This window comes from Leptosomus discolor, chromosome 1, assembly GCF_034619465.1.
Source record: "Leptosomus discolor isolate bLepDis1 chromosome 1, bLepDis1.hap2, whole genome shotgun sequence".
Taxonomy (NCBI): domain Eukaryota; kingdom Metazoa; phylum Chordata; class Aves; order Leptosomiformes; family Leptosomidae; genus Leptosomus; species Leptosomus discolor.
The window spans coordinates 29,736,669-29,875,139 of NC_141391.1; the positions used below are offsets into that span (position 1 = coordinate 29,736,669).

The 138,471-nt window shown below is 42.9% G+C and overlaps 2 protein-coding genes across 2 annotated transcripts; one reads left to right on the forward strand and one right to left on the reverse strand.

Moving 5' to 3' along the window:
* Window positions 1–18,883: 18,883 nt before the first annotated feature.
* FAM124A (family with sequence similarity 124 member A) lies at window positions 18,884–61,327 on the reverse strand. The gene is made up of 4 exons (XM_086481931.1): window positions 61,269–61,327; window positions 50,963–50,994; window positions 32,252–32,991; window positions 18,884–19,687 (listed from the first exon to the last, which is right to left on the reverse strand). The coding sequence occupies exons 1-4, from the start codon at window positions 61,325–61,327 to the stop codon at window positions 18,884–18,886; spliced, it is 1,635 nt and encodes a 544-aa protein (XP_086338057.1).
* A 31,145-nt stretch (window positions 61,328–92,472) lies between these two features.
* Window positions 92,473–97,442, forward strand: C1H13orf42 (chromosome 1 C13orf42 homolog). Its single transcript, XM_086481948.1, has 3 exons — window positions 92,473–92,886; window positions 96,230–96,377; window positions 97,201–97,442. The coding sequence occupies exons 1-3, from the start codon at window positions 92,473–92,475 to the stop codon at window positions 97,440–97,442; spliced, it is 804 nt and encodes a 267-aa protein (XP_086338074.1).
* The last annotated feature ends 41,029 nt before the right edge of the window (window positions 97,443–138,471 follow it).

Consider the following 138,471-nt stretch of genomic DNA (forward strand, 5'->3'; position numbering starts at 1 on the left):
TGTGGCCTGAACTGACCAGGTGGATCCATGTTGAAAGCCACATTGCCAAACTGTCTTAGTATATCCTGTCCGTCATCTGACAGATACCCTCCTTTCAACCTGGGGATAGGATCAGAAAACCAACTGGACCCAAGTGAGCAACATTTGACTGACCTCTGGGGTTGCTGGACCCATGCAGTGGGAACAGCACAACAGCAACGTGTCCCATTAAGGCTTTCATTTGTGCCTCCCTGTGCTCACTGCAGTTTGGCAGTGAGCTGTTGTCCCACCCTCTCACCCCAGCTTGTGGTGTACCCCTGAGCTGGGCAGAGAAGCAAGGCTGTACGTATTTGTACATGTTGCACATATTTTCTCAAGCACCCACTTTAGTGCACAAAAGTTCACCCAAGCTAACCAAATGCTCCTACCCCGCCAGCCCCAATCTTCCTCCCTGGAGGATTTTCCTCCTTGTCATTCAACGCTTCTCGACCAGGTTGCTCCACATGTTAATAGTTGTGGGAAAGTTCAGACATAGTTCACAGATGTTCCTGTGTGTCAGGCATTACTCCTGACAATCTTGGCTGCCTCTTTTTGAAGCTGGTTTCTGTATTAGTGCCATCCCAACACTGACACAGCAGCAGCGAAGAGCAGCAGTGCAGCTGGAGGTCCCAGCTCTGGGGACCCTGATCCAGCTCCCTTGCCAGCCTTGTTCCACCAGAGCTCAAAGCAGAGCCTTGGTGGGTTTCGGTGGCAGCAGCAAGGCATCCTTGCACTACCAGCCAGCACTGCATGGAAAAATGATCCTGCTCCACCATGACAGGTGGAAGAGAAAGGGTGGATGGGGTGAGCTTCCCTGTCCCTCTGCTAGGAGAGCAAAACAAACCCTTCATTCTTTAGCAGTTGATCTGCTCTTGCAGCTTACTCCCCACTTCAGGTCATAATCCTTTTCGGTGACATCACAGGTACTGCCACGGCCGCCAGGGTGATGTCACAATGAGAAGCTTATTACTGTAAATGGGGAATAAGTCACAAGAACAGATGACCTCAAAAGGAGCTAATATTCTGTTATTATATAACTGTCCCTAATACTTACATAAATGTGCCTGTAACAAAAAATCAGAAAGAAAAAAGTCCTGATGGTCTATCAGTGTATGTGAAGATGTGTGTAAATTTGACATTTTTTCACAGACCTGTAGATCCTTTATTAGTCTGTCTTGCCTCTAAAAATCTTTCTACTATTATCTCCATTTATATATCTGCTCAGATTTTTTTTTTAATCTAAAGTACCTTGGGATCCTTCTTCATTTAAAAATACTACTACATTTAAAATTAAGAGAAAAGTACAAAGGTTCTCTGTATTTTGACATGTCCAATAACCACCTACATGCTTAGGGATAGCTAAACTTCTCAACAAAATATAATCTCCATTTTAGTGTCAGGAATGCATTAAATAATTTGGACATATAAGAGCAAGGAAATGTGACTTTTCTGTGAAGTCCCCTGGACTCCATGGAGAACGCCACAGTCTGGGTGTAAATATGAAGCTATATAATTATTAGCTGTTGTACTTTTATGATAAATAGGAACCAATAAAATGGAAAACTAGGTACAATTGTATCCCAGAAAAAGCTGTATTGCAGCTATAAAAACTATACTTTATATGCTGAACTAAACTCTTAGAAGTTGGAAATAACGAACTCAGAATCTCTAAGGCCTTTTTGCTGTAGATGTCTTGTCTCCATTGTTCTGCTGGTTTATTACTTTCCATGGCCAAATATTTGTTACATTTCCTCCTGGATTTTTTTAAATGGATTTTCTTTCTTTGATAGGATAAGATGCATGTTTAAATGCCTCTGGGGTAAATAATTTCACATCCACCCTTTCAAGCACAAAGTCTGGATCTTCAGTAAGTTTTTACATTATGCAAGTAGACGTTTAAGGTACTTAATACTTTCTAACCTCTAGTGCCCTTTTTACACAGAGACAGGCAGTCAGCAGGGATTAATCTGATCCTAATTAACCACAAACTCTTCTGATATTTGGTCACTGCACAGTAGCGTGCTGCCAGGTACACAGAGGTAAACTGATCTGGATTATCTGCCGGTGCATGTGCTTCGTGGAGGGAGGTCTATGCTCCATGTTGTGGGTGAGTTACAGGCAGATACAGCTTTAAACACAAAGTGGGGAGACCACTGTATGAAACTGGAGCTGTAAGGAAAGGGGAATGCACTAACTGGAAGGCCACTTCCTAATGGCTTTCTATCAAGGTTTCATTTTTATATATATAGCATTTGTCAGTGCTTCACTGCAATGGGGCAGAAAGTAAAAATCATGAAAATACGAAAAGAACAGATTCTTCCTCTTTTTTAGTAGTAAAGGAGCATGACTTTACAAGTCCTCTCTTTTTCTTTCCTGTGTACAAGCACCGTGTCTGATGGAGCCTTGGGAAGGCAGAAGCAACCGTGTGTGTCTTTACTTGCACGCTGCCCACCATGGCTCTCGTCTTCCCTTTCTGAGCAGCTGAGCTCTGCCCTCCTCATGTGACACAGACAGCAGAGTGCTGAAGGTCTTCCCCAGCCTTGTGGTAGTCCATAAAGCAAACAACATGCAGCAGAGGGAGCAAGGTATGAGAAAAGTCTTATGCTGGTGGTGGGGAGAAGCAGCTGTGAGAGCCTTGTACCTCCGTGGCACTGCAGGCAGCAAGAGCACCTGGGAGGTGAGAGACATGTCTGCTCAAGGCACGAAGGAGACCTGTGTGAAGCACAGAGACTACAGCAAAGCCCTCAGGCTGCTGCAGTCCGGGTGTCATGGTGAAGCCCAAAACAGCCTCCCTGAGACCACACTCCTGCTCTCCGCTCCCCCCGATGCAGGATCAACGGTAGCCCACAGTGTCCTGCACCAGGAAAGGCAAAGCCTTTGGCTTACTGTCTCCATAGAGGAGCTGTGATGTCCAGTATTTCTCCCGAGTGGTCTGGGTAATGGACTTAGCCTGTCCTTGTGACCACTGTGAGTGACAGCTGAGCAGACCTGAAGGGACAGCCATGCACAGGGACAAAGGATCCTAATGGAGAAAAATCAAGGTTAGTTTACAGCTGTAAGGATAAGAGCAGGGGGAAATTTCCCTCTGGTAATTGAAGCTAGTCAAAGTCAGTGCAGAAGAGAGAATTAAGGGGTTGATTTACAGCAGGGTGGATGGGTTGCACCTCCTGCTGGTATCCAATTTAATGTGGCCTGGCTGGTGTAGCTGAGAAATGAACCATCACACTCTTCATGAGCATGTTGCCCCCAGTCATACACCATTGTTTTCCTGCTGACAGTTTTCTACAAAAATTTATGCATTTACAGCAGTTCTATTTTTTTCTTTTTCCAGCAAGGCAACTGTGCTAGCACACATCCTTCACAGGCCTGAGTGGGTCTCTACCAACTCAAACCTGGACCTGGTATTCGGTTCCTGAACAAGGAGAAGCAGCAGCTGAGGCTAGAGTGTCCTTTCTCTCTCAATGGAGTATCTGAGGGTATCATCAGTCCCCTGGAAAGAAGGCTCCTGTCTCTCTCCATTGTGCTTGGGAGAGAGATAGCTGCTAAGAATAAGCCAGGGACTTTTCTCATTAGGAGACAAAGAAGATTTCTTTACTCTTCCAGGAAGAACTGAGGAAATCATCAACCTGATTCCCCTGCCAGTAGCTGGCCCCGTGCCACCAGTTTCCCCTTCCCTGCAATGGCCTAGCACCGTCTAATGGCTGTTCCCCAGCTCCCTCCCTTCAACTCCCATCACAACCCGGGGCCTTGGGCAGCTCTCTTGGGCTCTAACACACAGGTCTTAACCATGGCAGCTGCATTTGTCTCTTCCTGGATATGAAAGAGCATGCAAGGATAAAGGTGCAATGCAGTGTTAGAGCTGAGGATGATTTATGGATTTCATTTCCACAGGAACAAACGGTAATTTGCAGTTGCACCCTCCTACCCACTGGTGTCAGGAGATGATGGTGCTCAGCTTTCCTAAGGTTGGTCTACCATCTGCTAAGGCAACAGAGAAAACTGGGTACATGAGGTATCAAGAAAAGCTTGTTACAGAGCCAAAATAAAACCTATCCAGTGTTAATGCTGGATGTTAGCAGCTCTGGCTCTTGATCTTCAAGATAGTGGCAATGGCTAGACCAGCACTTGATAGGGAGCTAATATATTAATATAAAACTTTTCTCAGAAGGGTAGGTCCTGGACAAAACAGAACCCTGTTGCCTTGCTCTCTGCAGGCTTTTCACAGACCCTTATCCCAGCTAGACCATTGCTTCTGTCATGTTGCTTCATTGGCGATGGTTGTTCAAGATTTCTGGATCATATCAAGGCAGGCTGATAGGATCACCCTTATGGCTCAGGGAAATAACTTTAAAATTGAATTTTTTTCTATATTGTTGCAGATGTTCCTACAGATGGAGAAAGGGAGGAAGCAGCAGAACAAAGGTCAGGGAAGAAGAATCTCCCAGAAATGGGATCCTGAAAAGTAACTTGCTGATCCTGAAGTGGCCAACATTAGGCAAATTCACCAAGGAGCTAAGTGCTAGTTCTTCAGATACTGTGGTGACCAGGGCACTTCTGATCCTCTGAGCACAGTGTGATTCACTGCCTGGGGTTTATCTTTGTTCAGATGACCCCAAACAGGAGAGGCAAAACCAGCTCAAGCCATAGAAGTAGGCAAGCAGGTGCTCATGTCAACAAGTGCTGGTTTCCAGCATGAAGTCTGTTTGCTTGCCATACCCTTTCTTCCGCCCCGCCGCCCCCCCGCCCCCCCGCCCCCCCCCCCCCTTAACCCTGCAGCATTGTCCCTGAGTCACAGCGGTTCTTGGAGATCAAGTAAGTAAAAATAATACCCAGAGTAGCAGTGATTTTGGGAAGCTGCCCTCTTTCATATCAGCATGCAGCCTGCTTCATATCCAGCCATGAGCTCTTTCCGACACAGCTGGAGTCTGGCAGGGGAAGAGAGCTGGCTCCAAGCTGAGCTTTCAGGGCTCAAATGTGGGCTCAGCTCTTACAGAAAACACGCACTGCCTTCTCCTCCTTTAAAGTGAAGTCTGCTGGAATACACATATAACAAAATAATACTGTTTTGTTTAGGTTTCTCTCTAGTAAGCAGCTCTACATTAGACCTCGGTTTGGTTCCACAATGTTACTCCCAAATTTTCTCTGGGGAGGTAGAGGAACCACGTGACTGAGGGTCTTGTGTGAAGCCATGCAGAAAGCATGTGCCATTAACTATAGGATGGCTGCTGGTGTTTCATCTGGAGTTGTTCTCTGAGCACTTTTGTCTTGAGATGCCTTTCAAGCTGGGACCCTCAGCACAGTTATATTGCCTATGTTTGAAATGGCAAATCTGTGTTCTGGAAGAAGACAAAATTAAACTGTTGAACTATCTTGTTTTACCAGAAACATTACTAGTAATAGAAAAGAAAAAGCGTTAAAAAGCTAATTGCTCTTTCTGAAGGTCACTTCTTCAAGGACACAACGATGAGGTGATTCTGCTTGAGACATGGCGTAGCACATACGCTCACTGCATGACTGTTGTAATTAAATATAAAACATTTATTTCTCAGTGGATGTTTTTCTCCTTGCTTAATGTGTCTCTCTTGCTGCTTTGTCTCATAACAACTCTATTAATTAAGAAAAAGTGTCAAAGGACCTGCTGATGAATGAGCGAATCATGAAATTAAGAAATTGCTGGTTTTCCTTGTTTTCTTTCTTTTAGAGATAGAGTAGCTACATCTGTCTGTAAGTGCTCGTGTCAAACATAGCGACATTTAATATACCAGTTCCTTGGAAAACTAGACTCTCCTACTTCAGTATTTCAAGAAGAGAAATAATATTCATAGTTTGTTTAGGGAAAAAAAAGAGCTAGCAGTTGTCACAGTGTCAAAATTAATTATTTTGGATTGATCCATTTGCCTTGATCTTTATGACCCTCAAGAATTCCAAATACTTATCAGTCAATCATTTAAATTCCTCAGTTAAACCCCATACCTCATTAAATAAAGAAATAAGGAGGGTCTTGATACGCTTTTCTTTAGGCCTGTCACTCCACAGTCTGAAAATACAGATCATGGTGTCTTAAAAGTATTCTCAGGAGTTTCCTTTTTAAACAGCAAAAGAGCCTTATGTTTCTCTATACAGTTCATGACATTCTCATCAGTGACACTTTCTTGCTGGGCCCTCTTAGGACTAACTTCAAGTTCCACCCTCAGTGCTGGAAGGAGATCATAGGACATTAAATTTACTGGTGACTGTGCTGATGTCACCAAGCAACAAAAGATTGTTGGGTGTTGTGATGGCCTATGGAAAGGCAAGAGGAAAGAGAGAAAAGGTGTACTTAGAAGTCACAGGAACAGGCTGCCCAGGGATGTGGTGGAGTCACCGTCCCTGGAGATGTTCAAAAAACGTGTAGATGTGGCACTTTGGGACATGGTTTCATGGTCATGGTGGTGTTGGGTTGACGGTTGGACTTGATGACCTCAGAGGTCTATTCCAACCTAATGATTCAATTCTGTGATTCTATGATTCATATCTGGAAAAACTTAAGACACATCTGAACCCAAAATATCAGACTACAGGACTGTGTATGTCCCAGATCGTGTGTTTTCTTCATTCTGGGTGCAGAGCAAAACAGAGGTAAGCAATTCTGTGGCATGTGCACTGCTGAGATACAAACCACACCGGAGAAAAGCAGAAAATGCCTTTAAGCATTATGGGTGAGATACGAAATGGCTTGAAGGTCAAAAAAAGGTGCAGCTATTCCCCCCAGAAACCTTGTTACTGGTGCTCGGTGTGGAACAACCTGTCCATCCCCCTGTGTTGCAGCTGCTCTCTGAGTGCTCAGCAGGATTCATGTCTCCTCAACACTGATCCTATGCAATGGCAGAACAAGGCTGGGATCTTTCTCACCTCCCTTCAGGTGCTTCAAAGTTTGGCCTCTTGTGATATCTCAGTGATGGGACACCATAGCTTGACTCTGAGGGACACAGATGTACATCCTCCCCTTTCTGATCTGTTGTGAAGTCATAAAGCCTGGATCTCCCAGGAGCTCCTCCTTCCCTGCCTCCCACCACCTTCCCCGGGCAGCTGCGTCAAGCTGCTCTGAAGTTCTCCTGCTGAGACTGTCCACTTTGTGTAAGACTAGTGAAGTCTGCAGGGAGGCAGGTTATCTGTTAATGGATGTAGCCGAGAGAAGCTGCTGGGCACACAAGCCCTTTTCAGACTGCTGTGGCTGTAGTAATGAGCCAACCATGTAAGAAATTTTTAACTGCTTCTTTGAGATCTGCATCCTGGAGCTGCCATGTGAGTGTCTGGTTATACACCACATCACAGAGGGGCATTTCGCTTTCTCTGTGGCTCAGGGAATATCTGTTACTGAAGGAGAAGGAGCAGTGTCAGTTTGAAGAGGGAAGAAATGGTCATTACTAACTTTCACACTGACGTCTGCTGAGCTAAATAAACACATTATACAGGGCTTCCAAAATCACAGAAGTGTTCTAATAATAGATCAGATAAGATCTTTCAGACCCTTATATTGGTCATCTTTGCATTTCTTTGGGTCGAGACACCAGTGCTTTGGTGAGCCGCAGTAATGTGCATCACAGTATGTACAGGTAATATAATTTTCCTCTTTCCAGACCACAGTAACTTCACAGCCAAAGTTGTGGTGATATACCAGATCCAATGTCCAAACTATGCCAATAGATGCACTTCATGTACATCATCCATTTCGCTCCATCGTAGGTCGCTACTGATACATGAAAGCCAGCTTTTGCCCTATTCTGTGTTTGCTCACGACAGATCATTTCTCCTCTGAGCATTCAGCCTACTTTTGTTCCTGCTTCTTTAGGATGGCACAGCTGGTTTGTTTTCCACTTTCAGTTTTTCACCTTTCATCTGCTTTTCCCATTCTCTCACGGTGTGATAAGCAGTACAAAACAGTATCTGGACCTGGACTGCTGGCAAAGGGGAAGCTGAAATCAGAGGCAAATCAGAGCCGTTTATAAATCAAGCCCTGAATAGAGTTTTGCTGCAATTTGTGTCTCACAGTATTGTGCACTGTGACAACTTGAAGGGGAAGGGCATCAAACGCTCAGGTTGTAAAGAGGCTCAGAGTGCCAGCATTTAACTTAGTCCCTCAAACAGAGTCCAGACTTCTCAAGCTTCTCTCCTCCTAGCAGGTAAGACCTCATGCAGTGTGGTGGCCTTTGTCCAGATCTGATGAGTTGCCCTTGCCAATAGCCCCCATTTCTCCAAGACAGCAGAGAAGCACTTAACTCCTTTCCTGGTGTGTGAGTGACTTTCTATCATGCACCTTCATCTGCCAGGCCCTGCGGCCCACGGAGATGTCCCTGCCACATGCACATATAGCATGCATGGAGATGTGCTACACTGAAGGTAGAAAATTTGCAAATCTGCTTTTTTGTCATCCTACTTGCCTCTCAGGGGCAACGCCAGCACCTCCCAAGCTCTTGGTGAACATCAGGGGAGAAAAACCAGCACTGTCACATTAGTTACTGAATTCAGCAGAAGCAGCTGATGTCCTTCAGCAGGACCTGTGCTCTTGTACCTGTAGTTTTTGCCCTGTGTACCAGGTTGCACGTGGCATCTTCGGTGAAGCTTCCCAGGAAAACAACGATTATTTTCATGGAAATATGGTTGCTCAGTCCCTGAGACAGCAGTTCCCCAGAGTCTAGTTCTAAGAACCAGCAATAAGAAATAGGACTGATTGTTATTCCTGTGACCTTTGGGAGAATTCTCGTATGTAACTTAATTTAATTTAATTTATATACTTTTTTCTAGATGGCATTCTTTTCATGTACCCAGAATCTTAACTCCCATATCACAGATTGCAGTCCCTTGTCTCTACTTCTCATCCATCCATATCTCAAGTTTTCTTTTTTTTTCATGACAGTCTTTACATGATTGCATATCATTTTCAGAAGATTTCACACTTCTGAAAGTCCATATGGCTGTCAAATTCTTTTCTGATGCCACTTGTTTATGGCTTCAAAATAGTCAACATGGATTCACATATCCTTCCCCCCTCTTTTTTTTCCCCCCAGTCTCTTTTGTACACAACTCCAACAAGATTAATTCACTTCTTCCCCAAATGATGCTGCCAAACTTAACACATCAGCAGAGAAGGCCTGGGGCAAAAATCTGTTCCATCTTGCTATGCTCTTCATTCGTGTCAGGCTGCAAGCTAGCTGTCACTCCAGGGAGCAGCTAGGTTTTCTTTAGACCATCTACCAAAAATCGCAGCATCAGAAAAGGTTCTGGTGACCTGGAATGTCTAACAGACAGTGAGCCTCCACACGCAGAGAAGAGTAGGGTACACCTGCAGCAGCATCCTGTGTCACTGAATGATTCCCAGTGATGCTGAAAGCCGTTTTGCACCCTGCAGTGTGCTAGAGATAAGGTCAGTACCAAATCCCATTGATTTAGTAAGGAGATGCTAAGGAGACGAGTGGGTGGGAGGAAAGGAGCCTGGGTCCTGTCCTGCTTCACTCTGATCACAGAGCTGCAGGTGCAGCCCCAGACTTGAGTCCTATCTGAAGAGATGAGACAGGAGATGTGTCGGGGAACCAGGGTATGGGAAGAGCGGGAGCACTTCCAGGCTTATGTTGGCCAAGGAGGGTTAATGCTGTACCGAGTGTGATTTTTATGGGCCTGGGGTTTTGTGAAGGAGAAAGATGAGCGGGATGGGAAGAGAAAGAAAAGAAAAGAAAAGGGAAGATTAAGGGAAGGACCGGGAAGAGAAGGGTGCGCAGGGACATGCAGCACAAATCCAAGGGAACTCATCTGCAAAGAAAGGGGTTGAAACAGCAAATCAGCCTGTCAGCTCAGAGCAAAGGTTGTCCTGGAAACCTGGAAAACACTCTGTACACTCAGGCCCTGACAGCTTCAGCATCCTTAGCCCCTGGGGCTGACAGCTCCCCTCAGCTGTCCTCCTATTTCACCCTGACGCGTTTAAGAGCAGGGTCTTGCATGGTCCCTCAAGCCTGGAGCTGGTGCACCATCTGGGGCTAGAAAAAGGGAGGAAGGTCACAGCTGGATCGTATCTTTCTGCTCCTCTCCTGCCCTTTGGCTTGTCACTCCCCTGACCTCATTGCTTCCACATCTCCTACCCAGGTGGTCAGTGGCAGCAGCAGCCCCAGCAGTGGCTGTTCCTATCGCTGCCATAGGCAATACCAAAACTCCTTTCTTCAAAATTTCTGCACAATCTTTACAAACATGGCAGTGTGGGAACAAGCACCCTCACCCATCCTGTGGGAAAATCACAGAGCAATCAGCTCTTGAAAGAAAGCAGGGCAGCAAAGCGCTGGGGAGAGAAACTTCTGTGGCAGAGGCTGCACTTTTGTGGCTTTACGTGGCACAACAAGGGAACGCTGGCAACTAGTCAAAATCTATGAGCAGAGCCACAGAGTAATTAATTAAAGCTTTGGTTTCTTGTGACCAAAAAACCACAGAGTAGGAAAAAGTGGGATTCACAGCCATGTCATGGCAAACCATGTGAAGAAAACACCCACTCCTAATCACATTCCAGTTAAAAAAAAAAAAAAACAAACCTGCCCATGCAATAGCACAATATCTACTGCAAAAAGGTGGCTGTTAACTCACTGAAGTAGGAGGAATTATAAAATTGGTATTATGTGTTGTGTTCTTAAACTGTATCTGTTCTGGGAGGCCCTATCACCGAGTTCATTACACCTAAGGAGCAGGAGCAGTCTGGTGGCACTGCTAACCTCACAAGCAGCATTGTCTTGGCAGGACTTGGGTCATACTTAGCAGATTATCTCCGTACCAGGAAGGCTAAAATTTTCATCAAATAGTGGAATTTGTGACAGCCAGCCGGCTTACTGTGTTGTGCTCAAGGGCTTGTTCACAGCAGATGCTCGGCTCCGTCCTGAGCGCAGCCCTGAGTAGTTGCCCCGTGGGCTGTAGTCGCTTCTTTGCGCACGGCTCCGGTGTAGTAAAGTGACCTGCAGAGCTGTTTGGGTCATCAAGCCATTGGGTTATTCTGCTCCCCAGCTTTGTGATGGAAGGCAGGGCGATAAAGCACAGCGGTGGGGTGGAAGCCCAGCACAGCCCTGTCAGCAGCTACTACTGAAATGCGGGGCACAGAGGGTGCGAGGGCAGGCACGTTGGCGGAGATGGCTGGAGCAAGGCTTGCTTTCTACCGAGCTCTGAAGCAAACGCCACCGCGTTCACCTTGGGCTCTTCAGGGACGTTTGCTGCAAAGCACCCGGCAGAGCCTGGGGATGGGGACACGTCTCAGGCCAGGCCAGGCACCGCTGCGGGGTGCAGAGGGCACCGCACCAGGGCCTGCAGGGTCCCCAGCCCAGCGACCTGCGGGTGTCACCCGCCTGGGCTGGCAGCTCCTTGCGCTGACACTCGTGTGCATGAAAACCACGAGATGGCACTAGCAACTTTTACAGGCTGGTGGCTTCCCAGCGAGGTACACAAAAATAAAAAAACCAGCATACTGCATTGCTGTGATTCTGTCACAAAATACAGGTATTCCGCAGTCACAGAGACGTGAACACAGTATTCTCCTTACTGACTGGTCAGCTTTGTCTAAATCAATTTCCATTGCCATTTCATTACGTACTAATGGTCAGCAGTTTTTATGTACAATGGGCGGATTGGATTAATGGCCTCCACCTATCAAGTTATTTTGCATTTTATGCCTCATAGATTCAGGAGAAAAGTAATTAAAAAGGACAACTGATTCTAAAGTGAACCATGCTTAATGCAAAAGGCTGAGTCAAAGCATTGACAGGGTGTGCCTGTTCAGTTGTGAAGCTCTCTAAGACTCCAAATGCCCTTTCTGTGGCCAGATTGAAGCAGCACTCTCTTATCTATAAATTGGTAAATAAAATTGAGCTGATATCCAGCTCCAAGGCCAGCCCAGCACTGTTTGACTCATGTCTACACCCTTCAGAGCTGTCCCATTTGTCACAGGCATACCACAGAGCTGCCTCAGCTTCCCTCCTGGATGGCTGCAGTATCCTTACAACTCTAGGGCACAACTATGCCATTTTGTAGCGGAGGTTGTTATCTGAAATAAAGTAAGGACTGTGTTGCAGCCTAGCTGAGAGGTGTTTTTAGAGCATGACCCTGAGGGGCTGTGGTTCATGCCTGGTAGGATGCCCAAGGGCATGTGGGAGAACAGGAGGATGCAAAGTCTGATGGGACAGTGTTGGAGACAGAGGGGTCCAGGAGGCTTGATGTAGCCTCTTCCATAATGGGAACAGTCCTTAGGGTGAAGGGCATCAGCTAGTGTCTTGGAGAAAGCTGCTTGAAGAGGTTCAAAACACAGCCAACAAGCAACCAAATGGTCCAGTGTCCGAACCTTCTCCCTGTCCCTCTTCCATTTACTGTTGCAGACTTTCCCATCACAGGATTTACAAGGTCTTGCTGGGCTTTCCACATTGAGCAGTTGGATTCCTCCCCCACATGCATACATACAGGATGTTTCCTCCCAGTTCTCTCAACCCGTTCATTCCAAGGCTCAGGGTGACAGGATCCTTCCCAAGTACTGCAGTAACATTGCCCAGCACACTGCATTCACTTCTCCTGGAACAGAAAGCACTCTGAAATTATCTGAGTGAAGGCTGCAAATAAACGTGACTATCTTCTCATGCAGGGTATGAATTCAGTGCCGTTCATTGCCATGAATTGCTGTGGAAATCTAAGGAATGAAAAGAGATTCAACAGGAAAATTGACAAATTGACAGAAGATAAATCCTTTGGTAGCACAATGTAGCAGTTGGTCACACAGTGATCTGAACACAGCTTTTGGCTCAGGAAGTCTGGATTCTGTGTAAATTTAGCAATTTACATTATGCTGGAAGCTGGGAAAGGATGCCACAGGGAGGATTGCTCTGTACTCAAATGACACTTACGCTCAGATGAGAGAGAATTCATTATCTGAACAGAAATAATTTTGAGTTAGTTTGGAGAAGAGTCAACATGGTTTTATAAAGGAAATCACATCTCATAAATCTATTAGAGGCTTCAGAAGGCATCAACAAATAGGTGTACAGCTAAGAACGGTTTTCCAAAGTCCTTCATCAAAGCCTCCTAAAGAAACCATGCTGTGATGGTTTAAGAGGTAAGGTTATGTGAATAAAGGACTGATTAAAAGGCAGGAAACAGAAGGTAGAAATAAATAGCCAGTTCTGACAGTGGAAGGAGGTAGGCAGTGGAGTCATGCAGGGATTTGTACTCAAGCTTATATTGTTCAGCATGACTTAAACCTGGAAAAAGGGGGCCTTTGTGAGAGGGGAGTTTGTTGAGGTTGTTAAGCATCCAAGACAGTAAAAACTATGGACAACTAGGGAAGTTGCAGAAGAGTCTCACAATACACAGCAACCGATCAATAAAAACACAGATGAAATTCAATGTAGCTAGTTTTAAAATTAATTACATCAAAAAAAATTATCTAATTTTACATACATGATAGTAGGCTCTGAACTGACTTTTACTGCTTGGGAATTGGATCTTGGGGCTATATAAAGATCTTTGAAAAGAGTAGCTCAGTACTCAGCCACTGTCAAAGCAGCAAGCCACATCACTAGGAGAGGAACAGAGAAAAAAATGGAAAACACCTTGAAGCCATTCTGTAAACCCACAGTGCATCTACAGCTCCAAAACTATGTGTGGTTATGGACCCCCTAGCTCAAAAAGCATGTAGCAGAACACAAAAAACATACAGAAAGGTAACAAGGATGAACAAAAGCATGGAATGACTTTCCTATGAAGAATAACTAACTAGATTAGGACTTCTCAGCTTGAAAGAAGAAAACATAACAGAAGGATGTTTTATAGAAATCTCTAAAACCATGAGTGGTCTGAAAATGGTGAACAAGAAGTGATTATTGACTGTCTCTCCCTAGAGCAAACCTAGGGGTTATCAGCTGGAGTTAGCAGGTGTCAGGTTTGGGAGATAACCATTCCTGTTCAACATGTAGTTCCACATGTAGCAGTGGAACTCCCTGCCACAGGATGTTGCAGATGACAAATGTGCTCTTAGAGAAACTGGTCAAATTCAAGAGAGGAAAACCATTTACAAAAGTGCCATCTATGACACCTCAGACCTTTCTGAGCCACACAATCATTTGTACAGCCTTTTGATACGTTCTCATGAAGGCAGCTCGGGTGTCCAAGATAGGCCACTGCAGTGCTTGCCACCTAGGCACGAAACTGCATGCCTCATAAAGCTTCTGTACAGGATCACAACAGCTCATCTCCTTGCTGATACCAGCCACTGAAAACATCAGTGTGTTCCAATATTCTGGATTTGATTAACTATTCAATAGTTAATGCATCCATGGTTTTACTCTGCTTCCAAAGCCCTTTGTGAGATGGGACTCTTACCAAGACCAGGGTAGTTCCATTCTGCTGCTCAGGTTGATGAACCTGAAAGACCTCAGCACTCTCTGGATGTAAAAACCAGATGATTAGAGATGGGACGGTTGCATAACTAGAGCTGCTGTGGCTAGACACTTATTCTTTAGGAATGATGGTGGTGGGGGTTCTGCCCTGGGTTGATGAAAATAATTCTTCCCACCTACTCAGCACTCTTTAAACCACATCCAGAGTGCTGCGTACAATTTTGGGCTCCCCGGTACAAGAGAGATATTGACAAACTGGAGAGAGTTCAGAGGGGCTGGAACCATTGAGACGATCAGGGAGACAGAGTATATGACGTGCATGGAGAGGCTGCGGGAGTAACAGCAGTCTTCCACCACCTAGAGGGGTATTATAGAGAAGACAGAGCCAGAGTTTATCAGAGGTACACAGAAAAACAAGAGGGAAAGATCACAAGTTTGAACATAGGCAATTCTGACTGCAGATTAGGAAGTAATTCTTCACCATGACAGTGGTTAAGCACTGGCACAGGTTGCCTAGAGACACTGTGAGATTGTCATCTTCGGATATTTTCAAACTTGACCTGACAAGGTCCTGAACAACCTGATTTAAATGTTCAAAGCTCTGAGGTTTGAGCAGCTTTGTGCCTGCTTTCAGCTTTGGACTAGATGACCTCCAGAGGCCTCTTCCAAGTCCTGATGTTTCTACAATTCTGTAACTTCCACATAAATATATATAAACCCCACTTTGTTAAACCATAAAACCATAAAAACTAAACAAAGCCAAACCTACATAGCTTTTCATATACAGTGTAATGTTGACATGCAGAGACATCCCATGAGGGGAATAAAAAAATGTATAATAGAAAACACCACACACTGATGGAAACAATAGGGAAGCACTATTATGAAGACCAATGTACATGAAACAAACCAAGATGGGATTTAAGCATGCAGGATTACCATATGTGTCACAGCTCCTATTTTATCATTCAGCTTTACTGGAGCAAATGATTTACAACACCACAGTGAGAATCAAAAGACCCGGTCTGCAGGAGCAAAGCTGAGTCCAACATAAAACTATTTTTGCTATGTTTATTTTGTAATTATCCCACCAACACGCACTGCCAAGAGCTGGAGAGCTTGTGTCACTGCATTCAATTTGAAGCCTAGTCAAAATAGCCAGTGAGCCTGCAATACTTCATAAATGAACACACAGAAGGTTAAGCACAACCGTCTTCTAATCTCTATTTTATTTCACAGAAGCAACACATTTTGGGGGTTGAGAAGGAGAGAAAATTCAAGGAAAACCTGCAGTCATTTTTGTTCATAATTTAACTAAAACTATATAATACATAAGTAAATGCCATGAAACTTGTGCATATTCAACTCTCTGAAGAGATCAGTCCCTTCTTAAATAATGGGAAGAGAATTAATGCAGCCTACCTTCAGTGAAACACTCTTCAAAATCTGGATTACTTTATTATAGACAAGAAGTTTTCTGTACACTATCATCTCTGTTTTTCCTGACAGTAGGACACTCAGTTATTCCAAAATTTGGTTACAAGCACAATGAATGTAAACAATTAAAACTTTCATTTCTAGTTAAGTTTCAGTAAACAGAACAGAAATACTTGGAGACAGAACCAGTGGAGACAAAATAAATTCAGAGTCCATGGAAGCTCATTTGGCTTTCTTCCCATCAGGATTAACGTGGTAGTATCTGGAGCTGAGATGTTTATGGAGCTGCCGGTTAATGCCACACATGACCCTCATGATTGACACTTGAGCTATCCTGTGCTTGTTTGTAGACCTCCGGTACCAGGGCTTCCTGGCGCGGCAGGAGACAGTCCCCAGATGTGCTGAACGCCTCCTTGCAGAGGCACACCCTAGGTGGAAAGATGTTTCAAAGCCTCCTCTTCATTAAAACCCCCAGTCAGCTTTTGTCAGGAGTCTGGATGTTGGCACGATTCCAGGATCAGACAGACACATCAGCTCAAAGGAGTTTTTGATTTCATGTTCAGATTAGATACTAACTATATTATTAAAATATGGTGAAAAGGCTTTTTTTTTTTTTTTCCTGTTCCAAATAATGAATACTAAAATTTTTAACAGATTTGAAGCAAATTTATTCTGTTGGTTGTCATATCTGGAAGAGGCTAGTGTTGATAAAGTAGCTGTCTCATAAATATACGACACTATTTCATAATTTATTTTCATACTACCATGAATACGACAGAAAATAAAGAATCATAATTTTAAACCTGTGGAGCCTGACTGTCTTAGGCACTGCTGCTCGTATGGTGAATCGCAAGCTGATGGAAAAAACTGCTGGTCTGACCTCACCGTGTTTTACAAGTATTTTGACAGGGTACAAACAGTAACATGGAGCACAACTTCGGATAAATCAGGTCCACTGTATTCAGAGGGCATTTGAACTAAAGGACACACAAGTCAGAGGAAAGACTACATGGACTCTGAAGGAGTATAGAGCAGGTAAACACATGCACACCATGACAAATCCTCCATTGGTGCTATTTCTGGTCCCAGACATTTCTTAAGAGAACAGTTTACCCTAAACTGCAGTAAGCCTAAACAGTTTGGAGGGCAGGAGAAGGCTGATAATCTCTTGTGCTCTTAGAGCTTGAACAGATTTTCCTATTTATAAATTGTGTTTAGTACAAGAAAGAAGGTCTAACTCTGGTACGTGGTATCATAGCATCTTACAAAGAGGAGACTTGGACTTCAGCCTGATGCCTCTTTCCCTGTCTGGAGAAAATAACAGTAAAAGGAAAAAGCCATGAGGAGTAGCATCCTGACACTTGACTATCCTCCTGGCCTCTTCTGGATTGGGGGTACAGGTTTACTGGAATCCCCCATCCTCCCTCATAAACCTGTACTCAATTTCCCCCCAGGCTTTCTTCCAGAATTGCTTGTACAAACTGTGCATTTACTTAAATGGGCCAGGGGAGCTGTTCCACTTTTGTAACTATTATTTAAAGTATGTGTGTGGTTTTTTGGTTTGGTGGGGTTTTTTTGTTTGTTGTTTTGTTTTGTTTTGTTTTCAAAGGAGCAATTCTTCTGAGTAAAACTACCTGATAAGATAGCAAACATTTTTCTCCACAAATGTGTTTTTATTCCATCCACCACAATGCCATCATGGTAGGTCTTCAGTGTCTGTACCTATATATAGGTTACATACAGTATTACACATACACCTTTTAACATGGTCATTTTCTCACTGGCTAGACCAGAGCTGAAATCAGCACCGCTGCTCTGCCAAAAATGTAACTTTTCAGAACATGCATGATGCAACCTGTATATACAACTTAAATCCTGGTGAAGGTACTTAGCTGTTTTATTAACAGCTTTTTACTTACTGTTTTTTTAATACCAAATGAATTGGAGCAAAACTGGTTAACAATAATGTGTATTTTAAACACAACACTTCAGAAGCCAGTAAAATTTGAGTTGTTCTCCCTTTGAAGAGAGGTATTTAAGAAAAAATGTGTTTTACTCAGAAAGATGTACGCTTGGACTGGAAATATGAGAAATAAGTTTCTGCATTAATTAGTTTTAACAGAAATATAACAACCCCTTAAAAAATAGGGAGCTGCCATGTATTTGGGACTAGTGGTGTAGCAATATATAAAAACACTGGGTTATCTTCCTTGTTTTGTATTCCAAAAAGGTAAGCTTTGCATTGCCTGAGTTAGAAGTAGCAAATACTGTTTACTTGGGTTACCAATGTCTACATAAGTGGTTCACACAACCCAGAGGGCTCCCTTCCAACTGGAAAGGATGGGCTTTTTGAGGGGATGGGTTGAAAATGTTCTGCAAGGTTTCCCTTTTGGCACTTTTTGCATCCTGGACTGTCAAAGTAAGAGCTACAGCAGATCTTCCTCTTCCCTGGGGAAGGAGTGAAGCTTCTCCCTGCCTCTGCACTGCCAGCTGTCAGAGGTTAGAAAGAACCGCGTATATCCTCACAGGAAACATCTTGCCTGACTCTACTGGAGATATGCTACTGGGACCTGCTGTGCTTAGAGCTGCCTTTGGAACCTGTGAAAGGGAAAGAAGACCCCTTTCTCCTCCCATCTTCCTGATTTAACGGAATTTCTCAGGAAAGTTAAGGGAGTTTCACGTCACAAACTACTCCTCATTTTTTTTCCAAAGAAAACTGGATTATTTGCCTCTTCTGCTATTTCCTTCACCACCAGTCCAAGGGTCAGTCATAGAAACCATCTGCCTTGCACTGCCATGGACAAGCCTCTGTGCTGATCATCTCCTCCAATACAAAGGTACAGGGCGCAAGCTCAGACTGCTTTACTCCACAAAGTTTGCGGACACCCATTTCTGAGGGATCCAAGTGCTTTCTCCAAATATTTAGCATGCTCTACTCCATCACCTCTCCTCAGCAAGGAGCATTCTGCAAGCTCAAGGTGGGTCCACTACTGTCATTCACAAGTAGAACATGTTTGCCCTGGAAGGTGTAAGACAGAGAAACCTCAGATGTAGAATTCTTCTTCGTTAGCTGGTGAAGCTGGACAAACACTACCACGACCATCCAGAGAACAAGGAGCTGCTCTCGAGGACTGTTTGGGCTGCTTGGAAAGAGATGCTGCCATGAATGACCTGGAAGACCATTCAGAAAGAGAAGGCAGTGAACCATCAACTGACTCAAAGGTATTGCACACAGCTGATACAGGCCTTCCACTGGTGATCGACTGTTTAGCCTTACTGACAGTTTGTTTCTGTGGCGGAAGAGAGGCTTCCAAGTCACTGCAAAATCCATTAAGGGCAGAGTATGCAGAGACCACAGACAGGTCTGAGAAGGACAGCTTCATCCCCGTATCTACATCAGTCTCCTGGGCACCCTCCAAGTGGTCAATGTTAAGCCCAGGGCTGCATCTCCACGTTTTTAACCTGGTTGCGGGTGACCCAGTATTTAACAACTGAAATGGTTCACTGAAATTAAAAGTCTCTGAGGCTGAGGAGGAGTTGACCGTGGGCAAACAGAACAGAGACTTGCTACGTTGAAATGACCATGAAATGCTGGAGGCACTGCTAGATCTGCGCGTGAAGTCTCCTTGATCACTGTGTCTCAAGTCCTGCTGGGAGAAACCAAGATAATGACCAAGGCCATTTGCATGATGTACCTTGTTTTGACCCATTTCTTTTGGTTGCTCAGGGACAGATCGGTGGCTTTGAGGAAGAAAGGCTGGCAGAGTGGTGAAGCAGGAATCTGTTGACACAGATGGATATGGTTGCTTGTTCTGCTTTGCAGACTTCCTACACCAACTGCGTGTTTGCTGCAGCCGGGAGAGGGAGAAAAGAAGATCATATTAGCACAGAATTGGCAGTCTTACAACCGTAAGTCTCCGTTGCTGAGTTGTTACCGCAAATAATTACGAAGCAGACTTCATTCAGTATGCTTGCAGCAAATGTTTCACTTCAATAACAAAGAGAAAGCACCCTGCCAAAATCCCAAATATTTACACAAGAAGCCTTGAAGACAACAAGAATAAATGGTAGAGGAGCCCTGCCTTGCGGGCTGAATTACACTAGCTCAAAATTCTCACTTCCTCTCGACTTGTTCAGATTCATTCATATTCTGTCTTCCAACTTTACTGCCTTAGTGGACAGCCGAAGTACAAAAATGAAGAAATAGGAGATGTATGTTACCATCGTTACTATTTTTCATTTATTCCTCACTGTGGTGTAAATGTTTTTACTTTTTCCTCTGAAACATCAAAAAGCCTTTCGCAGGCAACCTGATACTCTGTTGTCCGAATGAGATTTTACTACTTCTCTCAACTCTCACTTTTTCTGTGTCACATCTGGTTAGCTGAGCAGTGCACTCTAGAACCCACTTGCTTTATTAACTAGCTCCTAATGACTTTAAGCACAGCTTTAAATGTCTAATTTGCTTATAGACACCTAGACTGAAGACCTAACCTGATGGTTATGATCTGAATTGGGACCTGAATCTTATCCCTAGGGCAGAATTCAGTTGTCTACCTGCCAGATACTTGAGGATTTGCACAAGGGCAGCAGCTGTGACAAATGGGGAGCCAATGTCCTTCTCAAGAAGCAGCTGGAGGCCAGGTGGCCTTCCTAGGATTAGACACTGATATGTGGGTAACTGAAGTGAAGCCCTAGAGTTTGAGCAATCATAAGGTTTTCCATCATCCCACTTATCTTGGTAAGGCTTTCAGAAGTTTGCATTATAAAAAGTTTAATTTAAAATCTTCTTACTGGAATTTCTCACATTATACAAAATGCTAGATTTCTGTCCCAAAAGGGACAGGAACTAATGGGACGAAGTGCAAGACCATACCCTTGAGCACAGACAATAATCTCAGGTATGGGATTTGTCAGCTGAAAACAACAGAGGAGAAAGAACCAGGTACTTTGGTCACTATGTGCTATTAAAGTGATACAGCTGCAACAAACATGATTCTGGACCGTCTCAAGTCAGTTAAAAAAAGTATTAACATGCTATGGACAACACTGCTAAGGCCTCATCCAGAAAACTGCCCATGACTCAAACCATGCCTACGTGAAAAAGAAAAAACTCAAACTAAAAAGACGCAGTCATGAGAAAAACAAACCAAACCAAACCAAGACGAACTATCCATTAAAAAACCCGAATCACAAGCTAATAAAACGGTTCTAATCACAACAAGTCCTCTGAGGCGAGTAATGGATAAAGATGGAGCTTGACCATTTTACCAAAGAGATTATATGACATGACAGAAAGGGGTGAGACCTGGCAACCAAGGAGGTCCTTTGTATCCCCTGTCTCTAAAAGAACTCCATACATTGCTGTTCCTGATGTCTTGCTAGTGCACATCACATTGTCTTAGTGACCCAGATCTGTCATAACCGTCTTCTGTTTTTTATTGCAGTGATTTTATAGGCAAAAAAGGATTTTCACATCAGCAAAAAATGTTTTGCTCATTTGTGATTGCCTAGCTAGACGTGATTTATAGGACAGCCAAACCATACAAGTTCACTTAGGCATTGTAGATTAATATATATACACCAATGTATCCGTAATAAGGTATGTTAATTCATAAGCTATTTCTATATAATATAATAAGCTGTTTTCCTTAATGCCATAAAGAATTAAATTAATTAATGGGGAAATGAACCACAGTAGCGTAGCAGTTTCATTAACTGATAAGAAATGGAGTACAAAAGAGTCAAATAAAATTAGTCAAATTGTCAACGAAACATTAACCAGAAATCACTTTAGACCTTTATATGCAATATTATATTATTTGTGAAATATGTGAGCTAATTTGTTTTAAAAATTACCCAGCGAGATAAAAGGCTTGTGTTCATGAAGAAAACACCAGCTGTTTCTTAACTTAAGGTATTTCTGGATAACCCAGCAATAACAACATGACATACTGAAAGTACACAACCAAATCACCGTGCTCTTTTGGTGGGTTTGTCCATGAAACACTCCTCTTTATATTTTGTTTGCATTAACCAAAGGTACTATTTTTTTCTGTTCAGCAGCTCCAATATCAGATACACGACATGGACTCAACCACCACACTTGGTGAACTAACGAAAGCACCTCCGGAACACTACTACCTCTCAGAAAGAAAATCATGGATTGCCTGACCCTGGCTTGTTTGTACGCTGTATTCTTGTGCTATTGTAGACTTAGTTAACAATTTGGCAGATCAAGCAATCAAAGAAACCAAGGATCCAAGCAGGTGCAGTCTTCTTGTTTGTGAAAAGGTAAAGGGGCCTTTGGGATCACAAGCACTGGTAACAACTCAGACAAAACTGCACCTGAAAACACAAGGCTTTTGGGGACAGATCTGACACTTGCACTGGAGAGGGTTCTGTGGGCAGTATGAAAGCCTTGCCTTTACCTTGTGCAGACCATACCATCTATCTATATGTACATAAGACAGAGCCCACAGACATCATGGGTAGGATTTAGTTGTCTGTTTAATACAGCCAATGGAGTCTGGAGAGCAATTCAGCTTTCCCTGAAGAAAAAAACTGTGTCTGGTTAGCTGAATTGCCTTCTAGGTCCCTGGGCTGTACTGAGGACATACCCACCAGCCTCAGTGAGAACACAGACTGTAGCTCACACAAAAATACCTGCAGTTAAACATCAGTTTTAGGTGTCTACAATCTGGAGCTGAACCAAATCCTGCAGCAATAACTCCCATGTGTTCATTTTGCTTTGGTGTATAGAGGAAGTATTTCACACACTAGTAAAAGTCTCATGCATTTAGATGATGGTAAATAATCTGTCATTCTTATTGCCATACCATTTGACGTGTTCCAAAGAAACAGTAATTCAATTTGATCCCTCAGGTCACCATTAGTGAGAGATACTGGGTCTGATTCAGTTGTCCAATCGTACATACCCGCTGCATCCTGCCTGGCCTGCAGGCACATGCACGGCCACGCCGTATCAGGGATTTCAGTGCCTGGGAATGTTCCTGGACATGTTTAATTAATACAGGTAAAGTCTTAAGCATTTTGGGAATAAAGCACAGACACGAGAATAGCTGTTTTGAGCTCTTTCTAATATTTACAAACCCTCCAGTTTGAATTAGCTTGTGTTAGTTTTGGATTGTAGATAATGGAACACAATGACTACAGGTGCAACCAAATTACCAGTACTCAAAAGGATGCTTACCCGAGGCATCAGCTATGAGGGTGTGGAGCAGAGGGCAACGCCAGAATAAATGGATGAAGTAAGATGAAACACCCCTGCTAGAAATTCTGAGGGCTTTCATGGAGGAACGTTCTAACCAAAATGCAGATAAAAGGTAGAGACTCAAAGGAAAGGGGAAATGCGCTTCTTAAGTGCAAGCAGTTGGAAGGGGCAATCTGCCCTGTGCAGCCAAACAGCTTTAAGTACCTGGCCTAACTGGAACATGCTTACACTAACAAGAAAAATCTACTTTAGGTAAGACATTAGTTTTAGGGCTTTGTTATTTTAAACATTTTTCCTAGCTCTTTTAATGTTCCTGTGGACAGATAAAAGCATTTCATTTTATACAAGGTATTTGCTGTTATTCCTGCTACTGGGTCACAGCTCCTGGTCAAGCCCAGTTGGCCTGGCAGGAGATAATGGTGGATCAGTGAGGGGAATGCGACAAGTACAGTCTGCCCTTAGGATGGCTGCCTGCAGGGCAGACCAAGAGACATCACTAACACAGCTTATTTCTGAGCAGCTTTGTTTATAGGAGGAATTGTTTACCTCGGTCCTTTTTTGTTTAGATGTGTTACGATTCAGAAGACCTGTTTTCCAATGCTGGTCTTCAGGATATGGGCAGAAAGTGGAAATAATAGGGGGAGACTTTTTTAATACTTTCATCTTAAAGCAACATATCTGAAGACTTTCCTGACAGTGAGAATACCGGATTGATCAACTGTACTACAGGTAGTGTCAGAAGCTCCATCTCATGAAATACTAGCGAATAAAGATTACAGGCTAATCCTATATTGTAGAGAACTGGATTATGTGGACTAATAAGACTTTTCTATATCTACATTCTGTAGCTTGTCAGAGATCACAGAGAGGATTCAATGATTTAGCCAGGATTAAAACTCAGGCAAAACTAGCTCCTAGTCCTGTGCCAAGGCCATTGACTGTGCTCCCTTGTACCACCCTGGCACGCATACGGAGAGCTGCATGCAGCCTATGTGTTCATGTGATCGCTACGCTTCGTTTTAACCTTACAGTGCCTGACAGTTCCACAAAGTTCAAACTGGATTTCCACATGTGACTGCTCACGGGAGAAACCATGACACGCAAGCGAGAGATGCTGATCTTCCACTGCCCTTCGCACCATGGGATGCTGAAAACAGCAGGACCTATTTTTGTACTGTGAGGACAGTGTGATGCACATGCAGCTACTCTTTTTCAGCAGAACAACCTTCTCCCGCCTCCTAGATCCGCCCTTGGCTTTGGAAGCAGTTGCATCTGCTTTAATTTTCTGAATTCTTGTCTTTTTTAAGTCCTTATCTTCAGCCTTCTCACAGCTTGCTTTCTGCATTGCCCGTTACCTCACTGCAGCCTGGCAGAGCGCTGCTTGGTACAGCCATGCTGCCTGCATCAGGCATAAGGGCAGCAGAGATGCCAGAGAGGGGAGTCAGCTATCTGAAAAGAGTCGATCCAAACTGACACACTGATACTGGCTGAAATTCCAAATACAGGGAGATACATTTGTCAGACCTCACCACAAAGACACACAACAAACCCGGCCATTGACCGAACAGATTAGCTCTCAAAGAGAACAGACTTTTTCATCTGGCGCTAATCTGCTGCTCATTTATAATCTCTGCACAAATCTTTGTGAAGCCTGGAGGGATTTAGAGTCTTTGTGTATTACAATGGGATGCAGAAGAATTTCATGACGAATATCTGGGAACGCCATAAACAACTTGGAGCGAGCCTCGCAGAAATGCACTTTCGACTTCACTTAGGCAGCCTGTACCTGACAAAAAAATCCACGAGTTGCTCCTGCAGTCTATTTTAAGTTATCTGCTTTTCCTGAAAGCAGATAGTGATCTCATTACGCATTATCTGTATTAAGCACTGCCAGCAAGGCTCCGCTGAGGTCAGAAACCAGCCAAACAGCCAGCACGGCAATGACATCACCATCTCGAGCCCAGATTTCGCTTCCCTTGCTCAACAGGAGCACAACAGTGTTTGTTTAATTGTATTAAAACCAGTGCGATTGATCCAGGGGAAAAAAATTCTACACAAGAAAAGGTGGCAGAGGTTAGTCCTCAGTATCACCATAATAAGTCTCACTTGAAAGGCAAAATGTATTCAGAAGGGCAGCATATCTAAAGGCAAAATGCACAAATTTGATTTAAAATTCAACTGAATGTATTTAAAAAGTTGCATGTATTGTGTTTACAAAAGTAGAAAAGGTAGGTGCCTTGTGACACTAAATATACTAACTCTCAAGAGTTTTTGTTGGGTGTATAGCCATCAGTGATCTTACTATTCCATGAAACAACTGCACTAAAGGAAAAGACAAAGTACCTTAGGATGAAGAAAAACAACTAAAAAGTCTCCTCCTATTTGAGTTAGTGACTGATTCGCTGTGTCCCTCCCAAACCCAATCATTAGCATTAAGAAGAACCAAACACCTACAGAACTAAAAGGAAAGGAAAAGTAGAGTAGATTTTTATGAACAGGAGGCTAGTATTAGACTTACAGATTAATTAAATCCCTGGACTTGAGTCAATTTTTACTCCAAAAGTCTGTCCTTTTCACCAGTTTCAACAGAAACCAAAAGTATTTTTTGTAAAGGTGCCCTGTATACATCCTTGCTTGCCCTTGATGCTTTTCTTGCCTTTCTTCTTCTCTGTGTTCAGAGCTGCACTATCTGCACTATTAATTCAAGCAAGCTTGAAGCTTTTTCTCACCTCCATTTTCCTTCCTGCAGACCAAACTGTTCTCTGCAAAAGTGCCCTCTCTTTGCCTGTTTTTGTCGTTCCTTTTAACCTTCTCTGCTTCCTGGTTTACCCGCTCATCTTTCTCTTTTTGACTTGTATTCAACTGTAGTGACTGAAGACTGCAGTATTGGGACTGCGCTTTTGTTGCGGTTTGAACCCCGCTGGCAGCCAGACACCACACAGCTGCTCACTCACCCTCCCCTGCCCCAGGGAATGGGGGAGAAGATTGGAGGGGTAAAGGTAAGGAGACTCATAGGTCGAGATAAAAAGCATTTACTAATTGAAATAAAATAAAATTAAAATAGTAATGGTAATAATAATAATAGTAATAATAGAATATACAAATGATTCATGTGCAATGCAGTTGCTCACCACCCACCGACCAAGGCCCAGCCCGTTCCTGGCTAGTGATCCCAGAGGAGAAAATCCCAAAACCGCAATCCTGGAAGAGAGAGCAAGAGCTTCCCAGCTAACCTTCATCTATATACTGAGCATGACATTGTATGATATGGAATATTCCATCGGCCAATTTGGGGCCGTTGCTCTCGCTATGCTCCCTCCCAGCTTCTGGTGCACCTGCACACTAGCAAGACATGGGAAGTTGAAAAGTCCTTGATTTCTTAGCAACAACTAAAAACATCAGTGTATTAGCAGCATTCTTCTCATACCAAATCCCATGCTGAATCCAAAACACAGCACTATTCCAACTACAAAGAAGAAAAAACTAGCTCTATCTCAGCTGAAACCAGGACAGCTTTCTTTCCTTTATTTCTGTAGTTGGTAATGCTTTGAGTAACAGGGGTGAGATGATCTAACTGCCTTTAAGACTACAGGGGTACATTATATCATCCAGTCTTGTGTTCATCATTTTACAAATCATTAAGCCATTTCTTTACTGAGCCTGCTGACACTTTAGGCAGATGAAAGCATTTCAGTCTTCAGGAGACTAAATCACTGTATGCTTCCAGCAGGGGCATAAGACAGATGTGCCATAAAGCCCAAGGCCCCTAAAATGGTAGCAGATTGACTAATGCTCCTAGATTATTTACATGTTTCATCGTGATCATACAAATGCTGGGTAACTGGATAACCATCCAAACTGGAAATTAAGGGAAGGAGAAGGAACACTGGTTTGTGTTGGAGAGAGGACATGCAGAGCCAGGTGAGGTGTGGAAGGGTTTGCTGGGTCAGCTGGAATAAATGCAACTGTGAACACACTGATCTGTGTCCTAAACCTCTCAATAGAAACAGAAGTGGATCCTGAGCCTCCAAGACTTGCCTGTCCTTGGCCAAGATAAGCTTGAGAGGCAAACCATCCCTCGTGCTGCAGAGGAGAGTAAAATGGGGTCTTTTTTAGTCTCAGTTGGGGCTGGGAGAGGACAAGGAAAAGCTTTGTCCTAACCTCAGATCTTGCATTTATCTCTACCTCAGCAGCTCAGTAATACCCACCCTTGCTGCCCATATGTATATATAAGATAGGATATTTTCTGCATTGTCTGAGTCCTCTTGTCCCAGATCCTTGCTTTAGTTACGGCCGGTCTCCAGCACTCTGTAAGGCGGCACTGTCTCTGCTCCCTAAAACACACTGGGTCAGTTGTGCATCATGGAAAAGTCTCTCTCCCTGATTTCTTCATTCAGCTACCTTGAGTGTGAGGTTTGACTACAGCCACACTGTTCATGCAGATACGTATATGTTTTAAATAAGCTGAGGGAAAAAAAGGCACTTTTGTTCTCCTCGTGGCCCCAGATAAAAGGGGATGAAGAGATGAGTTCATGAGTCTTACAGCCATCTGTATATAATACACTGAATAAACAAAGAGGTTTTCAGCTATAAGCTTTTGATTCTTTTTTTTTCTGTATAATATATTTGCCGCTGTCCGTGTAGGCATGTAACCTTCATGCTGCTTCCCATCTTCAGGCATTTTGCACTGCAAATGCCTAGCACAGAATGCCTTTATGCATGCAGCTGGCAGACATCTGCACCCCCAGACTGACTTCTGGCAACTCCAAGGATGTATTCAATAGTAGCATACTGATCTTGTACATAAATGGCTGCAGCTGACCTCATGAAACCATTAGGGGATGACCATAGTACTCATTTTGTACACCAGTGATGGAGAAATAACCAAGGCAGCAGAGACCTGAGCTTGCAGGTAGCACAGCACAGGTTAATCATTCTTAATGGTTGGGTCCACAAGCAATCTCTTGTCAGAACCAAAGCTTCAGGTAATAAACCATGTTTCCTAAGTATGATTATACCACTTCTGAACTCAAGATTATAGTTGCCTGGCATAGGTAAGAAGAGCATTGGCTGATTAACACAGCAAACCAGCTAAAAAAAAAAATCCCACTAACTAAAAGCTGTGATCAGTTAACATTTACACTGTTATTTCAAGGGTGCTCCGTAAAGCACTGCTAGGCAGAAAAAAGACACCTCATAAACAGAACAGCTTCATTAGCACACTAACTGCCATAAAAGCCTTACAATGCCAGACTACCTTGTTTCAGGTAGGATTAGCATAGACTGGTGGAGGGGAGGGATTTCAGCAAGAAATTTGTTATTACAGGGTGAATCAGGTGCCTGAACGTAGGTGTTTGGTCCATTCTGGTATCTCCCAGGGTGCCTGACTGGCATTTCAGGACGGCACAGCCCTCCTGTACGTCCCGAGTCTAATCTGCCAGGATACGTCATCTGGGTAGCTCAGGTACCCTTTGGCATGTAAAAAGACAGTGGGCCTTATGCTTAAGTGCTGAGTTATTAGGTGAGAGATTAATTTACTGTCGCCCACCTTCCTCCCAAGTATGTCTGCATGTCCCCCCTCACGCAGAGTAGCTAGGAAATTCTGCCTAAATGTTATTTTATCTTTCCTACCCTACCCAAACATAATTTAAAGAAGCCATCTGTGCACTTTCTTCTCTACTTACTATCCCTGCTTCCCAAACATGCATGGCCAAGCCAATCCCATCAGTTATTAATCTTTCCCACTTCCCATGTTGCACTGCCAGGAGCACAAGTTCACTAGCGCTTCAGCTGTCTCTGTGTGGATTATTCCCAGAGGCAGCCAGGAATTTGGACAAGACCTATAAAACTGGCCGTATATTCAGTACACAAGTATATGCCATGTTCTTAGCTATGTTATTTACATATTCTTTCCACTGCTCTGACAAGAGTTCCCCAGAGCTCCTGCTTCTGGGCTTAGCACTGGTGAAGCAGTGTGAGTGTCTCCCCACAGGATGCAAACATGCTCTTAAGCATTGCTCCTGCTAAAGCCAACTGAAGCTTACCCTTTGCCTCAGCTGGTGTATAGCTGCACCCTTGGAGCTAACTTGCCCATGTGGAAGAGCTACTGTGACAAAATAATTCTGAAGGGCTTCTTTGCAAATGAAGGAATAGTTTGTGTGGTATTAAACAGACTTACCCTGCGCACAAACAACTTTATTTTTTCTTGCACTGACTTTATCTAAGCCCCTTGGTAATTGCATTTGCAAAAGGGGTTAAGAACATGGATCAATCTGGCTGGCAAGTATCCAAGTCCCTGTAAGCACACCAAGAAAAACACAGAGGTCACACCTTGTTAGTCTAATCATGGAGGTATATTCAAACTTCAAACATTAAACACTGCCTGTAATTTAACAGGGATGTTAATCTACCATTTTGAGTATATTTGGTAATCTTAATCTGTAAAAAGGTGTAGTATCCATATGAAGTAAATAAAAATATTCTGATGACTACTAAGTACCAACTTATGTGCAGGCCGAAAAATACTAGGAGGTCATTGCTTGGGTTCATATAACTGGGAAGAAGTGAAAGTTATTACCAACACTGTCGCATTGATAATATCGTTAATAGCAGCACTGCACAAGAAGTCCTGTTACTTTAAAAGGTAGATACTATAATTCTTTTGAACTCAGAATGAGTTAAAAGAATATAAGGAGTCTATGGATCACCAAATCCAGTGTTTCCTAAAACCCATGCTCCATCATATAATCCCTTTTCCTTAACTGATCATCCTGTCTCAAGTTAGAGTATTACCTGTTTGCACCTGCTGGGTGGTTGTTACGTAGTGGGCCATCAATACGTCCCACTGCTAACTTAAATCTATTTATTGACAGGATTTTTGTTCCTGTGCCAGAAAAGTCATTTAGTGAAACAGCCTTTTCCTGTCCCTGCCATTTACCTTCTGGTATATTTTGAGCACAGTCAGAGCTCCCCTCAGACTTACTTTGACTAGGCTCAGATGACCCTACTTTTCCAGTTTCCATTTGTAAGACAGTCCCTCCATTCCTCTACATGGGGTGAGAGGCCTTCTCTGTACCTGCATCTCTCTGAAGTCACATTTCTGGAGCCCAGGACTGAAGACAAGTGAGGCCCATGCGACCTTGTGCAATGGCACCAGCACTTCCCACACTCCTTAGGGGATACTAACTTTGGTACACACCAGAAACTGCACTTTCTTTTCATGGTCGTGTTGCACTGGTGGCTTGTAGTCATTTGAATACAAGCAGGACATTTTCCCTTTGGTTTAGCCATAGAGCTCCACTTTTGACTGTACAGACTTGTTCAAAACTGTATACCAGGACCAAGTCTTCATGACTTTACAATTACGTAAGTTAGATTCAAAGTGTGTTTTGCCCCAATTTTGCATGTATTAAACTTCTTTTGCTTCACCACACTTCCAACGCGATAATTTCCATTTCTGTAACTTCATTCCCATTTGCCATTTTGCCCTCCTGTTCAGCACCATCATCCTCACTGAAAACAGAAATTAAAATTAATTGCACTTAGAGGCACGCTTAGCAGTCTTTTGCTCTTCTCTTCTGGTGTATATGGCTAAAATCTTATTCTGATTTTCTTTGCAGGGTTTACCTCAGCCTCAGTTCAGCAAGTTTTGCTTTACCTCTGTACTGCGTGGCACCTGTCATTTCTGAAAATTTGCTGATTTGAAATTGAAAGCCTTATTTAGAAGCCCTATTGTTGGGGGTTTTTTACCCTTCCCTTCAATTTACTTGAAACCAGTGCAAGATCCCATAAAGTTGTATCACATAGCAGAAACCTCCTCAAAAAGAACAAGGAAAAGGGGACGTAAGTGAGTGTGGTTGCTGTGTAAATATTTCATGATGGCTCGTGATGTAAGCTTACGTTTACAAGTTATCTCAGGCTAACACAGATATGCCAACAGTGCAAGCAGTAACCCTGACGAATTGGCGACTGTCTTGGCAGACAAGCAGGGAAGCTGAAAGGTGTCCTGAGCCCCACACGTGTGCTGTTCAGCTCTGGCATGGGGTGTCTCTGTGGGTGGCATCTGCACAGTGGCATCGAAAGGTTTCACCACCACCTGGATGTGACTCACCAGAGCACAGATGCCCCGTGTACCTGGATTTTCAGCCCCAGCAGCTACAAACCCAGAGGCACCGTGCTGTAGGGGGATGCACACACCTCTGCACACTGGGAGGTCCATACACCCACAACGCCCCTTCCACAGAAACAAGATTGGACAATTTGACAAGCTTCATGAATGCAATTCACCCTAAAAAAAAAGCCCTTCTTTGAAATCTGAATGCCAGACTTCCAAAGGTGAGGGTTTGTGCTCCTTAATTCAAACACTAAGCAGCAATAAATACCGCTGCAGTGCAGGAATGCACATTAACCTGGCTGGATTGCCACAGATACCCCCTCTGCAGGGCAGGCAGCTATTAAAAGCTTGCTGCTTGTTATCTCCTTTATCTCCCTTGGATGTGGTGTAGTGAAGCAGAACATGCTGATACATTGCCCAGATATGGTGCCTACAGATGTCCTAACAAATAAACTCTTTCAGGTCTGGGCTACAAGCACTTGAGATTAGTTTAAAAAGAGAGTCTGTGGGAATGTCTCTCTCAGGCTGCTCTTCAGGGTATACTTCTTTTCCTTCACCACCTCTCTCCCCATCCTGATAATCACTGTGCAAAAGAGAGATGAAGTTTGTCACCCTGTGATGCTAGAAAATAATGAGTACCATCAGGAATTCTGCTTGTCTTCCACAAAAATCTCATAACTGAGAGCTATTTTATAAACCGCTGTCAGTTCTGTGCCCGTATTTCTTATAAAACTACACCCATCAGCCATCATTTCTCCACTCGGGCTCATAATTCCTTCTCCCCTCATCCTTTTAAACAGCTACCTCATCCCACACCGCTCTTTGCATAAACTGAGCTTGACTGATATCTGGATTGTATCAGCCACTGCTTTCCTGACTAGTTACGGACACAGCAAAGGGTTTCAAGTTGTTTCTTCGGTGGTACTGCCCTGGCTCCTTCTCCTAGGCTAGAGGAAAAAAAAGCCTCCTTTTCTGGCTTCCACTGCAGGTTAAGCTTTCCTGCACAAAACCAATAAATGCGCTTCTGTTTTACCGCACTACTTCTGTTTTCTGTACTGAACTTACCTGCAAAAGGATCCTATTTCCATCGTGGTCTTCTGTCTGCCACCTGTCTTCACTGATGGGGCTGCAAGGGTTGGGCAAGAGAGGCACAAGCTGCCCCACATCTTTTACTCTGAACTCCAGCACCGCTGACTCTGTTGGCATTGGCATCTGGCCCTTTGGAAGTTTTTTTAAAGAAAACTGAATGTCTATTTCCATGTTAGAATAGACAGGAAAAACACAGAAGTCTGCTTTTTTCTGACATACTGGTTTTTTCAGTATTAACTCATACAATTTCAAAATGTCAACAAAGTTTTCGCTCCTGCAGTATATAGTGAAGCGGATAATTTCTCTCCCATAGTGCACTGGGCGAATGGCCCACAGAGGAGTCTCAGGAGCCAAAGTGTAAAAGTCCTGGCTGCATGGCATGTAAGGGAGGAACTTCCCATGTACCCGCTCTGTGTGGTGGTAATGCCAAGGTGGCTGCTGAAAGGTTTCATGGAGCTGCAAGATCGGTTCTTCTCCATATTCCTCCTGCAGAAACAGAATGACGGCAAGGGCTGGCTGAGAAACACCAGCCTTACCTGGCTTCCTGCGCTTCTTGGGTACTCGTCTTTCTGAGACTCGAAACAGTTGCAGGTCCGGATGGATCCAGGCTAGAAGCTTATCAATGGCTTGCTGTAGAGTCTTGGATTCACCTGGGTCTGTGATAATATGTACACTAACAAGGAATGGGTCTTGTATGCCTTCCACAGAAAGTTCACCTGAAAGTATAAAAAGAAAAATATCCTTCAAGGTTTCTAACCAAGTTATCAACATTTAGGTGATCCTTAAAGGAGGAACAGTCTACTCAGTCACACTGGGCTTTTTTTCCATCTCTTTCAAGCTCACCCGCAGTAAACTAAAACTAATGTACAGAGACATTGCAACCAAGAAAATAATGAGAAGACAGAGAAGTTTCATCAAGCATACTGTAAGAGCTGCTGTTTCTGCTGAGGTAGCATCCAAAAGACGTTACCCAATGTGTGCTTCTGTGTTAGAAAAGAGCTACCCCATACAGCTGAGAGGTAGGAAAGACAAAACTACTGACATAGAGTGGGGGTGAAAGGGACACTAATGATGTGCAGAATGATCAGGGGGGACAGTGTTCATCCCACCTTGTTTTAATTTGTGCCTATTGGCTCAGGGCATGGAAATCACACCACTGAACTCCACTCTATCACCTTGACATTGGAGTTTTCCACCCAGTTAAGAGTGTTCTGTGGCCTGGAGGCAACTGTTTTAATAAGTAAGGCAAAGTTTGTAGGGAGAGGTAATATCTTTTATTAGACCAACTGATACAGTTGGGAAAAAAAACAGACAAGCCTTCAGGCACCCAAGTCCTTCTTCAGGAAAAGATATTACTTGTCCCTACAAATCCTGCACTGTTTTTATCTTCAGACCATCAAGACTATAATACTACTGCTTCAAGGTTTTTACAACATTAGGGAAGACTGGTAAAAGCAGGAAACACAAAAAAATTACACTTCCTCAGGGGAAAAAAGAAACCTCTAGTTAGCCTTGGGAATGTTCACAGGGGATCTATCTGTTGTTGTCTCTGAAACCTCTTTGATAGCTCAGAAGCAGAGCAATGGCTGGCTGGAGAAATTGTCTGGAGGGCAGGGGAGAAATTGTCACTTCTGTTCTGCTGGAGTTGCATGCCAATAAAGATGCACTTAAATGGAGATCCAAGACAGTTTAATAACTTATCCAGGTAATCTGGATACTTTTGCTGAAATGGTTCCCCTTGTGTGGTGTTCTGAAACCACCTCCATGTCTGAGACCCCGAGCCTGGGCACAAAGCCTAAATGTGAGAAGCCTTAGAAAGGCTTCCCAAGCTTTTCATTGTGCAGACCACATTTAATAGGGGGATTGTCTCACAGGCTGTTTCCCCTACTATTGGCAATCAGTACGAACCTCTCCCTCCTGGCATCAGAGTAACATTCCTGTGATACTTCAGCAATTGCTTTAATGGGAAAGCAGTATTATACAAGTAGTGTGTTTTAGTTGTCTTTCAATACAGAATAGCTGCAAGACTCAGAGAACAGCTAGATGCAACTGCATAGTTTTCCAGAGATGACTAGTAAACATATGATCAGTTTCAATTTAGAAGCTGCAGAAAGATATAGTATAGAGAGCAAACAGCAAGCATGCATTTTGCCCAGGGGAGATATAGAAAAATCAAGTAAATAATCAAAAATACAATTACACTAGAGTTCTCATATCTCTGTGTGAAATGGATGATGTGGAGTGACTTTGTCAGACAGTTAATGGAAGAAAAAAATGGAAGCAAAAAGAAAATGTGCTACAGTATACAGCAAGAGGCTTTGCTGTGACAATTGTAACTGGTAGGTAATTCTTTGAGATATCCCCTGTGGATAGTCACAGTGTGGAAGAAAAACAAAGGGGGGTGTTGGGGGAGGTCCTCTCATCGTCCTTTACATGGGACAGCAGGACAGGAAGGAAAACAAATTGCAGTGGACGGTGATCTAATAAAACCAGAAAGAAAGTAATTGCCATAGCTACACAGTCATTCATTTCCTAAGGCTGGAATGGAAGATGTTCAGCTCTTTTCTACCTCTGTTTCCTCTGTTACACAAATGCTATTAAAGCCTGCAACAAGTGACAGGCTTGATATTCATGCATATAAATGACTGCAGCTCTGAAAGAAGCCTGGGCCCAACAATGTGAAGCAAAGAGCCATCGCTCCTGTCAGCTTCTTGCTCTGCATTGAAAAAAAAACCTCCCTGAGCATGGCTTTTCTGCCCTCCTGTTGCTCAGCATGGTGCATGGACACTGAATGGCTAAAGCATTTTTCAAAAGTGGAGCCTTGTGGGAGCCAGCCCCAGCATTAGTATTCTGCAGCCATCACGCCTGTGCCCATCAGCACCAGATGCTCGCAGAGCCAGCCTCAAAAGACCACCAAAACACGGCACAAAGCCATCATTAGGAGCTAAGGGTTACATGTACAGGAGAGCAAATCACCTTTTTTTTTTGAGCTAGAAGCAACTATGCTGAAGGGGGAAAAGTGTAACAAATCAGTACAGAAAGACGTTCCATTATTTTCAAAGATTCAGTATTTTATGTTAGCAAAGATGCTTTTACTGCAACACTTTTACACCTTTCGTTATGTGGATCCTGTGCTTATAAAATGGCAGCCCTTTCTGTTTTGGTAAGAAAAAGAGAAACAGAAGAAAAGCAGAAATCTGAGCAAGGAGCTAAGAGAAACTTTCCCTGAACTGATGATAAGTTGCAAATTGTTTCTATGTTACTAGCAAGTCTTTTTGCTTTCAACTGACAAGGAAGGTGGGGAAACAACACCATTTCTCATGACACAGTTCAATTTGCCCCCGGCAAGTTGTCACAGAAGCAAATGAAAGCTCTGCATATGTATCAGCCTTCCTGTGTTACTAGTTAATCCCACAGAAAATATCAAAATGCTGAGGCATCTATTTGAAAATAAGCTCCACATTTCTCACAGCTATTACAATTTTTTCTTTCCTACAACAGAAGGGGATTAGTTCTCTTTGAGTTGGCAAAGCACTAACATTGCTAAGAGGTAATTACTACCAGGATTGAAAAAGTATTTTACAATTCTAAACTTTTTACTCCTCTGTTAGGTAGTATTAACCACCCACGAGAGGTTAAAGCAAACAGTCAGCCCAAATGCTGCAGGGCTGTCACACTTCATGTCCTAAAGCTGCCTGAGCTTTGGATGGGTCCTTCTCTACATATTATTTTTATTTTGTTGCTGATGCAATGTTGCTGAGAGGAGAAAAAAGAAAGTCCTGCAAAATAGAATGGTAGTCTTGCCCTGTGGTTCTTCCTCCCCTCCTTTCCCTGCCCAGAAGCCAGGATCTTTTCATCAGAAGGACAATCTGACAGAAAGCAGTGGGTGCTGTCAAGTCTGTCTGTGCCAGCTGCCTCATTTCGGTAAGACCTCACTGAAATTCAAGCTGCCTCGTCTGGGGGCAGACAGGACAGGTACCTGTCTATCTAGCCCAGTTGCCTACGTTCCCTGCTGAGTGCATGGAGAGAGGCTACCGCCTCCGAAAAACCTGCAGAGGATGATCTTGCCTTCCTAATTCCTAACTCCTTTCCTCCCCCCTCACTCTGCAGGGATCAGCACTGCTTGCAGAGGACAACCCTCTTGGCCTCCAAAGCTGCCCAGCCCTCCCCTGGCCAGAAGTGTCTAGCGGGATGGCTATGACAAGAGCGGCGATCTAGTGACACAAACACCCACGGGTGGAGCGGGAAGCAATGCGTTAAGTGCTCTGCTCCCTTGGGGTGGAGGGTGGGGAGAAGTAACCACCACCCCAGAGTCTGGGGTATCTGGTAACATCATCCTGGCCCAAAGCAGGCACAAGAAGGTGTGACTTCAGGTCAGCAACCTTAGCAGCTGGGAAGCAGCTAGGCTCATCTGTAGCTACAGGGAACTGGAGCTACAACTCCTTCTCACTGGAGCATTAAGCATTTTACATTAAACAACACAAGTTGCAAAATATCTCTAGAAGAAATGAGCAAGGTTTTCTCCCATGCCACCTGAATAACACAAGGTTAGATAAGTCTCCCTCTTGCATTTCTTTTTTGGCCCCAGGACTCCTGCACACCTGGCTCCAGCAGAATTCTTACTGGGTTATGTGGCCATGACCTGGCAGTTTGGTCCCTCTTTTACGCTGTGAGAGGCCCAGGTTGCATTCCACTTGTAGGTGCCCTGCAAGAAGACCTGTCCCTTCTTGGGGTAGTGCTCCAACTGCTTTTTTATTTCAGGAGAAGCCACCACCTTCAGCAGTCTTGATGACACGTGATTTTCCAGGTTTCTACAGTGGACTTGGCTGGAAATCCACTGACTGCCTAAACCCAGCCCACAGCAGAGCTTAGGAAGGAGACTAAGTACCTGTCTCCCTAAAATGTCTCTCCTAACCCTGTGTTGGTGAATCAAGATACGGACCTAAAGACCTCTCAGAAGACTCACCAGGAGATATTTAACGAAGTTACCTACAGGGTTAGGCAAACCTGGTAAGTACGTGAGCTCAGCTGGAGTCTATGGCAAAGAGAGATTGTAGGCAGATATTTTCAATTTTCTGGCTACCGACTTTTTCAATCTTCTAACCAGGAAACTCAGAGGATGTATTCAACTTACAAATACATTTTGACATAATTTTTTTTTTTTTTTTTTTTTAGCTGACCTGCAATATTGCATAGAGAATCTGAACACCGGAACATGAACTTCCATTTTCCTGCTGTGGCATGCTGCTTCACAGCAACCAATGCCTGAACCTCTCTTACACCACACAGACTAGATTCCTTTATCACTACATCAGGCAGTAAGATTTCACATTTCACTCTGACCAAATTGCATGACGCACTGCAGGAGATGTAAATCACGCAACAGGAGAGGGTCAGAGAGAATGCGTCAAGCTTCTGAACTGCAACTCTCATCGAGCAGTACTTCATTATCAGGTAATAATTGTTATCAGGATGTAAGGAAATAATTCAAAACTGAACATTACAGATCAGCATATTTTTTTCATTGTTAATAAATCAAAATATTTCAACTGTGGGAATGTAAAAAACAAAATTAAATCACTGTATAAATAATGTCAGAAAAAAAGCACTATAATATTTCCTAATTGAAACTTCCCGGGATTTCTGTTGCACAGAAAATGTCAATATTACCCTATTTCAATTCCATTCCAAAATGTAGAGAAATGTCAAAATCGTAGCATTTCTTACTGAACAGGACCTTCACATTTCATCTGAGTCCAAGGCAAAACCGACCAGTTTAGGTGTATTAATTGAAAGGCTTGTGGGCAGACACAAAGACAGAGGCTATTTTCATAAACAAGGACCATCACTTTATGGGCAGCTGCAACAGAAGCGGTTACTGGACACCTCTGGCAGCAGAACGCACTGCTCGGTCATGCTTTGATGAATTATGCAGCATCAATAATCTTTTGAGCAAGCAGGATGTGACAGATTCACCAGCTCCTCCATTCTCTTTCCCCGCTGTTTAATAGCATCTGACAAATGCAGGGCTGCAGGACAACGTGCTTCTCAGCATGCTGGGCTTTGCATACCACCTCAAACTCATGAAGGATGTTCAGAAGCAATAAGAAAGGGGATATCCTGCACAGCACAGTGACAAGAGGAGAAAACTCTTTCATGTTCCCATCAGAGCAGCATTTTCCTGCAAAGCTGCAGTTGAATGTTCTCTAATGGAGATAATGGTGCCAGGATGCTCACTCCTCCATCCGTACTAAGGTAGTACAGACAATGCACAGCAGACCAGCACACTGACAAGCATGGCAAAATGGTCAATCTGCTCCTCCAGTTGTATAATACAGGCTCTCTGTGCTGTTATGCAGTTGCTGTAGAACCAAAAAGAAAAAAAAAAAGTACTGAGCAAAAATGAAGCTGGAAAATTAAGCCCATTATCTGCCTGATGGAGATAAAAAGCTTCCTCTGATACATTAATATGAACAGTGTTATGAGGTGTCATTGCCCCATTGTATAGCATGCAGGCAACTCTGTGGGCATGAAACTTATAAAAATACTTCATGCCCACAGAGGCCCTGCATGATCAAGTAAATGTAACGGCAGATCTCATCATGTGGTACCTTTGCTGTTAGATGGTGCAGCAATTGCTGAAACTTCCCACTGTGCTACAGCCCCCAGGGAATTCTCATCCCTCTCCCACCAGCTACATTTCCCTGACCTGCCTAAGGGCAACCTTTCCTGATCAACTTAAGCTGCTATTGAAAGACTCCATCTCACTCCACATCCTTCATCTCCCCACGTACTCCTGGCCACTCCCTTACATTGGCCTGGGTACTTGTGTAGCTACACATTTTAAATTGATCATGCAACTGCACCTTGACACTCACTCTCCTATTTGCAGTCATATGGTCTATGGTGCCAAGATCACCATCTCGGCTTGCCTTCAGAACCACAGGACCCTTTTCTTCTTCATAGGAAATACAACCATTGCGGCCCTGAGTCATCCCATGGAAGGTTAGGTGCCTGACATATGTCCCCCCAGCAGGAGGCTGGCTGTCCTGGGCTCCTTTTGCAGTCCATGGTGAGAGACAGAATCAAACCTCTCCACTGTCCACAGGTGTAGTGGGAACTAAGTAACTTCAGTTCCATCGTGGGTGCCTCAGTTATCCAACTAGAATAGGAGTGAACATTTGGGGCCCTAAATGCTTATTTTGAAGATCATTCTTGTTCTAGTATGCTATTTTGCTGTACTACATTTGTCAACAAATGAGACGTGCTTTTGTGATAAGCATTATGGAATAAATGCTCTTGAACTATGTGATTGTTATGTCTTCCATTACACCCTCCAAAACCAACTTCTTGGACTGCTTTACTCGGGCTGTTGACTGCTCAGAGTCAGGGACTCTTTAGGTCACAGATATACTCTCAGTCCCTATTTTCTTCATCTCCTCTTTCACAGTACTGCAGCTTTCTCACTTAACCCCTTACGACCTGGCAGAGAAGCAGTTCACACTTGTTATAAAGGTACGTGTGTGTTGCCTGTGGGCTGACCGTCCAGCTGTAGGTTAGGAGAAAAGATAACTTGAACTCACATTACAGCCTTTTTTTCTCCACGGAGACAAAAGTTTGTTCCACTGCCTTTCATCCAGTTCCAATGAAACCTGTGGCAAGTTAGTGTCTCTGTGAAGAAAGATGGCACATGTTCACATCATGTTTCCCTTCCAAAACAGGCTAAAAAGAAAGGGATGGGAGCCCACATTGTGTTTCCGGCTGAGTAATCCCATGTCTCTGACAGTACAGCCTTCTCTTTTCCTGTGTGTTCTACCTAGGCTTTACGGAGCCTGTAGGCACATCAAAGCATAGGGTGTGCTTTACTGTATCTTAAGCACCCAGACAAAAAAGACCCCCAGCTCTGAGAAGAAGCTGTATGTGATCTTCATACAGACAAACTGTAGGAACCCACAGTAAGTGCTTTCACATCACAGTTGTAGGCATGCAAACTGCTTGGAAATTCCTCACAAACTCTCCCCAAGATAAGGATTTTTCCACCAATGCTGTACTGTTCTCCATAAGCTCTTCACTCTTGCTGCATTGTGCTCTTGCAACCTGGTGTTCTCCATCCTCAAAATATCCTGCTGACACCTTACATTACATTGGCAACAGCAATGTTAGAAATAATCAGAATTTCAATGTAAAAAAAAATCCTTATCATCTACTTACCCTCTGGAGAGCACTGAGGTCTTACTTCAGTACCCTCAACCACAGATTTAGCTACTAACTTGCTGAAAGACAAGAACCCCAAAATGCTAGTGTACTCATACACCTTCAGGGATATCCTCCTGGATATCAACTGTTGTCATTTCCCCTCTTCCCTCTCACACAGTTCACGGCTATTCGAGAGCTGTCTTGGTGACTCAGCCTGCACATGTGTCCATACCACAAAACAGATTCACGTGTTTTGGCATCTTCAAACTGTCTTCACTGGCTTAGCTGTCTTCACTCAAAAGCCACAAACTACCTTTATTTGCCCATGTAGGGGCTCAAATGGCTTCATCACACAGAGATTAATCCTTACAGAAGACCAAATACCCACAAGAGAAACAGTAAGGAAAATTGGTTTTGACACCTTGAAAAGTACTCCTGATGTGTGGAAAAGAGCCGGCAATTGTCATTCTGTGTCCTTCAGAAACACACAGGAAGAAACAGTAATCAGAAAACCCTGAATGGGGAACTGAAGCACAGTGGTGAGCTGCTGCTCACAGGATTTGCCCCAGAGACTTTGGTGATGCTACTGGCATGAATAAGCCTAGGCCATCATGGTAAGATGCGAGACTTTATGCAACAGCCTATATTGCTGCTAAATTCAGGCCAATGTAGAAATACAGGGAAGGTGCATTAATTACTAATGCTCAAATATTACACTAATTTGTTTTATTGTTATTTTATATTGTATGTAGAATTAAAAAAAGTCATCTCACTTTTTAGAGGGAGTAGGGAAGGGAAGAGGGCCTGAAATTGAAACACAGAGAGAGCTGTATTCCAAAGGGCTGCGGATTTCCACTTTAGAAGACTTAAGCTTTGCAAAGACGTGCGTCCTTTCCAATCATAAAATTTTCCTAAAGAAAAATACAGATGATTATACTTGGCAAGAACTCAGACACCGATCTTTGGTATTAATATCAGATTCTGTACAGAGTTGCAATGTGTAGTAATTCAGTAAAACTCCCATCAGCAGTCACCAGTAAATCAAATCACGAGTACAATGCATGTCAGCATTCAAACTGCATCCAACACACTGTGTTCAAAGTCCTTTAATTGCAAGCATTGTATTTTCTTAAAATCCAACTGCTAAGTAAAGCCGAGATTCTCAAAAATATGTTTTTTATAAAAGGGCAGAAAGAACATTGCCTTAAAAAAAACCACGAAAAGTTGTGCACTTGAGCAGCTGACAAATTTGGTCCAATAACGAGCTCCATACCTCACACAATGTACTCTAGTTAACTGAGAGTGTGATTTTATGATGGGCTTAAGACAATTTAAGACTTCGCTGCTGGCACTCTTCCCCCTATTATTCCCAGCTGTTTTTCCAGTGCTTCCCTTGTGTCAGGTCTAGGTACAAGTTGAAATAGCTTGCTGAACGCACTGAAATGAAGCCCTCAGACAAGGAGTAATCAGGATTGTGCCTTCTGGTGGCAGTCAGAGAACCGACCTGGCTAAAAATGTCAGTTTTCAGGCAGAACTGTTCTTTCAATCAGTTTGCTCTTTTGCACAAACCTTCCTGGTATCACAAAGAGGTGGCAGGGAAACCCAGACAGACAGAAGGCAGAAGCCACAGCAAAGCATCTACATTCAAGACACATCTGAAGAAAATATGGGATCAAACCCTGAGGCATGGTCAAGCATTGCCATGTTTGTATCTCTGTAGGCAACCAACAATATCAGCATCACAGCAAAGAAGCCATTTGGACTTGACAGTAGTGGAAAGCTATTTTGAATCTACAAACCTTTCAGCTGACAGCAGTGTGAGTTCAAAAGACCTACCCCATACCAGCTAATGGAAAAGGCAAGCATAACAGAAAGCATGCTTTGTCATCAGTGCTTCATCCTGATCCCATATGGTGGCAGCCAGGAGTCACCTGGTAAACTTTCCATGAGCCTTTTAGAAATTACAGATACAAGATTTTTTTTCCTAAACTGTTAATCAACAAATACGTGGTACCAATAAAAATGAGGCAGGCAGTGGATATCTACTGCTTTAGAGTGTGGCATGCACCAATTACCAAATGTTCCAAGTTCCCCACTGAGCTTGCATAAATAAATTTGATTTATTTATTTTAAAAAGTTCAAATTAAAGAAAATACATCACAATAATATATAGCAGTCATAAAATGAGGAAATAACTGTTGGCACTGTCAAAACAGCATGCATTTAGTAGAAACTGCCTTAATTTAGTAGAAACTGCCTTAATTGCTTCAGCCTTCACAAAGGTTTTGTCATTTGACTCAGTGAGTCAGATGGCTTTTCCCCTTCTACCACAACTAGTGCCTCTGAGTCAGGAGTTGCCATGGCATAGATTAATTTTCTTCAGCTTCCCTCTTTGGGCTTCAACAATTCAGACAGATGTCTCAACAATTTCCAGATCATTCTTGTCACTGTACTGGCTGAACTTGGAATGCCAAAATCTTTCCTGCAACCCATTGCTCAGGGCAAAAGGCCCACTAAATGACTGCCTAGCTCCTTGTGGTTTTCTAGGAGAGCAGCAGTAACACTTCCACAGAGGGAAATTCAACCCACATCACCTAATAATCCGATTGAACTTTCTCTGAAATCTTTCCTGTAATTTTTACTAGAATTGTGTGGCACTTGATAGCTCAGTGTCTATCAAAGATTTCCTGTGCTTCTGAATCATGCTTGGTAATGAGAAAGGGGAAATATTTGCTTATGTGGTTTTGGTTATGACTATGTGTCAAAAAGGAGCTAGAAAAACATTCAGATTGTCACTGATGCATGAATTATTATTATTTTTTTAGTAACTAGTTCAGCTTTTATCTTCTGTATTTGCATGACAGGAAAAACACCTGACTGGATGTAGTCAGAAAACAATATACAAAACAATATAAAGAGTTTTGATAGCTCTGGTCCAGCAACTTTAGTACCCTATACCCCTTGATACAGAAATCTCAAGCTAGCCCTAAGCCAGTGGGAAGTAATTTAACCACAGGACACACAGTTTGGTGCATGCTAAATGATCCCAAAGAGTGTAACTCTGATTTTAAGGAAGAATAGAGATACATGGGTTACTCCATCCAAGCTAAATACATTTAAACAGGAACTTCAGTCTTTACAAGGAGAGTGTGGTTAATGTCACACACTTGGCGTGCAAAAATCAAATCTAGATTTTATTTCAACCACAGTTACACCTTTGTTTGTGCAGGTCCTTACACATGACTGTGCCTCATTTCTTTTTTATCTTCTGTTTCTGGCCACTAGCCATCTTTAGACATGTCTTTAAGGGCACGTTTCCTTTCTACTCCTTACGCTTCTAAATAACCATGTGCAGTAAGACCAACCTCAACATGCTATCTCCCTACTAGAACAGCATCCTAACCTCAACTTCTTGTAAGGTCAATGTGCAAATAACAACACTAACTCAGTATCATCACCTCTAGCGTGGTTTCCAAATAATGGTGCTCGGCAGCAGTGATACCTCTGTGACGTTCCTGACATAGGCAAGGGTCCATTTGCAGCTCCTGAAAATCAGGACGCATCATCTGTGGATGGTTGTGGATGAGACTGGGATGCTGGTGGGGCTGGGAGGGGGAGAGTGCTGTCTGATCAAATACCATAGCAGAACAGGAAGAAGCTGATTAAAAATTATGCAACAGAGAGGGAAAATTAGGGAGCAACAGGGTCTGCTGACGTTTCTCTGGGCTGATGATTCAAACTGAAATACAGGGAATTCTGTTTAAACATAAGAAAAAATGTTTCTACTGTGAGGCTGGTCACTCACTGGAAGAGGTGGGGATATTCAAAACATGATGGGACATTGCCCTGAGCAATCTGCTCTCACTGCCCCTGCTTTCAGCAGAGGGCTTGGACTAGACAATTTCCAGAGGTGCCTTCCAACCTCAACTTTCTGTGGTTCAGTACTATACTTTTCTATCCTGTACGCAAGCATTTGCTCTTTGATCGCAGTGGAATTTGATGACAAGCAGCTACATAAACACGTTTCGCACTGCCAAAGAGTGCTAGGTGGCATGTAGCAATGACATTTTCCTTCTTCACACAGCCGCAGTGGGAAACAGCATTGCTCTTTACCTCTAGCAGCATAACACAGGCCAGGCAAGATATGCTGAAGATGCTCACTATATTTTCCACAGGAGCTGACACTTCAGATTTCACTACTATATAAAACACCCAAATTTGCAACATTGACAGATGCTGCAGGCTTAGGGCTCTACATGATTTGGGTCCAATTTCCTCTTCCATTTTTCCTCATACTTTAATTAGTCTTCCTTTTATAATAACACCTTCTGGAAATGCAGCATGATGCTGGCAAGCCCACTGTAAATTGTTTTTACAATTACATTTAATACAGCTCATTGCCAGCCATTGTTAAAAGCATCTCCATTCTCTATGGAAATAAGAAACAATATACTACAGTATATCTTCATATTGCAGTAAAAGAATATAATTATAGCCTCACACTTATTAAATTACATCGTTTGGAGAAATATACTTAGATGATACCCAGTCCAGCAGTGCCTGGGTCAGAACCAGTTTGAACTAACTTAACTTAAAGCAGGCAATTATATTACACAATTTTAGCTTTGCAACAGATTTTTAAAAGCCCAAATCAAACCCAGCCCCTTCCTGCTCCTGGTTAATTTTCATCACCTTTAACAAGTAAGTGAAGGCAGCCAGACTTTGAAGCGATACACAAGTAACATGAAGCCATTTGCTATTGTTACGAGGCATCTACACATCTGTATAACACTATAGATCCTTATGCTCCTATAGTTCCCATTATCTCTGCAACCAGGAAGGCTACACCTTTTTGGTTTTTTATCAAAAGCTCCATTAGTGCCCATTTTGCCAGATGCAATCCCTCAGTCTCTGGAGAGCTTGGTAACAAAAAATTCTTAAGAATTAGAAATGGGAGAACTTCTGGAGACAGTGACTTTGCTTTTGTCTATAAAGGACCTAATGCTCAGGCTGGATCTGACTCTCTCTTTTATTCAGGGATACCTTTTCCTCTTCATGTTTCCTTCCAACAACACTTACAATCTAATAACTCAAATAGAGGGGGAAGAGGAAGATTCTTGCCAGGTAACATCAAGGAGCAGATGCCATGGTGGGAAAAAAAGAAGCAGAAAAAGAGACAAAACAGAGAAAAAGAGAGAGGCAGCATATTGTTACAAGCACACAGTATGGAAGTGGTGTGAAAACTGTCATGTAACTGTGTGTTGTCAAGCTCCGAGCATGGATGGGACAAGTGGCCTAACATTGACTCCTCACAACCTACCTGACAGACTACAGTGGTACCTGAGTAGCTTTTGATGGGTCCTCAGAATGACAATGCATACAAACATGTAATTCCTACTCGTAATGAGGCCCTAACCTCACAGCTGGCTTCAAGGTAAACACAGTTACTCAAAACAAGAGCAGTTAAATACAGCACTGAATCAGCAAAGAGAGGCAACACAGCTTCAGGAAAATAGTTTTACCTCAAATGCAGGACAGTGCTAACTTTTAGGCAACCATTTTTTTCTTATTCTTATAGAATCATAGAATCATAGAATGCATTAGGCTGGAAGGGACCCCCAAAAGTCATCTAGTCCACCCCCGCTGCAGTGAGCAGGGACATCTTTAGCTAGATCAGGTTGCTCAGAGCCCCACCAGGCCTGATCTTGAATCCCGTCTCCAGGGATGGGGCCTCCACCACCTCTCTGGACAGCCTGTGCCAGTGCTTTACCACCCTTATGGTAAAGAACTTCTTCCTAATATCCAGTCTAAATCTATCTGTTACTAGTTTAAAGCCATTGCCCCTCGTCCTATCAAATATTGTCACTTAACTACATGCCATTAACTTACCCTAATTGTCGTTAATGAAAATTTAAGTGTCTAAAAAAGACTGAATAAGTCTAAAAGAAAAAGGATGTCGATTAGGGTATGTCATCTTGGGCTAGTTCAGGGTAGATTCACAAACACAAGGTTTCAAGGGGCTTTTCACAAACAGCGAGTACTGTGGTGCTCGTGATTTCCCATTCCCCATGGCCAGATCCAGCACAAAGAGCAAGCACCACTCAGGAAATAGTCTACCATCTGAAGTGCCGTTAGGGCACCCTATTTCAACACACAGATGGTTCATGTAGGTAAGATTCAGCCTTAGCACCTCACCCTGCCTCTGGAATCAAGAATAACAGAAACCTTGCCTTTACTGGCCCTCCACAAAGGCTGCAAGTTCTGCACATGAGGACTCTTGCCACTTGTAGAGAAAATAGAGCCCGAAACTAGCCCAGGGGGCTGATGTAGATGACACCGACAAAACATTGATCAAATCCCAAAACAAAGACCTGAATTTATACTAGTATAGGAACAGAATACCAAACAACAACAAAAATTATTAAAGAAAATTTTATGCTCACTATTCCGTGTATTTGCAAATCTGCAAAAAAACCCTGTCTTGCGCTTAATTTTTAGAACCAGAAAGTGGGTGAAATTCCATGGGTTGGGAAGTATGCACAACACGGAAATAAAATTTTAATACCCCAGCTCTCAGGTTTACCATGGAAGAACACAAACAGCCTAAAAACATCTGAGAAGGACTCAGTAATTTCCCAGCTGCTAAATGAAAGGCAGGGGAGCAGGGGAAGGCGAATTACCAGCTTTCCAACAGCAAAGCAGGTGAGTGACAAACCCTTGACCTCATTGAGTAGCACAACATGAACCACTGCATGCTACAGGGTTTTATTATCTCAAATCTGCCACAAACTTGCATCTTATCCCATAGGGCCAGTTTTATGTTTCATTTACCAGCTTAGCTGGAACAGTACAAACGTGTATCCAGACAGCTCCCTACTGATCGCCTAGCTGAAAAATGTCAGGAGGGGGGAAAAATCACCCACTTCCACAATTATTTCTAAGACAACCTGGTTAAATTGGCTCCAGAGCCAACTAGGTATGGAATATTTCAAATGTTCCAAATCACAGAAGTCTTGCTTCATAATACCCACTTCAGGTTTGAGTCTTTCTGAAGAGTCATTATCATAAATGCAAAGATCATGCAGAGGAGGAAATAAGCAGCCCCCACCAAAACTCCTCCTCCCTGGTTGAAAATCATCCCTGAAACACATAGCTCAAAGCAATTTGAAGATAATTAAAATGTTGATGTGCAGATACTGTTGCTTATTGTGCCGACCAACACTAATTAATTATTTCTTTGTGATTCCAACTGTCTGTTTCCATATGCCACCTATGGTCTCTATATTTTGGTATTATATGCTTTGGGTAAAGGTCTCTTCTGTGTGTGTAAAGTGCCTAGCACAATTCCCTCTCGCATATGATTAAGGATCTCTAATGGTAATTGAAAAGGTAATTGAAAATATGAGCAAAAAGAAGCTTAATACATTTTCTAGATTAATGAAGAGGACATCAATGGGCAAAACATACTATTAATACAAAGCACACCTCCTGCTAAAGAACAAAGGGAAAAGTGGCTATACACACCAGAATTCAGGAAAAAAATAAAGTCAAAATAAATTCTGCACTTCTCTTCCTTGAAATCACACTGCTTAACCTTTCAAAGCTGTAATACCTCAAAACACAGCATCCAGCAGACGAGTTTGTGTGGTCTATTTACTCTGCTCAGTAAGAAAAGGCAAAGTGGCACACAGTCACCCTGACAACAGCCAGAGCCCGCACGGCAGATAACTGCTGCATTTTCTTGCAGAAATAAACACACTCTGCAGTCTTTGGCACTCTTTCCCAAAGTACTTGCTGTCCTAAACCACAAATGTTAGACCAATGCTGCCAGCAAAAAGCATTTTTGTGTTACCCAAAGCTGGGACACAAGGGCAAAGAAGAAGAGAATTGAGATGCTGCACAAGAGCACAAGACCCAAGGTCCAACCAACCCACCAGGCAGGGCTTTGAACTGCTGAAGTAGGACGTCGCCCATGATAACTGCTGCCATATGCTTAGGGAAAAAAAGTACTAGAAATAACGCATGTACAGGATGATCCTTCCATTGCCATACAGCAGCCAATGCGATTTTACTTCCGACTTGGCGGGTCTAGGGTTCCTGTATACTTCTGCATTGGTGCAAAGTCCTGCAGTTTGTTCAGCTGCTGTCATCACAGCAAGTGATACAGGCAGCTGTAGTTAATTCAACTGCTAAATATTTCTTACCCTTTTCTTGGCATGTCTGTGGAAAACCATTGTCCAATGGAGTTCAGCCAGAAATTTAGAAGATTATTCTTTTTTTTGAAACACTGAAATCGGAGCCTTCATTGGCACCACCAAATAAAACCCCTGTAAACCCAAATTAGCCTGTAATCCTTCTGGTTTAGATAAACTCCACTTCATTAGAACAGGAGCTTCAGATGAAGCAGCTGTAGGTAACGGAGATTCTTTGCTTTTTAATTTACAACAGCTTACTTTGTATTATGCTAGGGCCTAACAGCATCATTGATTACATTGCTTTCTGTACTATGAATGACACCACTTGCTGAATCTTTTCCCCAAAGAAATTAAAACGGCCAGATCACTTTTTCTAATATCCCTTCCCCAACAATCTTTTCTTCAAATGCATTATACATCCCCTGACTGTCAGCCTCTGACATGAAAGCATTTCTATTTTACTGAAATTCTTTTATGTAGCTGTTTCTGTTACTCTTGCACTGTCTGAACAAACTGACCACACAAACCCCACAAAACGCAAAGTTAAATACTGCTGCTTGTGAAGCTGTATCGATATAATTTGCCTTGGAAGCAGAAAAGAGAAAGAAGAAGACCGTCCTGTCTCCTGAACTATTGTGTCTTTGTTGGAATGATAATACTTCCTTGTACTGACAAATTACTGGTGTTGAAATACAACCATAATCCCCACATATTCTGGACAGCCGTGGCCAGCAAGACACTGAGATGACCACAGTTAACATGACACACTGTAGCTACCACACAAACAAAAATTACCTTTACAAATAGCTCATTTAATAAAAACAAAGATTTACAAATGTAATTCGTTCCCCTTATTTGTAAAAGGTGCAGCAGTCATGCAAATTTGGTAAGAGGTCAAACCCAAATTTTTAGATGAGAAATACTAACATCTTGTCTTCTGAATTTATCTGCCAAATAAGCACTCCTACTAGGCAAATAATCATGAGTCACCACTCAAAAAGTGGAGAAAGCTGGCAGCATATTCCCCAAGCTATCACCCAAAATTGTGAGCTGAGGGGGTGGTGGGGCACACATCTGGTGTAACTAGTCAAATCCAATATGTTTTTATTATCACAGAAAAGTTGAATGCCTGGATTTTGCCTCCCAGTTATTTCAAAACTATGTCTGACAGTGGGAATACAGAAATCTATTTAAACCACAGAATTTAGGAAGAAGTTGCACTAAATTCTTTCTTTCTCAGACACACACACACACACACACTGAGCAGATGGAGGAAAGATAGCAAGCTCCCTGCTAGTCACATCAGCTCAGGAGCCAGACATTACGAACACTGTCTGATCCAGCTCTTGTTGAAATCAATAAAAGCCCTCTGCTGAAGACCATGGGAGATGGAAAATAACCCTCGCCACGCTTCAGCCAGAATGTGTGAATGACAAAAATCTGACAGCTTTCTTCCCCTCTGATTTTCATGGTGCTTAAAGATCCAGATTCTAAAATACAATTTGTCATCTGTGAATTTGTGATCTGCTTGCTTGGCATAAATAAAACTCATGACTACGTGTGAATCAGGGAGACAGGCATCACCTTGCACTTTGACAAAGGAGAGATACCAGTAGCTGTGCATGAATAAGCATTATTGAATTTCAAAGTGCTGTGGATACAGTACGTCCTACAACTAAGAAAATGGTTGGAGTGGGTAGATGGAGGGCTGAAAAAGCACTCCTTGTTTCTCAAAAAAATTGCCGTTTTGCATTGGTGAAAAAGAAAGAAAAAATAATCTAGACACCAGAATTGTTCTTTTATCAGTTGGATAAACCTGAAATTCAATTTGCTATCATAAACACTTCCTAGAGCATCTATCATTTTTGAAATAAATAAATGCTTCACAGAATCTGCTCACAAGTGCTTCGTTGACATCAGCTTACAATGAGCACTGAATTATTCCTGCATCCCCCAGCTCTAATGACATTCATCACTGTAAACTCATTAGGCCGGAGGACCCATTCACACTGGCCACACTGAGTCTAGAGATTTTGTTCTCATTTTGCCTTGCATTCTTGTGAGCTCCAGTATTTATGACTGCACATATGGCTTGTATTTTGGTCACAAACATCCAATCAGTTTAATTTTCTATACAGTTTCTAGACATAGATCCAAGAACAGAAGGAATAGGGGCTTTCTGGGTCAAAGTGAACTCCATCATTAACACTAGGTTGATCTTAATAAATATTAGCAACCAGAAAAGAGAAAATATGAGAATCCATTAAAAAAAAAAAAAGCTCAAAGTTATACTCACTGCTGGTAGAGGACATACGGCTGTACTCAGACCTGCAAGATAAAGGTTTTAGTTAGACCGTATTAAATCGAAAAGACATAATGAAAAATGCACCAAATCTAATTCACATTGCACAGTAAAATAGTTTAGTTCTCATTTAGCACTAAGCATTTAGCACATTCTCATTTTTGTGCCAACATAATAACTGGAACAGGTTTTGAACGTGGCTTCAGAAAAACTGGCACCTTGCATGAATTTTGAAAACACCTATGTACAATGAGTACAGCAACTAGGGTTTTATCTAGGGGCTATTCATCCTACCTAACTTTAGGCGTAAAAATTCAAGCTCAGAAGGCTCTCTATAAAGGAAATATAGGCTGCTTCAGACACAGGTTAGGAGCAGAAGTCTACTAGATTTTGACTCTGCTCTTCCTCTTCCTCACCTTATGTCCTCCTTGCATCTGTTTTGCAGATATTTTTCATTTTTTTAAGAGAATCCTATTTAAAGACCAGAATTTTTATTGGGTTTTGGTCACAACTGGCTGGGAAGACACAAAATGAGTACCAAAATACAAACATTTAGATGACAAAGGTTTTTGCTTTAGGAAACCCTTTTCCTCTTTCAGACATCTCTCAGTAAAACCATATACCCATTGGTTCTGCTTCAGTGCATACTGGGTTACCTGTAAGAGAGTCAGAGCAGCTAAGTACTTTGAGCAATAGTGCAATTAATTTTGCAGCTGCATATAGCCCCAGACTCCTGAAAACCCCATTCTGGGCTGATTAAAACATATCCCATTTATGCCCTAAAGATTCAGAAATACTAAGGTAAACCAAATACGCTACCACTGAATATTTAAAAAAAAATTCATTTCCACTTCTGGGGCCCTACCTATGACTTCTGAGTGTTTGATTTTGGAGTTCATAGTCACACAACACCCATTCCCCCACTTGCTGTGTCCCGAAACAGACCCCATTCACCAGAGCTCTCTGCCATAATCAACATCTCGCGTGTATGCCCTGCAGTGCCCTGAACATAACAGGCAAACCGTTTAGAGAGCCGTAACACAGTTCCTGGATCCAAACCTAAATGCTTGTTTTACATAAATAATTGCAACAAGTTTGCAATATTGCTTTAAATTAAAAAAAAAAAAAAACAAACACGTGAGCCTTGACTCCTAAGATATTTGTCTGGAAATAGATATCATCCAAGTATAGTCTCAGGATACCTTCATACTCTAGGCTCTCAGGCATTCAAGGGAATAAACGACATCAACCCCACACAACTATAGTGGCCGCTTTTGATTTTAATATGGACATATCTCTGCAGAAGAACCAAAGCCCGTGCTTAGCACCCAGTATTCTGCAGATCAGCTGCTGGTTTAGGTGAGAAAGACCATGAGGAACTACCCTCAACTCTTCTTGCCAATCCTGCTGGACTGGTGAAAGGTGACACAATCTGAATTTTTTACATTATTCATGAAAAAACCCCACCAATACCATCAAGTGTCATGAGGCTATTGTAGCTTTTGAAAAATGTCTGTGCAATGCTGTGGAGAGAGTTGCTGATGGGGTTTTGCTGCTCTTCCCCGCTCTCTCTCCTTTACTAAATCCTGCACACCCAACCACTTTGATAACACCAGGGAGCAAGGGAACATCTTTGTCACCCATGACAGTGACCATAGGATTAGGTCATTAGTAGCCCCTCTCAGTCGCCCCATATATACCAGCTACATAGCACCTCCTCCATGAATAAAATGCTATCCCTCAACAAACCTCCCCCAGGATCCTTGCATAGCTGGGAAAGGCAGCGGCAGTAACAACATGAGCAGAGAAGGAGACCTTCTTCTTCCTACTGCTGGGCCATGTACACACCACTGGTCCAGCTCTGGGCAGGGATCGAGGAGAAGCGATCGCAGGGGCTGGCTAAGTAGTGCTGTGCGGGTATTTTTAGCAGCAAGTCACGTCGGTATCATTTGGCACCATGTATATTTGGAAGGGTGTGAAAACTGTGTAACATGTCACTCTTCACAAGCCCAGAGGCAAGCAATACACACCCAGCTGCCTCCAAGCATCCCCAGCAAGGATTCATTTAGTCTGCACTTCTGTTTGAAAACAGCCCGGGGCTGTCCCTCCATGTATCTGAGTTCAGCAGTTGGCGGCTAATTCAATATGAATCTGCACTGCTTGTATTTTGGATAGAAGCTAGACAACATCTTGCCTTTTGCTTACTGCAAGTAGAAGCAGCCTTCTATTACTTCACACTGTTATTTTATTACCCCAAAGTGCTGCAGGCACATTATAGGACATGGAGAATTAATGAGTCCTCAACCGAGGAAGTGGCAGTCTACGTATAGGCAGGACATGAAAAATGAGACAAGAGGAAAAATAAAAAGATAGGGAGTGAGAAAGGAGGATACAACAGTGTGCTTGGAGACTAATTGCACAGACACATTTTAATAGGCTTTAGAATTGTATTGGGGCTTTTTTGTAATTCTAATATCGTTCAAGCTAATATTTAATTCATGTTTGTTGCATAACTGACATACACAGAATTAAAAAAACAGGATAATTAAGCTCAGAGGCTTATGTCAACCTCAGATGCTGAAATGAGGACTGTACCCTCCCTAAGCTCCCTCTATAGTCAATAAAAAGAGAGGTCTGAAGTGTGTCTCTCCCTAGCTGTTGTCTAGAGATGAAGCCTACAGGAACCACATTCCTAATGTAGGACCCTTGCCTACATGCCTAAAAGCAAATGAGATGAATATGAGTCTCTCTATGTGCTCTCAAGGCCAACCTGAATCACCTTTTGTCCTCCCTCTGACTCCTTTCTTATAATTTCTTTGTCTTGAATCTAGTCCTTAAGAACAAAAATAATAGCGTTAGCAAAATTCTTAATAGTTTCAAAACAGTGGCACAAACATTTCCAATTCATAACATGCGCTGGTAAGTGACTTACAAAATATATTTTTTTTTGCTTATAGTCAGCTACTCAGATACTAAATTCTGAAGTTTCTATAATTCTTTTAAGCTTTTTAGACTAGTATACACAACGAATATTCCCTTTGAAAAGATCATGCATTAGAAAAATTAAGTACTGAAATAAACATCTCCTGGGTCATGTAGATGCTCTGGACAACAAGCAACTTTGTTCCTTCCCATTCTTTCCATCCCTGTTTTAAACATCCTGAGTATCAGTTTCTATCACTTCCCTTGGAAGAGGATTTTCCCATTAGGATAACTCAAGAGTAAAGCACTCACGGGCTTTAATGGTGACAGACTGGGGCCATACTGGGGCTCAGACGTTCCAGGCCAATTACATGGTCTTGCAGCAAGCTATTTCCTCTGAGAGATATTACATTATAGATAAAAGGAAAGAGACATTCAGGACAGAAACTGAACAAATAGAGGACTGTTCTCTTTATAGGCGCATAATGAGGAAAAAAATGATCAAAAAGTGTATTGAAGCAGTGGGAGGTACTGAAAAGGAGGGCTCATCGCTCAGTCAAAAGACACATCAGTCTGCAAAGAATTTGTGCTCAACGGTTAGCCCACCAGCAAAGAGAAGCTGTGAAGATGTCAAGAGACATTAAAATAGGAATGTAGAAGCTCAGGATAAATGTGGGACCTCGATTCCCATTAGCGGCATTGAGTGATCAGGACTGTGTGTTATCAGAGAGCATAAGACCATCAGAAGCACAAAAGATCTTGAGCAATCCTCTGAGATCAGCATGCACTACTCATTGCTGATTAGTAATACAGAGCCTCAAAATATCCAAGAAAGGGAAATAGCCCACTGAATACCAGTAAGTAGCTGCTAGTGCAACTTGCAGTTACTGAGTACAGTACACAAAACCACTTGAAAACTGTTTCTTTGGGTAAGAAGCACGGCTATGGTACATCTCTGAATCACACAAGCAATGTAGCCACACCAGTGTTGTGCTGTGCTTGGGTTACTTTGGCACGCTCATCAGCCGTGGCACAGCATCACTTTAACATAGCTACAGCAGTGACAGCTATGGTAATAGACAAATAGGCTCAAGAGAACTGCCTGGGACTGAGGCCAACTGCCATGAAATAGTCTGCACCTGTACCATTAAAACCTCTTGCCTTCCAAAACTGACTGGCAAGTGGTCTGCTGGGAATGGTCCCTGGGCCATGGTGACATGGTAAAACAAATCCCTGGCCCGCAGTAAAACACACCCAAGAATCACATGGGAGAGAGCTAGATGACTGCAACCAAACTGATGCCATCAAGCATTTTAGGTATTTAGCAACATGGATAACTCTGTCCCGGTGCTCAGGGGTATCCCCTCATGCTGTTTAATGCACTGGCATGGCTGTAACTCAGGTTTCTGAGCCAGGCAGCATCTCCACAAGGCAGTCTGCTGTGTAAAACAAACACACATCTCTCAATTTATTTTAATGCAATATTACACCATGATATGCCCAAGGTCTCCATTGCCAGGACTGCTTAATGCCCCCCCCCCCAAATGAAATCGTGGGAAGTTTACTAGCTCTTCTGCTGTCTGCATCCTTCACTTGCCTCAGACTGATGGAATGGCACCTGCTAGATTCACATTTCCCCTGCTTTCTCTACCTAGAGTTGTTTCAGATTTCACTGCTTCATATTAAGAGCTGTATTTAACAGCTTCTTTGCCTTCCCTCCCCCAAAAAGTGCTCCACAGGGCACACGGGAGGATTTTATAGCAGCTAAAGCACAATGTGTGAGTCAGAAGATTTAGCTTTGTAGCTTTGTTTCTTCTCACCAAATTTCTGTGGGTCAGATTACAATCTGCTTCACTAAGACCAGTCCAATGCAAAGCTGTTACCTTCATCGTACTTCTACTTGTGTAATCAAGATGATTGCAATGGAATAACTCAGAGGCACTTTTCTCGAAATGCCTTGCTCTGGATTTCTAGTAGAGTGATGAAGTCAGATGATGGATTCCCGTCACTCAGCTCTAACTACTACACTCAGGAGCTTGTTACGAACAGTAGTGTTTGAGGCCCCACATGAGAGACCATCATCATCATGGTCATATAAAGATGAAAGGTTGTTTATAATCTTCCAAAAAGCACCTGACGAGGCCGGGCCACGCTGTGCTTTAGTGAGCACACCTGCCTGCGTACCCTGCTCACTACTCATTCACAGAGCATTCCCCAGAGGGGCGTGTTCCAGTGGCATGTACATACCCATCCAAAGCCAGGGGATGAGTCACTCTCCCAAGGTCCTGGTGCTCTTAACTATCAACAGAAGAAGCCCAGTTTATACCGAACATCTGACCTTCACACAGCTACAGTTAGCTGTGGTGAACCTCACTGCCTGCTGGGACCTAGCCATCATGGGTGTCAGCACAGACCTCCTGGCCACCAGAATATGATTTAAAGTCTGTTTCAACCTCACTTTCAGCGCCTAGCCCCAGTGCCACATGCTAGCAGGTCTGCCTGCTCTGAGGTTCAACCAAACAACTTCGCTCCATCGAGTAAATCCGGTTAGAAATGGTGCCTCAACCCCAATTTGTGACAAATAGCTCAACTTCGTATTATTTGAATGACAAATCAGAGACAAGTTGTCTACCTTGACACATCTGGAATGATGGATATATAAGAAGTGAAGTCTCAGCAAAAAAAAAACCAAACAACCCCAAGGTAAATACAGGCCTTAAAATAGGTTTCAGCAGCAGTGATTCGTATTCCTGAGAGTTTCTCATAGATGGATGAAACATGTGACAAGAGACCGACATGTCATACTGAAGGACTATCACACAGATGACGGAGTCATAAGTGTTGAATCCCTTTCAGCTAGAAACATGTGACATGAAAACAAGCAATCACCCCAATAAACCATTCAACTATTCATTTGATAATTTAAGCAACCCATTCTGACTGAGGACATACATGAATACAATATTCTTAATTCTTTTACCTTTAAATAGGGTACACTCTCTTTTTTCATAGGCTGCCTTGTTTCCTACTAACAATTGTATTTTCTGCTTTAGATTCTCATACATTGTACAGAACTGCAACAAATAAAGAAAGGACTTTTTTATCTGCTTAACAGGTAAGTTAACAGAGGCTCAAATAAATTGTGATTTGGCCAGGATCACACATGCAGCTAGTGAGAACCACAAGGAAAACCAACAAACAAGTATAGCACAGTCAAAACATTAACATAATCTCTGCAAAATTAATTTGAGGGATAGAACCACAGGAGAAAATTAAAAGGCGGCAGCAAGCCCCCTGAATAATAACTGTAACCAAACAGTAATGGATTTTGCTAAATATATGTTAAAAATAGCTGCTGCATGGTACAGTGTCCTAAGCTGCAAACATCTTTTGTCTCTCTGTTTTGCAAGAGTTTTCTCCATATATCATTGTACTGTTCCTTCGCAGTTGCCTGCTACCAAAGAAACAGTACCATTTTCCTTCTTCCTAAAACTTGTCAAATACTCAGCAATTAACTACTAATTAATTCAGTTTGCATCATCAATATTTAGGTTTTAAACTCACTACACAAAAAAAAACCCTTGTACTTGAATAACATCTTCCCACTTTCTCTGAAAATATTAATAAATTATTGGAAATATAAGTGGAAATATTGCAAATTCAAATAATTTAAGTTAAAAGTTGAAACTTCTCAAAATTTTAGATGACTTGTAAGTGAAGGAGGAGAAAACTAATGTTGGTTTAGGCCAACTTTGATACTATTAGTAATCTAATGATTAAAATGTGAACCCTTTAAGACGTGGGCTTTTATAGCTGTCTAAGGGAACATATGAACTTCTGCTGGGAATTGTCACATACATTGAAATCTTCATTAATGCTAGCTATCTCACTGAAGTGTTACGCTCAGTTAAGGCATATAGGCTTAATAAATGGGAGAGAGCATTCCTATAGAAGTAATCCTTGAACATAGCTAACATGACCAAATAAAAGTTTAAGAATAAAAAATATAAGACTATAGGTCTGAGAAACTACCTGTTTTCCACATTCACGGTGTGTCACTTGGGATACCCGTCCTGAATACAATGAATTCAGCTGATGCTTTGCCCTTGACATCAGTGGTAGCAAGAATCTGCCTCATTGCTTCAAAACTACATGCCTAATGACTTCAAAAATTGTTTTAGTTTGTCATCTTGGGTGTTTTAGCCCCCAAAACCTTTGCTCTGCTATCCTAGAATAAGGATAGTGAAGTAACAGCATTTGCATAGCTTGTAAAACCAATATATTTTGAAAACAAACATTTCAACTCATTTTATGTAACTTAGTATTAATTTTTCTATATTTTTTCTTTATAATTTATCTACAGTTTTTTATACGTACATATTTCTCCTCCCTTCGATTTCTTTCTTCCACTTGTTTTTCCCTCTGTTTGCATTCTAATTAAAGACCAAAGAAAGACCATTTTCTTCTTCCTAAAATGACAGGGTTTATAGTACAAATCTGCTACTAAAATTATTACCAGAGAAAGCTCTCTGTCTCCCAAACTTCTGTGCTAAGAGATTTCAGTAGCAGACGAAATAAGGTTTTTATACAAAAAAGCCCAAAAAATACATTTCCGGAGAAGATACAATTCAAACTAGCAAAGTCTCTCAGACCACGGATGGGCAAATGCTTTCAAATCTCATTAATAAATAGCCAATATAAACTAATTGGCTTATATGTTCTACTCCCTTTATTTAGGTACTTGACAGCACCAGCTCAATCCATTCTTATCGGATTCAGGAACTGAAAATACACTATTTTTGTTCAGCAGCCTCTCTGCCAACCCTGTTTACTGAGGCAAATGCAGTAAGAGGAACATATTTTCCAATGGATTAGGAAAATGAAGGTTTCAAACTGTAACTGATCTTGCCTGCAGCACAGAGTTTTGCCTGCTCTTGTAGCTGGAAGCCTCAGCAAAACCTTCAGGAACATATGCCCTGTAGAGTACTCGATGTATTCAATTGGTTAGCTGCTATAAGCAGCTTCAGTGGTACAGCGTCCATATAAGAGCTCACACATCATTACATACGATCATCAAGAGGACAAGGGCTTGCAGCGCCTGGAGTTACTACAGTCACTATTCACTATTGTTCCCTGAGTGACAGAAACGGACCACTTGATGTAAAACTGTTACTGAATTACTCTGACAGTTATCTCTCCTTATACTTTCAGAGGATAACAGCTGAACTTCAAAATAGTTAATTAACTTTTAAATTTCTTTTTACTGTCGAGTAACTGGAGAAAAAGGAAAACTGCTCAGTTTAGCAGTAGCTATGATGGGACTGAGACAAAGCAAAAAGCACATCTTCCGGTAAGACAGAAAAGCAAGTGCTGCGAACAGTTGGTTTGGTGAGAAAGCTGAAATATAAACATTGTGAAAGAGACATACGCAACATGTTTATCAGACTAAAATAGCTGCTAAACAGAACCAAAAATAATAATTGAAATGCAGAGACCCATTGCTTTTCAAAATAAACACTGCAGTTATTAATTGCCATATGTCATTGTCCGAATTCCTCAGACAGACTCTTCCACTAACCTATACTTCCAGTGTCAAGCCTGGGACAGGGACACTTCATAAAACCATCAGCTTTAGCACCTCATCAACACCAGACACAAGCAGCTGTCATGCTGGTCACTGAGGTCTAAAGGCTAATGTCACCAGCTGGGTTAAATCCTTCCAAGTGCCACAGAAATCCAGGTTTTTCAATCCCAGATAAACACAGCAAAATCAGAGTGACCTGACCCATCAAGGATTTCTTTGAGCTTTGAAACAGCCATGAATTCACTGGTTATTTTGTGTTCCTTTTATCCACATTCCCCAAAGATGAACTAAAACCTGTTGTCCCAATATAAGGAAAGGAGGCCTGGATTTTTTCCATTAAGCTCACATCACATAAAATATTTTAAAATTTTCACCGTTACATGTGCCCATTATACAAGGTGATGGAAAAAGTCCTTAACTTCTCAGTCCACTGAAGAGATAAAAAATTTGATTTGAATTAATAGCTGGATGTATGAAAAAGATTACCATTTTCAATTTCCATCTTTTTAAAAAAAATTGTAATATTGCTACTTCAGTTTTGGTGCCATGCACCTGACACCACTTCGCAAAGAAGAATTAGCTTTACAGTTTTGCAACAGTCAGACTAGAGACCAGACAAGGAGCTGTGAGAAAAAACAATTGGGAAAGCAAGGAGGGAGGAGAGAGAAAGACAAAGGAGAGAACAGTGTTAACAGGAGTGGGCAACCTCCTTTTTTCCTTCTGGAGCCAGAGAAGGAGCAAAGGCTCAGTGTCATTCCTGACAAGATGACACGGCAGCAGCATGTAGGATGAGCTGGAAAGCACTTCCCTCTCTCTCCCACAGAGACAGGCCAGAGGTGGGAGCTGAACAGAGGATCCCATGGATAATCCTTGCAGCTCCATGCTCTTAGAAGAAGTCATCCAACTAATGAACATAGCACACCTCTGGCAGCGGAGTCACGAAGTCAGAAAAAAAAGTCATTCTTGACTCTGATATGACACGTACAGGTCGGACAACTACCAGCAAAGCTTACAGCACTTCACAGGTCAGTATGATGAGTAACACGACAACAGCAACCCGATTTCAGGGTGCCTACTAATCTAACCTGCTTTTGCGGGTGGCTCTCTGATGGTCCTTCTAAGAAGTCAGCTCTGCCTGCCTGCTGTTGTCTGGGTGTCACTGCCACAAGGACAGCACAGGTAGCTGGCCACGCTTCCAGACTCTCTCAACACAAGTTATGTCGGGATATAGGGATGGTGGAGCCCCAGGCCATGTCTCCGCAGCCTAAAAAGCACAGTGCTGGGCCTCACCGCTGAGGCAGCACAACGTGCTTGGAGCTCGAACTTGAAAGTCCGCGGCCACGATCTCTTCACATCTTCCTCCCCATGTGCAGAGGGAGGATGATGGGGAGCTTTCCCCTACTCAGACGAAGGATAAGGTAAACTCGCCGGGGCTTTCCACGCACGGTGATGCTCCGCGGCCGAGGCGCTCCCCATCTCCCCAGGGAACCACACAGGACCCCCCAGCCCCGGGGTGGGGGGAGGAAAGGGAACATGGCGCTGAGCGGGGTGCTGCCCGGGGTGCAGGCCCGTCTGTCGGAGGGAGGGTCTGCCCAGGACACGATGCCGCCCCCTCTCCCCCCCCAAGCCCCAGCCCCGCCGCTGCCGGGACGCGCTCGGCGCCGGCCGCCGGCAACAAGTGCAGCCCTCCGGCCCGGGAGGGAGCTCCCAGCGCTCTGCCGCCACGGCCCGGCCCGGCGTGTGGCGGGGACGGGGAAGGTAAGAGCACCCCCCCGACCGGCCTCTGCCACTCACCCGCCCGTCTCGGCTCCCGAGTCCACGCAGTCGTCCTCCCCGCCGGGCTGCTTCTCCATGGCGGCGGCGGCGGCGGGGCTCCGCGCCCGCCCGCCCGCCCGCCCGCCCTCCCGCGGGGGAGCGGCGGCTGCCGCGACCTGTCTCTGCCGCCGCCGCTCCGCCGTCTGCGAGAGGCAGCGGCTGCCGCCGCCCGGCCCGCCCCGGCCCGCCTGCCCGCCGGTCGGAGCCGCTCCTCCGGCCCGGCCTCCCCCTCCCCGCCCGAGCCCCCCTTCCCCTCTCCCGCCGTCCTCCTGCCGCGGAGGAGCCTGGCCGGAGGGGAAGGGGAGAGCCTGATCCTCGAAATACCCCCTGTCCCAAGGAGGGAAGCCTCTCACCCACGCTTGGCGAGAGGCCACCGTGTTTAGGTGCTCGTGTTTTAGAAACTACTTCAGCACCTGCATCACATCACTTTGCTTTTTCCGGTCGGGAGAAGGGCTAGAAGGTGCGGCACCCCGTACCCAGGGAAAGTTAGAAGAGCCTGTTGGATGGACGTCCCCACTATCCGTCTGCTTTTGGAGTATCCGCTGTTACAGCCCTTTATTTGAAGTCTTTGGCTGTGCTGAACTTTCTTCAGTCTCCCTTAGTGCTGCCTGGCACCTGCTCATCGAAGACAATAATTTTGAAATTACACACAGAAGCGGGCAGGGGATGGTTTTTCAACCCCATGAGAATTTCCGTAAAGATGACCAAAAATTACATGATGCAAAAGGAGCATTTTGAATGGTGCCTGTGAAGAAATGCTGCTGGAAGAAAGCCTACCAGTAGCAGGGGAGTCGTGTTCAAGAACGTCAGAGTGCAGGGAAAAGTTATGGGCAAGCTCCTGTATTCTGTGCGTGGCATGCATGCCTGCCTGTTTTGTATTGGGAGGTGAACATCTCTCTGTTTCTCCATCACTTACATAAATACAAATATTCACCCATGTGTGTGTGAACCAAGATCTCACTCAGCCAAAAAAAATTATCAGTCTTTTTTTGATCCTCTTGGTCGTTCAGGCTGTAGCAGGTCACAAGAGGAAGGGGCAGAACTGATGTATTAACTTGTGTCTCCAAGCTGGGGGACCAGCACTTGTGTCTCTTCTGAATCAGGTTCAAGCACGAAACTGGGAGGTGGTGTCCTGTGTTCCCCACAATCTAGATATTACAGGACAACTAAAAAAAAATGCCTACCTCAGAACTGGGAAACCTCTTTCATTAATGTTCTGTGGAAAATGACAGCTTTGACAAATAGCAATTTTTGCTTAAAAAATTTCCAACAACTACCAAATTTCTGTCAGCTGCAGACCACTTGCAGAAAGTCATCAGAAGTTAAAAGAAGGGTGTTTATTCATTTTGGTTTTTTTAAATTCTTTTCTTCTACCTTGTGTCTTACAAGAAAGAAGAAAGAGAGTGAAAATCTCAATATTTTATACATGAAATGGACAAGAATATGAAAATATACCACCAAGGACAATCTTACATTGGCACAAGAAGTGCTAAACTGGTTTAGTTTGCCACCAGTACTTTTTTAGCTATGTCTACATTGCATGGCATTGATGTCTTTCATTTCAAGATACATTCATGCTTGCCAGTGGTCCATCAAGCTGTATATGGTAGCACAAATTAATAGCAATATCTAACATGGTTTAACAGGCTCATGCTGGGTGTAGTTCATGCCACTGTTGTCTCTATTAGTGTGTGGCCCTGGTTCTCTAAAATAATCTGGATGTGGGTAGGACCATGGTGAAATCGAAGGAAAGGAGAACACCTTGGGAAGATCTGTCAAGGTGTTCCTAGCATAGTGTAGGCATGATGAGTGGGCACCAAACCCAGAAACTCTTATTATGAATCTGGGGAATTCCCACTGCTCTACCATGGAGACACACTGGGCTCATATGCAGTCCTGCAGCCTCTTGGCATCACAGAAGGTTAGTCCACTGTGTGTCTCCAGTGATCTTTAGAAGAAACTTTTGGCCTCTACTATTCATCAAGAATCAGAAAAAAAATCATTGCATAGCAAAGTTGATATTTAATCTGTTTTGAATGTCTGGCTAGGTTTGCATGCCTGTCATTTTGAAAGTAGATAAATGACTTTTCAGTTTATGTGAAGGATTTCGCATAATCATTCCCATAAAAATGTAGACTTTAGGTATGGAATAAACCCCTTCGATTACAACCCCTCTTCCATCTTTCCTCCAGCAAGTCACTAAAAGCTAGTTTGGACAAAATGCCATAAAAAGCGCTCATACAGAACAGCCCTGTACAGGCACCCATATAGCAGTTAAGAACGTATGGAAACAATCTCCTCTGTTCTTCGTGACAGGTAAACTGCCATCCAAACCAATGTACTCACAAAATTAAGTGTGTACAATTTCTTTTAGGACTGGAACCAAAATGCTGTTCCTGGCTGTGAAAGTAACTGCGTCACGAGCTGGTTCTCAGTTTGCTAATGTTTGAGTTGTCATATTCAGGTAAGGGGCATTAACGTGTTTTCAGACATAGTGTGTCATTAAGAGGTTCATCCAAGGCTAGAGAGAGGCAAAACTGAGATGATAATTCAATCTATCTTGATTCCCATCTTGGGCCTCTGTTTTGTGTAAATATTTATTCTCCATCAACTGCAATGGCCATGAAGGACCCTGAGTCTCCCAAAGGAGGTATCTGTGGTACCAGGACTGGACAGACCTTGCTGTCTCTGATTCTTAGCCTACACCCATGCATTTATTTAGTTAGTTCAACTGTGCTTAAAAGCACGTCAATTCCATTTGCTTTTAAGTGTGATTTCAAAGTGAAATAAATTGACTCTAGCAACTGTTGAACTGATTTAAGGTGTAACCAAACTTCCTTAAATGTTTAGAAAAAGGTTTAGTTAAATTGATACATTTCTGTATGTAAAATTTTAGGTGGTCAGCTAATAGATCTTTTCCATCTCTGACTTTTATTATTCTAGTTAGTTATGTTTAAGCACTGGTGTATGAGAGGATCTGGAATAGATTTTATGCTGCATTTAAGATTAATTTATTCCATCTGTCCCAGGGAGGGAAAAAAGAAACATTCGAAGGAAATATATAATTAAGATAGTAAGTAAAGCTACCACAAACTCTAGGCTCTCTTATTTATGTATTTGCCTCATTTAACTCTGTTTTATTCTGGTCTTTCACATAATTATGGCGAAAAGGAGACTTTTCTGCATTAAATTCTAAGTATTTCAGAGATTTTAATGAATGAGGTGTTAAGTCCTGGCCTTTACTTAGATTTTCTCTGTTACCTGTGCTTCACATTAGTTCCTCTGTAGGGTTTGTTGAAAAGTTTTAATTACTTTCCTAAAAGGCTGTGATACCAGTTTAAAGATAAGGGTACTAGTGGAAATATTCCTAGGTTACCTTTCCTCAAATTTCAAGGCTTTCATTAAATAGCATTTAGTAGCAGTGGCCACAAAAACTCAGACACAGAAGTATCAGGAGACTTCTTCAAAGATGCCAAAAAAGTAAAGCACTCTGTTGTCAAAACCAAACACTGAGGACATGAAATTAACGTTAGTTCTGCAGAAAGTCCTCTTACTTCTAGTTGCCCAGGGCCGGATCTCAAATAGGACTTAAGGTGTTTAAAAGAAGATGTAAAGCAAATTTTTATGACTGTGTTCAAATCTGTTATCATGGTAAGTCCTACACAGTAGCTAGTTAGGAGGTGTCTGTCTTCTCAAGGAAACTTTCAATGTGCCTGCTGCTGCATGTCCAGATCATCCAAGGTTAACCGTTTTAGCTCGTACCAGCGAAGTTAAGCATCGCCTAACTGCAGCCTCCAGCTGCTATAACCTCTGTCCTCACAGAAGCAAATGCAGGCAGCAGAGCCTCCTCCTCCTCCATTACGCAATGGTCTTATTAAACAAGAACATGGTCCAGGAGAGTGATAGCTGTGGCCTCGAGCTGGAGAAAGGCACAGTGGAAAGCTGAAAGATAAACGACATGAGATCATATGTGTCCTAAAACAGAAGCGGAAGCAAACACACCAATTTCCCTGATGAATCCACACCTGGATTCAAATTTCAGTCTCTTTTCTGGTCCCTGAGTTCGGCCTGCTGGGATATCCTCTTTCCTGCACCAGCCTTGAGGATGGAGCGTAAGCAGAAGAGTCTGGCTGTGCAGCTCAAAGAGAAGTGAGTGTAAAGAAGTGGCTGTTTTGTTCACCACCCTGTGTGAATGTCCTACTGATTCTGGTATCGCTTCTGGGATATTTCTACCTTCTCCACTGTATTTCTTTCTATACAGTGGCAGAGCTTCACTGTAGGGTAAGGAGGGATGAGAAAAATGCGTCCCTTTTCATCTAACCGAAATTCTGGTCATAAGGGCACTGTGCTGTGGAAAAAAGCACTCAGTTCTGTTCTTTTCATGCAGCTTTTTGTATCTCTCCCTTTTTCTGTGCAATTCCAAAAGAAAAGGGGACAGATGCCGCCGCAGTTACTTCTGGCATTATGGTGTGAATTAGAGAATCCTGCTAGTTTTTGAGAGAAAGACCAAGAACCTCGCTTAGCAGAGGTTTCAGTACCATAGCTGAAGAAATGACAAAGATGCTAAAGGATGGGATTTTTCATTTCCAATTAAAACTTTTCAAAGTGGACTATAATCTTGCAGTCTACATCCTCTGCTACCTGACTCTGGAGGCAGAATCTCACCTCTAATAAGGGGTTCTGGATTCCATTCCTGGCACTTTCCATCCTGCTCTAGGTATTGCAGTGATGAACTTCTCAGTTTACAGGATCTGGCATTTATAGAAAAGGTTTTCTCCTTTAGTGGTCCCAGTGGAAATCAGCACTCTACAGGTCAAGACTTTGTTGACATTTATTACTGGACTTAAGACACTGGGTTGTGGATTAAAAAAAATATTGAGACAATTGCAGTTTTGGAAGGAGGAGGAGAGTTACGGGTTGGCCTGTAGTTCAGTCTTCATGCCAGGTCAGCCCTAAAAGGCTGACTTTCAGACTGGTAAATGTTGCCAAAATATTTGTGGCAGTTTCTCACATAGACTGTTGGGTTGTTGGGGTTTTTTAAGGGTTATGATGAGGTCAATTTCATTTGTGGTAGGTCTCAAGCCAGACACCCAACCTCCTAAAATTCTACAGGTTTGAGGTAAAATACAACTATGCAATAAAAAGCTGTTTCTTCAAAGCACTGAGGCAAGGGTTTTCAGTGGAGGTTAAGGGAGTTTGGTTCCCAGGTCCCACTCTTTTAAGTTTCATTTGAAAACCCTAACATGCACACTCCTACCAAAGTTTATGGTACAGTGCAGCAAATATGTATTTTATAAGCAAATTGCTCTTTTTTTACTTGAATTCTAGTATATTAAAATTTTTATTGAAAACTTCTAGCACTCAGTAACAACTGCTATAAAAACTTGAGTATTTGGAGTCCCTTTCTGTATCATCCTGAAGCCCAGAACTCAATGAGAGTATGAGGAGAAGCGGACCTGTACCCCATCTCTGTGCAAGCATCTGGTCGGAGGCTTGACTAAGCTGGGCGATGGAAAGCCCTTTTTAGGGGAAGTAAAGTCGAGATGACCCTGTATCGTGGACTTTAAGGAATTAATCTTGCCCTCACATTGCAAATGATCCGGTTCAGCCAGATCTTTCCAGTGGGTGTAATCAGTGGGTTTGCTGTGTGTAGGTGACAGGATCATTACCCAGGCATGGTCTTCAGGGCAGTGGCTCTGTGCCAAGCAATGATGGGTCTCCAGGCTCTGTGAGTGGACTGATTGGTACTGACACCCTAGCCAAAGGGTAAGAGCCTTTGTTCCAAACCTTGACCCAGCACTCACTGGTGTGAGGGAACCTAGAAAAGCTTAGCACCAGTTTGGACAGTCCTGAATGTGGAAAGCCTGGTGTACAAGGGCGGCATGCCACAGTTACGTGAAGGGACGTGGAGGTCATGCAGGTGAATTCCTCTTTTTCTGGTCACCAGCTGCTGGTGTTACACTGAACTTCTCCTTTGGTGCCCTGCCGTGTGCACCAGCACAACCCAAACAAGGCCATCTGGGACTCTGCTGGGACTGGAGAGGTGCTTTCAAGATCCCGATGGCTGGATATAAACCTACAAATTTGCACATATTTCCAGGTACTCGTAGCCCACTTGACCAGAGGCTACTCTGATCTGGGCAGGCTGATGGATGGAGAATGTGGACTTGTTGAGTTGGGGAGGAAACGCTTGAGCCAGAGTGAGTATTAGGTGATGCTCAAGTGTTTTCTTGATTTCTCCCTTGATGGAAATGTTGTGTATTGGCACACGTCCGTTGAAGCACATTTCAGTTGCTTTGTTTAACGGAGTGCTAGCAAGTGTTGTGTGGTGCCACATGTGTGAAAGTGGAAAGCAGACAATGGACTTGCTGTCACTTTTATGAGGTCAATGAGAGAGTTTTGGCTTCGGGTGAACATCCTGAGGCCTTCAGATATACTCAGTGAATGATTGTCAGATTCACAAAAGCACTCCTATGCTGGTAACCATGGCAACTCCCATTAAATGAAGTTTTTCATGAAATAGCATGCTTTACAAGGCAGAAGAAACACTTATTTTCAAGGACCAATCCTGTACCCACTGGTGTTCAAAGAGGAAGGGTTAAACTGCTATGGCAGCCACAGTAAATATTATAGCAGCTTTTACATGTACTCTTCTGAAGGGGAAAATGGTCTTCAGTTTTTTTCCTTTGCAGCTGGTCATGACAGTAAAACATTTTACTCTGGAAAGCATCTACATTTAAAACACTGTTGGATCTCCAAGGGAGATTTTATTCCTTAATTATTCTACCACATTTTAAAAAATCTAGTTTTGAATTACCTGTGATACAAATTTTTAATCTTAAGATTGACAATCAGATGGTCCTATTAGGTTTAAATGTCTTTACTAAAACTCTTCATCCAGTAGTTCTGAGTTTTAGCAACTGATTTATCAAGGGAACAGCAGGAATGCCTGTTTTATGCATAATCTAAACCATGGTAAACATCGTGAAGTCTATCACAGAAATAAAACTTAAGTAATTTTGCTAGAAGATATTTGATTCTGTTTCCACTTCTGAGATCTGTAAACAGGAGTAGATTTACTGGTGTAGAGGGAGATGTTAAAGTCCCATTTGCTCTGGCTGGTGTAGGAGCTCCTGTGTCCAGTGGCTTTGTACAGCCTTCCTTTCCCCTCCGTCATTAGACTAAGGCTATAACTACTGCTTTTACTGATATAGTGAGAGAAGAAATGTTAAAATATCCCTTCTCTCATGTCAGGAGCAACCTTGTATATATGATGTCTCTACCTGTGCTGAGAATATTAGAAGGCAATAATTGCCGGTGAATTGTGAGTTAAGAGTGTTTTTCTTCAGAGGCATCATTGCTGATGATCAGCATGGGGAGAGGCAGGTGCGAGAGAAAAATTGTATTTGATATAAATGTGTGCTTCTATTAAAAACTGGCAAGGAACAAAAGCAGAGTCTTGTACAGGAAGAATAGAAAGAACATCACTGGAACTTAAAAGGAGGAGAAGCACTCTGCACCAACATATGGGCCAGGCAATTCTTTAATTCCTCTCACAGCAGGTAAATCGCTGAAAGAATGTCAACCATCCCAATTTTCTGGCTAATCCATTTGTACCAGGGTGGCCTTTTGTGAGAGCTTATGGATCAAATTAAAGTTCTCAACTAAACTTGCAAACTGCATCATCCAATGACCTGCAGAACCAGGATGTCTCACAGGTTTGGTAGCAGCAGAGCTCCTCAGCAGCTAGTACTCAGCTAAAGAGAGGCTGCAAATTCCACCCTTCTCTCCTGTCCCTGACCATGCCTGTCCACCTCCTCATTTCCACACTACCTGGAGAATTTGAAGGAGCTGATCTGACTGAAAACCAGCCAAGCAAAAGAAGAAGCGGTTTGCCTTCAGCCAAGTTAGTTTCCTGGAGAGACTCGACTTCTGCTTGCACGAATGCCAGCAGCAAGACAACAGAGAAGGACAGAACAGCATGGCTGGCAGTGCGTGACTCCTCCAGGGCAGAGGACAGGACCAGCCTGGATTCAGTTTAACTTCAGCTGCTGTTCTCAAACTGCACTGAAAGAGTTGCAGAACTATGAGAGGGCTGTATAAAAGTATGAAGGGCAGAAACTTGACCCAAAAATCCATTATCCAGAAAGGATTATTAGGAAAAAAATTTGGATGCTGTTTCTGTGGTCTGCAAGTTTTAACTGAAAATTACATAACTTCTTTTGGCTTGTATAAATCAACTTTAAGAAAATAGCTTTGATGTTTAAGAAGCTCAGACATATAATAGCTGGCTCTGGTGTTTTGCAAGAAGCTCATAAAATAGCTTAAGACCATTAATATTTGTTGTTGTAAACTCATTCTGTAGCTTGGGAGCCATCTGCTTATCTCTGGAGTTTATTGCCACCCATCTACCTTAATGTTTTGGATGGCTGCCCATCACTGGAGCATGTGAGTGCCTTCCCTTTGAACAGCAATGCTTCTTCGGTTCCCTGGATGCTCTGCAATCTTCTTTTATTAGAGACTATGAGAATAGTTGTACTAGGTCATATCCAAGATCCATCTAGCCCAGTATCTGTCTCATTCAGTGGCCAAAAGCAGATGTTTAAGAAAAGCGTAAGGACAGGGCAAACTTCTAATGATAGTTCCCTGATTTATCTCAAGATGCAGCTTTGATATTTAAGAAGGCCAGGGATCATAAGAGCCCACCTCTGGTTGTGGTTACAGTTTGACTATGAGAATACGTGGCTGATTTTGTGAATGATATACATTCTTGTAGCATTCTAGTAGCATCACATAGCTAGTGATGGGGGAAAAACCCTTAAGGAAACAGGAAAGATGTCTTGGCAGCAGTTACACTCTAATTTCACTCTCCCTGGAAAGCTGCACTGTGTAGGTGACAGAGCATCTAATGGTGGTTGTCCTCAGATCTGATCTGCCTCAGTCAGAGTTTTGTGATGTCGCAAAAGCTTCTTGGTGAATCTGCCAAGATCTCCACACTAGTGGCTGGCAGATCTACTGCCTGGGGCTGGCCTCTAGTGATATACAGGTATCATCCTATACGCAAATGAGTTATTATATCCACTCTGAGTATGTTGGTTTGATTTGATGGGGGAAAAGGATTTCTGGCAGAATAAAGGTAACAATATCAATCAGCATGGAAGACACATCAAGAGACAACGTCCAGCTATCAAAGTTGCTAATTGCACCTCTTAGCTCCAAGTTATTTGATGCACACCATCTGCCCATGAGTGCAAGGAAACACAGCTGGATTTAAATATTCTACCTTTCAGGAAGAAGAATGTCCTGTTCGTGACAATAAGATTGAAATTTATCTTCCCTCCAACATGCTACAGGATTTGGTCTGGCCTTGCACAGCCCTGCCTAGTCCCACTGGCCCTCTGCCTTGTTTTCCTTGGGCCATAGCTGGAGTAACGGTATCAGTCTGGCTTCTCTACTGTGGCAGAGGGGAGGAGGAGGTCTAAACTCTCATTTCCCTCCTCCCTGTCAATTTTACTCCTTCCCACAAAATTCCGCATTGGCCGATCTGTTGGGTGTGCAGGGGCTGTGTGACTCGAGGCAGTAGGGTTGCACTGCAGTACCCCAGGAGAATGCAGGAGCAAGGAAGCTGTATTCAAACTTTAAAAACGCACCAACTCTCAAAGGTGAAAGGAAAAGGCCTAACTGTTACTGTGCACACTGTCATACCTACTGTAACAGATCCTTTGGGAAAACAGTCACTGCAATAGTTAAGCAGGTGAAATCTTTATAGGGTGAACCTAGAAATAATTATGCAAATACGAACATTTACTCTAGTAGTCAGGATCAGGTTTTGCAATGCAGATGGAAGTGAAATGAAAAAATTTCTTTCTAGACTTACACTTTTTCTCTGCTGATTGCTGGATTTTCCCCTAGACTTGGGCTCATGTGGCTCACAGGCAAATAGATCCTTTCAGAGAGCCCGGATGGGCAGTAAAAGGATGAGTTGAGAAAAAGGTTTCCAAAAGCTATTCTCAAGGCACCTAACATGTAGCAGCTAAAAGAAAGACAATAACATGTACAAGACACTCTTAATCCAAATCCCAGTAATGGAGTTACACAATAGGCCACAGCCTCCTGCTTCTTAATTTATAAAGGATCAAGTGGCATTAGAGCCAGTCAGCTATGCATCATAAAGTGCTCATCACAGAACATCAGTGTGTAAAATAATGCCACTCCACAGAGAATAGGGAATAAATTCATCATTTCTCCTTTAAGTAGCTTTTAAGGAATCTGATCAGCATGTTCCTGTCTGTGAGTAAGGAATGTTGTTTATGCTCAAAGAAATGGTGTGTGACTTTCATGAAATGATTTAGATACAGATTCTGGGCAAAACAGAAATGCATGAAACCAATGAAACAGTTATGTTCATTGTCTGAAAATGCACTGCTAAACTTAACTCTAAGGCAACACTATTCGTTATTTTTATCTGTTCAGCAAATGGCACTACTATGTAAAAATGTTAAATTTTGTTTTGAATGTGTACATCCTTTATACCCTTATATGTGTGCGTGTGTATGTTGCCATTCCTGGGAGTACTTACTATGGCCTATTCCTACATAGTATGTTATGGACCTACATAGTATTTTTGGAATATGCAGTATGAACAGTATTCTATGTTTGCAGGACTGATCCCATAAATTGTTCCTTTTCAGCTATTTTCGAAGATAATGCTATAGATATAAGGGCCAAAAAACCTTAAGAAAAACTTAAGAGAAAAAAAAAAAGGTCTAAAAACTTATGAAAATTTTACTCCAAGGCTGTCAAAGGAAGAAGCAAAATACATGATTTTAAGCACTTGCTTTTGCTCAAAGAATGTGAAAAGAAGTTTTACGAGTTACTTCTACTTGCCCAGCAGTTGCTGCCATAACTGCTCTCCAGAAGTTCTGTTCATGAAGTAATGCTAAAGATGCCAAGTTATTCACCTGGGATTTATCAAATAAAATCTCCTCCTACATTTAGACAATCACTTTCAAGCTTATCCATTTAAAGTTAGGTATCTGCATCTGTGTTTATGTTCCCACATAAAACTGACAAGATTTTCAGTGCTTACTGTCCATGGGTAATGCAGATGCATTCTTCAAAATCTACATCTCTTTTATTGCTCTGAATATGAGCCATTAGTTCAAATGTTGGTTGCAGAGGATAAGGAAGCTCTCAGGCATGTAAGAAAGAGATGGAGTGATTAATAGAAAAGCAGAGGATCCTATTATCCCATCCAAGGTTACACCATCCCTCTATTTTCCTCCAATTTTCATATAAATTGCCATCTTCTATCCTTTGGTTTTGGCTCATGGCCCTAAGGAGATCAGTTTTTCAGAAGCATCTTTTTTTTTTAACTGCCACAACTTGATCTCTTTTAGCTCATATTCAGGGTCCCTGCACTATTTGTTCGTCTTCCTCAAAGATTCACTTTTTTCCCTGGTGCTCTCGGCATAGCGAAAATGCCTCTTACTATGAGTTCCAGCATCCACCTATTGTCCTTGGACTGTCAGCTGAAGTTTGGAGAATATTTCCTGTAAGGCGGTGCAGGAGTACAGGAGAATTGTACTGCTATAAACAAGGGCTATGTCATATTGTCCTTCCACTCTCGCTGTACACAACTCTGTGCTGAAAATGTGAGAGAAACAGATTTTTCCCAGAGAACTTACTAGTGTTAACTTCTGGGTAAAACAAGCCAGAGGCATTAGTCACCAGCCCAGAGTACAAGCACAGGGTAGAGGAAAAGTCTCCACTTCAGGAAAAGTTTAAAGAAATTATTTGTCTGAAAGAAAATTTGAAGGAGAGGAATAGAGATTGTCTATGTATAAAAGCAAGGAACTGTTCATGGGGTGAAGACCTGTGTGCAGCTCTATTTTGTATTCCAGGGGAACAGCGACCGTACCAAACAGGTATCAGACAGAATGAATTTTGCTTAATATTAGGCACTCTTTTGAGCACTGTTAGGTGAGGACCTTAGCTGACCTAGTCATCTGCCTTCCTTAGTCAATGGAGAAGTAAGACAGGCACCCTCAGGGTGATTCACATTGTATGGTGTCTCTCTTCATTGTTAAAGAAAAAGCCTATATGTGGGTGGTAGGGAAACTGTGTCCAGGCTTATGATAGTATTCTCTTTTACAGACAGATGCCTCCAAATTCCTCATTCTTGAGGGAGCTTTATAATACTAACCAATAAACTGCGGTTAATGTAACTGTCTTAGTGTACTGCCTATTTCTGCTAGGCAAACATTTCTTGTGGGATAAGATCATTTATCTGGGGTAGGAAAGTTTCTCTTAGTAACTATTATAGTTACTGTGGTTGCTGTATCGTGAGATCACCCACATGAAGAAAATGTTTATTGGATTGTTTGAGTGATTGCTTCCTTTCTTGCATTTTTGGCAAAGGTTTGGGGCACTGGAAGAAGTAAATGGACCAAAAAAATCTTATTCACCTCCCCACCCACATTGTCAGCCATGATTATATCAGCCATGATATAATAACACATGTTTAAACATTCTGTAAGTAAGGAAGAATTTTAATGGGTGATAATGGCGGAAGCTTATGGTATAGCTTGTGACTAATTTTGCAATGGCTGTGGAAAGGGTATTAGATGGCCCAGGGAACCAAGTGTGGGCTCTGGATCATTTCACCAGCCAAAAAAAAATAGCAGTGGTTTACAGTCCACTAACTGTATAGTGATTTATCTGCTGCAGGTTTCTTTTCTAGTGCGAGTGACAGAAGACCACAGCCATATTTAGCCACCTTGTAGCGAAGGCAAATACTGGACACGTAGGGAAGCCAACCTTCCCACAGAGCAGGTGTCTGGTTAAAGCTTGGTCTTGCTGGGCCATTGAGAAGATATAGGGCTTTGTTGGGACTAGATAATGTTTACACAGTGCTATGAAGATATGAAGTGCTGCAAGGGTGTTGTCTTTGTTGTTTTGCGTATGTTAGTAAATCTAAAAGACTATGAATCCTGCTGCTAATCTGATCTCTTTATTTGCCAAGTGCAAGCTCAACTTTCAACAGCATCCTCAGTAGCAGAATATTTATTTAGTCTGTAAGAAAGACATCGCTATTTGCTTTTCTCACTATTTATACAGATCTGGTTATAAGAGGAAACCTTTCCATGATATTCATCACATTGTTTTTTGAATTAATTTTAGGGCTGCTCCTCAGTTACAACTTGCCTTTCTTTTCTTTTCCCATGCAGTTAAGAAATATATGAGGACCAGCCCTCACTCCTCTGTATCACAGGTCAGCAAAAAGCCCTTGCCCAGAAAGGAACTCCCCTGATTTTGAGTTCCCTGCCTAGGGAACAGGGGATGGTGTATAGCTACAGCTGTTCCAGTAAGGTCCTTGGATGTGGGCTGCCTGTCTGCTGCCCTGCATAGCACTGGGGACATGGTGCTGGAGGACTGTGGCTGTGCTCCAGGAGATCTCCCTCATTCCCATGTAGCAGACATTCTTGGAGAAAATTCTTGGTCAAGTGGTCCAACTACTGAAGTTTAGACACCCAGCTAAACTGGGAAACTTATCTCTCTGGACTCCCTTCAAAGTCAGTGAAGAGAAATAGGTCCTCTGAGTCACCTACAGAGGAATTTGTTCCCTTCCAAGTACTAAGCAGCACACTTTTTGCAAGTAGGTGGTATCTTAAACATCTATTTTCACTGCTTAGAGTTAGTGAAATCAATAGCCTGTGTGTTTACCTGTAAGGTGTATTTCATGCCCTGACCCAGAAAATTCACATAATTAAGATCTAATTGACAATGACCAAACAAGCAGTTGGTTGGGATGGTGAGTTGTATGTATACTGTTATTACAGGATCCATTATTGATCTTCATGGGTCACAGATCAGTTTCCAGCAGGGTGGCCAGGGCAGATAGAAAGCAGATGCAAGGAAGGCAGATGTTGAGTGACGAGGTTCTACTGGTGTTTATCCAAATTCCATTTTAAAATAAAATCTCTAGAAGTTGTATGCCTCAGGACTTCTGGAGGCACTCAAACTACAGTACAAGTCTCCAGCAACTCAAGAGCTCTTTTGTAAGTGTATCTCTCTTTAAATTATGGACTTCTTTTTCCACTGCTTTGAAGATACACATGGGCAAGAGAAGAAAGGGACTGCTTGTAGAGCACTAGAAATCCAGTCTAGCTTTTGTCACTTAATGGAAGTCTAGGCCTGTATGTTAAAAAACTATCAAGTGCTTTCTTTCCCACTCTACAATTAAATGTCCTTAATGTGACCTCCGCTCCTGTGGTGCTGGCAGAGGTCCTTGTCTGACATCTCTGTCCAAATCTGTGGAGGTAAGATGTCAGAAGGGATGTCTATACCTGGTAATGGAGTATAGTACTGAGATTCCCCAGCTGGTAGGGACAGTCCCAAGCCATGTGGACTTACCAGTTCAAGTCCCAAATCATGTTGACTAAATTAATATAACAGTGCATCTGAAAAAAGGGTCATGAAACTGGGTGCAATGCCATGTGAACACAGACTGCTTTGGGACCTCAGCAGTGTTATATCCAGGTACCTTCCTTCCACCTACATAGCACTTCTGATTCACATTAAGGAGCTCTCCAGTCATCTCTATATCCTTTAAGGTTCTGATTGAGATTTTATCATGATCATGGAGGATAGCACATCCGTAACAGATTGGATAATCTGGCCCTCAGGGCCAGAGGGAGATCAGAGTCTGGCCCTTGCATGAGCAGATGTGTGATGATAATTCCTCTCACTAATAAGAATGTTCCACCTGATCTGCTCTGTGTTTTCTAGTCCCTTCTAGTCACCTCCTTTTCCATATTAAAGAAGAACAGGACCATGACTGAGAGTAATGGATTTTTTTCTGTGGAGAAAAGAAGAAGCTAGAACCAGTCTATAAATAGTTGAAATCTGACTGCCCTAATGAAAATAGGCTTCATATCTATATAACTAGGCTCTTTCTCAGTAATACTTAGTAATAATTTCCATATAATCCACAGACAATTCCACATGACAGAGAGTATAGTTCAAGGTGGAAATGGCCTGTGTCTACACCTCTGTAGAGATGCTGAAGAGAAACAGTAGTGGAACGAATGCATAGATGTGACATCAAACTTGGCATCTTTGATCACAGAATCACAGAATCACAGATTGATAGGGGTTGGAAGGGACCTCTGGAGATCATCTAGTACAATCCTCCTGCTGAAGAAGGTTCACCCAGAGCAGGCTGCACAGGATCACATCCAGGTGGGTTTTGAATAGCTCCAGAGAAGGAGGATCCACAACCTCCCTGGGCAGCCTGTTCCAGTGCTCTGTCACCCCCAAAGTAAAGAAGTTTCTCCTCATCTTCAGGCGGAACTTCCTGTGCTCCAGTTTGTACCCATTGCCCCTTGTCATGTCACTGGGCACCACTGAAAAGAGTCTGGCCCCATCCTCTTGACACCCACACTTTAGATATTTATAAGCATTGGTAAGATCCCCTCTCAGTCTTCTCTTCTCCAGGCTAAAGAGCCCCAGGTCTCTCAGCCTTTCCTCGTAAGAGAGATGCTCCAGTCCCCTCATCATCTTAGTAGCCCTCCACTGGACTCTCTCCAATGGTTCCTTGTCCCTCTTGAACTGGGGGGCCCGGAACCGGACACAGCACTCCAGGTGTGGCCTCACCAGGGCAGAGCAGATGGGGAGGAGAACCTCCCTCGACCTGCTGGCCACACTCTTCTTAATGCACCCAGGATACCATTGGCCTTCTTGGCCACATGGGCACATTGCTGGCTCATGGGTAACTTTCTGTCCCCCAGGACTCCCAGGTCCTTCTCCGCAGAGCTGCTCTCCAGCAGGTCAGCCCCCAACCTGTACCTGTGCATGGGGTTGTTCCTTCCCAGGTGCAGGACCCTACACTTGCCCTTATTGAACCTCATTATGTTCCTCTCCAGCCAGCTCTCCAGCCTGTCCAGGTCTCACTGAATGGCAGCACAGCCCTCTGGCGTGTCAGCCGCTCCTCCCAATTTTGTGTCACCAGCAAACTTGCTGAGGGTGCACTCTGTTCCTTCATCCAGGTCGCTGATGAATATTTTGAACAAGACTGGACATAGTACTGACCCCTGGGGATCACTGCTAACCAAACACCTCCATCTGGACTCTGCACCACTGATCATAACCCTCTGAGCTCTGTCCTTCAGCCAGTTCTCAATCCACCTCACTGTCCACTCATCTATCGCACACTTCCTATGGTTACCTATGAGGATGTGATGGGAGACAGTGTCAAAAGCCTTGCTGAAGTTGAGGTAGACAATGTCCACTGCTTCCCCCTCATCCACTCAGACAGACCACACAGCTTGCAAGTATGCTGATAGAAACTAAGAAAAGACTCCACAAAAATTGAAGTGAGGAGCAGGAAGAAAATGGGGAGAAAACTCCTATACTTAGGAAGCTGCCACAAGAAGTTTAAGAAGTTAAGGACTTTTCCAGGGGTGTGCAAGTCATTTGAGATGATTTCTCACTTGCAGAAAGACCTCATTTTGATCTCTCCTTATGTTCTTATGCTACTGCCTACATAACAAAAAACTCAGACTTGAGAATAGTAGTTCACGTCTTTTATTAGACCAAGTTATCCAGGTTATTTTGTGTATTCTGTCTGTACCCAGAAAAACCTACTGAAATTTCTGTGAACTCCGAGTACTTTGTAGGACAGCTGCCTACAGGCATGAGAATGCAAGGAGCCTGACAGTTTTTATATCTAGAAAAATCCTTCTAGCCAATGTTGTCACTGCTGTTCTCTTCTCTTTGACAGCAAGGGCAAATATAACCACGGCTCTGACTCCTGGGCACAGAGCAGTCTGCCTGCATCCCCACACTCCAGTGGCTTCATCCCATTAACCTAATTGTATCAGACATTGGAACCAGTGCAGCCTTTGACTTATATCTCTAACTGGTAAAACTACATTGAACTTCATAAAATTGAGTAATCCAAAAAAGTTTTCTGTGGACACCTTTATTAATAACTGGATTAAGGAACAGATTGTGCATCTACCGAATTTGATGCAGGTCATTTAATAAGCAGCTGGCTTATTAATGTCAGAAAAGGTTTAAGCACTTTGGCCCATGAAGTGAATGTTCACATGATTGTATTATAACTATAGATTAAAATAAAACTGAAATCAATTATGAATTCAAATTCTAGTCATCGCACTGGCATTCTCACCTCTTCCCATACAGCAGGGTCCACTCTGTGTATGAGTATTTTCTGCTTGCAAAATCTGAGTCATCTTTAAATCATGGAAAACTGAAACTGTTTAGGTAACTAAAAGGTGCGATTTGTAGCAGCTTATCACATATTTATTTATTTTTATTTCCATTCAATAAACAAAAGCTCTGCCACAGAAGCAGTGATGAAATACAATGACATCATCCTTCATTCCATGCTGATACCGTTATCAATGAGACTTTTGCTTCTTTTCTCCAAATGGCTTTCACAGTAAATGGCACTTTTTAAAGGACCACTGGCAACCTGAAGTGCATTTGTTTTCAGAAATTAATTCAAAATATTTTCAGATAGTGCATCCACTCATGATTCCTGCCAGTTGGTGCTTTGGTTTTGGTTTTGGTTGGGGTTTTTTTGCATTCGCTATAACTTCTTCCCTTCCTTGTTACCGTATAAAAGATGTATATAAGCTGAATATTATTAGTCCAGGGTATTGCCCTGTAATGCTGAAGCTGAGGCAAGATTAGCCAGAAACTCTAGCTGGTGCAGGACCACACTGTAACCCATGTTGTGTGCTTCACAAGGAATGAACAGGAATGTTCTGTGCCCAAGCCCAAGATTTTCCATCCCTTTCAATTACAATAATCCCCAGTGTTACTTGTAGTTACACCTAACAAACAATTTTCCAAGACAAGTAATTTTTTTACAGAGTCTTTTAGAAGTTCAGTCATACTACATTTAGATTTTAAGTAGTTTGTCCCACTGAGATAACATGTATATGGTCACAGAATCATAGAGTTGTTTAGGTTAGAAAAGACCCTTGAGACCAGCGAGTCAAACTGTTAACCTCGCACTGCCAAGTCCACCACTAAACCATGTCCCTAAGTATCACATCTACACGTCTTTTAAATACCTCCAGGGATGGTGACTCAACCACTTCCCTGGGCAGCCTGTTCCAATGCTTGACAACCCTTTCAGCGAAGAAATTTTTCCTAATGTCCAATCTAAACCTCCCCTGGTACAACTTGAGGCCATTTGTTCTCATCCTATGGCTTTTTACTTGGGAGAAGAGACCGACCCCCACCTCACTACAACCTCCTTTCAGGTAGTTGCAGAGAGCGATGAGGTCTCCCCTCAGCCTCCTCTTCTCCAGGCTAAACAACCCCAGTTCCCTCAGCTGCTCCTCACAAGACCTGTTCTCCAGACCCCTCACCAGCTTCCTTGCCCTTCTCTGGACACGCTCCAGCACCTCAAAGTCTTTCTTGTAGTGAGGGGCCCAAAACTGGACACAGTACTCAAGGTGCGGCCTCACCAGTGCCGAGTACAGGGGCACGATCACTTCTCTACTCCTGCTGGCCACACTGTTTCTGATACAGGCCAGGATGCTGTTGGCCTTCTTGGCCACCTGGGCACACTGCTGACTCATGTTCAGCCGGCTGTCGACCAGCACCCCCAGGTCCTTTTCTGCCAGGCAACTTTGCAGCCGCTCATCCCCAAGCCTGTAGTGCTGCATGGGGTTGTTGTGACCCAAGTGCAGGACCCAGAACTTGTCCTTGTTGAACCTCATAGCATTGGCCTCCGCCCATTGATCCAGCCTGTCCAGGTCCCTCTGCAGAGTCTTCCTACCCTCGAGCAGATCAACACTCCCACCAAATTTAGTGTCACCTGCAAACTTACTGAGGGAGCACTCAATCCTCTCATCCAGATCATTGATAGATATTAAACCGAACAGGCCCTAATACTGAGCCCTGGGGAGCACCACTTGTAACTGGCCACCAACTGGCTTGAACTCCCTTCACCACAACTCTTTGGGCCCAGCCATCCAGCCAGTTTTTTACCCAGCAAGCAGTACCCCTGTCTAAGCCATGAGCAGCCAGTTTCTCTAGAAGAATGCTGTGGGAAATGGTGTCAAAGCTTTACAAGTCCAGGTAAGCAACATCCACAGATGTGTGGACTAGATGGTGTGAACTAGCTCATACATATATGGCATTCTCCTTTTCGTGGTAAGCAATAGTATTGCTTGTTAAAATGCAATTGCTTTACAGAGATGGTACATCTTCCCCTTCCTGCCCCAATCCACTAAAAAGACAGCAAATAAAACCAAGCAGGACAATGAAACAGGTTGACTCAAATGTACAGAAGGGATTAATGACACCTAGAGTAATGACAGCACAACTCTAACTGCAAGCAGAGCCCAAAAGAAAAGAGTTGCCTGTGAAGTCCATGAGAGGGTTAGTTTGGCTGTCTGTGTTATGCACAACTAATTTGCAAATGGCAATGTGAAATTCCCAGGTATGTTATGATGAAAACAAATCCATTCAAGATTTTTTCCTAACCTGTACTGATCTGTGCTGGTGTGTGCCAAAGCCTTGATTACAGCGAACGTGTTTAAAACCTTTGAATTAGGTTATCTATACCATCTCAGGGCCTAGACTTTAAGAGCTATGCCTATACTGGTAGATGATGCAGGTTCATGGCACCATGGAATCATGACTAGCCTGCAATGATCCACACTGGCTACATGCCTTTCAGCAGTTTTAGCTTATATCAACTAGTGCTCCATCAAACAATTTAGGCAACACCACAGTCTTTCCAGCTGACATTAAAGACAAAGCCAGATATTCTGGGGGGAAAGGAGAATTTATGTAGGTAGACATAATCCAGGCTATGTCTGTTGCCCTTAGAGCCAGAGTACTGATCTTTCACTATCTGATGTGCCTGCACAGATGTAGCCTTACATGCCACTGGTTGACATGCACACCAGCTAATCTAAACTGTTCTGCAGTTTAGTAGCACTGCAGAAATAACAGTTGTAGTTCTGTATGTGGGAAAAATCACAGTGATAAACAGCATGATTACATCAGATGTTTACACTTTTATTCAAAAAATAATTGAAGAGTAAGAAACAAGGAACTTCACCTCTTTGCCCCTGGGGCTTTCTATAGGATTGTAAAAGTAAGGACTAAGGATGCGTGAACATCAGTAATTCTTTTCAGAATTAGCTTTCTGAGTTTCTAAGCAAATTTCTATAAACTGTGTCTTCTGTTTGCTTTGTCTAAGTATTGAAATTAATTTACTATCTGCTAAAACAGTAGAGTTCTCAGCATCTGACTTGGCACTCGGGAGCAGAAATATCTCCCATTGATCTCATTGGTGTTGGCTAATAGCCAATAGCTTTTTCTTCAAAAGCAAATTCTGAGTTCATAGTCATGAGTACTCAGCAGTTCATATCCCATTACCAAGAGCTACTTCCTTAGTCAGAGAGTGATCCCATGAGAGATGTACATCCTAAATACCTTGAATTCTGAACATAAAAATTCACATTGAGCTGCTCAGAAATAAGATAGAAAAAATATTCCTTCATAGAAAGTATTTGGTGAGTAATTTCTAACAGTAACAATTGAAGACTCACTCTTCATTCATGTGATGCTTGCAACCAGAAATGGTGTAGGAAATTCAGAATATATAGCTGTTGTTCATGTTATGTCTTGGGACCTCAGTAGTGTGCTGGGGAGCTCAGAGCTGCTGAAAGGAATAGCCTTCAACAGGCTTTGCAACCCCAACTGTATACCAGCAGTGACTACCCCCTGTCCTAAGACTGGTGGCAAGCAGTGATCCTGTTCTCTTCACTTTGCTTATCCACAGACGATCCAATCTAGCTCCCTATTATTAGTAAAAATTTACTTAGCCCTAGTGATCTCTACAGTTTTATCTGAGAATGCCACCACACCGGGGAGGTTTATACGGTTTTATTCCTTCCATGTACGAATCAGTGAGCTACAGAAATGCCTGATCTCATCGAATTGTTCCTTAAATATCTGACTCCGTGTAGATAAATAGCTCGCCAAGAAGCTCGGGTGTGCAATTGAATGGTCAGGAATCCAACGGAGTAACTGTGGAGGTCAAGGCTTCCATCTAGTGGTAAAACTAAAAGGTGCAAAAGAAGCAGATCATGGGAATGAGGGTGGCTAAGGTCCTTGTGAGCGTCCTCTTTCTTGATCCAAACGCTAGCTGACTGAGGAGAAGAACAAGAAAACGAAGGGAGGAAAAAGCCAGGCAACCCACAACATCTCCGAGGTTTGGGACAAGTGGTGTAGTTCAGGCAAGCAGGGAATAGAGTTCACTGGGGTGGGTGTTGTCCTTTACTTAAAGGCAGGCAGGACATACTGCAGATGTAGTGGCAGTAGTCGGGTGTACTGCATGAGCTGTACAGGCCTCAGGCATGGCAGAAAACAAAGTCTGGTCTCTGCCCAGCAATGTATATTTTCAGATTTCATTTTTTGGAAAAAACGTGTGGGTAAAGAGAATGACATTTTCCAGGTTACAATCATCCTGTCAAGAGCTCTTGAAAATCTTTTTTTCTCTCACATGGTTTAGAATTGTAATCTGGCTCATAATCACTTCTGCAAGGATATACCAAAGAGAAGGAAGAAACGGAGCCCCTCTTGGAAGCTATAATGACATTATAGGCTCCGCAACAGCAGTGAACTCTGTAAAGAAAGAGATCTGTGACTTTGTCGATATTGCTTTTGCAAGACTAGCCTACCTCTTTCCCCCTCCCCTCCCCCCCCCAACCCCCCCCCCCAGCCACCACAGAACAATTCTTGATTTCCACAGGCATACAACCAGACACACTCTGGAGGAATCTAAGTGCATTTTTCATAAGCACATCAATAGCCATAACCATATTCACAATGCAAAAAATGAAGAACAGTGACACTTGAGTGATAAAAGATAGTGTTCTGCATACTGTTGAAGTCAATAAGGTGAACTGAAGTGAATTAAATTGAAATATCAACTCAGTTTCTGCTGCCTCATGTTTTCAGACAATTGGATTTCTTTTTATGCAGGAAGAATTATGGATGACGGATTGCAGTTCATTTCCACTGCAGCAAATTATTCTGGATGTTCCTGTTGTATCTGCTTAGCTCCAGTGGATGTGTTAAAGATCCTCCATGAAGTCCTTGCTGACTGTGTTTTGACTCAGAAATGCAGTGACCTTTGCTTGCTGCCAGCTCTGACTACAATTTGATCTGTTATTTTGGCCTGTGCACTTCTGCAACTACCACAGTTTCCTGGAGATGCTGTTTCTTGATAATGGCTTTAGAAAAAAATTACGAGAGGAATGCTGGCTACTTCAATCCTTTCCATTCTCATGGTCCCTTTCAGTCTGTGCTGATGCTCAGATTACAGGCCTGTAATACTCAGATGTTTCAGTTCACCAGAGTTCATGTAAATATTTCCTTCTGTTTCGGTTAACCTAGTTTCACTTCCCTCCTGCCTGACCTGGAGTTTCTGAGAAAAACATAGTTAACACTTCCATGTTTCACTCACTTTGGGTCAAAGGCACATGTTCTGCCTGATTTCAGGGCGCAGGCATAAATGTCCATGTTCCTTTGATCACAGACTAAGCTGACTTGCCAGTGTTGTGAATTTAAAGAGTAGCTTAGCCTGGAAAAGTGTCTTTCTGCTTTGCAGATTACTGCAAACATCTTGCTAAGCTGCAAACCCAGTTCAGCATGCATGCCTACCTGCACCTTTGTCTCAGTGGTTTTGCTGACCTGACTGAAATCTTACCCAGGTAACTTTCCTGAGACTTTTCAAGTTGCTGTAAGAACATGAGTAGGTAAAAGTTCAGTTATTTTTGTCTTACTTGCTTTAGTATTATTGGTGAGCCATCTCGAAGTATCTTAAAACTTGTGAGCCCACTGCAAATGGTTTCTACTCCAGGGATACCTCACGTGTCCGCTTTTGCAAGTTGCCAAAGGGCTTTACGCAGCCTTTTTGAATCTAGATATTCCAGCAGCAGCAGTGCCCAACAGGCTGGTGGCGGGTCTCTTTACAACCTCTGCGCAGCCATTACTTTAGAATGATTATTTTTTTCCCTTATATTTAGATCCCACATCATAGGTCATCTACTATAGAAGACAACGTTAATTGTTTGAAAAGTCCTGGGCAGATGTAAATGAGTTCTCTTTGCTTCTGCAAATAGCCACAGCTCTAGGGAATGTGTGATTTGACTGTTCACTGTGGGTGTAGGGGAAATGCTTTTTGAAGTTTAGCTTGAAAGTGGTAGGCGAGGCTGGATAGCCACTTCTCCCTCTCCCCCACCCTTTAAATGTGTCTTATTGAATACAGACTGGCAGGTCTGCTTTACAAGGGCAGTGGAATGGTAGGTGAGAAGTAAGTAGAGACAGAAGATCAAACTAGCCAGGGATAAAGAACTCATGTTTACCAGCAACAGAATTTCCTGTTGAAACTGGCAAATGTGCAAGAACAACATGGAATCTGAATTCTCCCACTTCTTTACTGACTACTCAGAGAGAGGTAACAAAAACTGCTCCTGCCAATCCCGGTTAAAAACCATCCTGCATATTTTGACCGCTCCCTTTCAGAGAGCTACTTGCTGTCAGTAAAACCTTTTCCATTCTGACAGTGATAACAGACGTTATTGGAACAGAGACCTGGTGGTGTGCACTCATAGCAGTGATGGTATTGTAGGGCTCAGTCCTTGTGGGGTGTCATTGCAGGTGTAGCTGGTATATGCTGAAAGGGTCCTGACTGGCTCCTTGTATTCCTTAGCATGTCCAGAGTGACTCCAATTGGAAACTGCTTTTGTAGGTGCTGAAGGAGACGTACTAGGAGATATGTTCAAGAAACATATAGGAAAGAGAATAATTCTTTTTTATTTATAATGTGGCAGCAGGGCTGTGTACAGATATATTTTTCCCCAGAGACATTGTAACCTAAGCAGAAAAATACTTAATATACTCAACAAAAGCTATTGGGAAGTGCTCAAGATGTATTTCTTCTCTTTCTTTCCACCCTCCCTAGTGCTTGTATATCTCACTTGTACTGTCTTTCTTAGATATCCCAGACAAACTGCTCCTTCTTTACTTCTCCAGCTAAACTAGTCTTTGCACTGTTTCACTGGGTTAGCAGAGTAGGAAGGAGATAGAAATGGGAAGCAGGGATCCAAGGGTGCCTACAGAAATGTCTGAAAGAGTGGGCCTTGCCTGGAGATGACTGATATGCTCTGGCAAGTGTGACTTACCAAAAGATCCAGACTGTCCGCTCTCATAAATCCTCCTATGGACTTCCTTTGTGGGAAAGATAGAGTATTAGTATTTAATTGGAACGAGAAACAGATGATCCAGTAAAAGATCAAGACAGACAGGTCATTTAAATGTTCATCTTCTATAAACTAATTTGAAGAATGGCTCCTTACAACATCCATTCCTCATTGAGCTTTCAGGAAGGAATCTTGGCTATTTATCACATTCTCCTGGCAAAGACTTTATCAATGGGTGATGGATGTGACAGGCAACAAGCTAGACATCACAATAATTCTTCAGCCATCTTTGGAACAAAAGACTCAAGAGGCGAGACAATAACTAATTCAACAAAGACTAACAAAGTTTTGAAAGGTCCTAACAGTGTTTCTACTAAAAGGACATGAATTCTTCCAATGAAACGAGCAAGGCCAACTGGTTATCCCTTGACCTTGTGTGACAGAAGACAAGACAAAGTTCCCTTGTCAAGCTTGTCACAGAGATGGGTTTTTTAATGACATCAGGGTTATTCGAGGAAACAAAGGGAAAGAGGAGGTTAGAATAGAGCAGGGGATAACTGTGGTAACCTCTCACCCTCTGAAAATGCTGCCAGGCAACAGCTATAGAGGTAGCTCTAAAGCAAGGGATGTGTCACTAGAGTGCATTTTATTGCTTTATCATAGCACTCACACAAAACTTTTCCCAACAGTGATGCCAGGATAACAAATTGAAAAAAAAAAAAAAAAAAAAAATTGACTGAGATCTCATTTGCATAATCATTTCCTGAGCATTTCTCTGTACATGAATGGCATTTCTTTATCTTCTCATGCCTGATAGGAATGCAGTCACTGCTTTGGTTGGCCGCAGTCAGTGCTTATGCTGCAACAAAACCTATTCAATGTCTGCAAATTTTGCATGCAGTGAAAATTTATGGAGGATATGCGGGGTCTAAGTCAAATGGCAATATTTAGATTCAAATTTAGATTAGATGGAAAGATGGTGCTCCACATTTACAAAAAATTCTGTTCATCATCTGACAGGAGCCTTAATTTTCTGAGTTAGCTGGTTTTGCAGGTCAGTGTTGGCCGGGTAACAGCACAGCTCAAGCATGCTCCCTTAAAAAAAAGATTACTGTTAAATCTGATATGGGCAACACATACAGTTTTCACTGCATTTACATCTAAATCAGCTCAAATGAAAATCTTTATCTTTATTCTTGGGAAACTGATTTCTCCAGTTTCATGCCTCAGAGAAGCAATCATAGCTATTTCAAATGCATGGTATCAAAATTGATCTCCTTTCCCATACTTTGAGAATTTCCCAAAAGAGCAAAAATATCAAGCAGTTGCTGATAGAAGTTCTGTGGAGGCGGAACTCCAGATTGTTATCTTCATGCACTGAAAGAGAAGAAACAACCACTCCTGAGGATTCTTTGCTTGATAACAAGGTCCATTCTTCTTCCATCTTCCCTTTTAGTCAATGAAAGGTAGGAGTCCAGTGGTATTGCATTTCTAATAGTGGGTGTTTCTTGCCACTCACCAAAAGCACTGACATTTAGCACCTGATCTATGATTTGGGAATGCCCCACCTTCTAATCTTTTCAAGTCTTTGAAATAGTAAGTGTCATGACAACCACCACATGCAGGTATCAAACCGTGGGATGTTATTTTTCTTTAGTATCCATCTGTGGTCTGAGTATTCCTGCACTTGTTGATTTTCTCTTAAACCTGTAGGAGATCGTGTATTTTTTTGGGTGTTCTCTGCAGAACTTCAAGGGAACATTTGAAGTGGTAAACAGTAAGGGACCAGGGAGCAAAGTGTGGATACCTGTTGTGAGGAATTTTTTGCTCTGTTTTCCTATGTTTTGGACTGCTTCAGTTACCTCTCTCCAAACAATCTGCTCTTTTATGTAGCTATATAGACGTAGCAGAGTTCAGCAGAGATTAACTGCACTTTAGTTTCTGAATTATCCGAAATACCACAAGGCTCAGTAACTTTACTATCCATTCACATATTTTATAAATGTGGGGTTTTTTCTTTAAAGGCAGAGAAAGTGCTTTCACTTTTGTTTTTTTTTTTTTAAAATATATATTATCCTGAATGAGATACAACAGCGTGATACAACTTTATGATAAAGAATACCTTGTCATCTACAGTTTGTCAAATGTTTTCTTCTTTGGCATTGGAGTTTTACTTTGTTTCAAGGATCATTTGACATTCTGTTGTATCAGTCACTGGGGTGAAATGTAACTATCAAGTAGATAGATTTGTATGCATGATATCATATTATTCTGGAGATAACTATACATTTTGACAAATAAGTTATTATGAAAAACTTTATAGATGTGTAATTTTCTTTCAATTGTCTTTATCTATAACTTTGATTTTATGGGGTTTTGTTCAACTGAATAGATAATTTAGTTAAACAGAACACATACGTTGGATTTTCTAAGCTGATTTTCCTACCCAGACAAGATGGCTCAGGAATTGCTAGAATGCCAGGACTAGATAACAAAAGCAGGTGGTGATTGGGTGGTGTTCTATCACTACGCTAGCTACAAAGAAAACAGAAATACTGAAAGTGGTAATAGAAAAAAAAGTCACTGAAATAAAAAATATTGAGTAAATTAAGTCAGATTCAAGTAGCCAAATGAAAAAACAAGATACGAGCATTGCCTTGTCAAAGTTAGTAATCTTAGATGCCATTAAATATTTAGTGTGGTCTATTTCATTAGTGTGGTCTATTTGATCTGCTTCTCACAAGCTTCTTCTTTTGGAAGCCTTTTTTTTATGATTTAATAGATGCCAGCGAATTTAGTACTTTGAATTAACAGACTAAATATTCTTCTTCAACCATATTTGCCATTTGATGAGTGTCTTCGCGCAGAAGGAAATCGTTCTTGAATAAGACACTTTTTTTAATTACCAGCTGTCTTAGATAATGGTAGCATATTCAGTCCCCGGCAGTAACACTGGGGAAGAGACCTGTGATCTGTGGTGGCTGAATTATAATTGCCCTGTTATTTACTTAAATAGGGACAATTACAGGTACATGAGGACCAGAGTTTGGTTATAAAATAAAGAAAGCCCTACTCATGAAACATGTTTCAATGCAAATGCCTCATAGGAAAATATCTTAAAAAAACATAGGGCATTCCTCTTCTCACAAAACACACTAGGGACATTTGTGACCTTTAAATATATCCATTATTTTGTCCTTTAACTTTCTAAATCCATGGAGCTATTTAAATTACAGTACTCTGAAGAAAACAAATTAATATTAATTTTTACAATATTCCCACTGTCCATAACTAATGCATAGAATAAAATATTAATGTCTGAAATAATTGTAAAAGACCCTTTATTACACCAAACAAGATTCTAGTGTATAATGCATCTACTGTATTTTCTTATGCATTTATTAATCCTTCCTTATTTTAACACCACTGTGAACAGTGGTACAGAATGAATGTGGCCCAGAAAGCTTTTTTAAAAACTGGGAATAAACATGCTTGAAACTGAGAACCCTCTTAAGAGTCTGAAAGCTTTTTTTTAAATTAGCGAAATGTCAGCATATGTTTTAAGTACTTAGTTGAAACAGGATGGGAAAATCGTGTTGAGATCAGCGGCACAGAGTCCAGCTGGAGGCGTTTGGCTAGCAGTGATCCCCAGGGGTCAGTACTGTGTCCAGTCTTGTTCAACATATTCATCAGCGACCTGGATGAAGGGACAGAGTGCAACCTCAGCAAGTTTGCTGGTGATACAAAGCTGGGAGGAGCGGCTGACACGCCAGAAGGCTGTGCTGCCATTCAGTGAGACCTGGACAGGCTGGAGAGCTGGCTGGAAAGGAACATAATGAGGTTCAATAAGGGCAAGTGTAGGGTCCTGCACCTGGGAAGGAACAACCCCATGCACAGGTACAGGTTGGGGGCTGACCTGCTGGAGAGCAGCTCTGCGGAGAAGGACCTGGGAGTCCTGGGGGACAGAAAGTTACCCATGAGCCAGCAATGTGCCCATGTGGCCAAGAAGGCCAATGGTATCCTGGGTGCATTAAGAAGAGTGTGGCCAGCAGGTCGAGGGAGGTTCTCCTTCCCCTCTACTCTGCCCTGGTGAGGCCACACCTGGAGTGCTGTGTCCGGTTCCGGGCCCCCCAGTTCAAGAGGGACAGGGAACTACTGGAGAGAGTCCAGTGGAGGGCTACTAAGATGATGAGGGGACTGGAGCATCTCTCTTACGAGGAAAGGCTGAGAGACCTGGGGCTCTTTAGCCTGGAGAAGAGAAGACTGAGAGGGGATCTTACCAATGCTTATAGATATCTAAAGGGCGGGTGTCAAGAGGATGGGGCCAGACTCTTTTCAGTGGTGCCCAGTGACATGACAAGGGGCAATGGGCACAAACTGGAGCACAGGAAGTTCCACCTGAAGATGAGGAGAAACTTCTTTACTTTGGGGGTGACAGAACACTGGAACAGGCTGCCCAGGGAGGTTGTGTATTCTCCTTCTCTGGAGCTATTCAAAACCCACCTGGATGTGATCCCGTGCAACCTGCTCTGGGTGAACCTTCTTCAGCAGGGGGATTGTACTAGATGATCTCCAGAGGTCCCTTCCAACACCTACCAGTCTGTGATTCTATGAATCTATGGCCCATACAAATGTTTTTGAAAGCACATTGTGTATCATCATATTTACTCTTCACAGATGTGTCTTTTTCTGTGTTTTCATGAACAGAATCTTGGGGGTTTGGGTTGGTTTGGGGTTTGGTTTTTTGGGTTTTTTGGGTTTTTTTTTTTTTTTTGCTTTACCCTGTAGCTCTTTGTAAGTCCAGATGAGCTTAGAAATCCATCTGCTATTGAAAGGCAATGTCTGATCCTGTAAGCAGTTGGCTCAGTGGAGTTGCCATTGACCTTACTGACTCAACACTTTGTCAATAATTTCTTGAGCTTCTACTGATTTTCTTGAACCACAGATTTTGTGACTATGAGATCACTTAGAGTGCCTCTCTGAGGCTCACTGGTATTGTATCATGTATATAACCAGAGACCAGTATCCCATGTAGCAAATTTAAGTAATATTTAATAGGATTATTCTTTCTCATTTTTGGACCTTAGTTAGTAAACAGTGTCTAGAATGACTATGACAGATATTGACCTCACTCATTCAGGACAATAAATTAAAATCCCCTTGCAGCCTTTTTCTCTGATATCGAGATCAATCTGTAAATGGAATTAGTAGTATTCTGTGCTAGTATTGATGATCAGAAAATTACTCCATCTCAGACATGTAATTTTGGGATCTCATATTTTTTCATAGTTCTAATGGTCTATGCTAGCATAAAGTCAACTTTACCTAGCTGTGGGATTGAGTAGGACTTTGGAGATAATAAATGATGGAATACGTCTACACAAGTACTGTATCTCAAGCAGCTGAATGTATTTCAGAACAACCTCTAGGCTGCTTTCGGCTGCAAAGGGAATCATGTCTGTGCTAGTATTAGAAGGCTGAAAAAGTGGCAAAAAGTTATCCTGCCTCAATTTTTAGTTATGTTATAAGGACGTTTCAAATTTAGCTATAAGTAAAAGGAACAAAATTCATGTTTTAAGATGGTTGTGGTCTATGTTTAGTATTCAGTAAATCAGAATTCTTGAGGGAATGGATGTAAATTTATATTAGGACCTATCTTTTCTTTTGAGATCCTGCAGATCTTAGTACTTTTAAACCTTCAGTTGGCACTTGCAGTAGCTTTAACAGAAATTTGCTCAGTAGAGTGTGCAGGGTGATATCCACTGGCTTACAAAATAATTATTTTCTCAAGCACTCCATTCTTGAGCAGGATGAATTACAAAAACTGTTTTAAACATGGTAAAGCTGGACATTCCTGCTTGCTCTTAAAAAGTTGTTGCTTGTCTTAGTCATGAGAACTGATCAAATTTGCTATCTACTTATCTCTGAAACATACATCATGTTTTCACACAGTCACAAATAATAGCAGTGCTCGAATATGCTGATACTAATCGATGTTCTCAATAGCTTTCAGCCAAAAACCAGTCATTAAAACCACTGTATTAAATGTTCTTGCATTCATCGAGGAGAAGAACTGATGTGGAAAGATATAAATTAATCGGTTTCTGTCTGCAGTACTTTCCCAGATGAGTACTTCCCCAGATGAGTACTTCGGAAGTGTGTTTTATTTTACAGCATCCCTTACACAGGGCATCTTTGTATTGAGTGTAATAGAGCCTGACACCCGAAGCCACTTTGTTCCCGGTGGTGCTGTGGTATCGGGTAGCTGTAGCCATCTCCTGGTTACCGCCGGCTGAAACCCAGCGCGACTCCTTTCAGCAGCTGAACTGCACCCGGCAGGGACCCCTCTTCCTCGCTCGGACGTTGGGCCCCCCCCGAGGCCGGTCTCCGCAAGCTCTGCCGAGGCAGAACCGGCGGGGGCGGCCGGTCACCGCTCCGCGCCCGCGGGTGCCGGGCGGGTGCCGGGCGGGCGGCGGCGGCGCTTCAGCACCACGGTCAGCGCCCGGCGCCCTCCGGCCGGCGGCACCGGGCCGGGGCCGGAGCGGCGGGGCGGGGGGCCGGGGGAGAGGGACTATCTACCTCCGTGCCGGTGCTTTTTGTGGGGAGCAGCAGCCAAGTAAAAGGTCAGAGCGTGATATTTGACCTCCCGCACTGTATTTTGAACCGGGGAAAGGACAAAGCTGTTTCACTGACACAAACGGAATAGAAAACACACTTCTGCGTTGCCGTCATGCTCTTCGCAAGGTGTTAGGCTGAGAGCAATTTGGGCAGCAATACGGGTTTTTTTCCTCCTCGTCACAATAATTGGCAAATTGTCTGCCTGCCGAGGGCAAGAGAAACAACTGCTGATTACCTGTTCTAGGGTTAAATTTAGGAGCCGAAAGAGAAAAGGTATAAAGGGGACAAAGTGACACACTATGTTCAAAAAGATCCATTCTATATTTCACCCCAACTCCCGACGAAGAAATGTGACAGATGACATCCCTTACTGTGATGGCACAGGTTCTGCGGTGAGATTGATCCGCAGCACTTCTATGTACATCCTTGGAGGTGAGCAGGAAAAAGTTAGTGAACCACTAAAAAAATGCAGAAGTACAAGCAGCATCGACTCTTGCTTCCAGCCAAAAGAGGAAGACAGAGACTGGATGTACTCTAAGACTCAGGACTGCCTGAAGTACTTACAGGATCTGTTAGCATTGAGGAAAAAATATCTTGACAACATCAATAACTTGAAATCCATGCATACGGCTGCAGATTCCCCAACGTCCACAAAATCATCTAAAACTGGAAAGAAATCATTTCTTCCACTTCCTTCCAAAGACTCTTCTAAGGTAATTCCTAAGAACTTTTGCCATGTGCTTGTTCCTAAGCCGTGAAGCAACTAGCTGTATGACCTATGTTGATTTTCTTCTTTATTGATCTCACCCAGTTGTCTTTTTAACATTACATAATTTGAAAGGCTGCTAAATACCTTAAGATTCTTTCTGAGCAGTGTGAAATTAAGTATGAATGACTGGTCATGGAATGAAATGTATATGCCTATGTTTGGAGTGAGGGGAGAGAAAATAGGAGAAGGGAAGAGGTATGAGAGTATGGGAAGTATCTGAAAACATGTTATGAAAGAGCGAGCTGTTCTGTCAATACTCTGACAGGCTGCTTAAGTGTCTCGGAGTTCTCCACTATGGTTATTTATAGCTGTTAATGACTGACAGGCACAGGAATCCCTAGGTTTACTGGCAGTCTTTTTGTTGGCAAAAAATTACTTACACAAAATAATTGTAAATTCACTGAAACAAATACAATTTTTTTTTCTGACTGGACAGATAGCTTGTCAGTGCTACATCTAGCATCAGTGCAAGCTTTACTGATAGGCTGTAGGGCGTGAGGAATTCTTAGGGATTCCTTTCTCTGCTTGTTAATAAGTTGACAGGTCATTTTGAGACAGTATAATTCTTCACCCTTTACTGTAATGATACCACAAAAATAAAACTAAAATATCATCTTTGGTGCAGATGATTTCCGTGTATCCTAGAGAGAAATGCATTACAAAACTTCCTTCTGGTTACAGTTTAGAGATTGTACGTCACTAGAGAGTTAAGTGGTTAACTTGGCTCTGGACTTGATTCAATGAGGACAAAAGAAAGGATTGCAGCAGGTGGGGTGATCTGTTTAGGTAACACAACCACAAACATGACTTTGACAGCAGACTCACAGTTTACCCAGTGCAGTCTTTAAACCGGATGATAATGGGGATTGTGGGAAGAAGGGATGTATGGCTGACTTACTGATTAGGCCAGGTAGACTCTACCAAAAAGTTATTGCCACATTTAGATGTTGTCTCAGCAGAATGTCAGAATGGCTGAAGCTGAGCTCTGTTGTAGGCATTGCTTAACCAAACAACAAGGCTCATGTGTTTAGGACTAGATAGCACATTTTTTAATTTTGTGGTTTGAGCTAATACCCATTCAGGCAGTGGGATTTTTCATTTGGTTTTATTTGGCTTTATGTCATCTTTTTCAGGCTTTGAACGGTGACTCTTAGAAGCTAGGAATTATAGTAGGAAACAATACTCAGCTCAGTGGGCTGGAGAAGATAGGTTTTATAAAGATATTACTATTTAGGGCCAGGGAAACATCCAAAGAGAATGACTGAGATATAGGAGAGTGGCCTGATGGTGCCAGGTGCTAGGAGACGAATGTCAACACTATAGCTACAGTCTGTGAACTGACTTTGTGCACTGTCACACAAAGATTGGCTTGAGGCAGGGGAGATCTATAGCATGCCAGTTCCCTGATGAGCTGAGCGGTGATGTAGCAGAGCAGTACATGACTAATCATCAGCCAGGTGGGAAAAAATGAGTGCAAAAGGGTATTAAAACCATGGACGAGGAGATTGGGAGATAGATTCTGCACAACTAGGCTCCATGCAGGTTTGTGAATTTCTGAGATTTGCCACTGAAAATACCACTTAAGAAAAGTGCCAGAAGCTTGACTTGAGTTTGGCAAACAAGTGAATCTCCTGCAGACTGAGGCTGAGTGCTGTCATCTGACTGTGGCCAGCTAGCTGTTATGTATGAACAGCCCTGGTACTGGCTGGCATGCTAGTTCCATGAGCTGTCGCCTTAGGAACAGACAGGGACATCAGCAGGATATGCCACTCATGAGTCATTCTTGCCAACACAAATGGCAAGGCCACAGCTGTACAGCCCTAGCTTTGCAAAAATTAGGGAGAGGTCAAGAAGACTTCTAGAATAGCCAGAATACTCTGCTTACTAACTACAAATCTTCACAGATTGCAAGGTTCATCTTATCACCAGGCTTGAATGGTTTTGACCCTAACTATGTGTTTGTGTTAAATTACCTGTAGATGGAAATTCACTTTTTTCTCCTACCTGCTGCATGATTAATGGGAAGGTACTTTGTTCAGACAACCCTGTCCTCATGGGAGTTTTAATCCAAAGACCTCTGGGACCTGGACTACAGGCTGACTGTGGATTCAAAGTTTGCCATTTGGGTCTAGTGAGAGAAAAGAATAGGGAGGTGGGTCAGGTGCTGGAAGTACATAGGCATTTCTATAAAATACCTTTTAACCAAAGAGGGCTTAGTCATAATAGCAGTCACTATTTTCAGTAGCTGTGTGGTAGCAGCTATCTTTTAGCACTTCTGAGGATGTCAATCCACTCATAATGTCAGGAGGGGAATAAGCTAGCTCATCTCTCTGCCTCCACAGAATGGGGAGCAAGCTGGTCCTTCAAAGATGTGATACAGCATGCATCCTTTGCTTGCATGTTTGAAACCCAAGGTAGCAATTTTCTGACTTGGTATGGCTGCCTAGCAATACACCTAGCTTGGACTGGCAGGGTGAATATATAGCCCTTCATTAGGTAGAGCCTGGCAGGAGGTACTCACCCCATATGTACCTACAGAATTGCTCACCAAGGATTTATGACTGCTTCAGCATTTATAGACAAGCATTTGCTTTTTTATCAAGACAGGCTCCTAATTTTAAACCCTGTGGCTTTCCTGTGGGAATTATCACAGTGTTGAATGACTCATATTTTAGCACACATGTTCCTTTTCAATTTTAAAAAGACTTTCACAATTTAGATCTGGATTCATTTCATCTAACCTAGGCATTTTAATAAGATGCTTAAATTAGTAACCAAGTTACCCCACAGTCCCTTTGCAGCTGAGAGAAAGAGCTGCCTGCAGAGGGGAATTCAGCCTACCTGAGGCCTGACTCATCTTTGGAAGGTACAGGAGCCCTGCATTAGTTACAGAAGGAACCCTGCATGACTACGTTTTTAATGTGAGTCTCATTAGGTGCCTACTGCTAGGTAGAATAAATTTGGCCACAAAGGCCAGCTGTTGCTTAGCCACCTAATTAAATGGCCTGATACGGGGGTTATGATGGATTTTATAACACCTAGCTAGCAGTGCCCAAGTGGAAGATTTTGGTGTTGAGCATGTAACAAGATGGACATTTGTTAGACTGCCGTCCTGCTTTCTTTGATGACTACAAACTGTGAAGTAGTCTAGACCTGTGACCTTTTCTGACAGCTTGAAGTGTGGAATCAAATACCATTTTTGCAGCTTCCTTATACAGTTTGTTCATTAAGAAGTCATTGTGCCCAACCCTTAGCTAACTCTTTTTTTCCCCCTGTCTGATCAACAGGCATCCATGGAGAGAAAAGGCCCACAGTCCAGCTCAGATGTAAGAGAAGCAATAGCTTTCTTTGACTCAGTTATCGCAGACCTGGACGCAGAGAGATGGCGGAGAGTTCCTGATGTGGATCTGCCTAATGCAGATGTTGATTTTGATGGTGCAGTATAAACCAGACAAAATATGATTATTTTTGGTGTGCAGAGGGTAGAGGGAGGAGTGGCATTGTAAGACCATGTTTGTTTATTTAATGGACATAGTTTTCCTCCAAGTTTTCTTCTCAAATCTAGGACCATTAGATGCACTATGTGAAACTACAGTAATACATTGCTTGTTCCCTGTTGAAAGGGTCTGACTATTTTATGTGTGGCCATTACATGAGCAAATGCAGCATATGTAGTGCTGGAATAGCGCTTGCCTTCTGCTCAGGTCTGAATTCCACCCTTGCATCTCTACCTCGAGCTGTCTTTGGAGGACAGCTATAAAAAAATATAAAGATAATTTTTTCTTCATCTGGTTTTCATTTTTCTCACTGAGAAATGTCTGGATGTTTTCTCTCCAACCGGCAAAGAAGAAGTCATTTAGAGATTAGGCTAAATAACGTTACTTTTCCATCAGAAAGGATGGGATTGCCCAAGTAAGTGAAGATGCTCCCATCTGAGCTCGTCATCTATCCTGTATAATCAGTGGAGAGAAAAATTTCTCTCCTTTGCCTTAGTCTAAGGTGGATATCTGAAACAGGTCAGATTAGCTGTGCCCTAGAAGTATATATAAAGAAACTAGCTCTGACACATGTCTTTACAATGAAGGCATTGAAATACTAGATAAGATGAATCCCATCCCAAGAAACATCCTGCAGTGAAACCATGTCAGTTTCTCAGCATTACCTCCAGGAAAGACCTGGCAGGCCCCCTGTTCTCTCACTGTGTATGTTAAAATATCACTGGCAAACTGTTAATGCCAGATTATCTTCTGTCTTTCAGTTGCTACCAGCACAAGCGAACACAGTTTACATTCAAACTGGATCCTTCGTGCTCCCCGGAGATACTCACAAGATACTACTCAAACAGCAAAGGCTGCAAACCAATCTCAAAGAAACAGCCAGCGGAGAACAACTGGCTCTAGGAAGAGGTTGGAGAGACATCCTATGTACTTGCCTAAAGCTGTGGAAGGTGCATATAGCACTTTAAAATTTAAGCCCAAAACACGCAAGAAAGAATACTGAAAGAATATTCCCTCTTCAGCTGAAGACAGAATATATGAAATAGGGAATGTAAGGCTTGCTTTTTTTTTTTCCATCTCTTACAATCTAGAAGTGACGTGTGCGGTCACTGAAGGTTCTTTGTGTGAGACGTATTTTAAGCCATGGCTATTTCAGTGTAGAACTTGTATGAGGGTTTAACTCATCGAGTTCATTGTGCCGAACAACAGTGCTTTGTCATTCAACTTGGGGGGAACTCCAACTTGATAAGCCTTTTTTTCTAGTGCTGTTACTGAAAGCAAGGATTCAGAGATTGCCCGATGCAGTAATTTTTCTTCTGACTCCAGTACTGCAAAGCAATTCAAGAAGTTCAGTGAGTATGTTGGAACTTTTGCACCAGTGTTTCCAACTTCAGAGCAGTGAAGCAGAATTTCCTCCTTTTATTGCCTGTGAAAATTTGTATGTGCCATCATTGACTCTGTGACCTGAGAGTATACAGCGACACTGAGGTACAAGCAGGCTGTGGTACAAGCAGAAAAAGCTGCAGTGAAGGAATCAGCATTAGAAACCTGTGTTTGGAGGAATTCCTCCAGTTTTTGAAGAAACAAGCTATCTTGTACTCTGATTGCTATTGGGAATGGTTCTGTCCTTGGATACAACATCAAGGGATTCACTGCATGCAAAAATGTGTGCAAATTTTTTTATATGGTTACACCACCTGCTAGTTTTCATCTATTTTAACACCCAGTTGCCGAATCTACACATCCCAGTGTACACTAGAAAAGCTTAAAGTCTTGGAGAAGAACACTTCGTGAATAAATTGGAGCAAAGGTTTTTCTCGAGGGCAGAAGACAATTCGCAGTCAAAACCACTGCATCAGCTTTAGATTATACTCAAAATTTGGAATTCTGCTACTTCATCATTAAAGACTATATATTAGGAAGAACACAGTCTAGAAATGTTCCTCTTGAGGCCATTTCATCTTAGAGGTGATATATCTTCCAAGTGATACTTGGAATTGTTAAGACCCATACTCTGCTTGTTTTACTGATGTACGGCAATGTAAAAATGCACAGAAAGTGACAAGGAGATTCTACCCTATGAAAATACTAGCCTGTGGCCCTTCAGATAGTCCAATACCGTTTATATCACAGGCATCAGGTTGAGCCACATCCCCTAGCTCATGTGTTGTCTTAAGAATTTGCTGAGATATTTGAGATCAAGCCTTTGCTTACTCTGATATTTTTTTAATCTGGTGTTCAATCGGTGGTTCATAGAATCATTTAGGTTGGAAAAGACCTTTAAGATCATCAAGTCCAACCATTAACCTAGCACTGCCAAGTCCACCACTAAACTATGTCCCTAAGCACCACATCTACACATCTTTTAAATACCTTCAGGGATGGTGACTCAACCACTTCCCTGGGCAGCCTGTTCCAGTGCTTGACAACCCTTTCCATGAAGAAATTTTTCCTAAAGTTCCATCTAAACCTCCCCTGGTGCAACTTGAGGCCGTTTCCTCTCATCCTATCACTTGTTACTTGGGAGAAGAGACCGACCCCCACCTCACTACAACCTCCTTTCAGGTAGTTGTAGAGAGCGATAAGGTCTCCCCTCAGCCTCCTCTTCTCCAGGCTAAACAACCCCAGTTCCCTCAGCTGCTCCTCATAAGACCTGTTCTCCAGACCCCTCACCAGCTTCCTTGCCCTTCTCTGGACACGCTCCAGCACCTCAGTGTCTTTCTTGGAGTGAGGGGTCCAAAACTGCACATAGTGTTCAGGGTACGGCCTCACTCACCTCCCTCCTCCTGCTGGCCACACTATTTCTGATACAGGCCAGGATGCTGTTGGCTTATTGGACACCTGTCCAAGCCATGAGCAACTGGTTTCTCTAGGAGAATGCTGTGGGAAACACTGTCAAAGGCTTTACTAAAGTCTAGATAGATGACATCCACAGCCTTTCCCTCGTCCACCAAGCCGGTCACCTTGTCATAGAAGGAGATTGTGTTAGTCAAGCAGGACCTGCCTTTCATAAATGCATGTTGACTGGGCTTGATCACTTGGTTGTCCTGTACATGATGAGTGATGGCATTCAAGATGATCTGTTCCATAACCTTTCCCGGCACCAAGGTCAGACTGATGGGCCTGTAGTTCCCTGGATCCTCCTTCTGGCCCTTCTTATAGTTTGGCATCATATTTGCTGACTTCCAGTCAATTGAGACCTCCCTGGTTAGTCACAACTGATGATAAATGATCAAAAGTGTCTGTGAGCACTTCTGCCAGCTCCCTCAGTACCCTTAGGTATATCCCATCCAGCCCCATAGACTTGTGTATGTCTAAGTGGTGTAGCAGGTTTCTCAGATCTCACTGTTCTAGGACACTTTCTGTCATGAGATAGGAGAGTGCCAAAAACCCATATGTTCCTCCATTCAGAGCTGGCATCTCCTGTTTGATTAAAGCATTTTGTTTCTTTTTCTATGGTGTTCATGAAGGGGAGGGAGGAATTGTTTCTGTAGCACTTTAATTCTGGAAGTGCTTTTACTGCTCTTTGTCTAGTCTGCATCCTCTTGAAAATGGCCAGCTTAACCAACATCATGATACATATTCATGAAGAGTTTAGATTAAGATCTAGATTTTGTTTCCCTGCTGTTGGTGCTTCTCACAATTAGTCTGTATTCTCTATACAGTGTTGCTGCCTTTGTACTTCCCCAGTCCTGTCCTGACTGCCCTGAACTGAACATCATAACTGTCTTTAAAACTGTTCTGCCTTTGACATATGATCATTTAAGGCCCCTCAGCCAGGTTGGATAGCCAGAGTACAGCATGCTTCAAACACACCACTCATTCCTGATGTGCCTCAAGGCTGCAGCTCTGTGTACGTGTGAAAGAACAGCACTCAAAACTGCACATTTTTTGGCAACTGTGTCATCCTAAAACCCCTCTCCAAACAGAATTTCATGCTGAAGTTGCCGAGGAACATTTTTACTGAGTGCTTTTTGTGGTCAGCTTTTTGCTGCTAGAACCTGCAATATAGATGGATGCTGACAAAAAACCTCACTGTCTTTTTGAGTTACTATAACAGAATTAGGCCTGTGCATAATTAAAATACTGATGCAAAAAAGAAGAAAAGTATTCCAATGGTGTTTTGCTCTGGGCTGTGCTTCATGTTCATAGTGCCAAGGTTTTACTCATTGGAGTAGCTGATCTTTTTGCTGTTGTTTTAAGGATGTGCTGAGATGTGCAGAACCAGACTGCTTCAGCATGTTTGAACTTCCTTGTGACTTCTCGTCTGTCCTTAGAAAACAGAGGTATCTGTGGTCACCTGGCTGTGACAAAGGGTGAGGTTCCCCCTGCTGTCCAGCACATAAACTCCAGTGTGAAACATGTTTGCTTTTATAAGAGACAGAGAGGGAAAATAAGATATGTAATTTCAATTTGGATTCTGTGACGATTTTTTCCCTTTTCTTAAAGCTCACTTCAAGCCTGTTATCATCTTAGGAAATTTTAATTAAGTGAGTAAAATAAAGCAGTTTTTCTCTGAGAACTTTTTCTACCTCCTATCCCATAAATGCAGGCATCTTCCTTCTCCTTCTAGCATATTAGCCCTTGTATGCTCCTCACTGGACACGGCTGACCTCCAACAGAGCTGTGGAGATTGGCCCTAGCATCTTAGGGCACTCTCTGGGGAGGTGGGAGCTGAGGGTTCAAGCCCAGAAGTCAGGTCTTGTACTACCTGTGCTAGAACAGGGCAGCTGAGCAAAAATGGAGCAGGAGAGAGGAAAAGGATGCATTTCCATCCCTTGTGTTAGCTGCCTCTTCAGAGAAGAGTTTAGCATGGATGGCAGCACCCTCTCTATCGCCCCAAGAACCATGCCCCTGCCTAACACCAACTCACTCTAGGCAGCTTTCCATGCAGTTTCTGGGAGCAGTTGGTTGCCCTACAAAGGTGCCCCTCAGCTGCTCTGAATTGTTCCCCCAAGAGCTTGGGAGGCAGAGCTCTCTGCATGGGCACTAGAGCATCTCTACCTGCCTTGGTTAGACCCTCTAAATGAGCTTGCTGCAACATGCAGTTATTGTCAGGCATTGCAACGTTGAAATTAAGCACCTACTATAGGTGCTCTAACAATGCAAATCGTACAGAAGAATTATTCATGACCAGCAGAGCTCTGTATGACCTAGATCCCTTGCAGAGGTTTTAGTGAGCTCTTTTGACCATGCCCCCAGGCTCTGATAATGAAGTCCATCAACCTATCGAGCTCTATTGATCAAGGCCACTGTGTGTGAGCATTCCCTGCAGCACTGATCCCCAAAAGCTCTTTCCCAGAGTGCATTGGAGTAATCGGCAAGACCTTTAGGAAAGCATCTCTTATTTTGTTGTTTCGAATCCAGCTCAGCTGAAGTACTGGGGTATTTCAGGTTCCTCTAGCTAGCATCATTGCTGAGCACTAGCTCTGAAGGGACTCTGGCTACTAATTTCTGTGACACCACATCCACACCTGTCCGTGAAAACTAAAGACACTGTGTACAAGAATCCAGTAACTGAAGAGAGATCAAGTCTGTTGAAGAAATCATGTCGTCGGGGATTCAAAATAATTTTGTCCTTTTGTGTTGAGCAACTCAGTGTAATCATGATGCATGTAATTGCGCTGAAATTGTATGTGTCTTTGTCAGAAACAGAAGAAATATAGGCAGCAAATGGAAAGTTGGCAGCTGGGCAAGATGTACACACAGGTTTGAATCTTTCAGTGCCGTAAAGTTACAATGAAGGCAGAAGGTGTCAGCACTGCATTAAGTAATACAGGAAGTCCTCCAAGGTAATGCATAGCAAAATATACAGTTATCTGCTGCTCTAGATTGAATGGAGTGTATAAAAAATATTAGAATAGCACATAGTGGATGTCTAAAAATTTTCACAGCTGTAGGGCCAGTTTGTAGTTCTGCTTGGGCAAATTCAGGAGAGCAACTATGGTGTTTTCATGGTGGAGCAGGTCCACAAGGATATGAAAGCAGCAAGAAGCTGGCCTGTCACAGCAGGCTGCATTTAGGGGACTTTTGCCACCTTCTGGACCTGTATCTCTGGGTTATGCCCATGGTAAAGTGGAACCAAGTTGCACCAACTCAGTGGAATGACTCTTGATTTATCTTGAGTTTAATGGCTAGAACAACATGTGTTCTGAAAGAATTTTGAGCTCAAATCGGAATATATGAGCCCAGCTGCTTCAGACTGGGCTGAGAAGCAGAGCGTAGAGTTTGTTACTTGATTAGCAGTAATTTAGTGCATGGTAAAATGTTTTCTACTAACAGACTTGTCATATTAAAAAAATTATCCATCTTTTTTAAAGCAAGACCAGGCATTATCACCTGAATAACTCAGTGATTATGGCACCCTGACCCCATATGAGATGACGTATTGGAGAAAATATAAAAAGAATTTATGGAATTAGAAGTGATGTATTTCACACTTTAATAAAAGTGAGACTAAGAAGGGAGCAAGAACCTCACCAAGAAGCCGATGGCCACTTCTAGGGAGGCACTGCAAGTGCTGCCGAAGTGAAATGTGTGATTGAGCAGAAGACTTTCACTAGTAAATGCTGGGGACTGTCACTTATCTCAGAGCAATAGCTCTTGGAGATTTCTAGAAAGGTAGCTAAAACTGTCCCTTGGCCACAAGGTGGCAGTTCATTCCTAGCTATTCTGCAGCCCTCCTGTTTCTCGGATCAGCAAGAGAGCTGGGGATGAGAGGGAAAGGGAAGTGTTTTGTCCTGCTTCATCAACGGACGGTCAGAGTGTGTATCTGGTGTTCACTTCTAGTCTCCTTAAGCATTTGTTTGGCAGTTTCCAATTAACATTGGTTCTTTAAATGAATTTATTCTTCCAGGAAGATTATTTCCTTAGGAAATAAATAACCATGACATCACAGGGGACACTGAGACCTCAGTAAATCTTGTCTGAGATGCTGACTACTTACCTCTGACTGCATCTGGAAACAAATGGACAAAGTGATGTCATTGCCAGAAACAATGCACTCTTAGGCATAGAAAATATGAAGATGGATTAAAAAAAAAAAGCAGAGGATTTGAAGATTCAGAATTCCAGTCTTGAGATAGGCCTGAGCTAAGAGATTCTGACCTGATTCTGAAGTTCCTTCCAAGGCCCAGGAGAATCAATATGTGAGGCTTCCAGCATCTTGGGGCATGTAATGCTGTTATTCCAGAATTTGCTAATCCAAGCAGTTCAGTTAGTCAAAAGCTAACCTGCTCCTGCATCAGCTGATGGTGTGTCTTCCAGGGATATGTTTATATTTAGCGCATGCACACTAAACTTCTTGAGGTTTTTTTGCTTTGTTTTATGCCAAAATACTCATTTACAGAAAAAAAAAAAAAAAGAAATATGTCTTTGCACTGGTTATGACTACACATCAGCAACAGGAGCTTTCATTAATTCAGATGGCTCTATGGTCCCAAAGTGTTCAGATTAATGAGGCACCCTACATTAATGAGGCCCAAGTATAAGACCAGGACTGGGACTTTGTGGTTTGATGTGTGACACTGTATCCTTTTCAACTGACAAACACAGTACGATCATCTCCAGATAATTGTATGGGGAACAGCAAAGGGAGAAAGGGATTGATCAACAACAAAACACTCTGTGCTGTTCCTAAGTTAGAGCTAGTTTTAGTATCATTTCACTGTAGAGAACTCTTTCATCACTTTCTTAACCTTGAATAGCTTCAATTTTCAGTTTCCAATAAGCAGAACTAATTTTTGCCCCCTCACCTCAAAGTCTTTGCTGTGCCAGGAAAGTGAGCAGTTTAATGGAAGGACTCCAGTGTGAGCAGAGCTGACCCATAATTACAGCTGAATAAACTGAAGTGAGTATACTTGGGGCCAGATTTGCAGTTGCCCTTAGTGGGACTTTCAAAAGGCACATAACTAGCATCAACGGGAGTTAAGTGACTCTGACAATTGTACTGGTGCCTGACTGCTTTTGGAAAAGCTGGTCTGGAGCCAAGCTTGAGTGGAGACAGCTCCACTTCTAGGAATTAAATTAGACTCACAAGAAGTCCAGAATTAGACCAGTCTGTCTGCCTCTAAGCCCACTAACTTCAAGCCCTCAAGTGGCATAATTCTGAAAGAAAGAATTGCTCCACACTTTTGCCACATTTCCGCAGCCCTTGCCACTCTCTTCCTGTAGGGATACTGGTTGTTACTGGTGCTCCCATGTAATTTGGGCCCTAAGGATTTGTTGATAGTATTCGTGGAAGTGCAATTACTCACAAAACCAGAATTTCTATGAATGCTGTGTGGATACGAGAAATGCTGCTGCTCTTATATTCACACAGGTATGTCCAAGGGCCTTTGCAAAGGTACCCCTCTGCCAGGGGATACTTGCATGCGACAACATGGCATTATCTGCAGACAAGCTGTTATGGCAACATCCCACCACACTTTCTGTTCCTTAGGAGATTTCAGACTTGCTGTTCCCTGAAGTGGGATGCGAAACATCAGAGTCTGATCTCCTTCACCGTGGTGGATCTGGAGCTTGTCTGTTGACTTTAGAGGGCTGAAGGGAAACAGAAGATGAGAAGAAATGAAGTAGCCTAGAAGAGATCTCAGGATGAAGAGATTCAGTGCAAGTATTGCCTTTTTAAACACAGTATTTTGTCTTTCTACTTCTCATATGGTATGATCCCTTACATTGACAAAGATCAGCAGGGCGTGCCAGGTGCAGTTGGTACGCAACTTGCAGAGAGTACCTGGTCAGCTGAGAGGCTGGGCAGGCAATAGACTACACTTGGTTGGCTAGGCGTACGCTGAGATACATCCAGATGGATGGCATCTGAGCTGGCTTAACAGCACTCAAAGAAGTGATCAGGCTACTTCCAGATTCTATAGATTTCAAAACTGAGGCTGCTCTATTAAAATAAGACTCCCAGCCCCGACCCCCTACATCTCCTGAGCAACTTCGTGTTCACCTTGAAACATTCCGTTCAGACTCAGCCCAACAAAAATACTTTTCTCTCTGTTTTCTTCAGAGCAGTATGCCCTGCTGTCCTGGTAAAGGATATGCAGAAAGGCAAACACTGGTGTTTATATTTCTCTGTGGATCTCTCAGTCCTGTGTACCATGGGCTCTAGATATTCAAAATTGATGTACTGTAAAAAAAAGAAGAAGAAAAGAAAGTCACATCTGGTGTGCCAGAACAGCAACAAGCAGGAGCAACTTGGTTGCTGCAAAGAGCCAAGAGCACCTGCCTTGCAGAAGCTGTAAGAAGACAGCCAAACCATGGTAAGCGTCTTTCAGTATCACTGTTTAAGATGAAAATATGCAGTGAGAGAACACTTCAAATAATTCAATAGCAAGCTTTGTAAGTCATATTAAAATGCCAATTGCTGTGTGGTTTTCCCAAACAAAACTGTTGCCTTTCACTCAAGTCTGATATGAGATCCATTAATTTCCCCTCTTTATTCTGTCGATAGTTTAGCCATATTGGTTCTAAAAGGATTCAAATTACCCAGAGATGTTTTTCTTGTAACTGTCTTTAATTACACTCTTGCTTCAAAGTTTACTATGTTTTCTTTCTGGAAACTTGAATTACTGACGTGAAGAATTTAGGACTGGGGTTCAAAATGAGCAGAGCTATTAAAAAAGCAAATGTACACAAAAATGAGGGCATTGCTGTTTTCTTTAGAAGCTTGCCATTACATTTTAACTAGCATTCCAAGAGCTCTGTTTTTCCCCTTTTATTCCACGAGGTATAGTATGTTAATGTTTTCCTTCCCTTTAGTATGGATTTATCAATTCCTGTCTGAAATCTCTTATTATAGAGAACTTTGGTAAAGAAACCTGGGAAAAACTCGGGTAAGTATTTTATCCTCCAGAAGAGAAGTATTGGTCCTGAATGCAGACTTTTGTAATGGGGCCAAAGGGGGTTAAAATCTGATTACGCGGTGAGGAGGATTATCAATAGAAGTGGGGCCCCCACAGCTCTACACTTCACCATTATAATTAATTCTGAGCAGCCTGTGCCAAAATTCAGTGCTGAGTCATATCCCCATAGAAGCTGAGCAGCTTGTGCTCAGTGTAAATCAGGAACCAACTCAGAAGGGGCAAAGACATCCCACTTCGGCGGTAACAGATGCATTTGTCCATGAGATTAATAATGCCTTCACCTATTGCCAGCTTCACCTTTCCCCTCTGGGATTTCATGTGTTGTGTGTCATAAAACAGACTTGTTCATTTGGACAATCTGTGTCAGAAAGCAGCAAATGCCTTATAGAGACCCACTTGGCTTGGTCGTAACCCAGTAACCCTCTCTTGTGTGGAGGAAAGCCATGAGATAAGGACACACTAAATGCTGACAATCCTTTCGAGGGAGGTGGCCTTGACCTGAAGGGTTTCCTGAGCTGGTGAAGGGGCCTCTATGCAAATAACCCTGTGCTGTGGTGTGGGCTGGGAAAAAATCCATCAGGGGAAACTCCTGCAACTTGCCTCTCTGTGGCCCTGTTTCATTGACAGGAAGGATCACTGCATTAACAGATTGCAGAAAATACCCTTATAGTTCAAAAAACCCTCACAAAATTCACAGCATGTTATTAACCAAGCCCATTACTTTTTGGTCACGCTTTTGTTCAGTAGAATTGTTAAACAACAGGCCCATGGCAACATACATCCTAGAAATGCCGATACTTATGGAAAAATTGGTAGTGACCTTTCTTACTGGTAATTTTTGAACCAACAGTTTCAGTGGCTGCTAGGTGGTTTGCATGGCACACAGCTCTGTTCCTCAGGAAAGAATTTCCATCCCAATCTGCATTGCTTGCCTTAATTATTAATTTGAAGACTAAACACAGACAGATGGCAAAATAAACTTTGTTAGGTTGGTGTGAATTTGAAGTTCCTTCCACCAACATAACTGGGAGCAGATATTGAGCCAAAACATATAGAAAGCTCTTGATGTGAGTCTGAGATGTCACAGTTTGCACAAAAAAAGATCCGAGAGTCAAGTTCTTGGCCTCTGGGGCCTGTATATCAAACCAGAGTGGATGGTGACATTTGTAGAGATTTTCTGGCTCTCTTCAGCATGCGCACACATGCTTAGGTTGGGCCTCACACTCATTTTTGTCTGGATCTGGCAGCTTGCTTTCTATGCTGAGCCGATAGTAGTTTTGTCTTTCAGATGTTTACTTGTGTTGTGCCTGCAAGCTCGCCAGAAACACTCAGACTGTTCTGCCTGTGCTCTGATTTTCTGCTCTCAGCCTCTGAAATTGGTTTGCACACAGCGTGCTTTATTTCTGCTTTTTCCCCCTCTATGACTGTATTTCTCTGGTAGTGCCTCATTATGGTAATGTCAGGAGAACAGGAAGAAAAATTTCATGATAGATGTAGCCAAAACACAAGAGGATGCTGAGAAAGAGGACTGACTGGTGTAAGCATTTTCTATTGGATATAAAGAAAGCATACACATGAACTCTTCTGGACAGGGTACATGGGCTCATATTCAACATGGAGAACTCTGGCTGGGATGACTCTTACAGCTACAGACTTATGCATCTAGTATGAGCCATGCCTCAGCTCCCTCTGCAGTCATCAGGAACTGACAGCCATTCATGCAGGCTATTCATCTCGGGGTAGGCTGGGTAAGATGAATCACCTTCTGAAAATACCTTTCTCTCTCAGTCTATAAAAGGAGTCGAGGCAATTATCTCTGACTGCATGCATGACTTTTAGCAATCCCAAGGTAGGTGAAATGAATTGTGAATCTTTTCTTTGCGACATGTATGGTATCTTAGAGCAATGTGCCATTCAGCCTGCCTGCTACCCAGAGCTGCTCAAATCTGATGCTCTTGATCCTAAGTGGGAAGGAGTCATATGCTTAAGCGCACTGTGGGTAGCCTGAATATACCTCTGTCCCTTCCTTTGCAGTTTTTATGCTGCTTTGATGATGCTTACAGGGCTATCAGAAAAGGATTGCAAATTAGATCAACCTCAGTAGCTGCACTGGGAAGATATTTGAATTTACTACTGGCTGCTTTATGCTATCAGTATCTCACATTCAGAAAGCAATCAGGACAGGACCTGTCTCTATCAGGAATTTCACTAGGTAGGTAAGAGTGACATTTAATGTAGGGAAGGCCACTAAGAGATGAGCATTCAATCCTAAATGTTCTTTGTGAAGTGGGAAATATTGTTTATCATAACACAGTGGTATAGGTCAAGGTTTTCCAAAATTTCTAGTGATTTTAGGTATTCAGCCTAAAATAGATGGTGATCAGATCCTTTGAAGTATTTCGAACTGGGTATCCAAAACCTACTTTTGAAACCTTGATGTTAACCACTCCTCTAAACTTGTGCCATCTTTCTTTCCTTCTCAGCCTTTCCCTGCTCCCACTGGGCCAGACTCTTATGCAGGTTTTTGTAGCATTCGACACACCAGGACCAGGGTCTTGTCTAGACCCTCTTGAAGTTGCTCAAGCACAGAAGATGCAGAGGGATGCAGGCTGCACACATGCTCTGAGGAACGATTATTGTGGCCTTCTGCCTAGTTTTCTTATGTAGAAGATCTATAGATCTTCTTTATCAACAGGGGAGGAGAAAAGAGCTCTGAACTGAGTTGAAAATCCTTAGGACAAACAAATATAAAGAGATAACATGCTCTAAAGAGATAAGGGTAAAGGACTACATTTTCTTTTCTCACATGGCTTTTTTTCCACTTGTGTTTCTCTTTGAGGAACCATTCCTCCTGGAGAATGCACAGAGGAACCCTTGCATGCCCCTGTCTTCCCTTCAGCCCACTGCTCCAAAGACCTCCTGATAGGGGTTGATTCAATTTCTTTATTGTTCCTTGGAAGTTGCTTTTATAAAATCAAGAAGCTTAGAGAATACTGAGGCCTGCTTTCTGGTTTTCTTATGTTCAGCCCTATCACTGGCAGGATCATTTTCAGAGGGAACCGGATTGGATGATTTTCCTTGTATGTTATCTGAAGTTATTAGCCCCTGCATTTTTCAAAACCCAGGCAGGAGTCAAAAACACCTTCATGACATATGTGTATGATGATGTTACTGATTTGAGAAGCCTGTGGCAAGCTAAATAAAGACAGTTTGCTACTTCTTCATGGCTTAGAGAGCACTGACATCTATCCCAGTGCCTCCTGGCAGACCGTGTTGTCATACCAAAATGTCGGATTGTGGCAGATCTGCCTGTAGCCTCTCTCTAAGGGCAAGAGGGAATCATTTCCTATCTCAGCATAAGCCCCGTGAGGATTTGTCCTGCAGATGACAGGGTCTTTCACCTGAGTTTGGTGAAAGAGCATGCAAAAGGCATGGATATATACTCTACTTCTGCTCACCACCTTTCCATTAGACTCTGTCCCAGGCCTTTCCCTCTGATGCCAAAGTGACACTACCTGGCTAGATCTAGTCAGTCTTCTTATAGATAGGCTTCCCCAGGCTTCAGCACGCCTGTGCAAAACTAAGTATTGACATGTAGCCTCCATTCAGATCCAGACTGTAGACGCTGTAGACACTTCAGATGTCTATTTGTTGGTGTCCACATGTAAGTTAGATGTCTAAGCTCCCATGAAAGACAGTGGAGCTCTAGTCAATGGACCAAATGGAATCTGCAAGTTATTCGGCTGACCAGATATATCTGCCTCCAGGAACTGATTAACTCCACAGACTCTGTTCACTCATTCATGAGGAGCTCAGTTCAGGTGCCTTCAAGCCTGTCCTAGAGGTTGTCCCTACACAGTGACGGAGAAATGGACACCACTGCTCAGCATAATGGAGAGCATAGCATCTCTGTGTGAAGAGGCAGTGCCTTGTTCTCTGAATTCACACTTGCACAAGATCAGCAGCCCTCTCTGTTTCTCCCTGTGGACAACCAAAGCTCATGAGAGACAAGCAGCATGTCTGTGTGGCTTGCCCCAAACTAGCTTTGATTTTCATTGGTAATATTTCAAAACATAAATACAAACCTCCATGAAGCAAACAAAATTGTATGCCTCGTTCCAGTAGGTTAGTTTATTTTTCCGATCTTTGCTCAAGACAAATCTTTTAAGTCAAACAGGTAGTATGCTGATTTCATCAGCAGCTGATGTGTCCAAGATATTTTTAGCATCTGTAGGTCTTTGGAAATGCTATGAAGTTCTGCTCTGTAATGAATGCACTGTCTTTTTGTGTGGAAAGGAGAACAGAGAGCAATGCTTCTTCACTGCTATTTTGCCAGAAGAGTCCTTTTTCGTGTCATGCCAGATAAGACAGAAGCGCTACCTCGTGTACTGTGCCTGGCCAGGTATGCCTGGACAGTCTTACTTTGGGGAAACCCGTGAATAGAGGACACCTTCTGAAGTGTAGTCACATGCAGGGATCCATAATATAAAATACTTCAGTTTTTCAACTCCAGGCCCATTTTCTTCTGAAATGGCAGTGTGTTCTTACATGCCAGGCTTTGGATGGAATAGATGGGGAGCAGTTACATGAGCATCACAGCTGGCATATCTGACCAGCAGGTAGTGTGGTGACATACTTCTTGGGCAGATGGAGAATGGTATTCCCTTTACCAGGGCAATCAAAGGCTGTATGAACAAAGCCTGAGCTACTTGTGAGCTATACCGGTGTGTCTAGAAATGCTCTGCATTGGATTCAACACATGATTTACATTATCTGTGCTTACAAGTGCCTGAGATCTGAGGTCTTCATTGGTGTTTAAGACCTAACCACTTGCTGAGTGTTCATTTGAAGATCAGGATTTATTTTCTGTATGTGTGCATGTATTACTGTGAACATCACATTGTTGCTGGCAGTGGGACTCACAATAGAAATTAATGGTTGCTACTCTTAGTCCTATGGCTTTAACTCGATCATATCCAAATAGTTGTGGTTTTGCAGCTGGTGCCTGTATGCAGTGACAGATACTCTATAAATACCACAGACAGAAAATAATTGAGATAGCATTTAAAGCGTCAGATGAACATCGTATTTTTGGCTTTATAATTTTATGTTGGGTGTGGGAGACACAATTTGCTTTCACAGGTTTTAGTAACATAATTATAAAATTGCCTGGCATTTCCATTTCAGAAAGACACCCATTTTCTTGCACTTTCTGCCCCTCACCAGCACATACACACAGAAGCTTCAGTGTGAGCCATTTTTACTCTGGATGAAATTCTGAGCCAGATGTTGAATTTCTTTCTTCTGGTGTAAATCTGGAACTGTTATGCCTCGACTAAAATTCTTTGAGATTTACAAAGTTGCAGGAATATAAATCGTTACTAAATCTGGTTATAATTGTCCCTTATATGGCACATTTTATTCCCAGTCGTCCTGTTAACAAGCCAGGTAACAGCAAAAATGCAGAGGGAGAAAAGATTTTTCATCAATAAACTTTAAAAAATAGCAGGATTTGACACAGAATAATTTACTTAAACCATTAGGCCACAATACGAAGCTATGACTGCTTTTGAATCAGGTAGCCTAGAGTCTGTTACCAGAGTTCTTCAACAGTGAAGTAATAATGAAAATTTTTAATCAAGAAGAGGCATGCAAAGGGGAAGAGAAGCATGTAGTATTCCTTGTGCTGCAGAAATTTAACAGCCGAAAAAGGAAAACAAGAATGGACACAAATTCAGAAAATGGAGCCTTTCATAAAGATAATGAGGTGCATTCAATGATTCAGAGAAAAGAGGAAAATTGCTTACAATTTCCTCTGCCAGTTTGGAGGTTTTTTTCATCTACCAGAAATATTTTAGAGATAACATACATTATAGCCTTGAAGTTTAAAAAGGGATGGAGATGGATGAGTTGGATTGTCCTTTATCTTGCCATTCACACAGGGCAATTGTCTGTGAGCTAAGTCAAGGCAAGTGGCTGTATTTTATACAGGTGTAAATGACTGAAGGGTACTTCTCAAGTGTGACTCGGCTGTCATATTTTAGATGTCTTTTTCAGATGAGATGAATTGCACTGCAGAAATGCCTGTTTCTTCTTATTGACTATAAAGGGAGCCTGGGGTCATCAGCTCAGATAATGGGATAACATAAGAGAGTGTAAGAGAGTATTTGAGAAAGAGCGTGTGAGCATGTAATGAAAGAATGCATCATCACTCTTTCACAGACTGAAGTAAAATGAATATTGCATGCACCACTGCCATCTCATGTTTAGTAAGTGTTTATCTTTCAGCCTTCATGTTATCTGAGTGTATCATGTTAAAAGAGTCTACCAAGATGATTCATATCATACACAGGAACACGAGCACACTCACATATGTTCTTCTCTACGCTATTCCTTAGACAGCACAAGATGAAGCTTCTCAGGAGACAAAGAACTGTTCAACATTGTTGTGAAATTGAGAAAAGAAATCCTACTGGGACACTATGCGAAGTGTGTGAAATTAAGACAAGGTGAGAGAACATCCTCTTTACCTCCTGTAGAAGAATCAGAATGAGCTATGGATCTTGTCAATACAGACACTTTCCCACGGGGGATACAGCCTACTGAATATAAATATTGTAGGCAATGAGTCACCAAAGGTGATGTCATTGATTTATGCAAGGATTGCAGAGTACGGATTTGGTGGGAGAGGTTTTCTTGTCTAAATGCAGGCAGACCGTGATAAGCACTGAGTTTATTTTCTTCTGATGGTAGCAGAGTTTTTGCTTAAAATTCATTCGTATGGTGCGTTGGGTTATCTGCTCAGGAAAAATACGTATCCTGGATCTCCTTTTGTTTCTTTCGATTATTTTGTGTACATTTTATTCTGAAAGTAGGTTGTTTTTTCACCAGTTATATAATTGCTGCAGTTGCTTATACAACCAGAGGAGGAGACAAGAATTGTTTTCAGTTAGCTTTCCAGAGAAGTGTCTGAAGTGAAAAAAATGCAACACGTCTTTGATAGATGGCGTCAGATGGGACATTGATATTTGGAAGGATGATGAAGAAGAAGAAACACTTCATTCATTGTCAGAATGATAACTCCTCAGATTTTAGATATGAACTGCTGATGGCTGTCTTCTACCACCAATTGTGTTTATACACACACGCAAACACATACACACACACACACACACATATATGTACACTGGCTAAAGGCAAGATCTCAGTTTTAAGCATCACGGATCTAGAACATGACAGAAATCATATACAAAATGTATCCATATACACTCCCAGATATGCTTCAGTTCAGCACTTTTTTGCGACTGTCTTTGGCTTCTTTTTGAACTCTTCCACTGGCTATTGGAAAATAACCGCACTTTAGTCAGCCACAGAATTTCAACAGGCTGAGGCAGCCAAGTTACTGCCATTTCTACCAAGCCACATAAACTGCAACTGTTGCTTTCCTGTGTTCATGAGAATATTTGTAATGAAGAAAGCATTATCTCACAAGTCACTGAGGTAGCCTCCAGCGCTATACAAAGGAGTTTTGTACAGCGATAAAGAACATGTTTGCATTATTATGTGCAGGATCTTCTTCTGGCAGCAGTTTGACAAAACTTCTTTCCTGGGCTTACTACAGCCTCCTTAAAATCATGTTGTGGGCAGAAATTTGGCATTGGAGAGTAGTTTCAACATGATAACAGGTTTTCTGATGTTTTGATTTTAAATTTACTTCAGGAAAATAAAACTAATTTGGTCATTGCTGGCTTGCATGTGACAGTACCTGGTTTCAGTCAGGCAGACTGCATCTTCCTTGTGACACTATTCGGCTCTCCCTTGGCACACCAGTATGAGCCTGTTGCTTTTACTTTGGTAACGTTGCATTCACCAAGAATAAGACAATGTATGTGTCACAAAACTGAAAATAGTCTCTTTCAGCCTGCTTCACAGAAATATTTCAAACTACTGCATTAGCTTATGTTTCTTTCCTTACCAAGATAAAATAGCTAGCCACATGTTTAATTTATTCTTTTGATGAAAGGTGTAACAAAAAACATTTCCACAGGCAAAGTAAAAAAGAAGTTCCACTGAAATAGCTCAGATTTCCTGGAAATTCTGAAAACAAAACTATTTTTTATTTTTCAATAAAAATTACCCTACAGAAAATTTGACAAGTTTCTAAAAATCAGTTTTGTTAAGATATTTTGTTTTGTGGAAAATAACAGTGTTTTTTATTAATTGACTCACACTCTGAGACCAGTTTATTATAGATAATGAAGGTTTCTGAAGGTAAAAAGAACAGAAAGGCACCCAACACCTTCAGCACCACTTATGCCTCTCAAAATCCTCTCCTAGGTCTTAGTGTCTCTATTTTGTCTTGTCTTTTACAAAGAACTTATTTTTGATCCTGTTTATCCAGAGAAGCTTTGGAGGATTCTGCTGTGCATTTCCTTCCCATGCTGTGTTTGATGAAGCAGTAAGGCAGTATACTTGGGTTGAACATGGAACTTAATTCAGAGAAAGAAGTCTATGGGCTGGCTCCTTTATCTGGCACAAATTGCCCCAGCCTACTGTGAAATTGGTGCAGATAGCTAGACTGATTTTTTTTTTCAGACTCTTTCTTACCTAATGTTGGAAATCGAGGAATACCACATTGACAACTTGATGCTTGCATTAATATACCTGGGAAATGAAAACCAGCTTAGTCTGCATTCCCAAAGAGGGATGTACTTCAGGACTGGGAGAGTAAGTCTTTGTGATCTTTATCATTAGTGTTTCTCAAGGAAAGGGGCTGTTACTGAAGCAGAAGTCTGGCATTTGTGGAGTCACAAATCTGTCAGAAATCGAAGCACAGAAGTTAAAAGAGTTTGGTCAGCTGAGGACCCCTCTGTAGTCAGTGGGGAGAGGGAGATCTCCAGAACACCTCTTCAGAGGTTCAGAGTTCAGAGCATGCTCTTAGAGTGCTTGTCTTTATCCCTTGACCGCATAGGGAATTTAGAGTGATGGTGTCCTTACACCAAGTGTAATGATGTCCCTACATTAGGTGGCTTAATCTGGCGTCAACAGTGCTGATACAAACATTGGCCCCCTGAGATCTTTACTCAAGACAATAGTAGCAGCAGGCTGTCTCCCAAAGTGGGGATGAGAAACAGGGTTGCACATCATCCAGTGTGTCTTTTTTTTCCTTTTCTTCTCTCCCCATGATATCAGTCTTTCCTTGCCTCCCCCATTCACACATGTCTGTAGACAAATATTGTGGCATTATCTTACATTTCTTTTGAAAGAGGTCTTTTTTACCTTTATTCATAACTTTGCTTCCTTCCTTCAGCTTTGGATCAAACAGGCAGATATGAATGTTCAGAAGTTCACATCAGGAATATGAAACCCAGGGACCTGTTTAGATAAATATTTTGTCATCCTCCATCTACCACTTACCTTCCTCATTTTCAGCAGGAGAAAATGTATCATAAACTTTTGTTCTCAAAGCAAAAGGAGGAAATTCATCTAAATCATGGAGGAAACAGTCCATGCTGAAGCTCAGAAGTGTCTTTACTTCTCTCTTTGTGGAATGAAAGCAGGGAGAGGAGAAGATAAAAAAACAACCAACCAACCAACCAAAAAAAACAAATACACCCCCGCCCCCAAAAAAAACCCAACGAAACAAAGCCAAAACTAACAAACCAAAAATCGAGCAACTTAAAATTCTGTGAATATACGTTTTATAGAAAAAGAAGTGCGATACAGAATAACAGCTCTTCTGGAGATTTTTTCCTTTCAGCACCCTCCATTCCCAAGCACCCAAGATCCTAAATCTCATTTTGTGGTATGATCAGATTCTCTTTGCATTGTCATAGCTGCTCCCAGTAACAGCTGTAGTGCTGACCTCAGCGGGAACAAAGATGCGTTGCCAATGAACACATTCAAAAATACTTTCATTACTGTATTATTACAATGATGTTAGCTCCGTCCTTGTTCCTAACAGTTTCTTTTGAAGCACCTTGTCCATCTCTCAGTGAAGATGACAGTTGTTTGTTAAAATGTCTGGAAAACCTTCCTTTGACTCTCCTCCATGAAACAAATCCTGCATTTGTTGTGTCATAGAGCAGGGACTGGAGATGATGGTTTGCAGCAAGGGTGGGATATGTGTCCTAGAAAGCGATTTGGGTGTACTGAGCTCTTCCTAGATGGCTACTTATGGTTTTCTCCTATTCTGTGGCTAGGTGCAACAGATAAATTCATATGCGAGCTGATTGTCTGCATCTAGGGCATGGAAACAAGGAGAGAGCGTAGTGTTGCCAATGAAGGTGGTATAGCTCTCTCTGTGGGGGACTGTGATGAGAAGAAGCCATTGTTGTACCTCATCCTGTGCAGGAGGCTTTACTCAGTTGTTTACACTAGCCTTTCACTGCAGATTTCCTTCCCAAGTGCCTCAGTATGTTTGGACAAATACTACTAGGTGTGTCTGAAAATATTAAGCATTGCTAGGTTGTGTTGTTTCTATGACAGATTAATCCATGGATTGGGAAGGTGTAAAGGAGAAAAATGTGTGTGTTGGTAGTGTCATTGGCCCATGCTTTTATTTAAAGGATGTATGATCTGGATGGGGTCCATGCAATGAGTGTTGTACTTGTCCTCCTCCAAACCCTACAGCTTGGAGTAATTAGAAGAGCTGAAGATTCCTTGAAGACGTGACAGGGAGCCTTATCCTCATGAACCAGTGGCACCTGGCAAAGACAGAGGTTTCAAGCCATCTGGAGAGGAAAAAGGAAGAGGTCAGGATCTTTTTCCAAGAATTTGGAGGCAGAAAAGACAGAGAAATTGCTGTTTGCCATGCTGCCGAAACACATTGGCTGAAGGAAAATTAAGGAGTCAGCTTAAGGAAGGGAAAAGGTGGATACAGATACTGCACATTCCTTTCTTTTCCTCTGCATATGGTTCTCCTAGTATGTCTGGTCTTAAACTTCACAGCTCCCTTTGTAACAGTGTATTTACCACAGCAGTCCCAAGGTATCCTTTTTCTCTACATGGTGAATTACAACACCCAGAACATACAAGCATCATGAGGGACCCTTACAGCTATGATGATGGGGAAGAGATGGCTGCACATGAAGAACAGGCCTTGACTGGGAACTCCAGCTAGGAGAGTTGCATTGTAAATTCATGCCCGAGTACCACTGATATGAAGCTTTTTAAAAGAGAATACTGTTATGAAGTAGTAGGAAGAGTTCACAGCAGGAAAGGAGGGCATTTATGGCATGTCTATTGCTTGGTCTTTAGTCTGGAATATACCAACTCAGCGAAGTCCCATACAACACTTGCTAAGCAAGTGCTTTAGCTGCTCAAGCCAGAGGTGTCTGACTGCTCCTCACTTAGCACACAAATTTGCTACCCACTTTTCATGCATTTATTTGCATTAGAATTCTGAGCTTCAAAGCGTGACTGCACAAAATGGTGACCATGTATTTGGAGTTAGTTCTGCAAATGTATGCCTTTAATTCTTCACTTAAAATAAGGGTTCAGAGGCATTCTCTGATTATTGCTAAACTGGGAGGCACAAGAGTGCTCCTGTGTTCCTGGGCACAGATCTATATATTCACCCTTCCCAACTCCACAATGCACCATCTCCCTTGTCTCCCCACCCTACCCCAGCTCACTGCCTCTGTAGGCAGGAAAAATCACTGAGTGGGAAAGGAGCTGAGCTATCTTGTTAGCAGGTCCCCAGCTTGTCAGTCCATGACTCTACAGCATGCCTGCACAGCACAGCATCTAAGTTTTCTTTGGCCCCATCCTGCTGTTTAGCGTGAAGTGTGCTCTGTGGCTCTGGGCACTTGCACTTCTTCAGAAAAATCCTGTCTGTAAACAGATGCAAAATAGAAATGGCTCAAATTCTGTCCAACATGGCTGAGGATTTTAGAATACTCAGGCTGGGATGTCAAAAGAAATTTTGAAGTGAGATGTCCGCACCACAAGTCAGTGTAATTCAGCTACCAAACAGCGAAAGATGGGGATCTTTCCTATGCTTACAGGGAGCTTTTCTTCAGCTATTAAACTGATTAATAGAATTTTGGCAAGTTACAGAAATCTGTTGTCAAAGTCTATTACTGACTTAGTCAAATACGAATAGGAGCCTTCATGAAGAAATGTACATCTAAGATCTGACGTCTTCCTTGGGAGAATTTGATTCCTGCACAGTACTCTTCAGTGATGTTGTGACATTCACAAATATCTGCTCTGCCTGCGAGCGCATCCAAACAATGAACAAGCTGAATTAATTGTATTCCAAGTTTGATTGACCAAGCAATGTCCATCGAGTTTCTGAAGTGTTTCTATTGCTGTTTCCTTTGGTGGGTTTTTTTTGTGTGTGTGTGTTTTGTTTGTTTGTTCTGTTTTGTATTTGTGATGAGCTTTCTTCTGTCTAATCAGAAACTGTGGTGATCATAGAAAGTTAAACTAGCTGAAAATTTGGGGTGGACAGAGTTCCTTCAGAACTTCAAACACCAGTTCTTCTAAGGTGACACTCTTTCTCTCTTTTCAATGCTTTGAGATAAGAATTTGGAGATCTTTTCCATTTACCTTTCACTTGTCCTGTAAAAAAAAAGAAACTAAAAATTTGTCACTGGGAAATTTTGAGATTATATGAAAAAAATTTGCTTATCCATCATAAGGGTCACTATCCTTTCAATGGCTGAACACCCATGCCTTCAATGGGAATGGAAGCATTTAGCACCTCATAAGACTGGGCCATTATCTGAGTCCATCTGACACCTATGGGAGCTTTTCCATTGACCTCAGTGAGTCACAGGGACTGGGCATTTTATGACTGTTGAATTTCCTTTTGTCAGGATGAAACAATAGAAGATGATACCTGGTGGCTGGAGACATCAGAATCCCCGTCACTAGCCGTGAACTAAGAGTAGCCAGTCTTGCATCTGGTATGGGAATTGCCTCCCAAGAGATGGTGAATCTCGTGGCTGAGGAGCCCGTTCAGGTCGGGATGACTGAATACTTGCTTTGAAATAGATGTTATATATCAGTAGATGTTTAAGCAAGACCTCAAGTTCCAGTGAATGTCAACATACTTGCACTTCAGGTTAATATTCAGGTTAAACGCTATGCTGAATTCAGGCTGTGGGGCTTTAATTTTGCAGCAGGAAGAACTTTGCAGTCCAGAATCCAGTAATGCACTAAACCATGCATTTAACAGTAGCAAAGTAGTCAGCTCACTGACTTTGTTTTAGAGAAACAAATACTCAGAAACACACTCTGTCTTCATTGGTGTTTGTGTTTAGGGATAAATAGAAAGTCATTTAGTAACAAAATAGCTGAGGTAATGATTTATTTTGCACTTGCTCCTTGCTTGTAAGAGCTACTTGTACCAGGGTTAAATTGTTAATTGAAAATACGGAATTTTACAACTCTTTATTGGCCAGCTACAAAAACATAACATTAATGCATATACACAGAACATTGACTTTAGCATGCTAGGCAATGAGGAGGAGAGAGTAGTCCAGTGTAGAGGTGTCCAAAGTGATGTTTGCCGTGAGTACAATGGTGCTGTAATCCCTTTTCTGCTGCTAAGTAGTCATCAGTGTGACAGTCACAAGACAGGAAAGTAGCTTAACTGCTACACGTCACCATCCTCTTCTTCTTACAAACATTGCACTCCATGGCACCAGCCCAAGGCTGATCCTTGTTTCTGCAAACAAGTGCATGAGTTCCTGCGGAGGAGTAAACTGTTATTTAGTCCCTAGAATAGGAGGTGGGGTATAGCCTGTTCAAGGTTGTGCATGGCATGGTTGTTCAAGAAGGACTGCTAAACATTCCTAGGTAGTGACATTGAGAAGCTGATATGATGCATCCTATTTCCTTTTTTGATTCATACTGAATGATCAGAGTTGGGATCCACTCTGGACCAGTGCTGGCTGGGGCTGTTGATGGCCAAAGTACTGCTTGTTTGAAGACACTGTCAACACAGCTTCACAGACAGAGAGTCACACTCTTCCCAGGAGCATCCACCTCAGCCCAGCAGCTTTTAGGTAGGGAAAAAGAAGTGCCAAATGGAACAAACCAACCTGAGTATTTTCTTCCCTATCACTTCTGGCTAGAGCAGTCATACAACAAGGGACATTTTGGTATTATTTAGGACAGGCGGCTTTGGAGATTTCATTTGAGGGGTGTTCCTAGGATCAGTCAGTTCAACATGTGAATCAATGGAAAAAGGTAGGTGCTTCAGGAGGACAATCTAGCATGTCTAAGAGAGACATCAAGGGAAGCTGTAAGTAGAGGTGTGAACAGTGCCACCCACAGACACACATCATCTGGACAGAATTATTTTCACATTATTTAATATTTCCATCCACCATCTAAAATCCAGGTGTTTAAATGGAGGAGCAAGATTCTCCTAACCCTCACCTTGTAAAAATCCTAGCAAATGCTTTACTCGCACAAGAGTCAATTGTTGGCAGACAGATCCAGACCTCTCAGCAGTAGCGTGCGTCCCTGCCTGGACAGGTTTCCATGGGCTCAAGGCCTCTCAGAGCAACAGGGTGTACTCAGTGAAGTAATAACTTGGAAAGGGTATAACATCCACTGCCTTCTGTGTTTGGACTTTTTTTGCTGGCAGGCTCTCCTTCTTTTTCTATTCAGGCGTTCACCTGGAGAAAGCTGAGCTGCAGAGGACCTAGACAGTCCTTGAGCATCTCAGTCTTGTCCTCTCTAGCGCTGCTCGGAAGGAGCTCTGCAAGATCTGTATGTTACAGCAGTGCTAAAAGTGGACAAATAAGCTGGAACCAGGCTTTCTGTGGACATGCAATAAAGTGAGAGCACAAAATAGAGAGGAAAAGAAAGCAAAATACGTAGACGATGCAGAGAAGTTGCTTGAACACATAAAAGTGAGGTTTTTGCAGGTACCTATAGATTTTGTGGAATAATTGAAAACGTGGGCTTAGTATTTATACTTAGCCATACCTGCTGGAGAAAGAGGAACCTATTTCCTGGTAGTCCTGATTCAGGTTCTGTAGCAGGGACGTGTTGGCTCTGATTTATAGTTCGCACATTTTTATTGGTCATGGTCTTTCAGAATAATTCACAGCTAAAGCAATTTTTGGGGCATCCAAAAGAGCGATGCTTAAAAATAAAATTTCCATGACCTGCAGTGATTTAGTACCTGGCACAAATCCTAACCAACCCCAAACTCAGCAATAAATAACTTACAAGAACAGCTTTCTTACTGTGGCATTACTTCCTCCCCTAGTGAACAAATAAAGAGTCCTACACTGCATTCCGTACTCAGGCAAAATTTCTGTTGATGTTAGTGGAGCTTTTACCTCAGTAGCCTACAATCTGCTCTGCAGCTGACATAGTAGTGACACAGTGGATTGAAGCTAGTCTGCTCTGCTCCCTGAGTGAAACCGAGGTTCTCAGCTGGCCATCTAGTCACTTTGGGCATCACTTCACATCATGCAACCCAGAATGATTCTGTTTTTATCTGCAGCAAAACCAATGCCCAGTCTGTGAGATCAAGTCGTTTACATGTTGTTATATAAAGCAGGAAAGAGCCCTCGAAATGCACTTTAAGGGTTGAGCACCATAGAATCTTTTTGACTTGCATTATGTATTACTGACACATGCTCCCACAAAACCAGACAGAAATACTCACTAAATATAGAGTCACAAAATGACATTTGCTGTGCTTTACATATACCACCTTCACACATTTCACACCATCAATAACTACCGTAAAGTGCAATAATAAACAGCAAAATAAGTGTGCAAATGAAGTCTGAGATGCCTAGAGCAGATCCCTTTCTGAGAAGCCTTTCAAAGCTCTTTTCTGCTCAAAAAAAAAATGCTAGCAACAAATAGATTTTATTAGCACTGCAGAGCTAATGGAGCTGTAGGAGAGAACTCTGGATTCCTTTCTGATTCATGCCTCACAGTGGAATTGTTAAGTTCCAGTTGTATGATTTTTTATTTCTGGTCTTGATGCATGAGCCAGAAAAGAGCAGAGGCCGAATGGCTGCAGAGCTGGCATTAATGAAAAAGGTTTCATGGTAAAAACTCAGCAAATCAAACCAGCAGCCACAAATATGGACCCTCATACTCTTTTTTTTTTTTTTTTTCTTTTACAGACTGATTTTTTCCTGTTTTCTTGTTTTGTTTTGTGTGAAATTTTGATACTTAAATGAAATGTGCCATTACAGAAGGCTTCGCTGAGCCCCAGTCCTGTAACATGACATGCCTGGGAAGAGTGCTACCCCATGTACAGGGAGAAAGGCAGGAGAGCTCCATGTGGTATTGTTGTCTACCCATGTGCTGTACATTATGAACCAGTTTTTGGAGGGATTTTCTGTTTGAATTCGTTGTACAGCTATTTAATATCTAGAGAACCCATTCTCCATCCAGCTTTTTGGTTTCCTTTCTCACAGTAAATGAGCTTTTGATATCTCTTCTAGTCCAAGTAGATCCTTATCAGAAGTAGCAACCTGTGGTATATTGACTGCTTAAAGGCTTGGGACTGACACTATTAGGTGCTTTTATGCCATGCTATATAAAAAGTCACAGTACACAGGGACTTGTTTGCACCCAGAATCAATTACACCATACACTCACCTAGAGCAATTGTTGTAACCATCAAAATGTACCCAGCACTAACTATGCTGCACTATTTCCATTTTTCATTTTATTTTGATAATTCTTGGTTCCCACGTTGCTGTAGGCTTCCTTGTCCTAACTTCCACATTTACTCTTGTGCAGAGCTCTGTCAAACCAAAACTTCAAAACAGGTGAAAGAAGAGAAACTGAAGAGGAAGTGAAAGGCAAAAGGGCCACATGCTTTTTGAGGAAGAATCTGCATGTAACTGAGTATGACATCAAATCCTCACTGCAGCCAGGCTGAGCAGGAAGGCATATGCAGGGGGCCTGCTGGCCCAATATAATATTGCTCTAAATTCTGGGAAAAGGTAGCAAGCTCAATTTATTGTGAAGTGTCGGGTACTTCAGTCATTCTTCATTTGAAGTCCAAAGAAAATCCTTCAAGAAATTAAATTTATATCACAGTCTCCAGTTAAACTTTATTTTCCCCTTCCCTGTTGGCTGTCAGTGAGCACACTGGATGATACAAAAATGAGATAGCAGGATGTCTTTTAAAAGTAGATGGAAAGGAAAGTTTAAGCAGCAGACATATTCTAAGCCTCCTCATGCTTGGGAAACCATACATGTAAAACAGGGAAACGCTGTCCTGGCCAAACCAGATGGATACCAAGCACTTGGAACTGGACGACACAACACATAATCTATGTCAATAGGATATCAAGTGACATAAGAGCTAAAGTTTTCTTTGTCTCAATTACTTTAATATTTTTGGAGAGTGTCAGTGGAAGGGGAAGAGGAGAGCCAACAAGCACCCAGAGGCAGGAATAGGGGATCACGTCTTGAATCTGTCTGGGCACACCAGGCGACAGTCATGCAGAAGGACGGGGGGCAGAGGAAGAGCATTGCGATGGGTCAGAAGGACAAATAGAAACTCTGTCTGGGGTGTAAGAGAGGGAAGTTTGAGGGATTATTTAGGTTTAGAAACATGACTCGAACGGCTGGTTTTGAGCACCGTTTCCAAGCAAAATTGCCCCAGGATATGGCACGTGGGCTGCCCCCCACTTTCACATGCAGCAGTCTGTGCTTGCACAGAAAGGTGCGTCTCCCTGGGCCATGTACCATCCTACATTCTACCAGTGGGAGCCAGAAAAAATCTGTGACTAATGCACCTCTGCCTCTGAGAGGAGGGGATTTTACTGCAACATGTGCTTAGCTGCTTGTCTTTGAAATGCCCATGGATCGGGTGTTTGTTCCTACCCTGCAGTAAACAAAGAAAACAAATGTCAGCAACATACCATGAAGCGGCCCATGAACCTCGGTCCAGACACAAATGCTTAGCCTGTTCGTTGGGTCATATATTACTTCACGCAGGGACGGGACCTCACCATAGAGAAGGAGTGATATACTGACGGAGCACGAGCGTCCGTGGCAGAAAGCAAGTCAGCAGGATCCTGCTTCCCATCTAGTGAGATGAAAAGGCTATTGTTTCTGGCAAAGACAGTATTTTGAACCTCAGGAGTGTGAAAACAGTAACAGATTTATGAATTCCTCCTCGATGCACGTAGCCGCCAGCCTTTAGCCAGCACACATGAGGAGTGCAGATCCTACATGAGCTAGGCATGCTGGGGATGGTGCTGGGATCAAGGAGGACAGCTAAGCTCATTTCCCACTTTTGTGCCCAAATTATATATGGGGATAACAACATGAAGGCGGAGGAACATGGTCAGATCAAAGGTCCATCTAGCTCAGCATCCTAGCAGAGGCCAATAGAAAATCCTCAGGGAAGATCCTTAAGAATGGGAAATGCAGAGACTGAGGCTCCGCTTGGCATCCTCTCCTGGCTTTCAGCAACCAACAACTTATAGGCTCTCTAGGCCTGGGGTTGTGTCGAGACCACCAAGTTTAACAGCTGCCATGGACTTACCCTCTGAATTTGTCTAATCCCTTTTTGGACCCATTACTCCATATCTCTGTCATAGCTGCACACACAAACACAGCTTGGCAAGTACACACACACCCTTGTGTGGATGTGAGGTTCCAAACAAGCCTGTGATTGTTAAACGAAAATAAATTGTAAGAAAGCCTAGCCCTTAAAAGCCTTCCTTCCCTCCCACGCCTCTTTTGAGTCCTGGTTTTCAGGCTCCTCAGGGTGCTAGGTATTGTTACCTCTGCTTTCTTCCTCCTCTAACTCCTTCTGGAGGTAGATGCTGTAGGAAGCCTGGGCAGCGAGGCGGTCTCTGTTTTAGGGTATGCTGATGGCGAGCAGCTGCTTACCACAAGCAGCACTGCCAGCGGTGGGAACGTGAAAGGCTCCTTTTAAAACGTTCCTGATACTTTATTTCACATAAGGGGAGGTGGCCTGAGGATGCTCCAGATAAGCCTAGTAAAGCCAGGTCATACCTCATCTGGTTGCTGTGGTAAATAGTGCCCTGAGGGCCAGATGGTTGTTTTTTTCCACAGCATTTATGTGCTTCACTTTTCCTGATTGCCCTGGGAAGCAGGCAACTAAGTCCCTTTAAAATCTGGCCCTTTGGTTTTGCTACTGTAGGGCTTTGAGTCCCTACATCCCTAACAATTTACCTCTGCTTGTTGCTGGCAGAAGCTGTGTCTATGTTTGCTGACCAGGATTTGCACCTGGTCACTGGCTGTTCTAGGGCAAAGACTCTTGATCGCCAATGCCAGTGGAAAGCTATGCTCCAGCCTGGTGGACCTGCACAGCAGCAACAGGATTCAGCAGTGGGGATTTATGTTACTGCTAGACCCAACCATAGCTAAAGGGCATCACTACTAATTTCTCACCACAGCAAGTCACGCTAAAAGCCAGATTTCAACCAGATTTCAAATTTTGCACTATGTGGGACATTTTAACACAAGTTGAAGCAGTTTTATAACCTGATTTGGCCTTATTCATGCTGAACACTGCTGCCATTTAATACAGTACTAATTTGGTCTGGTCACAGCAAAGTTCACACTTTTATGGGTTGATGATGAGTTACTGTGAGGGTCATTTACTTTGTGTAGAACAAGCCATCACCTGCTGATGCCAAATCACCTGCTTCTCCAATAGCCATTTGCCCTGCAGCAGCCTCACTTCAAAATCACAAGTCACCTTCATTACTGAGCTTTCGAGAGTTTTTCTGGAGACTTTGGAATCTCCTAGGGACATGGTAAAATTGCTGTTAGCTTCATGGGGAAATGAAGGTAGATGAGTCAGTACAGCTCCAAGGAAAAAAAACGGAGATAAGAATGCAGACAACTTGTGCTGCTACAACTTCACTTCCTCAGCCCATCATCCTCACCTCTGGTCTGCTGGGTAACAGTTGCAGAGGAGAAGGGCGTCGTTCACAGGAATTTGTGCTCCACCCCTGTGGTCTGATATGTTCCTTCAAGCCATCTGACATGCATTTGCTGTGCCTGGTTGTGCTCCACCCCACCTGTCTTCTACCATCTCCCATAAGCAAGTTTCTAGCACACTTTTGCTCTGAGGTTTTTGGTTTTGCTGCTTTTGCTATATGACCTGTAGGCAGATGACAAAGTACATCAAAGGTGAAGTAGCAGCTGTCAGACAGAGCTGGATGCAATGCACCAGCCCTGCCCAGGAGAACAAGCGAATCCCAAAGGACAGCACTGGCATCTAAGAAAGGGGCTTGTCAACTTCACCCGAGTTTTCTCCTGGGGTGACTAACAAGCTAGATCTGTTCACATTGAGGACTGCTTGGAGATTTTCCTGGCACTTTTTTTAATGCCTCTTTTTGTTCTCACTTGTTATCTGCCAGCAGCTGAAGCCAGTTGGCTTAATGGAGAATGTACAAAAGGGAACAATGAAGAGTGACTTTCCAATCAGACAAGGATGCAGAGCTTTAGCAATGGCAACGGACATCCTAGGCTTAGTGTTTTGTCATAAAACATGGAAAAGAAGGAACAGTAAATTGCAGAAAGCCTGATATTGAGTACTTTAATAAAAAAAGATGATGAGTTTTCAGTCCAGACTTTAAGAATGCCAGTACTGTGTAATAAAAAAGGTAAACAGAAGTGTTCAATGCTTTTGCTATTGAGTCCCAAAATGAAAAAAGATGAAGTTTTATTACGTTTTTTAAAAAAATCAAATACATTCAAGAACCTTTCTTTGGCTGCTAATATAAAGATGATGATGAGCTATAATGTCATGATACAGTGACTGCCCTTTAAAGAAGGAAAGAGCCCCCAAACTTGGGTTTGCTAATAAGACATTATTTGAGAGACTGTTTTAATAAAAAACATACGGGATGAGGGCAGGTATCTACAAGCTGGATCTGGAGCCATAATTCAAGTCCTTTGTGCTACACGTAAGATTCAGAGGTAACATTGAGGACTTTGGCTCCCTATGCTTGATTTCATTCACAAGTGAAGCGCAGCACAAAGTTAAGCATGGGGAGCCAGAGATCCGGTAGTAGGCGGCCCATGTAATACTTTGGCTAAGAAATCGAGATTGAGTTGTCCTCTAAGGTCTGGAACGGCAAGTACCTAAGAGTTATTACTTACAACTACAGCAGATATTTTCAACCTGGGTTCTCTGTGACCTATGGAGACCAGGAATGCCTCTTGTTAGCAGACTTAAATTCACTGAACAGCAACGCGTCCTTTCCTTAGAAAAAAATTTAGGGGTCTGCAAATAGAGGAGAAAAGAGTTAGGGCAGAAATTTACAGAATTGAGTAGAGCTGTGATTTCTGGCCCTGACACCTGCTTGATTCTCATGGTGATGGGCTCCGTCACTCCTTGATGTCTGCACAGACCTGCCTGAATATTTTGCGTGTGATTTCTTCCTTTTCTGCTGCAGGCATTCCCAAGGTCAGACCCCATAAACAGCTCACGGTAGCTTGGTTACTCCTTGACACAATTTAGCCCTTTCATTGTAGGAGCACCAGATGCCTCACTGAGCTGCAAAAGCACCATTTGATTTTGCTCAAGGGGAAGCAGACACAGAAAGATAAAATGACTTGGCAAAGGTCAGGATGTGAACAAGGGAAATCGGGGGCTCTTGTCCTCCACAGTCCCTTCCTTTCTGTTAGGTCATCCATAGAAAAAGTCCCACAAGTACTCGCAGGCCCTTCCCTGGGAGATACAAGAGCACAAAAGTGCTTATGGCTCCTGCAGAGCTGGCAAGCATTAACTCACACTGTCCTATCTTCATGAGTTCACTGCCGCCCTCTTTGACTGGAAACCAAGGGAAGGCAGTGCTGAGCTGTGGTTATTATTACGGACTGTTTTATCTGGCTGTGTTAACCACATTTACACAAATTCCAGAGTTGTGTGCCCCAGCAATGGTGTGCAGAGCCAGGTGCCCCAGCCCACAGCAGGTCACGTAGATATACCCACATGAATGTCATGGCCTGCACTAGGCTGGGCATTCAGCAGCAGGGCATTTATCTGGCCCAGGAGAAGAACACAGAGAATAGGGGACAGAGGGAAAGTCCTGATGCCATCTTACCCTTTTGTGCTTCTGGAGATGAAGAGATGAGGTTAGAGGGGAATAGGGCAATTGCGGAGGGACTTATAGGCTCTGATGGGGCTGGAGAAATGAGACCTGTCAATAGCATTATAGTGGATCATAGCAATTCCTGTGTTACAGATCAGCTGAATGGGACATGGGAGGAAGGAGTTTGGAAGGAGGCTTTCTGAGATGCCTCAGCTGGCCCAGTGCAGACAGTGTGCTCATTTGTTTGGTTTCTTCGTGGCTACTCAATGTTATCACACCTCACCAGCTCCCTCTGGAAAGGAAGAGCAAATGGGACCAGATGTGGTTGGATGGCCACAGCCATATGGTGAATAAAAACCAGTAACAGGAAGGAAGAAATGGACTCTGAGCCTTAGGAAGGAATTGTTCAGCTCTAGCAGCCCAGACCTTCTAGCTCTTTGTTAGGCTTTATGCCCGGTTGTGCCACTTCTTATACGTGCTAAACGAAGCAGAAGCATTTGTGTCTTCCGGCATCCAGTGTTAAGACTACAATACCTTTGAAGGGTGTTCCAAAGAAGTTCTCCAAGCTCTTCCATGATCTATGAAAAAAGAGCTCGGCATCCTATACTTACAGGAAAGTTGTCTGGGAATGACACAAGGGGAGAAGGTGAGGATTTCATAGTCACCAAATAATTCACTTCTTCCTAAAGGGAAGAACTTTCAGTCTCAGTGTTGAAGAGAGATACTGGGTTTGAACCATAGCGGTATTATACCCTCTTGGATACCCCATTTCTATTTGCTGCTCACTGTGCTACCAGAAGGTGCCACTATGAACGGAGAATTGGATTGGATTATTTCTGCTAATTATAAGAGTGGGCAGCTAAGCTGCGTTTCCTTGCAATGTTAAATCACCTTTGAGCATGAGCGTAAAACCTCTCCCACAGGACACCGAAGTACCTTCTCCAGTGATCAAAGACAGCATGTCAGATGGTCAGGTGATAGGGCGATGTCTGCAGCCTTAGACTGCAGGAGGACTGCTTCAGGAGCAGGGGACCCACTAACAGGACACCCCTCAGCTGTTTCATGGCCACTGGGTGATAAGTAAGCTGTTGACAGATGAGGCCAGCTAGCTGTCCTTTGAAAGAGAGGTCAGAGAGTACAGAGAGTGGAACTGCAGATGTATGGCTGCAGAATGACAAGGCCCTGAGGGCTAAGACAGATGTGGGATTTCCCTGCTCAGTAAATGAGATATGGTATGTGTGCACCCAGCAAATATACTCTCGACCCTTCTGTGACGGTCTTAATCAAACCAGGCCCTGTATGGAGGGAAGGGACTACAAACTTTCTGAGCAGAAAGGAGTTGCTTGAGTGCCTTGAGATGTTCTCTCCTCAGGAGAGCAGGACGACCTCCTTCTAGCTATGTCCCTCCTCCATGGAGGACCAAGTCTGATCTTAAAAGGTCTGGTAATGAGCGTGCTTTTATTAAGGCCATTGAGAATTATTGATTTTCCATTTGGGGAGGAGACTATGCATTGAACTGAAACAGAAAGAAAAAAATTCCCAATATTCAGCAGAATGAAACAATTAATTCTGGCTGACTGAAGCATTTGAAGTGACCCCAAACAAATGCTTTCCTTCCATTGCCTTGGGGCTTTAAAAAAGGCAAAGAGGCAAAGACAGCTAGTCAGAGGGGGAGGCTAGGTGTCCTAGCCAAACCCATTGAAAGAAATGCTGCCTTTCTCCTTACTTTGTGGCTGAAGGCCCCAAGCAATAGTGAGTGAGGGCTCTTGCACAGGATGTGTACAAATGGGCTTCAAATCTTGGATCTGCTCAGTGCAGACTAACGGACTTGCATTGACATCTTATGAGAAGGTGAGAGGACAGACACATGGTCTGGGTGTTGTTGTTGTTCCACTTTCTAAAAATGGTAATGGAAAGAGGAAGTAAACGTGTGAGGAGGAGGACTTGAGGCTGGAGCGGAAGGCAGCAAGGTCCAGCTGCAGGCAGTGAACACTCATCTTCTTGTGCCTGGCATTGAGAATGGCTGAAACCCACAAATGAGTCAGGACAGCTTTGACCAGGATGCTGGGGAGATTCAGCTGGGGAGCCCCTGCACAGAGCCATGAATCAAGCAGCAGTGGTATTTGAACTCAGGTCAAAAGTATTTGAACCTATTGCCTGTGTACTACGTAGTCACGGGAAGCTCAAGAAACAGCCCCTTTTTGCAAAAGGGGCCCAAGTCCCCCTGAGAAACCAACCCCTCCAGATGGAAATGGTTTGTATCAGAAATGTCAGCACGGAGCATAAAGAATGCTGGTGGCCACCCACTGTCAGCTTTTGGCAAATTAAAGGTGTGCCCAACTCCTCATCTCTGAACGCATTCCTTTTATCAGCATTGCCGCAGGTACAAAATGAAGGGCAAGCGTAACATGGGAATTTACTGAGCCTTTGAACACACAGTGTGATGGCACATTTGTTACCTAGACTCACTGGCTGCTAACCGTGTCATTTACTTGGGTTGCTTGTGCTGCCAAGTCCGCATAAGTCATCAGGAGAAATGCAAACACATTTCCAATTTTTTACATGAAATAGAGTCACGGCACCGGCTTTCTTATATCTTGCCTCTATGGAAAATACTTTTTTTTTTTGTTTTGTACCCAGCAGTTTTCCTCCTACACATCATGCAGACAAATAAACAGCCCCACAATCTAGCCAGGGAGGTTAGCAGGCTTGATACTGTGCTGTGTCTAACTGAGCCAGTCTTTTACATATGTTATATATTCACCTTTTCTCTGGCATCTGCATTGCACTTGGGAAAACACTCGCACGCAAAGGGATGGGCTCTGGGGAATGGAGAAACATTATCTAGCACGGGAATACTCAATTAATTTTCAGCAAGCAGCTTTTATAATACATAACATACACTTAACATAATACACTTTGGTCTTGTGCCAGAGATTCTAAATGATTAGGCTGTATCAATTTACTCTTGAAACACTGATTAAAATCTCAAAACTTTCATAGCAAATGATGCATGAACCAGAATCTGAAATGTGATGATTGAAATATTGCAATGTCACAGATTCATCACACAGCCTTTCCAAATCCACTCTCGGTTTCAGCTGGCCCCTTAAACGTTCTGCTCACACATACTAGTGATCAGCTTTTTTCTCCCGCTCTGTCTCCCCCTCCCCAACCCTATGCCTCTTGGAAAGATAATAGCCAGGCCTTAATTGAAGCAAACAGGTCATTAAAATAGTAATTTTGTAGACATTCACAATGACAGACATTCATTCATTGCCAAAGACAAGCAAAGAATCAAGGACTGGATATTCCACGCACATTAATTCTACCATAGACCCAATCAAAGTTAAACATCCTCCTCCCTTCTTACTGTGAGAAATTTCCATTGGGCACAGAATTTAAACAAAGAAAAATGAAAAAAACTATTCAGCTCTGGCTCTGTGAATCGTGCCCTGGGCTCAAAGCAGGCCTTGACAAACGGTGTTACACCTTCTCCTATGAGAAGGAGGACTCCCATCTTCTGTTTCTTGGTGCACAGTCACATCTCATAATTTGTTGCAGATAAGAAAGGTCAAATCACTCCGATTACTTTTACAACCTCTCTGCAGGATGACTTTTATCACAGTGTCACTAAAATGCACTTAGTTCTCACTGGAATCCAGAAACTCCAAGCCAAATTGCCTGCTGTGTGAAGCACATTGGCCAAAGAAGATGCCTGACCTAGGAACCATTGTACGAGAGTTTTCTCAAAATGATACTTTAGCAGCAAGCCACTGCTATAAATCTTGTCTTGGGTCTCAAAAGTCTGTAAAGATAAGTACACTTGGCCTTCTTCAAACTGTCGGTTACAGGTCCCTTACTTAGCTGTCAAACTGCAGTGTCCAGGGAGAAGCGATGTGCGATTCAGATAGTCTGCTGGTGAGGACGCCCTGACCCGCTCTGGCAAAGGAGAGCAGTCATCACCCTGAAGGTAGGCATCTGAGCCTGAATTCATCCCAGTTAACTTCAGGCCAACTTCAGAGTCTTATTACAGCAGGATTTTTTCCCACAATCTGTAGAGAGAGGCACCACCAGCCCCCTTGTCAACACTCGAATGAAGACATGTTTCTGCCTCTAGTGACTCAGGAGCAAACTGCTCCTAACAAAGTGTTCAGTTAAACACCTAAAATGAGGTTAGGTGACTTGAACTAGGCAGTAGCCTAGTGTAGCTGCTTCCACCTGAACTGCCTATGTGCTCCATGGCCAACTTCATTGGCAGGTTAGGACCAACATGCCTGGCCATGACTGGGTTCACCTTAGCATCTACCGATGCTAGGAGCCAGAGCCTAGGGACATGACCTCTGCTCCAAACATTTTAGGGGCCATGCAAGGGAGGGAGAAGTCAGAGGAAAAAGCACATCATCGTTTCAAGGTGCAGTGTAGAAGCCTGGCTAAAGCCAGCAGCAGTCCCTTACGGGCTCCCCTCCTCCCAGCTGGCAGTGCTCTCCACTATGCTTTCTGCATGCTTGAACCCACATCCGTGAGCTCTCCTGGTCCATCACACGCCACCATTGGGGGACAACTTCTGTGTTCTTTTCAGAGCTTTTACTCTGCTCCAGCTCAAGCTGTATGTATGCAAGAAGGAAAGAAGGAAAAAAAAGCCCAACAAAACCAACCAACTGAATGAGATCATTTTTCTCTTCTCATCTCAGACATTCAGCCTGCTAGCCAGGGTTACTGGAATAAAGCAGAGAAGCTCTTTTTCCATAGCAAGCCATCTGGTTGACATAGACTCACACTGATGCTAATCTGTTGGTTTCTTTCTTTTTATTATTATTTTTTTCCTGAGGAACACTTCATCTGCAGCTGTAAATTCAGACCTGCTCCCTCTGTGTGCAGAGCATTCATTTTACACACATATTTATTACCGCATTATGCCCCATTGTAGGTGTCAGGAAATCATTGTTATCCTTGGTGTGTCTACGTTGTTCTAATGTCAGGGATGTACTTTCAAATGGAAATTAAGCAATTATGTTTCACATGGGGAAACCTGACAGACGCATAGATTTTTACACCACCGGCAATGTCGCTGTCACAAAAGCAGACATTGTTCTCAGCGGACTGTCAAAGAAATATAATGTATTTCAAGAGCAAAGTGGGAGGGGGAGGGGAGCAAGGAGGGGGAACGTGGGGTAATTAACTGTGTGATTCGAGTTCATAGATCACAGAGCTGTTTAGCTTCAAAATGCAGTAACGACATGACAATGAGGCTACTTAACTCATCCTTGAAAAGGAGGTTTCCAGTAGCCTTTTAAAATACGAATAAATGCTTTCAACCCTATCTTCACCTCCAGCCTGGTTAAACCAGGATGCTGCTGTGTGTTTACTATTTGCACCGTTTATTTAGGAATTGGTTTAAGTAGCCACCAGGACAACTACCGTAGGAGTGAAGAGTCGCGCTGGTTCCCAGCTTATGGAACATCAGCCCCCTAGCCGAGATGGCTGATGCCCTTGCGGCAGGGTGCTGGGGGATCTTTCACCTGGTGAGAACAGTGTGCTGCAGGTTGGTGCCACGCATGAAAAAGGGACGGGGACCTTCCGCTTGGCCCCTGTGGCTCTGTCATTGTAATGCAGCACACAGCACCGGTCTAGAGACTCGTGTAGCACAACCCACCTTCCCTCCTCCTCGCCTCCCCTCAGTTAATTTTGGTTTGTTACAGGATTTATTCAGCAGTCTTTTGTGTAACTTTCCTCTGCCCTTGGTCATTAGCTTCATACTGCTCCCCCGAGTGTAATAGACCAACAGCAGTCCAAAGCCGGCAGCCAGTGAGTGCAGGGAAAGGGCTGTACTCGTGCCCAGTTGAAATCAACAGGAATCTGGGGCCCAAGGAAGAAAATATCTTAAAAAATGAAGTCTTTTAAAAAATGTTTCAATCAAATATTCACCAGTAAACACACATGTTTTACAGCAAGGGCTGTAAAGAAGTACAGTGGTGTGCATCGAAAACTAAGCATCCAGTTAAACGGATTTCTAAACAAGATCAAAAAGCACTTAGGATCATTCAGGGAGAATTTATTTGTTTAATGGATATTTTAGATGGTCAAATCCTGTAGTCTTCACTAAGGCAAAATTCTTATCATTGAGATTACGGAGGAACAACTGAAGATCAGGACTCCTGTAAGCCAAGAGCTGCATGAACATGGCTGAGGAAATGGGCCTCATCTCAAGGAGCTCATATTAAAAATACAAGGCATCACAAAACCACTGACAGGGGGGGAAGAAGAGATTTCTATCCTTCCTCCCCTCCATGAGGCAAAAAAAGGTATATATCTCACCCCAGGTCTCAGCGGAATTTTGGAGCAAGCCAAGAACTGAACCCAGACCTCTTGCATGCCTTTTAAGCTCCTCTGCTAGTCAGTCAAGTCACTTTTACCTGTGTGAGAGAGGAATAAAACCCACAGCTGTTAGTTTGGGTTCAGCTGGGTGCAGGCGTCCAGGGTCTGCTGCTCCTAGAGATGCAAAGCAGAAGCACTTGTTGGCACCTGGACATGTCCGCTGAACATGAGGAGGCCCTACCCCATCCCCGCAGCCCAAGGAGCCTTGCTGGGAAACTGCTTACTGCCACCCATAGCTCTCAGGCTGGGAACCAGTGTTGATGTCATTGGCTTCAGGACATGAACCCTTCGGTCCCTGTCTTCTGTAGCTCCCTGCTCACATTTCCTATCTACTCACCGACCCTGGTCACAGGCTCTGGGTTTAATTCTTCTCCTGGTCCCCCAGGGAAGGCATCACTTGTTCATTAAGACACCTTCCTCCTGTCTCATTTGTTTCATTCTCAGCCCCTTGCAAAAGATAAACTACATGAAACCTGAAAGCACTCCATGAGGAGATAAAAGATCACTGGACAAACAAGTGCTGCTGTAACACCAGTAGATTAGCACGACATGGCTTCTACAACATGAGACAAAAATCAATGCCCCACAGATTAGCTGGGTAAAACAAAGAAACAAACAAGCTCAAATGATAGACCTCCCTATAAGAGCAGAAGTGACACAAGTATCAGCTGGGCTTCTGTCAAGCAAGGCTGGGGTGGAGGGAGATGACCTTTTTTTGGCCCTCTGCAAATATATATTTTAAAACAACCTGGCAAAATGCACAAAATCTTTCCTAGGCATATTTGCAGCTGATAGGGTGCTAAATGAGAAAAGCAATTTAGTGACAGTGTCAGGACAGTGGGCCACAAGCAATCTGTATGCATGGCAGTGTTGCCATGCCTAGGGGTGAAGAGCGCAGGCCATCCCACAAAGCAATGAATCTTAGAAAAAAGCATAACGTGGGCCCAGTGTGCTACTGACGGACTACCCTCACCTTGTGCGACATTGTGGTCAAAAGGGAGAATGTGATCCTTGGATACCAAATTGCAAAATCCCAAGTACGATCCAGATTTGTGAAAAATACAGTCTTGAACCAAGAGAATGGGAAAGTAAGTCTTATGATGAAAGACTCCAATCTATTCAGCTTGCCCCAAAAAAGCTAAAGGGTGATGACTGAGGGTACAGAGGGTGGTTACGTTCTCCACGTCACAAAGGAGGAAGAAATCCAGTGGCTAGAAGGTAAAGCCCAATGTACTTTGGATAAAAATAGATACTTGTAATCAGGAGGATACTTAAGCACAAACACCTTGCAAGCTCTGGATGAGCAAATCAACATTGAGTGTTTCTTATTCTCCTAAGAATGGCGGTCTGCTTTATTCGGGAGTTCATCTAGGTCCTCTATTATCATAGGACAGTAGAATAATTTGGGTTGGAAGGGACCTCAGGAGGTCTCTATGCAACCTCCTGCTCAAAGCAGGGTCAGACATGAGATCAGACCAGGTTGTTCAGGGCTTTATTCAGTCACGTCTTGAAACCTTCAGTAATGGAGACAGCACAACCTCTTTACTGTTACACAGCTGGACTGTTCTCATTGGGAAAAAGCTTTTCCATATTTGCAGTCAGAAACTCTCTTCTTCCCACTTTGGTGTGTTTTCTCTTATATTGCACTGCTGTGAAGAGCTTGGCTCCATCTTCTCTGTGTCCTTCCTACTCCAGGCTGAAAAAGCCCATGTCTCCCACCCTCTCCTCACAGGGAAGTGCTCCAGACTCCAACCGTCTCAGTGGCTTCTTCTGAGCTCCCTCCAATTTATCAATTACTTTCTCATACCAGGGGCCCAAAACTGGATGTGGTACTGAGGTGTGGCGTAACGAGGGCTGACCAGAGTGGGATGACTGCTTTCCTAGACATACTGGCTCTGGTCCTGTCAATGCAACTCAGGAGGCTGTTGCCCATCATTGCTGCCAGGTCACACTGCTGGCTGCTGTGCAGCTCACTGTCCCCAGGCCCCCAGGTCCTTTCTTCAGAGCTGCTCCTCAGCCAGGCAGCCTCAGGCCTGTGTCACTGTAGGGCTCCTTCATTGTCACACTCACTGTCTTCTCCTGTGGTCCCATCCCACAAGCTCTCAGCCAGGCTGTTTTGGTCCTGTAGAGGAGCTCCAAAGTGCTCCTTCTCTTAGACAGGAGTCCTTCTCTTCATCTTCACTGCCTTTTCCCTGAGCTTGTATCAGTCTACCACTTGGGCAAACTGTCCCGCTCTGTCTGTTATACCAATGGTGTTGCAGTGTTGCAGCCACATGCAGAGCCCTAGTTCCTCCTGCTTGTTTCCCAGACTGACTGTATTTATGTAATTATACTCGAAGCAAGTGTCCCTTTGCCCTGCTTTGTACTTTATGAAGTCTTTCTTTTATCCAACACACTGCAGCCTCTGCTACCTCACTTAACTGGGTCATCATCTCCACCTCCACCTCCCTTGTCCTTCCTAGTTCAGCTCTCCTTCCCAGGCTGGTCGGCCTATTGGCAAAGACACTTTTGCTCTGCTTTGTCAGGTGGATCCCATCTCTCCCTAGCAGGCCTCAGTCCTCAGAGTGGGTCCCATGGTCATAAATGCCTGATTCCTATTGACATCAGCTGTGCAACCAGGTGTTGACCCACTGGAGCTATCTCTTCCCCCCCAAGCCCTTCCCTTTGCTCATGGAGACCAGGTATTGTGAGCATAATGGCTTGGGCTCTGCCAACCTGTATGTATGTTAATACACACTGTTCATTTAAACTCAGTGCTTCCAAACCCCAGAACAGATTTTAGCTACACAACTCCCATTCTTCTCAATAGGATTTGTGTGGTTACACTTCGGCAGAGTTGAAAATACTCACACACACACAGAGCAGAACACATGGGCACAAGTATCAGGACATCTGAGAATGTCACTGTTTGTAGTTATTCTGTAAGTCCTCTGGGACAGATACCTCATCTGTCAGTGGTCTTCAAAGCCAAGCAGGACTTTTTTGTACACTGTAAAAATAAACAATCGTCTATAAAGAATTGCTGAAAAAGGCCCTGGAAAACTCGGGACTCAGAATCTCTCTGATCCTCGTAAGTACTACTGGCAAACTCATTTCTGTGTTGGTTTTCTCTTAAAAAGGTCCAGCAACATTTTCTTCTTGCCATGGAGTAGCATGTCCATTCTAATGAGTTATTGCTTTTTAGTAGTTGCCTGCTACCTAGTGGTTTTCACATACCACTGGCACAAGTAAAGAAGAACATTTACTGCACAACTCCCAGGCAAAATGAGGATGGAAAAGTCCTGAACCACAGTCCTCTTTGCTCCCCTGTGCTGTCCAAGCTCCCTCTCTCCTCTCTGCCCTTCCTACCTCTGCTTCTTTATTTCCCATCTTGAGCCTTTTCCCTCCCATAACTTCGTGCAAAAAAAAATACTCTGATTCCTGTAGGAGATCATTTGGCCCATTGCTGCTGGTCACTAAACAGTAGCCCTGGAAGGGCAATATCACTCTCTTTGAGCCCAACATATGCACACAGGGACAACTTGCCTTGGAAATAAAAAATGCAGCAGACAATCCTCCCTGAAGGTCTCCTCTCTGCCAAAGCTGCACTCTCTAACCAACTAGCTGGGAAAAAAGGACATAGCTCATTCACTGCAGTTCTGTGGCAGCACATCCATTACAGATTTCATAGGATCACAGAACAGCCCGGGTTGGAAGAGACCTCAAAAGATCATCTGGTCCAACCTACTGTGGTAAAGGCAGCCTAGATGAGATT

What these genes read in the sequence shown, in the direction of transcription:
- C1H13orf42 (XM_086481948.1), top strand. Translation starts at nt 92,473, where the DNA reads ATGTTCAAAAAGATCCATTCTATATTTCACCCCAACTCCCGACGAAGA. An exon ending in CTTCCAAAGACTCTTCTAAG is followed by an intron (nt 92,887 to 96,229) that starts GTAATTCCTAAG and finishes TCTGATCAACAG; the next exon opens with GCATCCATGGAGAGAAAAGG. An exon ending in TGCAGATGTTGATTTTGATG is followed by an intron (nt 96,378 to 97,200) that starts GTGCAGTATAAA and finishes TCTGTCTTTCAG; the next exon opens with TTGCTACCAGCACAAGCGAA.
- FAM124A (XM_086481931.1), bottom strand. Translation starts at nt 61,327, where the DNA reads ATGGAGAAGCAGCCCGGCGGGGAGGACGACTGCGTGGACTCGGGAGCC. An exon ending in TCGGGAGCCGAGACGGGCGG is followed by an intron (nt 50,995 to 61,268) that starts GTGAGTGGCAGA and finishes TTTATCTTGCAG; the next exon opens with GTCTGAGTACAGCCGTATGT. An exon ending in CCGTATGTCCTCTACCAGCA is followed by an intron (nt 32,992 to 50,962) that starts GTGAGTATAACT and finishes TTATACTTTCAG; the next exon opens with GTGAACTTTCTGTGGAAGGC.